We start from the raw sequence: 144,179 nt of genomic DNA, 5'->3' as shown, positions 1-144,179 counted from the left end.
AGACCACACAACAACAACTGTCATCAGTTTGTATGCAATTTTAACAGAACCAATTGTGTTCACAAATTACTTTCTATGCTTATAATATACAATATATTAAATGGGAGGTACAGTGGTGCAGTGGTTAGCACTCTCACTTCGCAGTAAGCAGGTTCTGAGTTTACATGTTCTCCTTGTGCTTGCATGGGTTTAATCTGGGTGCTCCGGTTTCCTCCCACAATTCAATTGATGATAGATTGGTGACCTGTCCAGGGTGTACCCCGTCTCTCACCCAGTGTCCAATGGGACTGGCTCCAGCTCACCGGCGACCAGCAATGGATAAGTGGCATAGAAAATGAATGAATGAATGAATGAATGAATGAAACAAAAATGCTCTTGAGACTTATAAAGAGATTTCTAAGGTGGAAAACAGACTTTGCTGATAGGGCGGGTGAGAGATCTGTTAGGATTTATGGAAAGTACAGCGCCTTTGCTTACCACACAAAGTGGCATCAGATAGGGTTTGGCATAATCAGCTGTTTCTGTTTATAACTACCATTTACAAGTGTCTTGACACAGGTGCATAACAGCATTGCTCATTACATATTAAGTCACATGTTAGACTTATCAGAGTCCATTAAAGATGACTATGCATCTAGATGGACTGAATATTGTAAGGATTGAAACTTGTAAGGTATAGATATGTGATCCTTGTGTCCTTTCAATACAACAACTTCCAAAAGATTATCAAGAAGGAAACGATAAGAGAAGCCCAAGCTCTACACGTTTACAACATGTAACAGGATAACAATCAAGCCTGGGATATCAACACTTTCAGGGTAAAAAGGCTGGGTCTATATCAAGTCATAAGTCCATCCATCCATCCATGATCTATAACCACTTATCCTGTACAGGGTCGCAACCAAGCTGGAGCCTATCCCAGCTGACTACGGGCGAAAGGCGGGGTACACCCTGGACAAGTCGCCAGGTCATCACAGGGCTGACACATATAGACAAACAACCATTCACACCTACGGTCAATTTAGAGTCACCAGTTAACCTAACCTGCATGTCTTTGGACTGTGGGGGAAACCGGAGGAAATCCACGCGGACACGGGAAGAACATGCAAACTCCACACAGAAAGGCCCTCGCCGGCCGCTGGGCTCGAACCCAGGACCTTTGTGCTGTGAGGCGACGGTGCTAACCACTACACCACCATAAGTTTAATAATAAAATAAATGCCATGCCTCCCCTCATAATACATCACACGCAACTTTGCACTCTGTATTAACTCACCTGTTGTCTCTCAACAGTGAGTCATGTCATATGGCAAGATCTATTGTGCAAGGTTACAGTAATCAGAGACGACTAATTAGTTTTATAATTCAGAAGCATGTGAAGGTCCCACTCAAGGTGGGCCAAAGAAAACACACAGCTTCTCTCTGGAGCAGTTAGGAGGCTATTCATCCAGCCCTCCTGCTTAGCAAGTGGCACTGTAGTGTAGCATTTACAACTCTGATTTATTTCCATCGTTCATCCTTATTGCACAATCTATAAAGAATAATTATTATTCTACAGTAAGTAGACTTGTTAATCATTTGCACTTTTTTTGTACTGGAGTGTAAGCACATCCTGCAGCCTATATCCTGTTATCATTTACCAAAGCTTAATTCATTCAGATTTCACACACAGACTGTGTGAATGGAAAAACATATGAAACCGTGTCATTTTACCCAGTCAACAGGTAGCAAAGATCATATTTAGATACAGATATTTCTCTCACACACACACACACAAACCCCTGGATAATGTAAAGTGTGGGTTAAGCAGGCCTGTTTTCCTCTAAAAGCCGAGCTTCCCCTTCTTTTTCACTCTCAAGTTGCAAGAAACCAGTGTAGCAATGTGCACGCGACAGCCGGGTGTGTGACGACGGACCAATCAGAGAACCGAGATCCGAAAGTTTACCTTTTATGGCTAGAGCCGGGCATGAGCACTGATATAAAAGCGAGCGCCCAGCACTCCCACTTCACTCTGAGCTCCTCCACCCACAGCTAGTGCGGAATATCATCTGCCCTACCAATTTCTTTTCTTAAGCCGACAAGCCCCAGACTTTAAGGTAAGGATTTTTTTTTTTTTATTGTTTTGCATTATCATAATAGTAATAAGCGCCTGATTATGTATACAAGTGTTTTTTTTTTTTTTGCATAGCTACAAGTTTAATATCGAAACCTCAAATCCAAAAGATTTTATTTTGTACCTAGTACAGCTATTAGAATAACTGTGTAATTAAAGTACCCTTTAATAATAATTTTACCTTTAAAGCTTGTATTTCTTGCTAACCTGAGGACATAATGAGCTGTTTAACGGCTGTGCACGCGCCATTAAACTAGTCCAGAAACGCTTGTACTTTATTATTAAATCGGTCTACATTGAGCTAGCTTTAAAACAATAGCTTGCTAGAACTATATAATGTATCATGCTTATTTTTATATTTCTTAAACCGGCTTCCTGGCTCGGTAATTTGTATGTCTTCGCTGCAGTAGGGTGTGACCTACTTGGTTAACGTTACTCCTTTAGCTGACTAGCATGCTAGCTTATAGGCTAATCACCTCAGGCGACACAGCCGGCCGTTCTTCACACGTTAAAGCCCGAGTGTCCCTGCAGTAACCTGAGGTGGCTGGTGTCTCAAAATGAATAATTAACCATCGAAAATTTCCCGTGTTTTAAATACGGTCGTGCTCGACCTCCTTTTAATGCATTAACCTTCTCGTCTGGCAGCTTTTTTTTTTTTCCAGTGAATCCGACAGTTGGTTAATTCAAGGTGTGGTCCATTCATTATCTAAACCTGCTAACGGATTAGTTTTGCATGAGTATGGTATTAATAGCCGTAGCTTCCTCTTGGAAATTCCCTAATCTTCTTTCTTACTTTAATAAGAAGACGGGTCGGGTTTGGGCTTTATCTAGTTTTATTGAGGTTAAGCGTCACGACTGGCTGCAGAGTGGTGACGCAGTGTCGTTACCGGGAGCCATACGAGCATCTGTTAAAGCGGCAGTGAGGCTTTATTCAGGGAGTGGACGTGAACTTTAAAATCCGTTCCTTTTTCTTTATTGAACCTTTCTTCCGCTGGCTAAACGCCATACCACCGGTAGTCGCAAAGAGGCTCGAATCATTGCCTTTTATGGTAATAGCGAGCAAGTGGCGGTACTTCCTTTGTCTGGCGCGCATTGTTCTGCTCTGACTCCCTCTAGTGGTCATAGAATGAAATGCAGAACTAACAGGAAGTGCAGTCCAGGGTAGTCACGTGTCTACTGGAAGTCCTGCTGCTCTGCTGTCGTCGTGGTTGACTTAACTTATTTATTTGCTTTCTCCTCTCCTGTGTAGTTCAGCCATGGATGATGAAATTGCCGCACTGGTTGTTGACAATGGATCTGGTATGTGCAAAGCTGGATTTGCTGGAGATGATGCTCCCCGTGCTGTCTTCCCATCCATCGTGGGCCGCCCAAGACACCAGGTATAACTTTTTTTTTCTTCCTCCCCCTAGCTTTTAAAACATTCCTTTGAATGTAATTCTGACTTGTTTTATTCTAAGTACATGGCTCTGTATTGCAGAAACTAATGGGGTTTTTTTTTGTCTCTTACAGGGTGTGATGGTTGGTATGGGACAGAAGGATAGTTATGTTGGAGATGAGGCTCAGAGCAAAAGGGGTATTCTGACCTTGAAGTACCCCATTGAGCACGGTATTGTCACCAACTGGGATGATATGGAGAAGATCTGGCATCATACCTTCTACAATGAGCTGCGTGTTGCCCCTGAGGAGCACCCTGTCCTGCTTACTGAGGCTCCCCTGAACCCCAAAGCCAACAGGGAAAAGATGACCCAGGTTAGTTTGGTAGTGGGTTTGAAGTGAATCTGTCTCTTGGCTGTCCTACTTAAACCTATTACTTTCTTATTCTCCTTAAGTTCATCCAGTTCCTTCATTCACTTTCTCCAGGCTTCATCTCCTCTGAACTCCTGAGTTTCTCATCTGTTGGAACCAGCAGGTTATTTCTTTCCCTGCCTGGTCTTTCTGCACTCTTTCCAATATTGGCTTACACTTGTGTTCTCCTTCCCTCCTCCCCCAATAATCCTGACTTTCCTTTACACTCTTAACTGCATGGTCTGTGGTGATGACCTAATGAAATGAACAGGGTTTAAACACTCATTGTCATTTCAGATTATGTTCGAGACCTTCAACACCCCAGCTATGTACGTTGCCATCCAGGCTGTGCTGTCCCTGTACGCCTCTGGTCGTACCACTGGTATTGTGATGGACTCTGGTGATGGTGTGACCCACACTGTGCCCATCTATGAAGGTTACGCTCTTCCCCATGCCATTCTCCGTCTGGACCTGGCTGGCCGTGACCTGACTGACTACCTCATGAAGATCCTGACCGAGAGAGGCTACAGCTTCACCACCACAGCTGAGAGAGAAATTGTCCGTGACATCAAGGAGAAGCTCTGCTATGTTGCCCTTGACTTTGAGCAGGAGATGGGCACTGCTGCCTCATCCTCCTCTCTGGAGAAGAGCTATGAGCTGCCTGACGGACAGGTCATCACCATTGGCAATGAGAGGTTCAGGTGTCCCGAGGCTCTCTTCCAGCCATCTTTCTTGGGTAAGAATCTTCTCTGTAGAAGTTGAATGGTCTAGTAGTGCATTTGCACCATTGTGTAGTGCAGCTGGAGACATTGTCTAATACTGTCTTGATCCTCAGGTATGGAGTCCTGTGGAATCCATGAGACCACCTTCAACTCCATCATGAAGTGTGATGTGGATATCCGTAAGGACCTGTATGCCAACACTGTACTGTCTGGTGGTACCACCATGTACCCTGGCATTGCAGACAGGATGCAGAAGGAAATCACAGCCCTGGCCCCTAGCACAATGAAAATTAAGGTGAGCTTGGTTTCTTTTAATCCATTGTGACTTGGTACAGGTTGCTGAATTAAAGGCAGGTGAAGGCTTGAGTGTGTGGCTAATCCTGATCTTGTCTTTGCAGATTATTGCCCCACCTGAGCGTAAATACTCTGTCTGGATCGGAGGCTCCATCCTGGCCTCCCTGTCCACCTTCCAGCAGATGTGGATCAGCAAGCAGGAGTACGATGAGTCTGGACCCTCCATTGTCCACCGCAAATGCTTCTAAACAGACTGTTACCACTTCACGTCGACTCAATCTGCGCAGAGAAATACCTGAAACGACAACATTGGCATGGCTTTTGTTATTTTTGGCGCTTGACTCAGGATCTAAAAACTGGAACGGTGAAGGTGACGGCAATGGTTTTTTGGCAAATAAGCATCCCCGAAGTTCTACAATGCATCTGAGGACTCAAAGTACTTTTGTTTTGGTTTTTTTTTTAGTTTCTTTAGTCATTCCACATGTTTGTTAAATGCGTTGTTCAGAAACTTATTTGCCTCTATGAAGGCTGCCCATTAATTGGGAGCATACTTTAACATTGTAGTATTGCTTGTATGTAAATTATGTAACAGAAAACAATGTCTGGGTTTTTGTACTTTTCGGCCTTAATCTTGGTCCTTTTGTTTTCTTTGTGTTACAAAATGAAAATACAAAGCTTTACCTTTTCAAAATGTAAAGGTCTCATTCCCCTTGGGCAAATGTAGAAGCTGTATGGAACATGGTGGGGCCAACCTGTACACTGACTTAATTCAATACCCAATAAAAGTGCACATGTGTAAGATGACACTTTTTTTTTTGTCTTGAGTCATTTGTAAGATTTAAAGGTGACTGAAGGTACTGAGGGAAGTGAGTGGTATGGAGTAAAATCCAGAGCTTATGTTCTAAATTGTACCCACATTAGAGTCTGTCCTGTATTTACAAGGCTCAGTTAAGTGACTGCAGTAAACCTATTCTAGGCTAAAGAAAGGGACTGCTCTTTAGTATGTTACTTGGAGTGGAGTCTCGGTTCCTGGTTGGTTTTTATGGACTATGCAGGTTTATCAATCACAGGGAGGGCCATGTAATAAGTCATATCCTAATACTTGCGGGTTGGTGTGGGTTTAAGTTAAGGCTTTAATCAAATCTTGACCAAGCTGCAGTTCAAGTATCTTACCTTTTTAAGAACACGTAGAATAATTGCCTCCTGTGAAATAAGCATTAAACAGTCGCGAATTAAGACTTAAAGGGGGAAAATGATTCATTGACTAATACATCAAACAACTTAAGATGAGTTTTCCTGATTAAAAGAACTGCTAGGAAGTACAAGATGTAACCACAAACCGCGTGAAACATTTCAGACCAAACAGCAGATGGCGCTGTGGTCATTTAGCAGATATCCCTACCTGCAGTATCCGCCTTCTGAGCCCTGCAGCTCTAACAGCCAGCGAGTAGCAGTGTCTCATTCTGGGAGAGAATGAATGATGATCCTCTGCAATGAAAGTGGCACTGAATAGGATAAAATGTGCTGCATATCATTTTTGGAGCTCTAAATACACAGGAGCTGTGTTTTTGGTGAGCTGACACTCTGCTTGCCAGTGAGGTGAAGATAGGTGCCCTAGTTGCATGTTATTTACCCCAAGCTGTGTTCTGACAGCATTTAAAATATGAAGAGACTGTTCCTGCTGTGTCTGTGTATAGGAAAAAGCAATTACAGTGTGTCATCAGTTATATGCTTTTAACTAAATGTGATGGATTATGGGTTTTTTGAAATGGTTTGTGCTGTATGGCATTTTAAAACTGAAGCCCAGTATAACACGTATTCCTTTATTTTCAATTACATGCACAGTGAAACAAGGTCACAATTTTTTTTTTTAAAATCTCTCAGGTATATCTTTTATAGCTTTAATATTTATCTTTTGCATGGTAATGTGAATGTAGTGCACCTTTAAAAATGAGGGACATAATTGGACCTTTAGGCTCTGTCCTTGACAATTAGCTGTAATTCTTTAAAGGTATACTATATGCACTTTACCAAGTAAAAGATACACACTAATGGTACCAAAGATGTACTCTTGAGGGTATGACCCCAGTGTCAAGGAATGGCAGAGTTTTAGTAGCCTTTGTTCATTCATTTTCAGTAACCATTTTAGCTGGAGGGGCGGCACGGTGGTGTAGTGGTTAGCGCTGTCGCCTCACAGCAAGAAGGTCCGGGTTCGAGCCCCGTGGCCGGCGAGGGCCTTTCTGTGCGGAGTTTGCATGTTCTCCCCGTGTCCGCGTGGGTTTCCTCCGGGTGCTCCGGTTTCCCCCACAGTCCAAAGACATGCAGGTTAGGTTAACTGGTGACTCTAAATTGACCGTAGGTGTGAATGTGAGTGTGAATGGTTGTCTGTGTCAGCCCTGTGATGACCTGGCGACTTGTCCAGGGTGTACCCCGCCTTTCGCCCGTAGTCAGCTGGGATAGGCTCCAGCTTGCCTGCGACCCTGTAGAACAGGATAAAGTGGCTAGAGATGAGATGAGATGAGATCTTATCTGGACACAAGACAGGACTACACTCTGGATTGAACACCAGTGAATCACTCATTCACAGCTAGAGACAATTTAGCCTCGCCAATTCAAATGCTGGCATGTTTTATGAAAGTGGGAGGAAACTGGAGAACCTGGAGGAAATCCACAAACACATGCTCCTATCTGAAACAAGAGCATGTTGTACCAGAATCCACACTGAATATAGTCTGAGATGAAAGACAATAGCGCCATCAAGTGTTGTCATAGTTTCGCTATGAAACTTTACACTGGGGAGTTTTGAGTGTAATTTTCAAACCCATTTTGGTCAGACGGCACATGAGAAAATGCATGAGAAAGTGAAATTTAGAGGCTACAGCACTATTAAATCCATTGTATTACAGGAGCCCATCTGGATTTCTGGCAAAATGAGGGCTGGTGGTCTCAGAGCAATTTTGCTGGGCTAGGTCATAGCTTAGAGTGTGTGTGAAAGCTCTGAGTGGGTCTGACAGTCTACCGACACCGCACTGACTCCGTGATGATTCCTGGCTCAGCCAGAGGCTCTCTGTGGACTGCACTGTGCTGCAGCACATGACCCTTAGTCAACAGAAAGGATCACATAGCCCTGTGGTTCTCTTCTTCTAATAACCACACTGGGTTAAGTTGTGTTACTTGGGAAAGATAATACAACTGAAAGATCTTCTGTAAAGTTAAATATTTGAGTTTTTTCTCATTCGCTGCCATCTTGTTTTAGTGCCTGAGGGACTGAAGTAATTGGATACGCTTCAGGATGACAAGCTAAGATAATATTGACATGCTTCTAAATTTTCATTAAGTACATCTTTAGTTTGGAGGCTAGTTGACAGATGAGAAACATTTGAAGAATTTATTGTCAAAAAAGAAAGCCGAAGTCATGTTTATTTTTACAAGAAGTCCTGTCATAATGCAGAAGTGCAGAATTTCACCAAAAGTAATTGAGTTACTGTAATTCTGTTTCCGGTTTCAGTATCAATCATTTGACTTTAAAGCACTGCTAGAGTGCAGCTGTGGAGAAAACTAATACTTTTTGCCTGGTGTTTATGGAAGGACCTTCCTGAGTTACAACGTGTTCACATTATGGCTTGAAATAGAAAAACACACTAAGTGAATGAACCTGGATACTGACTGTGCAGGAATTTGCAAATCTAAGAACTTTGAAACTATAAATCACTGGCTTTGAGAGTAAGAAATCATACAAAAAGATTTAAACTTGAGGAAATACTTTGTCAGTGGTTATATTCAGTCTATTCGGTATTCCTGTTCTTTTCTGGGCGGCACGGTGGTGTAGTGGTTAGCACGGTCGCCTCACAGCAAGAAAGTTCCGGGTTCGAACCCAGCGGCTGGTGAGGGCCTTTCTGTGTGGAGTTTGCATGTTCTCCCCGTGTCTGCGTGGGTTTCCCCCACAATCCAAAGACATGCAGTTAGGTTGACGTGAGGCGGCCTTGGGCTGAGGTGCCCTTGATCAAGGTACCGAACCCCTGACTGCTCCCCGGGCGCTCTGGTGTGGTTGCCCACTGCTCTGAGTGTGTGCGTGTGTTCACTGCTTCAGATGGGTTAAATGCAGAGGATGAATTTCACTGTGCTTGAAGTGTGCATGTGACGAATAATAAAGGTTTCTTCTTTCACATCACGCTCATTCCAGCAGTAATTACGGTTCTGCACTCTTTCGATCATGTTCACACTTTATACTCACGCACACAGAATTCAGCTTGCACATGAGTACTGTAGCCACTGCTGCTTTATTTTCTTGTTCATGTGGAAAATCAGACTAGAAGATTGCACAGTACACAGTTTATGGTATTGCACTGTTGGATTAGGGCGGCACAGTGGTGTAGTGGTTAGCGCTGTCGCCTCACAGCAAGAAGGTCCTGGGTTCGAGCCCCGGGGCCGGCGAGGGCCTTTCTGTGTGGATTTTGCATGTTCTCCCCGTGTCCGCGTGGGTTTCCTCCGGGTGCTCCGGTTTCCCCCACAGTCCAAAGACATGCAGGTTAGGTTAACTGGTGACTCTAAATTGACCGTAGGTGTGAATGTGAGTGTGAATGGTTGTCTGTGTCTGTGTCAGCCCTGTGATGACCTGGCGACTTGTCCAGGGTGTACCCCGCCTTTCGCCCGTAGTCAGCTGGGATAGGCTCCAGCTTGCCTGCAACCCTGTAGAAGGATAAAGCGGCTAGAGATAATGAGATGAGATGAGACTGTTGGATTATTTACCTGTTTTCTCTGAAACACATATTCTTGGAATGTAGCCAGAAAGGCAATCATTTCACATGTTCTGGTGATGATCACTGAGCACTTCTCATGGTTATCTGTCTCTCACTCATTGGCCAGCTGTGTTTAAACATAACACTCAAATAAATGTCTGATTATAGATAAAAAAATAATTGCACAACCAAGTCCAAGGAAGTTACAAAACTTTTACACAGCGAGTATATCATGATAATGACACTTATTATTGTTAGTTGCAGTTTAACATCATTCCACTACATTCTGTTCCTTCTCTGTGATTGATTGTACTACATACTTCATTTGTTAATCTGATTTGCATTAACATGCCTACAATGGTGGTGTAGTGGTTAGCACTGTCATCTCACAGCAAGAAGGTTCTGGGTTCGAGCCCAGTGGCCAACAGAGGCCTTTCTGTGTGGAATTTGCATGTTCTCCGTGTCTGCGTGGGTTTCCTCCGGGTGCTCCGGTTTCCCCCACAGTCCAAAGACATGCAGGTTAGGCTAATTGGTGGCTCTAAACTGACCGTGAGTCTGAATGGTTGTTTGTCTCTATGTGTCAGCCCTGCAATGACCTGGCGACTTGTCCAGGGTGTACCCCGCCTCTCACCCATAGTCAGCTGGGATAGGCTCCAGCTTGCCCACGACCCTGCACAGGATAAGTGGCTACAGATAATGAACGGATGGATTGCTGTCTGTCACTGCTGAAATGTTGTTTGTCGATTGTTTTGTTGCACTATTATACCTCTGAGTATAGATTCACTAATAACCTCTTTTGCCTTTATAACTTACACATCCAATCACCCATCCATCCATTATCTATGCCGCTTATCCGTTGTATAATCCCAGCTGACTTCCTGGGCAAGTTGCCAATCTATCACAGGGCTAACACTGAGACAACCAACCATTCACACTCATGAGCAATTTAGAGTAGAAGAGTTGACCCCACAAGTCTTTGGACTGTTGGAGGAAACCCTGCACAGGCACAGGGACAACATGCACACTCCACACAGAAAGGCCCCAGTTGGCTGCAAGGTTCGAACCCAGAACCTTCTTGCTGTGAGGTAACAGTGCTAACCACTACACCAACATGCCACCACATCTGATTCTGCCATTATGTGCAGTCCCTATTCATGTAACAGAGATTCAAACCTAATTCCATTGTACTTGTATGATGACAATAAAGGTATTCTATTCTATATTAGCATCTCGCATACTATACTATTGTGGCCCCTTTACATTCATAGAAGGGTTCCCCAAAAACCTCCCCAACCACCCTAACCTTCCAGACATGAAGCCATGGTGTAATGCGTGTGTGATGCTGGTGTGAATACACAACATGGCTGACAAATGTGCATAGCACCAGTCAGTAACCGCATACATTACAATGTACACATACTGTTATTGGTAGGTTTACCATTCATGTAAAAATCTGTGTAAACACTAATATAAGTAAAACAATGCTATAGAAATGGTGTACATAATAAAGCTTTCACTATTAGTGCAATAATTAAGATGATGACAATAAGTACTGATGCCCTGATGCACAATGAGTTCAGAAGACAGTGTCGTTGCTGTTTTCCCCAAGACTCTTTGACAGTTGGAACATTACAGATGTTGGTGGTGGCGGCACGGTGGTGTAGTGGTTAGCGCTGTCGCCTCACAGCAAGAAGGTCCGGGTTCGAGCCCCGTGGCCGGCGAGGGCCTTTCTGTGCGGAGTTTGCATGTTCTCCCCGTGTCCGCGTGGGTTTCCTCCGGGTGCTCCGGTTTCCCCCACAGTCCAAAGACATGCAGGTTAGGTTAACTGGTGACTCTAAATTGAGCGTAGGTGTGAATGTGAGTGTGAATGGTTGTCTGTGTCTATGTGTCAGCCCTGTGATGACCTGGCGACTTGTCCAGGGTGTATCCCGCCTTTTGCCCGTAGTCAGCTGGGATAGGCTCCAGCTTGCCTGCGACCCTGTAGAAGGATAAAGCGGCTAGAGATAATGAGATGAGATGTTGGTGGTATCTCAGGGCCATGAAGGCTTCAAAACACTCCTCCAAAGATGCTTCCTCCATGGCGTTTTTGTTTGCCAAACAACACCAGGGGTTTACAATATCATGCTCAGTGAAGCTAATAGAACAACACATCCTGTTTCGTTCTCTTCCACTGCAAACACCATCATGAAATCTATCTATCGCTGGGTTACCTGCCTGAACTGATAATTACATCACCAGTTTTTCTCTGGCTAATCAGGCGCAAGGTATGCCACCACACTTGTCAGAGCAGTTGGGGGTTAAGCACCTTGCTCAAGGGCACTTTAACTAGTCCAGGGAATTGAACCAGCAACCTTTTGGTCCCAAAGCTGTTTCTCTAACCATTAGGCCATGGCTTCCCCTTATCATGAAATGAATACAGCTGAATTCCTCTTCTGCAGCTGAATATGTCCTTCAGTGTGTCTACTGCAGACATGGTGATAGTGACACTTGACCTGGACTTAATGACACAGTGTAACGATGTACCGCTGGTGCAATTAATTAATGACAATATTACTAAACCCATTTGAGTTTTTGACACTTACAGTATGTGGGTTGTCTTATTCCACTGCAGTGCCATATTGTGCTCATCCATAGCAGGTGACATACACACAAGTAACTGATCTGTGTTTACACACACACGGTCAAGAAGGAGCTCTGTTTTATGCTCCAGCTCCTAAAAACAACACATAAATCATTGCTATTTTCATGCTTCCTGTCTCCCATAAGACATACAGAGTGTGTTGGTGGACAGGGTGCTGTGGAAAGATGAAATTTTGATGACCAGGATGACAAAACATCTCTGATATCTGTTACACTGCCAAGAGGGACTTTGCTTTTGTAGTCTCACTTGATTATCCCTTGGCCTAGAGGTAAGAGTCAGTATTGTACACAAATCACTGAGGTGAGATTACATAAAATGTGTCAAGCTCTGAACAAGTTATGTAAGGTATAAAACATGACCGGGCCTACCGTTATAGGAAAATAATCAGTGATGAATGGTGTGATATGGCCTGATGTGAAGCGATATTACTGTTATCAACCAGAAACTGATTATTTTCCAATAAAAGCACATCCTGAAGTGTTCATAGTTATGAACCCTGAGTTCTTGCTAACACTTTTAGGAGAGAGAAGCAGAACTGTTGAGCCCTGTCGCTAACGGGCAACTTTCACATTCAGGTCTCTGCACAGCAGTCAGCCTTTTTGTCACTCCCTCAACATTTGCAGAGGAAATGACAAGACAGGTGCTATCAGGCAGATAATAGGCTCTTTGCTGAGCCAGGAAACGTTGCAGCTAACTATTACATCACAGGTTAGGCTTGTGAGGAGATGGACTTAGCCAAGCGCAGTAAACCACACCAAACTATCAGTGTCACCTGTGGAATTGAACAGGCACTCTCCTGAGATAATGGCTAGAAGGCAAGGTAGATGAGAGAGCGACAGAGAGAGAGAGAGAGAGAGAGAGAGAGAGAGTGTGTGTGTATACGTATGCCTACAAATACATGCAGGCTCTATAAGTGATGAGAAATACAGGTATGTTTGTTCCTGGACTACAGTTTCAGTGGTAGATGGAGGCTTCTGAAACCGATCACTGCTCTATTTGACTTTCTAAGTCAAATTGTCAAAAACATCCTTAAAAGTGATCTGCATACCCCAGTGGCCTCTGAATATTGTCATCTCCAGCCCTGCAGATACAGAACAGTTGGGCGTCTACCTTAATGGGCGCTGCACTGCAGTGGTATTGTGGTTATCCTGCTGCTTTCCAGATGTGACACTCCACATTCTAAACTATGATCATCAATCACTTTTGATAGCGGCATAACGGTGCTGAAAGCAGGATTAAAAATAATAATAAAATCCAATGCCCTTTTGAGAGCCCAGTATCTTGCCAACTCTACTACATTCTGTTCGTTCGGTCGCCAGAATTGATCTGGACAAGCCTGAATCAGGGGCAGAATTACTGTGAAATTTCACACCATGCACTAACGGGCTTTGCTATTACCACAGTTGGTCGCATTATATTCTGTACAACACTGCAGAACAATTCAAAATCAATAGTTCCAATGATGGATTGGCCTTTTTTTGTGGAAAAGTGCACTTCTGTAAAAAGTGTTGATTGACCATCATAATGGTCATCTAGCAGTAGGGAACAGGGAGGTGGTTGCACCTCTACTTTCACAGATCTGCTTCAGCTTGGCAGAAGAAAGAAATGTAGTTTCATTTTTTCCCCCTCCATGTCATCAGTTCTTGTATATCAACTTACCCACCAAGTTACCTCATGCTGGAGAAAATAAAAGTAGTCATGTAGCTGTCCTTGTCTCTTTACATTGATGGTGCACCTTGATGGCAAGACCTAGAAGTCCTGCTGAGCTCAACAAGACCGCAAGCAAAGCTGTGTATGGGGCATCTGTTTAGACACTCTGAGGTACCTCACCAAAGCAGACCTTTAGGTCTTACCCGAATCTCTTCGAGTGCATGGAGGCATGATGTGATTGCTATCTTGCACAGGAGATTGTCAGAAAGCAGGTTTGTATGTGAGCCCTTGCTTTTGGTTGCATATTGATTCAATCGTTTAGTCAAGCCTTGCTGAAATATTCTCCCACTTCACAGCCCTCTCGTCAGGTTAGGGGAGTACTGCTCATTCAAATTCAAAATAATTTCCAAGAGCTTTCCTGGGTGTGGGCTTTCAGCATGCCTTTATATCTGCATATTAATCTATAGGAACAGTTAGGAATATGTGCTGCATCATTAGTTGCAGAGGAATTGTGTTTTGGTTGCACATTCATTCATTCTAATTTCATTTGATCTTTTTTCTTTCTTTCTTGGAGATACATTTATCCGATTAAATAATTAGAGAGGATGAGGCAAATGGTGCACACAAATGTATTTTTTTTTAGCCAGTTCTTTATTGTCAGTCATTAAAAACAAGCTTCTTTTTTGCAGTCTAAACATTTCAGGGGAGGAGTAATAAAAATGAAAGGGAACAAAAAGTGTGAGCAAAATATTCAAATGTGGAAAATGGAATCACAGCGTCCAACCCCCCCCCCCCCCCCCCCCCCCCCCCCATCCCTACCCCCCACTGTGCAAGTTGGCTAGTTATAATAAAGCCTTAGGATTTTCATTCTAAATGCATGTATGCGGCTTCTTTTTCGGTTGACAGATGGTTGTACAGTATCTCAAGCGTACTGTGCCACCATTCTCTGAAACAAGGCCAATTCTCAGTCAAGATGCAAATTAAAACTGACTGGAGATCATCCAAGCATGGAACACATGCAGTGTTCCTTCAGAAATTGAGCCCTTTAAATGGGTAGGTCTCAACATCAACATTTGTCTTTGTTTCCTTCAAAAGCCTCAATCTGATATGCAGGAGTACAGGTCAGCCGTTTATTTCCAGCAGTTTCTCTTCCTTAAGCTCCATTTAAGAAAACTGTGGAGCCTTCAGAACATCATCCCTGCTGGCATTGAACTTATTTTCAGCCCAGGAAAAAAAAAAAAAAAATTACACCTACATACCCTGGCATCATTGGTGTATATGGTGTGCTAGAAACCATACAGGTCCAGAATTAGTGCTGCCGGCATTGGTTGATTTCATGGCGTATCCATCTAGTACTCATTGTCTTTCTTCCCCAAAAGGCAGTGCGATGTATAAATAAAGAGGTTATATTAAAACTTCTCTCAGTCACCTCAATATGGCTGGCCCAGTTGATAATCCCATATACTAGATCAGCAGTAATTTGCTAAGAGCAGGCTAATGAGAATGCAGAGAGAAACAGCATCCTCCTCTCTGGTAGTCCTATTTTCTCCCCAGCCTGCCTCCTCTCACGCCCATGCACTCCTAGCAATCTCAGCGCAAAGTGCTCTACAGGATTTAAAGGTGGTCATTTTGGAGAGCATAATGGCTCTTGATCAGAAAACTGCAATCACATGCTGCCATTTCACCTGCTTTAGTACTGTGTTCAGCAGACGTATTCCTTTTTAAAGAAAATGGTGAGCGAGAGCTGAGCTTTTGGGTTTTGCGTGTTCACCTCCATAAGTCAACTATGACAAGCTGGCCTTGCTGTTTTAGTATTGTTGCTGATGGTGAAATAGGAGGGCGCATGAGGCAAGGCTACACGTTCAGCATTTCAGCAGACGCGCTGTGTTGGGCAGCACGCCACATTAAGCACTCAGTATGCAGCTATCGCCATACAGATGCGATGAAATGAAAGCTGACTGCACTCGTCACATAATGGGAAACCAAGGGGAACCCAGTGCCAATTCCCAAATCATTTTAGCGCGCAACATATTTCTCCTCAATTGCTGTCGGAACATATGCTGCTAATAGCCAATGCAAGTTCACATATATACATACATACATACTGTCATGGTCAACACATCTTTGCATGTATCTGGGTATAGCTGAATAAATGCCCTTCGACAAGGAAATGCTGAGGAATAAATTGGAAGCGCTTGACTGCAGATTTCATTATGAAGTCTGCTGATAAGGGCAATGCTTTGAGGGGTGAATAATGCACACATACCACGTCAGCCAAATCTGTTATGCTTTATTCCAATTGTGGTTTGTGATTCGACAGTGTGAACCATCTGCACTTCTATTTCATACCATTCCCGTAATCTCCGGGGAAGAGGAAGAGAAAAATATCATAACTGGTCGTTTTGGCTTTCTGAGCCATTCTAGTATTTTTCACACAGCTGCAACATTGCCGATGTTCTGTGCGTCTTTGTCTTTCCTGAATGGAAGCCCAGAGACTCAATGATGGCCAGAAGGAGGAGGTAGGGCACTAATGTATCTACATGGCAGGGTATTGGAACAACAATGTAAATGGCCCTCTGGAGAGAAGACAGCAAGCACTGCACACATTCTGTCTTCAGTTTTGTGCTCTGCCATCCACCCATCCACCAGCAAACTCCCACACATCATCTCATCTAGCTTCATTGCCCACAATGGCCTTAATGACAGACAGAAACTGCAATTCCCTCAAGTGAGGTTGCAACTTGAGCATAGCCTTCCCTGAGGCTTTTTGTCCTGTGGTGAGCACTGCAGTTGGAAGACGGTGGTCAGAGACATCCATCTGGTGGTGTCAACTTTTTGCATTGCCATAAATTTTGGCTCCTGTAGGAGACTGGTGGGTGGGCAGCCTGAGAGATATGAGCCCTGGGCCCCACAGAGGCCTCCTAGTCCTAAGAAGAGCTCGGCCGCTCGAACACTGTCAGCACTGTCGGTAATAAATAAGACGAAGAGGCCTTGAACTGAGAGAGAGAAAAAGAAAAAAAAAGGATAAGGAGGAAGACTAGGAAGATAAAGTGAGGGCAATTTATACCTCTAATCTCAAACACGGCAAAGTTCAACGGATCAGTAAAATTCAGCTGTATTTTCAACCCAGCAATCATTTCCGCTTTATACCATTTTTCTCATTTTTATCTAATGAGGCTTTCACACGGTTAATGGATTCCACATTCAAAAAGGGCCCACACCAGTTGAAATGTTTCGTGTCAAGGACTACAATGAATACAGCCAAGGCATCTCTCAGTCTAAATATGTGTTGTGATAGAAACTCCCCACTTCCACATGGAGGCCATTTCATGAATGGGTAGTCATGATGAAACACAAAAAGGTCTAAAATGTATGGAGGAGACATGCACAGAAGGAACTCATTCATTTGAGTGTAGAGAGTGAGTCATATGTTGTCCCTTTAGAGATCATGGTGTGACTCACACCGCAGGATGCTGTCTTCAAACCCCAGTTTCTACAGAGAGCACACTTTAATTGTCCTCTGCCTCAATTCACTAAATGAGCTTTCCAGCTAAACGACTCCTGAATTATTTAACGTCCCAGTGGACACATCAGTTGAAAAAACGCTGGCAAGATGCCTTTTTCTGACATTATTTGGCGGTCAAATAATTGGGTAGGGTTTTTTTTCCCCCCAGATGTCTTTCCCATGATATGTAGTTTAGCAAGGTTATTTTACCTTCATGTTTCATCAAATGATCTTTACTAGTAGGCATTGGATAATGTGGAAGTATTTTTATATGCACTAATGTATGTGTGTGTATATATATATATTAGTGCCCTCCACAATTATTGGCACCCCTTGTAAAGATTACCAAAAAGAGTTAGGAAAAAAAATCCACCTTTTGGTGAAGTCACTTCATCTCACAGTGGAAAAAAAAAAAAAAAGAGAGAAAAATCCGACCTTTAATTAAAATAAATTTATTCAGAGAAAAACAAATCCCTCATCAAGAAATGGCTATTTTCAACAAAAACACATGTACCACTATTATTGGCACCCCTGCATTTAATACTTTGTACACCCTCCCTTTGCCAGTAAAACAGCACAGAGTTTCTCCTATAACGTTTTATAAGGTTGGAGATACAGATCAGGGCATCTGAAACCATTCCTCTTTAAGTCAAGTTTATTTGTATAACGCTTTTAACAATAAACATTGCCGCAAGCTGCTTTACAGAATTTGAACGACTTAAAACATGAGCCAATTTTATCCCTAATCCATCCCCAATGAGCGAGCCTGTGGTGATGGTGGCAAGGAAAAACTCCCTCAGACGACATGAGGAAGAAACCTCGAGAGGAACCAGGCTCAAAAGGGAACCCATCCTCATTTGGGCAACAACAGACAACGTGACTATAACATTAACAGTTTTAACATGAAGTAAGTTTCTTTACACAGTCTCCACAGATCATCCAGGGTCCTCAGCTCTCTCCTGTGCTCTCTCCTCTTCAGCTCACCCCACAGGTTTTCAATGGGGTTCAGGTCAGGGGACTGAGATGGCCAGGGCAGAAGCTTGATTCTGTGATCAGTGAACCATTTTTGTGTTGATGTGAACATATGCTTCAGATCATTGTCCTGCTGGAAGACCCAGTGACGACCCAGTTTTAGTTTCCTGGCAGAGGCAGCCAGATTTTGAACATCCGGGTATTTCATGGAGTCTATGATGCCATGCACCCCAACAAGGTTTCCAGGGCCTTTGGAGGAAAAACAGACCCACATCATCACAGAGCTTCCACCATATTTTTTACAGTTGGGATCGGGTTCTTTTCATTACAGCCATCCTTCTTTTTACACCAAGCCCACCTTGAGTGTTTATTGCCAAAAAGATCTATTTTTGTTTCATCAGACCAGAGAACACAGTTCCAGTCAAAGTTAGCGTAGCATTTCCCAAACTTCAGGCGCTTACATTTGTGGTTAACTGACAGAAAAGGATTTTTTCTAGCAAACCTTCCAAATACTCTGTTGGTATGGAGGTGGAGTCTGATGGTGTTTTTGGAGATTTGGAAACCCCAAGATTTTACTTTTTCTTGTAATTCACCAACAGTGATCCTTGGGGATTTTTTTTTTGCCTCTTTTACCCTCCTCCTCACTCTACATGGGAGCAAAATAAACCAAGTCCTCTTTCAGGCAAGTTTGTAACAGTTCCAGTTGGCGTCCACTTTTTTTTTAAAATTATTGCCCTAACAGTAGAAATAGACATTTTCGGGCAAGTAGCTATTTTTTATCACCATTCCCTGACTTACGAAGGTCAACACACTTCTCCCTCATTTGGTTTGTGTGTTCGCTTATCTTTCCCATGTTGATGGATGACTAAGGGAATTTGGCCTCTGTGTCACTTCATATTTGTCCCCCAGGTAATCAGGAAGTCATGGATTACAACTTGAAAGTTCCTACACACGCCAATCAACTCAAACATACTGTACAATTTAAATAGGAAACGTGCTTCAGTTACAGTGTTCAGTATAATGTCCGGGGTACCAGTAATAGTGGCACTTGTGTTTGTGTTAAAAATTTATATTTATTTTGGAGATTTATTTTTATCTGAATAAATTTATTTCAATTAAAAGGTTGGATTTTTCTCAGTTCTTCAATGTATAGTATATAAAATGCTTCACTCACCAGAAACAGCTACACAAAAATGATGTACCGAGTTTGTCTCTGATAAGATTAGAAGTCGGCTCATCACATCTAAACTGATACCTAAAGATTCGTCTGACTAGTTCCGCATTTTAAAATTACAGTAGAAAAGGCAAAGACGAAAGTACAAAGACAAAAATGGTATTTTAACATTTACTTAATACATGTGCTCTATTACTGCTGTTTAAAACATACTGAATTTCAATGATTGCAAAATAACACAATATAAACAACATACTCAACTGATACGAGTTACATAATAAATGTTCTAAATTATTGTGGTGGTATAACCAGAAAACAGAGATTTTAAAAAAAGAAAAAAAATGTAACAAATTAAAGGAAAGTCTAACATGTCTTAGAAGGATGTTGGGCTAAAAGAGCTTCAGTGTGCCTTTGCATAGCTTCTACAAGTTTCTGGAAATGTGCTGGAGGAATGAATATCATTTTTCATAAGATATTCTGTTAGTTGGTGTTTTGACGATAAGGAGCCTTAAAAATCCAAAGAGGTGATTGAGTTGGGATTTGGTGAATGTTAAGGCCACGGTATGTGATTTACATCATTTTTATTCTCATTAAACCGTTCAGTGAGCCCTTGTGCACTGTGCAGGTGGGCGGAGTTATGCTGGAAGAGACCACTCCCATCAGAATATAACTATTTCATGTATTTCTTTTTCTATACCATGTATCCATTGCGGGTTATTGGAGAGCTGAAGCCAATCCCATCTGAAATTGGTGAGAGACACAACTATTCACACTCTCATTCACACCTACAGACAATTTGGGTAACCAGTTGACCAAATCCTTGTGTTTGGACTGTAGGAGGAAAATGGAGCACCCAGAAGAAACCCACACAGGCATGAAGAGAACATGCAAACTCCACAGAGAAAGGCTCCAGTCGAGCAGCAGATTCAAACCTACTATTTCCATCCATCCATCCATCATCTGTAGCCGCTTATCCTGTTCTACAGGGTCGCGGGCAAGCTGGAGCCTATCCCAGCTGACTATGGGTGAGAGGCGGGGTACACCCTGGACAAGTCACCAGATCATTCCAGGGCTGACACACAGAGACAAACAAAAATTCACACTCACATTCACACCTACGGTCAATTTAGAGCCACCAATTAGCCTAACTGCATGTCTTTGGACTGTGGGAGAAACCGGAGCACCCGGAAGAAACCCACGTGGACACGGGGAGAACATGCAAACTCCGCACAGAAAGGCCCTCGCCGGCCCCGGGGCTCGAACCCAGGACCTTCTTGCTGTGAGGCGACAGTGCTAACCACTACACCACCGTGCCGCCCCCCTACTATTTCATCATAGGATAAAAATGATCATTCAGAATAACTATGTAGTGATTTTCTGTTTGAGGGGACAAGCCCTGCACGGTCATCTGAAAAAAAAGCTTGACATGTTTTTCTTTACATGTGGCATTATACTCACTGGATATACACTTTCAACCAGAATTTCCAAGCGAATTTATTCACGTCCTTGTGTACAGATGTCAGTTTCTTACTGAAACAAATCCAGGCAAGTAATCCTTGTGACCGAAGTCCCTGCCATTCACGGTCAATATAAAACCTTTTTTCAAAGTTATTTAGATCAGTTTCTCTTGCCACGTTGATCCAAATTCAAAGTTAGCTAGCTGTGCTTTCTCAGCATTTTCATTACATGCTCCAAGGCCAGATGGAGTTCCAAGCTCAGCCATTTTTTATTCAAAAAATGCTGAAATGCTGGTTGGTGTGGCCAAAGTCACATTTCAGCACTTCTATCTGCATTGTATTCTTAACTAAAATAAGTCATATGTATTTGCATAAAGATGGCACCTGAGCCAGAGTAAAGTATGTTTCGCAAATGAGCTACCTTTAGTCCAGTCCATATAAAAGTATGGCATATTGTCCAGGAACATGTCATCAGTTTTACCTTCTGGTGAGAGTCACTGGAAAACAGTGAACATCTTCACGTTTAGATTTTAGCTTGAAAAACTCAAAGCTCCTCCTTACACATCTTGCTGTTTTACTTTAATATATGTAGCATGAAAGTAGAAATATGTACAGTACTTCCCCCCGAGCAAACTTATCTTTTTGGTTGCTGTCATTTCCACGCTCTGTGGGCACATTACTGAACCAGAGCTGCATTTTGCCCTCTAGCTTCTCTGTTCTTACAGTTTTTTTGGTGATAATTTAGAGCTGAAACACACACACAAATTTTCCTATCACCTGCAAGTGTAATATGGGATTTTGTTCTTTGTGCTTCAGTATGGAAAGAGAAAACAAAAAGAAAAGCGGAAGAGGATTAGGATTCCTCTCAGGGCAATAGGTTCACATTAGAGCAAGTGGTGTTTCGGAATAATTTCAGTGTTTGTTGGATCAAACACCGTTTTCAACCAGTCATTAGGATTTCAAAGCTTTTCATAGGAACGTTGGCCATCCTTTACTCAAACATCTGGGTTAATTATTTACCCAGAATTCTCAGAAATATGACTGAGCTTGAAGGACATTTTTTTTTAAAGCAGGAGTTGAGCATTGCCAAATGTTCAGCTTTGTACATTTTTAAAATATTCAAAAGATTTTTTTAAAGAAATTAGAAATATGACAAAACACCAAACTGTACTGAAGAGAAAGAACATTTTTAAGAAGTAATTTAGTTGGTAGTGTGATAGTTGGTGTTCTAGGTGTAAAAGAATAATCTCACCATTTTTCTTTTCAGGAAGACGACAAACGAGTAGTAATTTAATCGTTTTTCGTAATCAGACTGGGGAGGGGGGGGAAAACGTGCAAGACAAATGTTACACCAAATGTGAAACCGCAAAATGTTATTTGCTTTTTCCCCATTTATCAGGTTGTACAGTAAGATGTTGGCACAAACAGCAGAACACTGCTGCATTAGTTGTTTGTCTTCCAAATTCTCTGTAAAAGCTTTTTGCAAGTCATTTTTACACCATATTGAACTTTGGGAGTTTTCTCATGTACCCTTCATTGGATGATACCACTGAAGCCCAGAGCAACTTTTTGTCCACGTGCTAAGTACACAGACACCTGAGCTTTATGTACTCGTTGAAGATCCCATTCCAGATTTACTCCTCCTTTCCATTTATAATCAACTCCACTCTTCTGGGAAGGCTTTCCACTAGACTTTGGAGCATGGCTCATTCAGCTACAAGAGATCAGACACCAGGGAAGGCTGGGGTGCAATTGGTGTTCCAGTTCACCCTAAAGGTATTCAGTAGGGTTGAGGTGCAGGACACTCGAATTATTCTACTCTAAACTTCTCAGACTACATCTTCATGGAATGCTTTGTGCACAGGAGCATTGTCATGATGGAACAGATTTGGGCCTCTTAGTTCCAGTGAAGGGAAAATGTAACACTACAGCAAACAGACATTCTAGACAATAACATGCTTCTAAATTTGGGGCAACAATTTCAGAAAGAAGCACAAGTGTGATGGTCAGGTGTCCACATATTTTTGGCCATATAGTGTACCTGGCATGCTAGATCAAATTAAACAGCAGTAATAGCTGAATAGTTATTTAGAACTCTAGTTGATGGAAGTGAATTTATTAAAAAAATAATTTTACTTGTACGATATACTGTATCTCTTAGATGTCAGCACTGTACAGGGAGGAACCTCACCCATGTGTATTCGATTTTAAAACACTGCATCTGTACAAAGTGAAACAGGTAATAGCTTTTCATGTAGTGTTTATCTCAAGTAATTATGAAAAATTGATGAGGTGGAGCCAATGCTTGATGCATTTTCCTGTTCATAAAAACATTCAATGCACTTCCTTTAGATTACATTATACTAATTTTGTCATTGCATCAGAAATGAAAGGGATAATAAAAAAAAAAAAAAAATCACATCTATGTTATTATTGAAAATCTTGTTGTTTCCTACTTGAAGGTAAATAACAGGATTTTGACTGTTCACTGTGACAGGGCTGGCCATGAGAACATTCAGGGACATTGTAAGATCTGGATTGCAGCTACGCATCACATCACATCACATCAGCGACTGGGCTCGCCTAGGAAGGTGGAGATTAATTCACCACTATCAGCAGGGAGCTGAACAGCATTATGGGTAATATGTGAAATCAGTAAGCAATATGAAAATTGACCAACATGTCAATGAAAGATGTTTAAACAGAATAAATCAAGATTTCAAATAAACTTGATTAATAACACCAGGGACCAATAAATCAAAATAAAAATGGAGTTCTTATGTTGTCCTTGGTTGGTTCGGCAACATGCTCCGCCTTTTTGTTTTTCTCCTCTCACGGTACGGTAAATAGCCTAGTAGTAGAGTAGCCAATCAGAGCATGCAATTGCTCATATCCAGCGAGTGTGGACAGAATAATGATCAATATGCATGACGTTCAGGGCATAATTTCCTTCAGTGTTTCTGTAGAGAAATGAACAGAAGGGTTACGCAACAAAAATGAAGCAACTGAAGACCAGAGTAATTTTCATGATGTTTATTGATGGACTACAAAATTCTTAATTCTAAAAGAACTGGAAAGAACACTGATTAAGCTTTTTTTTTTTCGGTTAAAAAAAAAAAATCTGTGAAGTTTACACACAAGTCAACAATAATCTTTAGTGACTGGATCTTTCAAAAGTGTATACTTTTATATTTATTTTTACAGGATTAAATGTGTGTACAAATATGTCCCCCTCTCATAAGGATGATTTACAAAATTTGATGCTTTCATATTTAAAAAAAAAAAAAAACTATAGCTTTTTTTAATCTCGTGTGTAACAGGACTTTACCAACGCTGACGGACCAGCAGACCAAGACCAGTGAAGGACCAGCCTCCAGTCCACACACGGACTCTCTCTAACAATCTTTATCCCTCTCTAGCAGCTACCTCAGAGAAACCACATTCAGCAGTATTGCACATTAAGCATGGAGGACGATTGTTCTGAGAGGGGGAAATGTGAATAGCAAAAAAACCCTGACAAGATTAGAGACAAAATGCAAAAAGGCCAACAGAATCATGCAAACAGCAAGACCTGTAAAGATCTGTCTCTGCTATACAAGAGCGTTTTCTAATGCGCCAGTTACTCCGTTATAAAGAGACGGCCAGACATGACCCTGAACACAGAGCAGAAGACACTTAGCAACTAGCTCACCCTACATAACTTCTACCAGCAGAGGCCACTGTCTCTTTTAATGACCCGAGAGCAGGGGCCAAAGGGAAGGACATCTCACACTGGGTCACGCTCACAGCAAGCAAAATAAGAGTCGATTGCTCTGCTCTAATATTATTCCTAAATGCATAAACTCTCTACAACATGCAGACAAAAATAGTTCTAAAAAGTGCTTTACAGCTTGACTCAAGCTCCAAGTAAACGTTTGTTTTGAGGGGCACTTAAATTGTACAACTTCCTAAAGACAAGTATCTTACACACACAAAAATAAAATGTATATTTGACTGAGTTTTGGACCATGATTGCGTGCTCAGTGTTTCAGATTTCAGGTGACTTCAAGATTATTTGGCACCATTTTAGTCGGCTTTGGGTCTGTTACAAATCCTCAAACCAAAATAATCAGAAAACTCTTAAAAAGTCAGAACCTGATACAAAGACAGAATATACAACGATTTTACCTCAAGACCACATGTGATGATTAACATGTTAAGAAATAACCTATTGAATATCAACAAGATATCATCTCTTTAAGAGAGATTGGCCAATGTTATATATGAAACATGGAGAAAAAAAAAAAAAAGAATATTTCAGACAATTTACCAATATAGTCTCTCTCTACTTTACATTTGCAATAGTGTCAACATATTTCTACAACAGAAAGAAGTTCGGAAATACTGAGTAGGCCTAAATTGTGCTGGGTTACAGAAATCCCAGACGTTTATAGTGTCCATTCCCTTCTTAAGCTCTCTCTCTCTCAAAACAAAAATGGAAGAAATTCTGAATTGGATTTTGCTCTAAATTTTTATGGTCAGAAGTGGCAATAAAACAACTGGCCATAAGACAAGCTGGCCTGAATCCTCTCCTGCTATTGATTCAGAGCAAGGATAGTCACGTGTACAGAAGTGGGAGGTTATCACCATCCTCAAAGCGCATGCATTCAGCTGCCCTATGACACCGAGTAGGAGGCAACTGGAAAAGATGTGGCAACTGACCGCACCCTCTCAACATAGTGGTGACGCACCAAAACGGCAACGATTACCAGTAGGCATTTAAGGGGGGGGGGGGGGGGGGGGGGGGGGGGGGCAGCTTAATTTCTACACTGAAAAATGTGAGAAAAAAATAGTAAAAGATCATGATCTGTTGGGTGGGGAACAGAAGAAATATGGTGATGAAGAGATCTGAAACGGGAAGTTTGGAAGCAAACAAAATTCTCAAAGAATCCACTTTAGCTTGTGTACACACACACACACTGGATTTAACCCAAAATGACAACTTCTGATGATTCACCTACACGCTGGAGGTGTACACAACCTTCAGCCGCTGGTATCGGCAACTAATCAACTACAGTCGAGGCTGTAAGTGAAAGGCCGGACAGTCTCACAAGGAACACTTTCCAAAATACATGCATCACTGTAGACATAAAATCATGTCCAATATTCAGACATTAGACTACATTCAATCTTCAGACCACGACAGAAGGCACAAAAACACCTTTTTTTTTTTTGTAAAATGAGTGTTTGCTCAAAAGAAATGCCATGAATCAAATATTTGATTGGTCTTGATTAGAGGAGCAGAGAATAAAACTGCCTGGTCCTGTATTGGCATACACGAGAGCTTCTGGTGATGTCTGGCTCTTTCTTTGGAACACAAGATCGGCAAGACCTATTTACAAAGAGCAACATTCAATCCCTGTAATTGGGCCAACAATTACTCAGCCTCTGAGGGACTGGGCTTAAAGGGGAACTCTGATTTTTCAAAAAATTTTGTACAATTCACTTGATGAGATGTAAACAGTCATGCAGCGTGCTTAGATAAGAAATGGTTCAGTCAACGTTTTGTTTTTTGTTAAAGAAACCAGGAGTCCATTGTGTTCAGAACGCCATTACGTTGGATTTTTATATGCAAATATGTTATACCCAATCTATAACTAACACACACAAAAAAAGGGTGATCAATTTACAGAAATGTTTTAGTACCAATTTCCCTTAAAGCATTCCAAATATTGCGTCCATCAGACGTGCGTATGGTCTGGCAGTTGCGCTTGCATGCATGACTAACAGTGGGGATGAAAATAAGAGAGGTACCATAGGGTGCGAGAGCGACAGAGCTATAAAACCAGCTGCCTGCAATGAATTTCTAACTATTTTATATAATTACCAAGATATTTCTTGAGAAGCTTTGGACCCCTGGTTTCCATCACTGCCATCATAAACACCTCTGACTCAGAAAGCTTCTTCAGAAACATGCGCTTTTCATCAAAGCAAACAATCAGAACGACTGTTTACAACAACGAGCTGCAATGGTGACATTTTGGGAAAATCCAAACTTGTTGGACTTTCCCTTAAAGTATTTTAATTACTGACAAACAAAACAGCAGCCATGTACAGGAATAAGAGAGCGAGAGAGGGAAGATACAGCAAAGCAGACATACAGCTAGCTTTCAGCAGAAGGACTTCCAATCTCACAATCTCTCGGACGACTCTCTCGAACGTCACTTTGCTGTGCTGCTCTGCTATTAGTACATTCGAACAAAGTGCTTTTATGCATGAGCTGTAATTGCTTCTGGAAAGAGTAGATCGGGTAAGGGATAAGAGGAATGCTTTAAAAAGAAAGCAAAAAACAAACCAAAAAAACCCCCGACATAAAAACACACAAGTTTGCGGAGGGCCTGAAGTAGCGACAGGCTGACCAGATGTTGACCCCTAAGCCATGAAAAATGTGAGATATTCTCTTTGTGGATGCATCAAATTCACCTGCACTGGCGATTGTCCAAGAAAATTCAGCTTACAAGAGATGGGAAGGGTAGAATTAAGTGCTTTTTGTTTAAAAATGCAAACTTGGACAACTGATCTGAGAACCATGATGTCCTGCAATAGTATCCTTGATATTACATTTAAGTTACACTGCACTGTCAATGTAGTGGGTATCTGAGATTCAGAGCTCCAGTAACAATTTCTGAGACCCTCATCATCGAGTTCCTGATTTTCACTTAATTTTGATCTTTGATTCACAGTATAATAAAGCTCTTTTTCTTTTACCACTTTTAAAAAAGTTACTTTCACATAAATCTATTGTACATGAAAATAAAAATGTGGGTATATCATGTATATATAGTGTATGTACAATTGTAGTTTATATGTACAACGGTTTAGATCACGACAGCACGCGACTCGTACAGAGAGCCCTTTCTGCCTTGCTGGCTAGAAAACAGGCCTGCGTAAATATCCCGACAGATCTTTTTGGGCTAGAAAGGTGACTCATTTTCCTGCGAATAAACACTCTGTAGTGCAGGAAGTGCGCCAGTGTCAGTACGGCTGTAGCTTTAAGAGTCCAGGGTTGGATCAGCTGTCCAAGTTCATTAAGCGGCTGTCGCCGTGTTAAGTTCCAGCACGGTTTTACCAGGAGGTCGCCGGACAGCAGAGTGCTGGTACGGATAGCTTCTCTAGGTGGATTGGAGTAGTAAGTGTGACATGTCCTGTCAGTTTAAATCACGTCCACCACAAGCTAGGCCCACGAAGTTGGTTCATAGCGTAGCAGCCCTCTCTGCAGCAGATTCAGTTCCACCAAGTTGTGTTGCATCAGTTCTCATTCTGATGCTGACAGCTAGAGACAGAAGAGCTCAGCTGTGCAGACATGTTTGGCCTTAAAGACGATTTTGCGGTGTGCACTCTTTTTTTTTTTTTTTCCCCTCAAAACGGTGCTTGATTTGTTCACCATGCTTATATCGTTATATCAGCGCTGGAACGGTCTGCCGTCTGTTAACAACTTAGGCACACGTTCCACATTTGCCTTCTCCATACATACTTGAACAATACTGACAGACTGTATACTGCTGTCATCTGGAATACATTCCACATCCATGTTCATGCTTACTATCAATTTCAGTCCTCATTCAGTGATCGCAGTGGTCTCATTCGGGAACTTTACCATGATTTCAGTCGATCGGGAAAGGCTCCAACGTTGATCTAGCTCTCTGTCATCTTCTACAAAGACTTGAGCTCATTCCTGCGGTGTAGCTGGGTGACAAGAGCACTCATCAGCAGATGACAGGAACACCGTCAGTGTTGAAAATCATACCAGTAGTGGGTTCATAAGTGCCAGCCAGGTAGTAGAGGTCCTCACTGTCCTGGTACTTCTTAGTTTTAATCATCTGTTCGTACTGCTCCAGGCTCACCACCAAGCACTTGTGAGAGATGGTCTGAACATCGTTCTCGTCAACGTGAGAGGACTGGTACAGAGCCCGCTGCGCAGACGAACATATTTCACAATCGGTCTTTTTACTCTTTACAAAAAGAGTGCCTTATTTTCTACATTATTTTGGGGGGGGAATATGGGCTCATGTTACTGAATAAATATACTCACCTCCATGAAATCCTTCCTCTGGTTGGATGCCTGCAGAACAGCAGCAAGATTCCTTCCAGACATCTGATCCCAGTTCTGTCAAGACAAGTTAGAAAAAGCAGAAAGATATATGTCTGTGCTTTCAGTCCTTCAGGTCATTTAAATGTTAAATACATCAACTATAATGTAGAATAAACACAAAATATCCTGACTGCTGACTGGAATTTTTGGAATCTGCAACGTAGGAAATGTAACCTTTTTGTCATGAAGTTTCTTGCCAGGGTTGGTTTCCTCAGGATGGTAAAACCATTTGACACGAACCACCATATTATTTCCCCAAGACTCCCACATACTCTGGATGTGACCAATAAATGGAAGATTAGGCCGTCCAGCCGACAAGAAAACAGCACAATCTCCAATACGTATCATTTCTTTTCCTCGCATAATGGCCTTATAGAAGAGTTTCTTTGCTTTGCCCTTCATTCCCCGTCTCTGCAATTTAAAATAAATAAAAATGATTTATAATAATAATTCCGAGTTTATTAAGGAGCAAATACCAAAGCAGTGGGTAGACAAGGAAGAGTAAGTTTTTCTTAAATAAAAGAACAATCAGAACATTCATTGTATTGAATATACGTTTAGAAAGCTCATGACCAACCTGAGTAGGTTTCCCAAACCACTTCCACAGCTGTCTGGCAGGGAGGAAGGCAGAAATCTTGGGTCGGTTCTCCACAGAGGGAAGTCTCTGTCTCTTAGCCAGCTCCTTTGTAGTGGGCAGGTGGATGCCCTCTCTCCTCTTAGGTCGGCCAACGCTCTTCTTCACCTTCTGCTGCTTTTGTTGCTTTGCCTGCTGTTTAGGAGGAGCTTGCGGTTTCTGGACCTTAGGCGCTGTGGGCAGGGACTCTGTCTTCACCTCGGCTTTCTCTTCAACATCCTCTTCATCGTTCTCCGTTGGAAGCTGCTCTTGAGGAGACAGGGACTGGGGAGCCGGAGGAGCCTCTTCATCCGAGCTGCATGAAGACTCCTCATCACTGGTGGTTGAGGATGAGGACGACGATGAAGATGACGAATTAAATCCAGCAGTAGAAGAGGAGCTACTGCTGGAGGAGCTGGAAGAGGTGGGGCTAGAGGCACGGGAGCTGGTGGAGCTGCTGTCCTGTTTGGTCTTTGTTTCCAGCGAAGTCCTCCTTTCCTCCTCTCCATCAGACTCCGAGCTGCTGCTACTGCTGCTGCTACAGTTTCCTGATTGAGCCTCCTTCTCTCCCGAGCTCTTCACACTTACACGGCTGTCTGTGCTGCTTCCCAGCTTACGGATACTGTAGGTCGCCATGCTGTCCGTATTAATCGTCTCAGGCTCGGTCTTGGGCTTCAGTGTTTTGTCTGTAGTAGTGGAGGTGACAGTAGTGTAGTTAACACCCATCACGGCTTTATTGTCTCTCTTCGTGCAGTTCTGACCCTCCATCATCATCAGGGCTTTGGTCTTCTTGGTCTTGGGGGACATCACACCCTCGTGGTCCAACTTGATCAGGATCTCTGTCTGAGGCTGCTTGCGTTGGGTTTTTACCCCAAACGATGCGCCGTCGTCTTCACTTTTCCGGACTCTTTTGACAGCCTTTGCCTTTCCGCTCTCATTGTTGGACATAAAAGAAGCTAACGAAGCAGATGGGTCATTATAGAGATCCACAGAGAGAACTTTTCCATAAAGCGCAGACGAGTAGACAGACTTAGGCTGCGAGTGTACTTTGGCTGGGGGTTTGGCTACAGCAGTTTTCTTCTGGCCTTCAGCAGGTATGGGGATGGAGGGATTGGTTATATTGGCAGGCTGACTCTTCCTGCCTAGCAGTGGGCCACTTTTCTGGGCGGTAAGGGGTCTCTCTTGCACAGGTCCAGGGGCTGACTGGTCAGTTTTTTCATGGTCCTTTTGCACTAGTTCAGGCTCTGGAAAGTAGAACAGAGAGGAGGAGTTTAATATTCCCCAACACATGACCTACATGGAATGCAGCGAAGCTAAAACTGTCCCTATTCTGCCAGGAAGCCTTTCTCTTCCCAACCACAAGCAAATTACTTAATATCCATGAAACCATACAAAATATCCTCCCTTAAGCCACATACATTTATTTCATTAATTCCAGCACTGCTGGCTCTTTTAACTGGAAACAAGTCAGTTATCAGAAACTTCAGGGATTTCATGATGTCTAAAGTAAGGGAGATAAATTACCAGGTTTGGGTTTCGGTTTTCTTCCTCTCCCCTTATTCTTTGGAGCAGAATCATCTGTGGTTTTGGGGCTTGCGTCTTTGCTCTCAGGAACATCCTTACTACCCTTCCGTACTCGCTTTTTAGTGCTAGACACCAAGAGAGCAGGGGATGGCTCCGCACCTGCAAAGAAAAACACAGCAAACACATTTTTTCCCCCACCCACAGAACACAATCTTAATATTTATTTAATGCAATCTCTTAAATACTTTACACAAACACATCTACTAACAAACAAGTCACAACCTGGGGGGGAAAAAAACCCCAGCTCTTCACACCTCAAGAGCAAAAGCAAACAAAGTCAGTGGCTGCAGAGGCTCCAAACCAAACAGCGTTTTCATATGGGCAGTTAGCATAAATCAAGGTTTGTCCCACTTTCTGAGAGGACCACTCACACTGGATCTTGTAGTCAGGAGGGAGCAGTCTAATGTGAGACAGCGGAATGCGGCCGGTGTCTCCGTCATCAAACTCTACAGTTATCAAGTCGTCCATCTCGTCCATGTCAGGGCTCCCTGCAGACATGGAAAAATGAGAAAGATTGATATGCAGTAGCATATATCTGCATATATTTCTTAGGCGCTTCTTGAGGGCCCTTTTTATTCTCATCTGCTGACAGAAGCAGTAGTTACAACTTCCATTTAAGTTTTTTTGGACAAGCCTCCAGTTTTCTCTTGACTTAGTGGGAGGGAAAATAAATAATAATTGAAGCAAAAGGGCTGCATGAAGCTAACCACATCATCATTCATTCCTGGCTTCTGTACTCTCCCACCTCCTCTGGCAGGCCTGCTAGCCTTGGCTAAAAGCTTCAGATTAAAGGAAATTAAACAAGCCTCTGCCCTGAAAGGTTACGTGTACATAGGACAGAAAATGCTTGTGCTTTTTTGCAGCTTAGAAAGGTTGGAGACGTTAGACAGCATGTCTTTATAAAACACAGTGGTCAATGTGCCATTTTAGTTAATGTAAAGCACTTTATTGATCTTACCTCTGACCACAGTGCCAGGGTAGAGGCAGCGGTACTGTTGGCTCCAGTAGGCTGCGATTCTTGTCCCTTGAGGCAGGTATCTCACAGAAGGGGGCTTAACATCGATAATCTGTACAATTTGGGCAGCAGGAGAAAAAGAAAAAAGTAAAAAATTTAAAAAATCAGTCCATTTTTGCATTCTACAAGCGATTTTAACCTGTATGCAATGCACAGGGGCCGCTGTAGATGCTAGCACATGCAGAATGATTCGTGCGCCATTTTCTCACAACGGCTCATTTCTCATATCTGAAAGTGCTTTAGGCCTGGAGTCGCTTTTGCTTACTACGGCCAATTAAAAGGGAAAGGTGGTAGCCGAGAGATTCACTGCCTGAACCAATACCCGGTATTAGTGAAGCAAAATGTGTGTAGCAGGACATGAAGTTTCTAAGGAGGTCCTATGTCCTGAGAGTGTTTGAGCGCGTGTGAGCATGTGTGTGTGCCGCTGGCCATACTGTGTACTAGGACACGAGTGAGGCTTATTAGTGACTGGTGAGGACAGTGCTGAGTACTGACCGCCTCCTGCAGCAGCTGCTCCAGGCAGTAGATATGAGGCCTGTTACCCCGTTCACCCTCAACCACCACGCTGTATCTGCAAGACACAAGGCACAGTCATTAACACACAACCTGTCTGCCTCTGCTTGACAGCTGAGACACTACTGGGTGACCTGCTCCCAAAAAAAAACCCCAAACCAAAACAAAAAAACCCCACCACATATAGACACAAGACAAAGACCCACGCAGGGTCTACTCAAACTTCTCACAGACGTAGAAGCATACCGAGTAAGCACCAAACACACATACAGGCACAACAAAAATTTAAAACAGCCCAAATGAGAACAGACACATTTCCCACAAGTCTGCAAAATATTAACAGCAGAACAAAAATAAACCTGTTGACAGACACTAGATGTGTTTTGGTGCATAAAAAACCCCAGGTGGGTTGTGATGGAAAGACAGACATGACCCAACCACAAGCGGATGAAAAAAGCCAGAGCTGAGACAGTCTCACAATGAAGGCAGGGCTCCCTGGAGGGCTAGACAGATATGTTGCAGACCTTTGTTGCCAATAATCAATGGATCCTGGTTTTCTACACTTCTTTCCCTCAAACAGCTAGTTCATGCACTACATTTGCAGAAGGCCTGCTTTTTACAACGTGCTGGCTGAAAGTCATGAGCAGGATGAACTCATTTAATCTCTTTTTGCTGCTAAGAAGTCAGAGCGGTTGGAACAGAGCAGTCAAAGAATTTTCTTTTCTTATCATCTGATGGAAACAAAATGGGAGCTTTACAAAGGGGGGGGGGGGGAGAAGACCCTTTATTTTGCCTGTTCAAGAAAAGCAGAAAGCTGTGCCAGGCTGAGTCACTGTGTGGGAAGCGATGGATCTAAAGTCAGAGGACTGCGTGGAGACTTCTGGGATATTATTACTGCAGCCAAACAAACGCCTTTAACCCTTGGAAAAAACGTTTTGGTTTTAAAACAAGACGACTTCCCAAAAATAGAGCTCATTTCGCAACCCTTATTGTTCCATAACAATTCTGCAGATATTATTATTCTGCTTTCTGACAAAAACATACAAGCTCTTGGGATACGGGACTTGTTAACAGGCACTAATAACTGATCTGTACTGTACACGGTCCTCTGATTACATCACTGCAGTGTACAGAACCTGCATGTGATTTTCATTTTCGTGTATCTTTAGTGACTACAGTTAATGAACCTTTAAGGTGTATACGAGTATCAACTATGGAAGATGCAGCCTCCATAAATCAAATGTCCACTTGGTGTACGCATCTCCGTTTGGAGGACGGGTTGGGGGAGAAGATTAGATTAGAAGCAGCCTGTGCTGTTTAAAAAATCCTGACCGTCAAATCAAGACCTGCTCTCATCTGGATGCATAAAGGTACTCGCAGTTCCAGCATGACCCAGAGTCAGCTGTCAGACCTGCCTGTCAGTGAGTGGCAGTCCTATTACTGAGACATGGGCCTGTGTGGATATGTAGCCCCTCCTTCCTCCCCACACACACTCCCCAGAGCCAGCTTCAGGGGGTAGGCGTACTGCAAGGAACAACTGATTGCTCATGTCTGGAGGCTTGGGGTAAATTCACACCAGCTGCTGCCTGACGGGAGAAGGTGCATGATTGGGCTCAGGCCCCTACAAGCAAAGTTAAATACAGACTCCTGCATGCTTTAGAGTTGAGTGGGTTACAGAAAGACTGTCTACAGAATTTTATAATATATATATATATAAAAAAATGACCAGGCTAATGATGTCAAATGAAAAAATAAATCCGAAAACCAACTCAACTCAAGTTTCAACCAGAATGAAAAGCTTCAGTGGTTTCGAGGATTTCTATTCGTTCATACGTTCACATCTTCTCCCGCCCCTTTTTGCTGAATAAGGTGGGGTTTACATTAGACCGTATCAGCGGATCATCAGATTAGCGTTTTTAAAAACGATTAGCGTGCACACAGCAACGCCAATACACGGATACGCTAATCACATGACTAATTCGGCACGCAAGTTGAAATGTGTCAGTGCGGCTCATCGCTTCCTCCTCAGCGGCTGCGCTCCAAATCACTCCGCCCTGAACAGCGAGTGCCCTCTGGAGGGTCCGCACTCCGGCCCTGCGCAGCTCACAGAGCGCGCGAGTATAGCGCACGAGCAGTGATTCGGGACTGAGCCGCTGTGCGCAAGTCACTTACCACTTGCAAGTGGAAGGATGGCAAGCCTAAAGACAATCATAACTACACAATGGGCAGTATTTGCATCAGTATTTGCAGTATTTTCATACTTTTATACTTTTTAATGAAAGGTGATACAAGGCGGAAGTCCGCGCCGTTTTTCAGCAGTCGCGTCACATGACCAACGCCAGCGAATCAGGAAGGTGGATGTCACAGTGACGTTGTCCAATGACGACGCCAGCTAGAGCTCAGCACAGCGTATCCTCAATGTTTACACAGCACCGGATCAGACACGATCTGGATTGAATACGTGGACCCTGGCGGATTCCCGTTTCCCGGCGTTTTAATGTAAACGGACAGTGCATCCGCGAAGAAAACGAGACAGATACGGTCTAATGTAAACTTGGCCTAAGATACTGCCATGACAACACTACAAACCATAATGATAATATATTAAAATGTTCATCTGAATATGAACGAAGAGAGAGAAAATGACAGATACGCACTGGTAATTTGCACAAACTCATGAGTCTCTGATTATAACCAGGAGCCCATTTTCTTTAAGATAATACTTATTTTCAGCTTGAAGACTGAGCACACAAATAAAATTAAAAAAAAGAAAAGAAATGGGAAGTTACTGAAGGATGGAATGAAAAATGTCAAATTAGTTTCCTATTACCCATAAATAATGGGCTGCAGCCATTAGCATGGCCAGCACATCACATGCATGACAATGGACCCGTCAGCAGTCTTTTCTGTGCTTAACACGCAGGAGAGACATGGCTACTTTTCTTCCTTCCCCCTGGATTCCAGTCCTAATTCAACACTGCCCACATTTAATTACTGACTCGGCAATTTAACAGCATGTGGTTATGGATATAGCGGTGTCTACACACATTGCCTCGATACTGAGAGAGAGAGAGAGAGAGAGAGAGAGAGAGAGAGAGAGAGGGAGGGTCAGATTATTCGCACCTTGACATTGAATAGAGTTAACGAATACTGGTGCAGGAATATAAATAGCAGCTGTACACACACCTCCAGGGCCTGCATGGAGTGACAATTCTGGATGCATTTATGTTGTGCTGTAGCACATAGCACAGCACAGATGACAAGCCATCTCTTAGTAGCACCTTGTTCTCTCTCTCTCTCTCTCTCTCAATATTAAATCTTCCACAACCAGTTCTCACAGTAGCACAGACCATTCTCCTTGAAGAGTGCAACTAAAAGCCTGAGAGAGAAAAAAAAAAAAGCCTTGTACAAAAGCTCTTTTCCCTCCAACACAGAGGAGCCTCATTTTAGCATCACACAAAGAGAGAGAGAGAGAGAGAGAGAGAGAGAGAGAGAGAGAGAGAGAGAGAGAAGTGCACACACACCCCAACAGAGATGAATAATCCATTCCTAAACATATGTTCATAAACTGGCTTCTCCGACACACATGACTGGAAAACCAACATCCCATTCCTCCCTCATTCCCATCACTCCACATCTTTAAGAGCTGCTTTGCTGCATGGTGGTGAAGACTCCAACAATTACTTCACATTAGCCCCTTTTCCACAGCCTGTTCAAGTTGGAAGCCTTACGCCTTTATTCCGCCTCGCGCTCTTTATAAAATGTCCAAATGCAGAACAGGGGGACTGTGTTGTTCCACCTCGGAGCCGGAACGATTGGTAGTAACAAAGCTAGAGTCAACGTCTGTGTAAAAGGGACAGCCGGCATGGCGGGACAGGGGTGTGACGTTTTAAACCTTGACATTCTTCTTTCTGAGACCAGCATGAATTCAAACGTCTCCATCTATGGTGTCCATGCGCCTTTCTGACTCAAATCGTTTTCTACTCTCTTCACTTTTTCCTCAATATATTTCCGATCATATCAAAATGCTCACACGAGTCTCTCCACTGCTCTCCTCCTCATTACCTCTCTCTCGGATTCGCGTTCGTTTTCGAGAGCACTTTTCTAGGACACTCCCCCCCCCCAAAATAGCCAATTCGGTTCATGCTCTAAAGGACAAACATGTTATATTGAGGCTGTTACTTCTCTTAAACATGAATTATTTAATGGAAGGTGATTCCATATTGCACATAATGCTCAGTATACTTTGCTTGGTGTTTGAAGAGTGGTATAAATATGCACGGCTAACACAAGCACCTAAACACACTGTTCGCATTATTATCTGTGACGAATCTCAGTCATCCAGGTACATAGTAATCTGTGGTTGGTTGAAGAGAGCAACTGGACTTGCTTGAAGATTCTTGAAAACGTTTCGCCTCTCATCCTAAAGGCATCCTCAGTTCTGTCTGACTCTGTTCAATGATGGTCATTCCAGGTTGACAAAAATGAACGATCCTCTCTGGCTAAGATGTCTGCCAGTTTTCTGGAAGTCCTCTCATAGGGATTTCATCCCAAAGTGCGTAGAAACAGTTGCTCTCTTCAACCAACCACAGATTACTATGTACCTGGATGACTGAGATTCGTCACAGATATGTTTCTACGCACTTTGGGATGAAATCCCTATGACAGGACTTCCAGAAAACTGGCAGACATCTTAGCCAGAGAGGATCATTCATTTTTGTCAACCTGGAACAACCATCATTGAATAGAGTCAGACAGAACTGAGGATGCCTTTAGGATGAGAGGCGAAACGTTTTCAAGAATCTTCAAGCAAGTCCAGTTGCTCTCTTCAACCAACCACAGATTGTTCGCATTATTCTAATGCGAATATCAAATGCAAAAAACCTGCTCCAGCATGACAATGCCCCTGTGCACAAAGCAAACCAAGGTTGGACTATAAGAGTACTTGGTATCTTCTTTGTATTTAGTAACATAAGATTATTATCTACTACTTTAATATAAAAATATTAGAATAAAACAGTTTTAAAATCAGTGGACTGAATTAGTATTAAACATGTAGAACTTCCATAGGTTATCAACACAAGAAATACATTACTTGAGTAGTGCTCAGCACTAGCATTAATTTAAAAATATATATATATAAAAAAAAAAAAGAATAAAACTTTGAGACATGCTGTTATAAGGCAAATAAATCATCAGTTCAGGTGGTATGATGCCATTACTACATCAACATTTATTATTTTCCAATAACAGCACCTTCCAAAGCGTTTCATTCCACTTACAAAACACAACAAATTGCCAATGACGATGTGTTACACTTTTTAAATTAATTAAAAAGGACATCATGCTTCTTATATTGTGGAACATCTGCAAGACAAGCTAGTTCTTGTAAACACTTACAAGATCTATAACTGATGAAGAAAAAAACAAAAACAGCCTGCCATATTAAAAGTGCAAACGTCTCTGAAGCCTCTAAAGACTTTTCCTTGGCTATTACATGGAAACAGACCATCACACCGACTATTACAGACTGCTGACTCCTTCCATAAACGTTAAATAAAAATGACTCCCTACAGACAACTAAGACAGTGTTTTTATGTGCACTTTTTAAAGTTTAGTTTCATGTGCAGTATCCACCATGCAAGTAACTGTGAATTAGTGATAAGATCAGAATGAGATTCGAGAAAACTGACCTGTGCCTGCCTACCATTGAGTATCAGAAATATAGCTAAATATAGTATAACCAACACATTCACTAGGGTTGCCACCATTCAGAAATGAAAATAAGGGACGCCCACCACAGCTGCTTGGGGCCATGACCACCACGGGCACAACTCCCATGGGGTGGGGTGCCCGCAGCAGTGGGATGTTTTATTTTGTAGGTGTTTTTAGTAAAGGGGTGATCAAGAAAGCAATTACTCATACTTAAAGCTTGAAATGCTTTATTGCCAATGCTGTAAAAATGTATAATGTACAAGTGGGCAACAATGAACTTTTTAAAATATAATCTAAATATATTGAGAACTTAATATCACTGTAAATGTAAGTGCATAACTGTTCTTGGTGTAGGGACTCTCTTTGTGAACCTTGGGGACATTTTTACTTAGAGAGGAAAAAAGAGAACAAAAAAACAACAAACATGCATGTCTGGTTATTCAAGAATGCAGAAAACAAAAAGTGCAAAACATTACTCCTTCCCTCAACAGTCCTCAGTTCATCCAGCCAAGGATGTGCCTCTTCCCACTCACGTCTGTATTTCTGTAAGCGTTTGCGCTTTTGAGGACGTGGTGGAGTTCCGGGTGCAGCAGACATTTTTAAAAGGCCCGGGTTTTTTGAGCAGCGCCGGTGTGTGTTGTCTGTCTCTAGGCAACTGTGACAGCGCCACACGCAGTGACGCAGGCAGCCAGGCACAGAGCGTGACACAGAGTGGAGGGGTTTGTGTCCTGGGTAGATCCCGCAACGTAGTATTTCCTGTTTTATTTTGTTCATTATTGTTAGATTTAGTGTTGTGTGAGACAGACATGTGTATTGGACATTTATGAAAACACGGAACAAATCGCGTCCCGTATCGGTTCAATACGGGACACAAGATTTAATTGCCAAATAAAGGACGATTCCGTATTTTACGGGACGGGTGGCAACCCTAACGTTAACTAAAACGATATAAATCAAAACTGAAAATTTCTATGAGGTGCTTTTAGCTTATTGATCAGTAGAATCATTTATCATCAATTAAATGAGACATAAGATGAGACTTTAGGCTGAAGTAATTGTCTGCCACATTATGACAGCATCTGCTCTAATGAAATTCAAATAAGTGAAAGACTGACAGAAGGAACATCTCATTAAAGCTGCTTCTACTAGACGTTTTGATTATATGAATGTTTGTCTCTATAGATGATTGGCTCAAAACCGAGGATTTGGAAAGGAAGTCTTACTCCTCAAAAGGCTGCATCTTATTTACCGATATGCACAAAAGGCTGAGAAAGTCTTTAAAAATGCCACTACAAGCAAAAGCCATTGCCCTTGGAGGAAAAGTTTTAATACTACTCTATGCTACTTAAATTGTGTATACTCAGCCTTATTTCTCCTGGCAAAAACTGGTTCAGTAAGCAGTTTATATTAAAGCTAATTCATCAATGACCCAACACTTGTAGGGCAAAACCACAGTAAAGAGGGTAAACAGGACAAGTCTGAGAAAGAAGAGATGAAAATGAACAAAAACTGGAAAAGGTGAGGTGAGGTGAGGTGAGGTCTTACATGTCAGGTGAGTGGACGGTGTTGACGTGGCCGGCGTACAGCAGCTTGTCATCCATAGGGATAAGGACACGCAATCCGTCCTGAAGCTCATCCTTATTAAGCACACAGTTACGTGGGGCTGCGCACACACACACACACACACACACAGTAAGCGAAGCTGTGTCTCTGTACAAAGCATTAATCACTCAACCATACCAAATGTTCTCATCCCACTGAGTGCTGTCCGTGAGGTAAAGTCCAGGTGCAATAACATTCTCTGATGCACGTTACCATGAACGATATATGCCACAAATGTAATCGAGTCGAGTCAATTGTCGCAATTTTAATGCTGGATTAAAACAAGTGAGGGCATGAAATGACTCCTGCTACCAGTCACTCAAAGCCATCTGCTTTTTAACAGCGTGTGCGATCAAGGAGCAGGGATTTACTCGTGAAAGGCAATTAAACAGAGGAGCATGTTGATGAAAAGAGCTCCGCGGCCTAGCTTGCAAGGAGGGCGTGTGAAGCAAAGAGCTCTGCACAGATTTTGTATTAACATCCGTCTCGGATGACCCGATCACAAGTGGACAGCAGAGACCGGGAGCAGTTCGCACTTGATATTTTCACATCTTGAATGTGACGACTTGTGATCACATTTCTTTAGTAGCTGCCAAAAGCAAAACACACCACCACACAATCCCAAACAAACTGTTAAAAACATTAAGCCGGAGATAATTTCTTAATGAAATAATTGCGGGCGCCGAGTGGTTGCTAAAAATGTACTTGTATTAACTTGCTGTGTGGCATTTTGTACAGTTTTGCTCATCTAATGAGAGGAGATTTCACCCACTTTAACCAAAGCACACAAATGAAAAGACAGGGGTGGAAAAAACTAAATAAAAAGGAGGTGCATACAAGTTTACACCCTGCACAGCCAGGGTGCACACTATCAGATCACAGATGCAACTCCAATATTCTAAACTTTGTGCATCATCACCACAGTACAAATATATTAGGAAATATCAAAAATATAGAATACATGTACTGTCAAATATATAAACAACGTCCCTGTATGGGAGCTAGACATTGCGTTTCTAGACCATGTCCAAATGACAGGCTCGTTCTTGGAGATTTGCACACTTTTCAACCTTGCTGCTTTTGAATATAAACAATTAATAATAATTATTGCATGAAATCGAGTTGTACATGAGCTGACAGCTGACGAGGTACATAGCATTGAGTTGGCTATACGACATGTACAACGAGGTTGAGTGGAATAACTTTTATTATATCCATATTCACTGGATTTTGAGAACCCGAGCATTTTTATTTTTTTATAAACAAAACGTCCGACAAAATCATTTCCGCTGAGGCGGACTTCTTAACATATCCATGGCTGCACAAATTAACTTTAGTGTTGTTTTTTTGTAGAAAGTGCAGTCTTGCTATCATGCTGAGGTATAGAACAGCTTTATACATTTCTTTAATTGTTCCTTGGACATTTCAGTGATGTAATTTTCAAACGTCTTCGAGCTTTTGAACCAGTCTAAAAAAATGAACAAATTTTAATGCTTAAAAGATGAAGAACGTAAACAAACCAACGAAATGACAGTCGCAATTTGTGAAAAATGCTAATAATAATAATAATAATAATAATAATAATAAAAAATGTGCTCTTACCATCAAATACTTTCATTCCATATTTTGTTGTGTTTTTGTATTTTTTGGGATTTTGTTTTCAAGTCTTTAATTTCGTTCTCACTTGGTTCAGCAACACGCTCCGCCATTTTGTTTTTCCTCTACTCACGGTATAGGAGCTGACAGCCTTGTAGTAGAGTAGCCAATCAGAACACGCGATTGCTCATATCCAGTCAATGTGGATAGAATAATAATGATTCTAAACCATTCAATGACTGATTCGATGTCTGCTGCCCAATTCAATCTACCCCTTTCAAACCCTATACGTTATCTTAAAACCAAACATAAAAGCTATTATTGCAAAATCAGGAGAAGTATGATCTTAAAATGCCTTCTTGGTATTATTAATACATACATATTGCCATTACAAAGAATACCTAGGAGAATGAGTAGCTCAATTTAGTGACACAGAATACATTTATCTAGTAATGAGCAGCACTTATGTGGAGAATGTTCAGAAGCAGCACAAATATAAAAGGAGATTTCTAATGGCTGGTAGTGCACATTAAAAATACAGGTTTAATGAATTTTATAGATGCAAAAGCACCCAAAGAACAATGAACCCAATACATCCACAATTCAAGAGTAGCACGATTCTGCATGAAAACCATGAATAGGGCCACACTGATGACTAGGTGGTCTTTTAATGAATGTCAGGGACGCACTGCTATTCACACTACAAATGTAACAAGGCCACATGCGTCGCAGATGCTCTCCAAATGGAGTTCGAGTAATAATTTTACTTCTTACAGACCAGTATTTAGCATAGCCTTCTGGTGATCCAGTGACCCAGGACAGATGTTAATCTTTTAAGTGTGAACAGGGCATGCGTGTAATATGCACGGTGGTGTAGTGGTTAGCGCTGTCGCCTCACAGCAAGAAGGTTCCGGGTTCGAACCCAGCGGATGGTGCGGAGTTTGCATGTTCTCCCCGTGTCTGCGTGGGTTTCCCCCACAGTCCAAAGACATGCAGTTAGGTTAACGTGGGGCGGCCTTGGGCTGAAGTGCCCTTGAGCGAGGTACCTAACCCCTGACTGCTCTCCAGGTGCTCACTGCACTGCGTGTGTTCACTGCTTCAGATGGGTTAAAAATGCAGAGGATGAATTTCACTGTGCTTGAAGATTATATATGTGTGTGTACAAGCTCACCAGGGGTACAGGGTCTTTCAGTGCTCAGACGGGGGTTCTCATCCTCTGAGAAGCTGCTATCCTGGTTAGGTTCGAAGTCCTCGTCAGCAGCCATGCTCTCCATCAACTTGCTGACAGCACCGCCTTTTCCTCGGGCCTGCAGAATCGCATACACATGCACGCACACACGTCCATTAAAAAAAAAAAAACGGGGGGGGGGAAAAAAAAAAAAAAACTCCCAGCCATTATTAGTTTAATTTCGGCAATGAAACTCATGCGCTTGTGAGGTGAGGACTGATTCAAAGAAACCCATTTAGATGAAGGCTTGATACCGGATTCTCAATTTTAAAAATGACAGAACACTCAGGAGAGCACCGGCATCTCTGTGCACGCTGCATTACAGCTCGATTTATACATGAAACAAACAAAAACAAAATCTTGACCCGTCAAACAGAAACAGAGCTTGCATTTGTCTCTTACAGAAAACAGAAAAATAAGCACAGAAATAAATAGATGAATGAGACATTGGAAAAGCAAAATGGATGGAGGAGGACATCCTTTAGTTCATTCTGCTCGTGAGTGAGCAGTCTAATTAGGCTTGTTGTTCTCTCTGTCATTTTCCAGTGGATATTCAGAGCAGGTCACGCCTGGCCAGGCTCATTCAAATACAAGCCATTTCCCAGCAGGCCACAGGAGGAGCCTGCTGTCTGCCAGGTATGAGTGTTCAAATCCCTCTCTCCCAGATCCAACCCTTCTCTTGCTCTCGAAACCCACCCCATCAACAAGCGCATCGTAAAATGGCCGTTCCTTTCAAATATTTATCATCTGGCTTCTTGTCTTTGCACTGTTCAAAAATAAAATAAAATAAACCCCATACAACGCTGCCTAATACTGCATGAGTCATATACTTTGAGCTAATGCATCAAGGCCAGTAGCATTAACAATTTCTGAATTTAATGTTGGTGGTGCAAGACAATTGGGAAGGCAAAGGGTGGTGCGTTCATCATCATTACCATCGTATTACAAATGCAGTCAGGTGCTGCTTACCTCTCTGGCTTTGGGTTTAAGCTTGCTCTTGCGTCCAGAGCTGACTGAGAGCGATGCGCTGCTCTCTGAGGGAGTGCTTGAGAGTGGCGGCAGACGCAGAGGGAGCTCCTTCAACCTCTTCTTCTGCAACACACAAACACCAGAAGCCTTCGGTTTAAAAAAAAAATGCAGAGCGAGAACAAGCACAGACAAACACATGACAGGACAGAGCATCGCATCCTACTGCAGAGCATCAGCTAAGGAATCGGTGTTAATGGGCTATTCTGCTCAGAGCACTATTAAAAGGGCAAGGGAGGATATAAAGGGAGGAACAGTGATGGCTGGTAATTGTAGCCTGGCAAGTTTCAGTCGTCCTTTTGTGTCCAATAACAAGGCATTCACAGCAGGAGGTTTTCCTGTCCTACAAATGGAGCAGGCCTCCTGCTGTTGTGCAGTACTCTGGGTTAACATGCAGAGCTCAGCACACATCAATAAACCAGCACCCACCTTTCCCAGTGCCTTCACTTCCTTGGTTTTAGGCATGTCCTTTGAGCCATGCAGAGGTGCTTTGGGGCCACGAGCCGGTTTGGGTACTGTAGGTTTGGAGGGAGAGATGGGTTTAGCCTGGGCGGCATCATGGAGGAAAATACGCTCGCTCCTGCGGCGGATCCAGCGCTCTTCATCGCTGCCTTCGGCTGAGAAGCTCGAGCTGAGCTCAACTGGGGCTTTGGGCTTACGGCCACGTTTGCCAGGGCTGGAGTCCTCATGCAGCACACTGGCCGGGGGTAGTAGAGGGAGCTCGGGTGCCGATCTCTTACCATGCAGCAGAGATGGAAACTTCCGGATCTTGATGTCACTCTCAGAGTCGGTGAACTCAAACTCCATACCTGTATGAGAAAACGTGAATTACCATCACACTCTAAAATGACCTTGATTAAACCATTGCACTTGAATGGCCAAGGTGACATGCAACAATTTCTGACAATCTGAAATTCATTGCAGTTGTGTAGTGTTTACGTCCACCATGTTGAAAAATGCTTACATGCAAGCTGAACCAAATTTTTGTATCTATAAGATGCAGCACTGGTTGTCATAGGAATATCGACAAGTATGTGAATCTTTCAGTTTAACATGTAGCCAAAATGTAAAAATCTGAGCAAAACATATTTGAAATGTTCTCCTTAAACCGAAGGCAAAAACACGCTTTTGTGTTCTGCATCATTTTGGTTTGAAATATTAGCTATAATTCCACTTCTAAGGCTTATAAACCTGCCTAACAAATCACGATTTATTTAAAAACTGCATCAGAATTTTTCACAAATGTATTATATTATACGAGTGCTGGAAGAATGGACTTGGCCATTAATGTTTTTGGTCTCAAGAGACTTCTATGCCTTCAGTTTCACTCTAATAGAAAGGCTCTCTGAGATTCTACTAGATATGAACGGCTGGCCATTGCAGGCTTGTCATTTAGCCACTGACAGGATGCCAAGCCATAAAGGATCTTCTACGGTTACACCATTTGAAGGTTTTAGCGTAGCCGAATAGCATTCCCGGTCTTTTAGTGCTAATTCGTGACAAATGGAGAACATTTGAGCCATGTATAAAATGCAATAGGGTGACATATGCTCACCTAGCAAACTCTGCCTCTCCTCCTTTTTCTTGGCTTTCTGCTTGGCCTCCAGCTGAACGAGGGACATGGGGCCAGAGATAACAGGGCTAGGGATGGCGCTAGCAGCAAAACGAGCAAGCAGACCCAATCCACTTTCCTCTAGCGAGGAAGAACACAGGCCATTAATCTCATCCAGTTCACGGTCATAGCCATCTTCATCATCCTCATCCTCGTAATCATCCCTTTCAGTAAAGTATTCTGTTTGCAATGAAAAGAGGATTGTTAAATACATTGGTCATTTTTAGCAAATTACATCATTTTGACAAACTAGAAAGCTTACAATCCATCAACATGGATCAAGTAACTTTGTTTAATCTAAAATTCAAAAGAATGATTTTCAAAACATTTTTTCTTTTTTTGCAGCAATCTCTGTTTGTCTATAAAACCATTAGAAAGATGTGCATTCTGGTCAATACCAAACCATTCGTTTACAATTCTAATCGGTCACAGAGAACATCTTGTGATGTCACTACGGATACCGCATTTCCCATCAGCCACATTAACCAACACAAATTATCTTCCTTTAATATATTTTGCTTGAAAACAAAATGCCCACCCACTACTACACAAGATTGCTGGTGAAGGACAAAGCGTGGCTTTATGAAGTAGTGATCTACCAATATAGGTGAGCAGCATCATGCAAACAACTTCCAGACTGCGCAAGCTGGCTGCAAGACAGGATTAACTTCAGCATAGGCACTAGCCTTCTCCACACTAACAGAAATGTGGAAATTATAGGAAAAACTCTCAGCTGCTCACAAAACAAACAAACAAACAAACAGTCTTGGCTATTCTGCTGAATGGACTCTGCTGCTGGAAAGTGGAAACAGGAGCAGCCTAAAAGCACTGTAAAAAGCTAGATGTGGGTTACAGACAGAAAGGCTAAAGAAAGTCATCAATTATTCATGACCCTTTCAGCGGAGCTTGTCTAAACTGTTAAAGGGAGAGAAACTTCTCTTTAAAGGACTAACTGCAAGACAGTAGGTACCCACATTAGCTGACCCCGCCTCCACGTGGGAGGGAAATGGACAGATTCGAAGACGGATATGGACACAAGACGTACATAATGCTTCAGAGTGGTTAGGCTCGCTGACAACAGGCGTGAGCTTGTTAACATATGAGGGATAGTGCATGAGTTTTAGAACAGACAAACAAGGATCTTTAGCTTGTTACAGAGTGGACAGGAAAAAAAAAACAGGGTTAGAAAGAAAGCACATGCCTGAGGACAGCGGTTAAGGGCTGAAACATGGAACACAGCAAAGGCAAGCAGAGGATGTGCATGGGCAGAAGCAGGCTGGGCATGTCAAGCAGGCTCTGTGAGGACAGACCTCCATGGCTCCTGGGGCTCTGTGGTTGCTCTGAGCCTCACTTGTTTGGGAACAGAGAGGAGTCTGGGCTGTCAGTCGCCTAAGCCATGGTTATATCCCCCTTCTCTCCCTCCCTCTCTCACTCTTCTAACCCTGAGAGCTACACTATACGACAGATAAAGACAGCGCATAAAAATAAATAAATAATAATTAAAAAAAAAAAAAAAACCACTGGGCTTATAAAAAAAACCCGTCATCTCGAGCCCATTACCGTCAAGTGTTCTTGTGCTCCAATATTCCAATTGTATAGCAGGTGTGGTGCGTTAACCCACTTTTTAAGTACTCAATCGTAGACTTCAGTAGTAAAACCATTGACTAAAAAGAAAAATTATATTATACTATATATATATATATATATATATATATATATATATATATATATATATATATATAAATAAATAAATAAAGAGCACTAAACTAACACACAGCTAAGCAACCAGATTTTGTCTAAACGTTCCATAGGCATAACCATGGCTTCGGGGCACACAATCGAAGGTAAACGTGTGAGAATGTGTTAAAAGTTGATTTATTTTATTTATTATTATTTTTTTTAAACCTGACCTCATTTAAAGGAAAAAATAATAATTGTTTGATAATGCAACATAAGCAAGCACAAATTAGTAGAAACTATTAATCGAGAAGTCACAGCAAAAAGAGGGTGGTGTCCTACTTACAGAACATTGCCCATGGCTCAGGTGACATGGATAGTGACCTCACGTTGCACAGCTGGCTGCCCTACTCCAAGCCAAGTGCTTGGCTTCGCTTTTATTTTTGTTGCAGCAGGACAAGCAAACGCACAGACCGAAAGACATTCAAAAGCATCATGGGGAGGAGAAGGGGGTCAGAGGTGGAGGGGTGGCCAAGCAGCTGCAGGGAGAGAGCCAGCAGTCTACAGAGGCTAGGTTATTCATTTTTTAGTAAAAAACAGAGAGCACCCCGTTTTCCAAATATCCCCATTATAAGCATGCAGACACAGGGGACAACAAATGAGTGTCTATAAATGGATATACCTTGCAATGAGCAAAGAAAAATATAGAAACAAACAAACAAAAATAAATAAATAAATAACAAGGCAGACAGGTATATAGAACTGTCCACAAGGATTTGGCCAGGTGTGTCCAAAATACAAGTAAATTTCACTCAGCAAAGATCTCTTGAGCAATAATTTGAGGGGATTTTTCATGAAGCAGAAATATTTGGCCCCTGCACACCTCAAGATTTAATCTGCTTTTCTTTTTTTTTTTTTAAAAAAAAAAAGACTTTTCAAATCCCCCCGGTTTGAGCAATGATTGTGAAAAGGGATATTTGCAGAACAGGAAACTAGGAATGAATAGCATATTGCAATCTAATATACTAGATGTAGCGAGAGACAGACATTCAGTAAAAATTAAAAACCAATGTGTTTAATAAAACTTGGGTACCAAACTGCAATACAATGATGAGACATTTTCCACACAGCGACACACGATTTAATGCACAATGCTATAGACGCCTTAAATGGCAAGACAGTCATAAAAGGCAACCATTTTGTTTAAAAAAAAAAAAAAAGACTCCAAAAAGAGTCGACAATATTATATACAAGAATACAAGTAAGAGATGAGGTAGTAAACTATCATAACTATTGTATGTATGGCTTCTTAGAAAATTTTACACTGATAGCCATGGCATGAACAGAAAGTTCACAAGGCATGAAGGCAATTGTGTGCATAGCAAAGGCTTTTTTTTTTGCTTTTTTTTTTTTTTTAGTAACCTTGGTCAAATGAGTCCTCAGAGGAGTTGACTCCTGCCTCTTGCAGCAACAAAGCAAAGTGCTTCTGTTTTCTTTCCTTCACCCCCTGTTTGGACTTGAGACAGGAGGAAAAGGAGGATGCAGAGGTTCTCTTGGATGACGGGCGCTTCTTCTGAGATGGAGTGGTGTATTGGCCTGGAATCTGTGCACAGGATCCTGATCTACCCAACATGGCATGAGGTCGCCAGCCATCCTTCATGGAGTCCTCTTCTGAATCCGTGTCTGTGTTACAAGCATACCATAGAGCTTAAGACTTGTGTGGTTGTTAAATTCAGTACAAAAATTACAACACCCCAATAAAGAAAACAAAAACACACAGGAATTACTGAAGAATTCCATAAATAGGTTTTCATACCAGAAATTATACACCACTTCATATTAATCAATATAATTTCTCACAAATTAAAAAAAAAAAAAATCCCCAAACACACACATGCAGGGATGTCACTCACTGTTGGAGTAGCTGCTGATCTCTGACCTCACTGGAGAGTTGGAAGCTTTCCTTGGACTTTTTCCCTTAAGACACGAGTCTGAAGGCTTTAATTTGTTGGACATTTTGCTTTTACCTCCTTTGGAGGATTTGGGAAAGAAACCAAGCTCTTTGGACAGCTTGGATTTTGCCATCTTGTTTCTCACACTTATGTCCGGGAGCATAGACAGCCTGCTCCCAGAGGGAGGTCTGGACTTTCCTGAAGAACCGTCCACAAACTTACACGAGGACTTGTTCGGTTTACCAAGCTTAGTTAGAGACAAGGCCTTGTCAAGCTTTGAAGCCAACTGCTCTTGCTCACTTACTGGGTTCTTTTTATTGCCTGTTTTAGATACCTGTTAGAAAGCACAATTCGTAATTAGACGTGTACACCTAAAAATAGCTCCATATATAAATGTATTAAGATGCTAAGCCTTGGCAATGCCACTGTGTAGGCACAAACCTCGTGAGAGTAACTGGAGGATGCTTCTTGCTCATTCCAGCTCTTGCTTCTCTTCTTTGCCTTTAAAATACCAACTTCCATGTCCTCCTCATCATCTTCCTCCCGTGTGGAGCTGCAGAAACGCTTCCTCAGCACTTCCCCACTCTCTGAGTCTTCTGAATACTGTGAGCTCTGGGCCAGCCTGTAAAACATCACAGCGCTCAACTCCCGGCACACTGGCTCAGTGGTGCATCCTGACTCTGTCTGTGCTCAAACCCATGGACACTTACTTTCCACACTTGGCATCCAGTTTGCCTGAAGGCGGAGACAGAGCACACAAGCCATGCTTGCGCTTCCGGGGCCGACCGGGGCCTCTCCTGGCCAGGTTCCTGCTCCTTTCCTCTTGCTGCTGCTGGAGCTGTTGTTGCTGCAGCTGTTGCTTCTCTCTGAAATTACAACAAAGTCAACATGGCCATATGATCACGCTTTTCCCTTCATATCCTGAGACTAATAAGCAATGAATGATTACTTCTGGAGTAGCAACAGAGCTAAAACAATATAACCAAGGTTAATATATGCTGTGTTATGCTAACCATGGGGTTTAGCTGAGGCACTTACACTTTGTCTCTCCGTCTCTGTAGCCTGATCAGCTCCCTCTGCTTGTCTTTATAGCACCGCTGCAGCTCAGCCAGTCTCACACGGTAGTCCACCTCCATTGCATCCATACCCTCCAGAGAGGATTTGGAGAACATCTAAAACAACAACAAACAAAAAAACCCTAATATAAAGACTCTAACCAGAGCTTAAAGTGCCATTCCACCATTGGATGTCTTCTTTGGCATAAAATACAATATATTTTGACAACATATATAAATGGTATCACTAGATAGAGAAATCTTTTAGCTTCAAAATGATAATACAAACATAATTTTTTGACAACGACAAGTATATTAATTTTGCGACCAAAGTCACCTACCCTTTTAATTTCTGCCCGTGATGTCATTGGCAGGTTCCCTTTCTTGTGTACCACGTGACGTGGCACATATTATCAGCAATGGCGGATAGAACGCGATAAAAATAATACCAATAAATCTAGCTAATACCAATAAATCTAGCTAACTGAAAGATTAACTCAATTTTTCACAATTTTTTTGGCCCCCATATACGAGGAGAAATGACTCTCTCACTTTGGGGGGTTCCTGGTCTAAAAATAGCAGGGATGTGATTTGGGGCTGGTGAAATTATCTGAAAATTTTAGGCGGGGGTCTGGGGGCCGCAGGCCCCCAGCTGGTCCAGGGCAGCGCCCTGGTGGGGGGATAAGGGGGGAAGCCCCCCGAAGCTCCTGGGTTTTGGGGTTTTCTGACTTAAAAATTGTACTAAAATGGCAAGCAAAACACACAAGAAAAAAACTTGTCATGATTAACAAATTCAAGCCAATTTAATGGTCAACATGCAACTCTGACACACACGCTCACTCTCTCTCTCACACACACTCTCACTCACCCCCCCCCAAAGAACCAGCGCGAGCAGGGCCCGCTAGCCCCACGCCTTGGGACGTAATTCGCCCCGAGGCGAGCCGCGGCGCTCCGCTTAGGTTTCGTTTCTATCCCGGGCTCCAGCCCGACTTTGGACGCTCGTAGCTCGGGCAGGGGAGGTCCCAGTATCCCCAAACTTGACAGCCAGAGACCTCTGCCCTCTCCCCAAAGAACGAAATCGCTGAACAAATGTCTCACCGTCTTATGTCCAACGTCTGTAGCAACCTCTTTCTCCAACCATTCCCGGCGGAACTTGTTTTTCACTATTCTGTCGATTTCTTTAACTCGATTTGCATCTTTACGCTCGATCACGGAGGCTGCCATCTTTCAACTCTTTGTTTGAAGCGAGCTTACGTACAGCTAACAAGCGCGTTCATTGGTTGTTACAGAGCGATGGGCCAATCACGTACCTCGTTTCATCTCAATGACGTAATTGCGTAAATGACGCAATTACGTCAATGAGATGAAACGAGGTACGTGATTGGCCCATCGCTCTGTAACAACCAATGAACGCGCTCGCTTCAAACAAAGAGTTGAAAGATGGCAGTCTCCGTGATCGAAGCATAAAGATGCAAATCCGAGGCTGCCACCTTTCAAACAAAGTCGGAACGAATAGGATACGAATGTGGATTTGAGGGAAAAATCGGAAACATTTTTTTTCCAAGTTTTGAGGTGAAAAAAAGCGGAATTCCGCGAATTCGCGGAAAAATCACATCCCTGAAATAGACCGACACGTGGTACACAAGAAGGGGAACCTGCCGATGACATCACGTTTCACTACCGCGCGGAAATTAAAAGGGTAGGTGACTTTGGTCGCAAAATTAATATACTTGTCGTTGTCAAAAAATTATGTTTGATATATCATTTTGAAGCTAAAAGATTTCTCTGTCTAGTCATGTTGTCATAAAATATATTGTATTTTATGCCAAAAAAATACATCCAATGGTGGAATGCCACTTTAACTCAACTGAAAATCTCTTGAATGAGATCAGCAATACACCATTAGCATTATTTTAACAAATATCGATAGTATCACTGTACAAGTCGCTCAGCTAAAATAGCTCCATGTCAAATCAGTCAAATGATTTTAAGCAAAAATCATGTCTTTTACAGTCAACGCACATTAAAATACACACGCACTAAAAACCATGCAGGATATTTGTATGAAATCCCACTCTCTGAGGATGTCTTTGAGACAACAGTGAAGGCAAGTCCCTAAACATGAATAAAGAAAGCCTGATGAGCCCGAAGGAAGAATCAGGAGAAAGGAATGCATACAGGTTCATCTTTCTTCTGTCTCCAGCTGTATTTCTTGTTGGGGTTGAGCTCTCTGGGGAGGCGGATGCTGACTTGAGGCTGACACTCGATGGCCTCCAGGAGGACTTGCCTCCCAGCCTCGAGGAGACTCTCTAATCCACAGTGCATTATGCCTGCACATACAAAAACAAATCAATACAATACATTCATTCCTTCAAGTCTAAATAGAGAAGATACTCTTCAGGTCCTGAATGTGGGCGTCATGTGTGAAGACGCCTAAATAAATCTGGAGTGTTATGGAGGGACATGACTAACTTGCAGTTATGATACAAGATGCAGTCAGAGAGACCGACACAAATTAAGAGGGTGAGTTCCTGTTCTGAAGAAACTGCGTGAAGCTGACACTTTTCTTGAATCAATACAAATGATTATTTAAAATTTCAAATAATCGCTATTGCAATCGTCTAATCACTGATAAATCTTTGTAAATAATAATTCCCCAGTTAAGTCTACTAGCTGTGTTTATTACTGAACAATACTGACACAAATATACTAGTCAAATGCAAGATCTATTTGGAGTAGAGGTCTTTCCCTAATCAACGTGACTTCTTTGTAAAGGTACAACGGCAGACATGGTTATGTAACCCTATCTTCACTGATTACCAACGTCTATATTGTGCTACAATAGATGGAGTTTTAAGTTTCAGGCCATTTCTGACCTGTTGTGGGTTGCAAGGCCTTTTGTGGTTGGTTGTGTGGGCTGCAAATTGTGAAAGGTTACAAACCTCTGCTCTAGTAAGTGCTTTGCTCATTCACTGGAGCTGAAAGCCTTCCTGCTGTGCTCCACACACTGCACTTTCCAACTTCAAGGTGAACAAATCTGTGATTCTCCCCCCCCACTACTTCCATTCTAACCGATCAGTGTTTCCAGACTGAGCTAAATTACAGACCATTACTTTGTTCTTTGGCTGTTTTGAGCCTTACCCTGCATGGAGTCTCTCTGGTGCCTCTGCATTTCTAGTTCAGCCATTTGGCTAAGCAAGGCCATGCCCTCAGCAGCAGTGGACTCCAAAAGACTGATTCGTAGGTGCTGCACCATCCCAGCAGGGGGCATCTCAGCCATGGTGGTAAGGGCTCCAGACTGGGGCAGCTCACTGGCTGTTAGTAAGGCCAACATGCCTGCCATGGGGTCCTCAGACTGAATGGCTACTGGCACAGGGGCAGGTAGGAGCACAGGAGGAGTGGAGCATTGACGTGGTATGTCACTGTTTGTCAATTCCAGGTCTGGAGTGTCGAGGGTTGGTTCTTTGGGCTTGGGTGCAGGTATGAGCCTCTCTACGTGAGCTGAAGGTGAGCCTGAGGGACGAATTCTGCAGTCTATGGGTTGCATGTCAGTGTAATTTGAGGAGGATGAGTAGGCTGACTCTGGCAAGATGAGAGAGCTCTTTGAAACCTCTGCTGTAGGGCTCCTGTCCAAGTCTGATCCTGATCTTTGGTACAACTCATGTTGAGTAGAAGAGAACAGATCTGCCTTATCATCTTGTTCTTCTTTGTTCTCCTCAGGCAGTGGTGAGGCTGTAGCTCTGGAGCAGGCCGCTGCTTCAACAGGAGTACATGAGTTCTGGCTGGAAATTGGAGCAGCAGACTGGATAGGCTGTGCTATACCATCCTGAGCCAAAACTTCCTTGCTGTTTTCCAGGTCTGGCTCCTCTTTGAAGGGCACAACGCTATCCTCTACTCGCTTGGGGTCTCTGGATGCCTGAAGCACTTCTGCCACCACTGGGGAACACATGTGGCTAGGTTTTACACTGGCAGGGCTGGATAAACGCTTTGAGCCCTCTGCCTGCAGTGGCACAGCTGGAGCCAGGCCTTCTGCATCAGCAGCTGTGGCTGGCTGAAGAAGGTAGGGGTAGTGGCTGCCGAATGATGCAGTTATTGATTGGTAGGGGTAGCCTGGAGGAATTTCTGCCAAAAACAGAACCAAAAAAAAAAAAAAAAAAGCAGTTTGAGAGACTTAAAGTGCTTATGCAAGGAGCAGAGGGCCCTGGTTCTCCATGACAGAGTGACAAAATGATTAATCATCCCACACACTCTTCCAGCTTTATGAAACTTTCATAAGCCAAATGGTCCCAGTACAAGCATTCCAAAAGCCCTTATGTATACGCCTCCACCCCCAAGGTCTAATACATGCATGCGTGCATGCTCATACGTTCACACTGCAGAGATTGCATAAATATATTCATTCCATGCACAAAGCATTTTAAAGAGGAAACACCAGGGGAAATAGACACAAAAGTGCTGCTCTCGCAAGAAATCTCCATCTGAGTGGAGTGGCAGCTGGTAATCCCATATGTAGGGATAGCTGCAGCCTACTCATTAAGACCCCTCTAGGCTGCACATACTGACATGAAGAATGGCACTCTGCCTTTCACTGCCATCCAGCGTGGATTCCCAATCCCCGCCCAAAAAAACAAACATAAAATATATGAGAGATAAAGAGCAAAGCTCAACTGCCGACAGCTCATCTTTCATTTTAAAGGCTTTTTTTTTTATCAACAGGGTATATGCTAGCAAAAATAATCCCATTAAACCACCAAGGGGAAACTGCAAAACTGACAAAGGTGATTTATTATGTACTTTAGCAAGACACTGCATTAGGGCGTGTTAAACGTACAGCGTACGTACCAGGATATATAGATGGGAAAGATGATGATACTTGTTTATGCAGGTCAAGCTCCTCTTTGTCGGGCACCTCCACAGACTCCTGTTTAGGGTGGATGGGGGAAGGGGGAGGTGACAAGGCTGAGGCAGGGCTGAGAGGCTGTGGGGCTGGGGTAGATGGGTGCGAGTAAGACTGCTGAGGAAGTGTGCTCTCTACTTTGGGCCTATCTTCAGACTTCAGGGAAGTGACGGGAGACGGCAGCGGTGTGACTGCAAGAGGGGTCACGGTCTTCTTGTGCGAGGTGGAGGGGGTTGGGGAAGGTGGAGGGGGCTTGCGTGGGTGCAGGACAGACGCAGGTACGCTTGAGAGGCTGGCTTTGGTGCCCTCTCCACCTCTCTTCTCTGCTTTGTCCTCCAGGTCAGCCCGCTGTTCTTTTAGTCTCTCCTATACAAGCAGAATGTTGTCAGAATACTCGCCAAATCACTTAAACAACAAACAAAGGCCAAATAAGGATAAGCATCTCTCTGGCACTGTATGTCCCACCCTAGTCAGATGGTTGGGAGGTTCAGCAAGAGATTTATTTCCTACCACAAACTGTGCGTTCCTCTGTAACTCCATGACCTGGGCAGCCTGCTGCTGAATCATGTAGAGTTCCTGTTGGCGTACGAGCTGCTGGTGCGAGAGGAGCTGCAGCTGGTGGGCGTGTTGCAGAGAGCTGCCTGCTGGCGGGTACACGGCTGGCCACAGCGGGGGGCCACGCTCCAACATCTCTGCCGCTGCAGGAAAAAAAAGAAGACATTAGCACTGCACACACTAGACTGTGCTTCCAGTGAAAGAATATGCTACTGACAAGTATATACATCTACACACAGTTTATCCTGATTCTGCTCTTGCTTTTCTGTAGAGTTATTGCACAACCATCAATTCTGTTCTGTACGTTTATTGTGCTGCACTTAACTTTGGCCTTCATATACACTACAAAAAGCAAAAAGCATGAGGACACCTGACTATCATATCCATTATGTCAGCCTTCCTTAAACTGTTGCCACAAAGCTGGAAGCACAACTGTATAGGATGTCTTTGTATGCTGTAGAATTACGATTTCCCTTCAATGCAACTGAGAGGTCCAAACCCATTCCAGTAGGACAATGTTACTGTGCACCAAGTGAGCTCCATGAAGACATGGTTTGCCAAGGTTGGAGTGGAAGAACTTGGGTATCTTGCACAGATCTCCAACCTCAATCCCACTGAATACCTTTGGGATGAACTGGAACACCAACTGCACCTCCTTACTAATGCTCTTGTGGCTGAATGAACACAAATCCCCAAAGCCAGGCAGGGGTGTCCACAAACTTTTGGCCATGTAGTGCATCACATTTCCACTGACTCCACTATATCGGACAGTCTTGTGTCTATGTAATGCCTTGTACTTTTTACAACAGTCCAGAAAGCATGATATTTCACCAAACTGTGTGTGTGTATATGAATAAGATGACCATTTAACCAAAATCAGACAGGAGGATGGAAAACCTACTGTAGTGTGGAAGGTGTTCGGTGGGAATGACGACCAGTTGTCCAGTCTGTGGGTCTCGGGCAAACTGGTAGGCTTGAGGGATGGACCCGGGTAAGGTTGGGGGGTAACCTGGAGGCAGGGGCTGGTGAAGAGAGGGTGCCCCGAGTCCTGCACAAAGCACACAAGAGATAGGATGTTGGATTATGGAGGTGCACTACATGGAAGATGGGCTTGATGGTTTATTTGATCTGGCCCACTGGAGGGATCCTTGAATGCTCTTAGAGAGCCATCTGAGAGTCACCATTCCTACAATAACATCACCTCCTCACTGTTTTCAGCACAGACTGCCATCCAACTGCTGCCACTTGCTTAAAGAACACTGGCACGGTTCTTGTAAAGTCTAGACAAAAATTGTGACTTGCACCAAGCTTCAGTGAGGCTGTGGTGTTTGCTGTTATTTTTGGGGAAAAAAGTGCTGGTAGAATTGGCCATGTTTCTGAGAATGTTTTCTCTTGGCCCAGACACAAAGGCTTGAGCTGCCTGGCAGGCCAACAGAGACCAAGAGATCAACCAAATCAACATGAGGAAAAATGCCAACATCACAGTCTTACACAGTGTTCACAACATATTCAATACAATCTAAGTAAATAAATTTATATTTTTATATATATATATATATATATATATATATATATATATATATATAGTTCTCAACCTTAATGCCACAACCCGTGTGCACTCTGGCATCTGACACATCACCAAATTAACAAACTTTATCATGTTCATATTCAGTGGTTCCATATATCTAAGATTTACAGATTTTTTTTTTATTAAGATGTACAGTACTGTGCAAAAGTCTTAGACACCCTATTTTTTTCATACAAACTTTGTTATATATTTCTACTTTATAACTTCTACATTATCAAGTCAGTACAAAAACATTAGAGTTCTAAACGTTCATTTTCCAGCACAAAATTAAACGTTACAGAAAAAAAAAATGCTTGTATCTGAGCAGCATAAGAGACCATTTTTCAGATTAAAAAATGAAAACCATGAAGGCTACTGGGTTTTGCTGCAAAATTAAGAAGCAAGTGTGACAAAGTGTCCATCATGCAGAACCAGCTAGTTCTTCTGCTCAGTAAAACTTAAAGCTCATTTCCTTATAAAACTGCACTCGTTGTACCAGAAACTACCATTTTCTTCTGAAAGCAAAGGGTCGTCTCACACCAAAATATTGACTTTGTTTCATTTATTATGGCTTACTGCTGTTTATAGTGTTGTTTTAAATGTTGAAACATTTCATTTCATTATTTTTACGCCATTTTTGGTCTACAGCATTTCTTTATGCGTGCCTAAGACTACTGCATTTCCTAAACCAGTACAAGAAATTACACATCTTGTAAGAATTTAGAGCCCTTAAAATGGGGTCACTGGAAAAAGGAAAGGAGAAAAAAAAAAAAAGGGGTTGAGAACTTGTACCAATAATCGCTACATGTTCTCTTACATCTTATGTAGTCTATAAGTTACATGAGCTGAACAAGTACCATATGGAGAACCAGGCAGCCACACAGAGGAGGGTCCGGGGCGAGGCAGCCAGGGGTGGGAAGTCAGATGGGACGTGGGGTCAGCAGGCCAGCGGCCTGCCCCCGCAAGAGCAGAACCTCCGGTCACCATCAGGTTTGGATTCAGGCTACTCACAGACACCAAGGGAGGATGCAGCTGAGGGTATTCTGTCAAGTCCTTACCCTCTCTGGAAATTAAACAACATTAGAAGTCAACTGTAAAGACATATAGTAAGCTGGAACAGCACTACAAATGTTTATGGTCCATTTCTCATCATCAGGGCAGCCAGTGCTGACTCAGTGCTATGCTTCTTGCTATGACTAAGACACCACCACAGTGTTGTGTCTGTTCCTATATTAAATGCTGAGAGCTGAATCATGTTGAGAAACCGATGATTATTTCTTTAACCTAAGCACCACATTTTTACAGTGGGGGAGGCTGGCATTTTCGGCCACTCTAACCCTGTGTCCAAAATCTCTCACTCATTCACTACTCCCTACTCACTGTAGAGGGAATTACTATATGGAGGACTATATAGCGAGTTCACTGGTAAAATGAAAAAAAAAAAAAACACTTTCAGACATTACTGTCACACGGCACGTAGACACGGAACATGTGTGCTTCAGTGCTCCGAGGCTAAGTGACTATATGTAATTAATTTCGGCAGAATATTCCATTTTATAGTTATTTTATTGCATCAGTAACAGTTTATTGAATGCTCGGTCGAGAAACGGCTTCAGGACGGAATAAAACGGACTTGGGGAAAGGCAAAAAACAACTTTCATCTGCCGGAGATGCTAATGCTATGGATGCTAGCTCGCTACAGGAGATGATTAACTCTCTCAGGGATGGCATATGCGGTAAAATTGACTCGCTCTCCACTGAATTGAGGTCTGAAATTGCAACAGTTCAAGCTGAGCTGAAAAGTGCTATAGCACTATTGCAACAGAAAGTCGAAAACCATGATGGCACCATCAGATATTTGGAGCATGCTGCATCCAACCAGAGTGACCACTTGAGTGAGTTGGAAAACATCGTACAGACTCTGAGAACTCAAGTGGATCAGCTGGATGCTAAGTGCGAGGATCTAGAGGGGCATTTAAGAAGAAACAATATTCATCTGATTGGGATACTGGGAGATGTGGAGGGCTCTAACCCGACAGAATTTGTCTCTGGGTTTTTGCAGGACATTCTTAGTCTTGACCAAAAACCTATCCTGGATAGAGCCCACCGTAGTCTGCGCGAGAAGCCCAGCAAAGACAAACCACCCAGACCGTTCATTATTCGCCTACACTACTACCAGGATCGAGACTGGATTCTACACAGGGCTGAAGAGGCTTTCCCCCTAAGCTACCAAGAGAAAAAGAGTCTTGATCTTCCCTGACTACACAACTGCTGTGGCCAAGAAACGCGCACAGTTCGGGGATGCAAAGCGTCTCCTTCGTCCTATCAAAGGAGTGAAGTTCAGGTTGTTGTTCCCTGCCCTGCTGAAAATTACACTGCCTGATGGAACACTACACAAATTTGAAGACCCCTCTGCAGCAGTGGATTTCATCAAGAACATAACACCTGCGAGTAGTACACCAGCCTAACTCCAGGATACAGATGACGGTGAGCTAACGGTGGTCAAGTAAATAGACTGTCTATTTGGAATTGCCTACTGACTGCTAAGCTTGAACGTCCTTGCTATTTTCCCTTCTCTTTCCATCTCCAAATAGCGCAGGCTAATTTGCTTCATTTTCTGGTCATTATTAGACTGTCTACTCTGGGTTCTGAAATAACCTAGTCAACATTTTGAGCTGATGTTATGTCATTTGTATTTGCCACTTTTATATTCATTTAAGTCACTAGTCTCTGGTAGCACGTCGGCGGCTCTCTTGAATGAGCAACGGTGCTATTTCAGATTGTTCGTCAAATGTTAAAAGCATCCTGTTCAGCGGACGCTTTAGCAAAGGATAAATGCGTTTTGTCTTGTTTATTTTTTCTATTTTTATTTTGTATGTATTTGTCGATCATTATGCCTGCCCAAATAGTTTCTCATCCGTGGTTGCGATTCACAGTACTTGATGTGACTCAATTTTTCAAATCCTGTAATCAAACAGTGACTCGTGCCGCAGTCTCATAGGAATGACTTGAATTTTGTCAGCTGGAATTGCACGGGACTAAATGCACCAGTTAAACGTAACAAGGTCTTGAGTCATCTTCGTAAATCAGGAGCACACAATTTTCTTTGCAAGAGACACATCTAAAAGTGGTGGATCACGCTAGGTTGAGAAAGAACTGGGTAGTTAAAATACATCACTCAACATTTCAGGCCAAGGCCAGGGGTACAGCTATCCTCATACATAAATCAGTCCCCTTCATTTGCTCCAATGTCCTAGCAGATCCAAATAGGAGATATACTGTTGTTACTGGGAAAATTCATAGTATTCCCCTCATTCTCGCAAATATTCATGCACCTAACTGGGACGACTATCATTTTTTTTTAGAACTTTTTTCTCCAAGCTTGCAGATATTGCAACGCATTCTCTCATACTTGGAGGAGACTTTAATTGCTGGATTAACCCAACCCTTGATCGATCATCAACCAAAGCACACATCCACATCTGCAAACACAATTCAATCCTTCATGGAGGAATTTAACTTGTCTGATCCATGGCGTTTTCTATATCCGAACAGTAAACAATACTCTTTTTTTTCTCTAATGCCCATCAAACATTCACACGTATTGATTATTTTTTTAATAAGTAACAATTTATTACCTTCTGTTCAGTCTGTAACATATAATCCCATAGTAATAGCCGACCATGCGCCTATCTGTTTGACAATAGGTTTTGATGGACTCAATTCAACGCGCCCACCTTGGCGCTTCAACACTCACCTGCTATCTAGTGATGATTTTGTCCAAGCCATCTCCAATCAGATCAACACCTTTAGAGAGATTAATAAAACTCCTGATATATCTGCATCAACTCTATGGGAGGCACTGAAAACGTATCTCAGAGGGAGCATGATCTCATACACTGCATTTGAAAGGAAGACAAGGGAGGCAGAATTGTCTAGGCTGATGCAGAAAATTGGTCAACTTGACATAACATATGCAGCCAACCCCTCCCCTGATCTACATGAAGAACGCCTTGCCCTTCAAGCAAACTTTAATATTTGTTCTACACAGAAAGAGGAAGAACCGTTACTTACAACCCCGATTCCAAAAAAGTTGGGGCAAAGTACAAATTGTAAATAAAAACGGAATGCAATGATGTGGAAGTTTCAAAATTCCATATTTTATTCAGAATAGAACATAGATGACATATCAAATGTTTAAACTGAGAAAATGTATCATTTAAAGAGAAAAATTAGGTGATTTTAAATTTCATGACAACAACACATCTCAAAAAAGTTGGGACAAGGCCATGTTTACCACTGTGAGACATCCCCTTTTCTCTTTACAACAGTCTGTAAACGTCTGGGGACTGAGGAGACAAGTTGCTCAAGTTTAGGGATAGGAATGTTAACCCATTCTTGTCTAATGTAGGATTCTAGTTGCTCAACTGTCTTAGGTCTTTTTTGTCGTATCTTCCGTTTTATGATGCGCCAAATGTTTTCTATGGGTGAAAGATCTGGACTGCAGGCTGGCCAGTTCAGTACCCGGACCCTTCTTCTACGCAGCCATGATGCTGTAATTGATGCAGTATGTGGTTTGGCATTGTCATGTTGGAAAATGCAAGGTCTTTCTTGAAAGAGACGTCATCTAGATGGAAGCATATGTTGCTCTAGAACCTGGATATACCTTTCAGCATTGATGGTGTCTTTCCAGATGTGTAAGCTGCCCATGACACACACACTAATGCAACCCCATACCATCAGAGATGCAGGCTTCTGAACTGAGCGCTGATGACAACTTGGGTCGTCCTTCTTCTCTTTAGTCTGAATGACACGGCGTCCCTGATTTCCATAAAGAATTTCAAATTTTGATTCGTCTGACCACAGAACAGTTTTCCACTTTGCCACAGTCCATTTTAAATGAGCCTTGGCCCAGAGAAGACGTCTGCGCTTCTGGATCATGTTTAGATACAGTTTCTTCTTTGAACTATAGAGTTTTAGCTGGCAACGGCAGATGGCACGGTGAATTGTGTTCACAGATAATGTTCTCTGGAAATATTCCTGAGCCCATTTTGTGATTTCCAATACAGAAGCATGCCTGTATATGATACAGTGCCGTCTAAGGGCCCGAAGATCACGGGCACCCAGTATGGTTTTCCAGCCTTGGCCCTTACGCACAGAGATTCTTCCAGATTCTCTGAAACTTTTGATATTATGCACTGTAGATGATGATATGTTCAAACTCTTCAATTTTACACTGTCAAGCTCCTTTCTGATATTGCTCCACTATTTGTCGGCGCAGAATTAGGGGGATTGGTGATCCTCTTCCCATCTTTACTTCTGAGAGCCGCTGCCACTCCAAGATGCTCTTTTTATACCCAGTCATGTTAATGACCTATTGCCAATTGACCTAATGAGTTGCAATTTGGTCCTCCAGCTGTTCCTTTTTTGTACCTTTAACTTTTCCAGCCTCTTATTGCCCCTGTCCCAACTTTTTTGAGATGTGTTGCTGTCATGAAATTTCAAATGAGCCAATATTGGGCATGAAATTTCAAAATGTCTCACTTTCGACATTTGATATGTTGTCTATGTTCTATTGTGAATACAATATCAGTTTTTGAGATTTGTAAATTACTGCATTCCATTTTTATTTAAAATTTGTACTTTGTCCCAACTTTTTTGGAATCGGGGTTGTAGATCTAGATACAATTATTATGAACATGGGGATAAGGCAGACCACCTGCTTGCACACCAATTTAAACAGGAATCCTCTTCTCACCAGATTCTTCAAATTAGGACCCCTCTAGGCATGACAACAGATCCAAAACAAGTTAATGATCACTTTAAGGACTACTACAGCTCGTTATATGCGTCTGAACACCCTCCTGATTCTACCGCCTTCGATCTTTTTTTTTTTTTTTATTCATTGGACATCCCAAAAGGTGGATGAGGAGGCTGCTAACAGATTGGATCAGCCTCTGTCTGTAGAAGAACTTGGGGCTGCTCTGGCCTCAATGCAGTGTGGAAAGTGTCCAGGCCTAATGGCTACCCCATAGAGTTTTACAGAACATTTTTTCCACTATTGGCCCCCCTACTGGTCGATATGTATAATGAGTCATATACAAAGCATACCCTTCCATTAACTCTCACTCAAGCCACCATATCTTTGATTCTGAAAAAGAACAAAAGACCCTTTGGACTGTACTTCTTATCAGCCTATTAGTTTGTTGAATGTGGATTTAAACTTACTTTCTAAATTATTAGCGCTTCGCTTACACCCTATACTGCCAACCATCCTATCTCCAGATCAGACAGGATTTATTAGAAATAGGTATTCATTCTACAATCTAAGACGTCTTTATAATATAATCTATAACCAACCCTCATCTAATACCCCTGAAGCCTTGATCTCCCTTCATGCGGAGAAAGCATTTGATCGGGTGGAATGGGCATACCTCTTTTACACAATGCAGAAATTTGGCCTTGGACATAAATTTATCACATGGGCTCAACTATTATACTCTGCCCCAAAGGCCTCAGTCAGGACTAATAACTTTTCTGAATATTTCTGCTTACACCGCTCCACCAGACAAGGATGCCCACTGAGCCCTCTTCTATTTGCTATAGCAATTGAACCACTGGCTGTTCTCCTTAGATCCAATCAAGAAATTACAGGCGTATTTGGATCAGGTATAGAACATAAGGTGTCGCTTTATGTGGACGATCTTTTGCTCTATTGAGGTTTTTCACCCACGTGACCAAATCATGTGAGGCTGCCATTTTGGACGTCACGGCTTGAATCAGTTTGAATGCGAGGAAGGCAACAAACGAAAAACATAAAAGAAAAATGAGCGAGATGCAGAAAACAACTTCACTATCCAGCGACGTAGGGCATTTACAGGGCGAGCAGAGGGAGAGGTATTTGCAAAAATTGAGGTTAGCAGGCTTAGAGAACGACGTTTACCTGCTTCCACCAGGATTGTTCACTGACGTACTGAAGTACACGAAGCCCTCGTCTTTACCTGACTTCGGCCCACATGATCTGTATACCTATGTCGTTAAAAACCCATCGCCATACACAGGTATTGATCTGAAAGCGCATAAGAGTTTGGATGCCTACAAATATTTTGTGTCAGACTGGGTAGCATGCCTACATCAGCAGGTCGTCCCTGGAGCCGGTGGTCGCCATCTGATTACAGCTAAGGTTTGTTCACATTTTCATTTACTTTCGGTCCTCAGGATAAACAAAATGTTATTAAATGTCATTGAAATAACTTCTTAGTCTGTTGAGACATGGCCCGTTATAAATTTGCTGTTACCAGGCAATGACCAAGAACTGTATTATTAGGGTCGGTGTCTGTGTTGTAGCAGTGTACTAGCAGCTAGCTGTTAGCACTAGCTAATGTCAACAACATAGTAGCTAGTATGTTACTGTAGCAATGTTTACGTTCAGTCATTTGGATGACTGTTAAAACCTTTCAGTCTCAAGTTTTTCCTTTACTGTATTTACTAGTTTACTGTAATTATGATCCGGCAGCTATTTACACCGGATCCAGTGTAAATAGCTGCCGGAGCGCGCTCCGGAACCTCGGCCAGAGCACTCCGGGAGCAAGCTGGAGCGTGCTGCTTAATTTGAGGGGGAGCAAGCCGGAGCGCGCTCCGGAACCTCGGCCGGAGCACTCCGGGAGCAAGCCGGAGCGCGCTGCTTAATTTGAGGGGGAGCAAGCCGGAGCGCGCTGCTTAATTTGAGGGGGAGCAAGCCGGGGCGCGCTCCTTAATTTGAGGGGGAGCAAGCCAGAGCGCGCTCCGGCAGCTATTTACACTGGATCCGGTGTCTGTAAGACGTTTTTTTTTCAAGCTGGTTCTCCCTCTCTGTTTGCAGCGTTAGTATGTAGCTTGACCTTCAAAATGGCGGACACCGGGGCGTCACGTGACCCTGTGACGTCAGGTGAAAAACCTCAATATATCAAACCTGTCCACATCTATACCTGCAGCACTGCAATTTCTTACATTTGGCTCTATATCAGGCTACAAATTAAACTTGAGCAAAAGGGAGTTGTTCCCACTAAATGCTGCAGCTAGAGCATACCCTACCCATTCTTTCCCATTTAAGATAGCAAACCACAGATTTACCTACCTAGGAGTACAGATCACAGACAAGTTCCATGATTTATACAAATTTAAATTTTGCCAGCCTGCTGTCCCGCGTACAGAAAGACTTTGAACGGTGGTCTTTACTGCCCCCATCACTGCCAGCAAGAATTAATTCTGTCAAAATGAACACCTTTCCTAAATTCTCCTACCTTTTACAGAGTATCCCCATTTTCCTTCCACAAACATTTTTTCGCAAGATTGAGAGTCTGGTCACAGAGTTCATCTGGAATAGGAAGACACCTAGAATTCGCAAATCATTTCTCCAAAGGCCCAAAAAGCTTGGGGGCATGGCATCACCAAATTTTCAATATTATTATTGGGCGGCCAATATCAGAGCCTTACATTACTGGCTGCATTCAGACACACTCAGTCCACCCCCTACATGGTTGCACATGGAAGCCTTGTCCTGTAAACCCACATCTTTGAAGGCCTTAAATGTACTCCCCCCTTGGATTCCCTCTGTCCCCATATACCAAAAATGTATGTGTTAAAACATCATTGAGAATATGGAACCAGTTTAGAAAATATTTCAACCGAAAAACTCTTTCCACCCTTTCTCCTCTTACGACAAACCGTTTTTCCACCCTCCCTGATTGACGTAGCATGGTTGGTATGGTCCAAGTTGGGTATCAGGACAATTAATGACATATATAGATGGCTTATTTGCATCATTCCAACAAGTGTCTGAGAAATATTCTTTGACCAAACCGCAGTTCTTTAGATACCTACAGATACGTAGCCTTGTTAGATCCTTATATCCCCATTTTCCTAACGCACCACCTGCCAGCCCTACTGACTCCCTCTTTATGCCCCTCCCAAATATTAGAGGAATTATATCTTATATTTTATAATAGTATGTATACCTTATGACCAGCAAGTCTCAATTCAATTAAAACTCAATGGGAGGAGGACCTAGGGGATGAGATCTCAAACTATGGGACTCAATCTTACACCGCGTACATTCCTCATCAATATGCGCTAAACATGGTTTGATTCAGTGCAAGATTGTCCACCGTATTCATTGGACTAAGGCCAAATTAAGCCAGTTTTTCCCAGATGTTGACCCCACATGTGAGCGGTGTCACTCATCACCTGCATCCTTGGCACATACACTCTGGTTTTGTCCAAATCTATATGAATACTGGTCCAAGGTCTTTGATATCCTATCAGATGTTTTGGAACTGACAATTTCTTCCTCTCCTTTTACTGCTTTGTTTGGTGTTCTCCCTCCTACAGTACCCCTCTCTTCATATAGGGCTGACTTTGTTGCATTTATCGCACTTGTGGCAAGACGTTTAATTTTGCTGAGGTGGAAGTCTTCAAATGCCCCCTCATTCAGTTCCCTGATTAAAGATATCCTTTCTTTTATGAAGATCGAAAAAATAAGACACACCATCAAGGGCTCTACCCGCAGGTTCTATAAAACATGGGGATGTCTTTCTAATTACATAGACAATTCGAACCTTCCCTCTGGGACAGTCTAGAGTTGGGTACACACTGTTTAATTAAATAGACAACAGACAAACCACTGTAGTTACATTTCTCTGTAGAATGCAGGGTTTGTGTGTTTTTTATTATTATTATTATTATTTTAATTGTGTTTTTTCCCCCTTTCACTTTTTTTTTCCTTTTCTTTTATATGGTAAATGTCCGCAGACATAGCATGTGTCATGCACACTATATGTATGGGTGGGTGGGTAGGGGTTCTGTGTGTCGTTGTTTTCATAGAACAATGTGTGGTATAATTTTCCTGAGGTATTTCAACTTTTTGAATTATTTTTTCCTGTTGTGCCTTAGACAAATACCACATATCAGTACCCTGTGTGTTTGTATTTGTACTTGGAAAACCAATAAACAAACTAAAGGGGAAGAAAAAAAAAACCCAACATTACTGTCACACAATTAAATTGTGCCAGATCAGTCAGCTGGTGAATTTTCAAAATAATAAATATATGCTTGTATTTTTATGATAAACACATTATACTGAGCGCATTTCCCACATTAATAAATACAAAGTACTTTGTATCTGCTGCATCTTTCAGTTCTTTTAAATCAAGGCTGAATACTTTCTTCTTTGCTGCTGCCTTTTATTAAAATCTAATTTGCAGTTTTTGATTAATTCCTCGTTCTGCACTGTAACTTTTATTCTTGTATTTTTTCTGTCTTAGCTTATTTTCTATTCTCTTACTATTTTTAATTGTACTTGAATGTCCATTTATAATGAGTTTCTTCCTCCATCCATTCACCCCAACACAATTTCAGTGTGATCGCAATGCATGATGGTATATATTGCTTGGTTAGTGACCATCAGTGTTACACTACTTTTCATGATGTATTGTGGGACACTGAGTGCACTATATAGGGTGTAATAATTCTCACTATACATTTGGACAGCACTACAAAATGACACTCACTATATAGTCCATTATATAGTGAGTGATTTCAGACACAGGGTATATATATATATATATATATATATATATTTTCCTCCCAAGATGATAAATATACCCATAAATCCATGTCCACGTTAAAGACCATTATCCTGAATGGAAAACCAATAATGATTTTAAAAAGCCATAAGTGCAGGTCCGAGCAGACGTGTTCACAGACCTGTGCAATAAAAATCATGCATTTCAGTCACGAAACTGTTTTAATTAACTAACTCCAGTCCAATCTTTCAGCATTCAATAAAGACTGCCAGTCCTTTTGAGAAAGAAAATATATTTGTTGGCAATTCCATCTCGACTATTAGCAAAGCCTGCAAAATGTAGAACCTAATGACCCCAATCTGGATCCATCCATCTAATCTACAAATTCAACTTTATGCTTGCTTTTATAGCTGCTATTTATATGCATGTATGAACTGTGACCGTATCTTGTTTTGTCCATGCTGCATTTTGGGGAATCAGTTTTGTAGGATGTCTTTAGGCCACACCAATTCGATTAGTTGGTTCTCGGAATCGCCGCTTGAAGAAAATGCAAAATGAAGAAAAAAAAAAAAGAAATCAAACTCCCGCCAACAGAAAAGGTCACGTGACGTGAGATCACGTGACGTCGAAAACCAGTCAAATCGCCCCTTTCACTTTCGTTAAAGACTTGTGAAGTAGCCTACTCCTGGTCAAATCTTTTTTTCTGTGCATTGTAGATGTTCAATTGACTGTAATTCAATCGTTTATTTAGCCTATCTGTTTACTGGTTTGCCTGTATTGTTTGGTCTATTTCCACCGCTAATTTTACCATCAGAGCATTTTTTTTTATTTCGCCCGCTCGCTTCATATTTTTCCTGAAAAAATCCGAGAACCAACTAATTAAATTGCCTTATAGTACAATACAAGTTACTACACATTATTTTTAATTAGTAATACGAGCATCATGTGAACAACCACCTAGATTGTGTTTACATCAAATCCGTGAACCTGGAGAGTCGATCTGCCCGATCCGTTACATTTAGACCGTTATGTTTTATATATGGTTTATAAATGTGGCTAAATTTCAGCATCAGACCGCTAAAAAACGCACGACAACACAGTGTGTAAAAGGGACCAAGAGCATATTTGCCCATCAGTCGTTTGACTTGAATGAGTTCTCTTCTAAAAATAGCAAAATACCATTTGATCAGTAAATCACATCCACATCGCCATTAACAAAACTGTATTATATTTATGTACAGACTTCTGCTCTCAAGTTCCCCCTCTCTTCTTGACAGGAAAACATAAACCATGCCCTTCAATGCATTGCTCACTCAGTGACAAAAAGCCCAGATGGAAATGTTTGGGTCACAAATTCAAAAGGGCAAAACCAGACAGTGTAAACAGAAGGGGGAAAAAAAATGCAAATAACAAAAATGCCACAGAAGACCACTGCTTTGCACTCAAAAGCAGAACATCTGAAGGAAAAAATAAATAAATAAAAAGCTGTTGGTTTTAAACATCAACCTAATCCCTTTACTACTATATTCACCTCTGCTCTGCACATTTCCTTCAACAAAAACAAATGAAAGCCAATGTGATCATCAATTTTTCATATCTTGGCGCAATACCATAAATGTCATCAAATTATTATATTTATTGTCTGTAAACCATGAAACAAAGTGTTTGAAGAAGCTCCTTTAAGGATTAGATTCAAAATCCATAGATGAGGTTACACCCCCTCTTCTTCTACAGTCGAACAAACCACGCTAAATTCCAAGTACACCTTCCCTCATATTAAAACAAATGTTCACAGAGCTTTAAGATTTCATACGTTACCTCAACGCCTTCTCTTGCTCGTGTTCCAAGCGTCCAGGCAGGAGCCGGCCATTGTGATGTGTTCGCTCTTGTCCTTGTTCCTCTTCCTCTTGGCCTGGGCCTGTGAAGCAGAGCCAACAAGTGAGCACAGAGCGAGCAAATGCTGAACCAGCAGCACTAATGAGCTCATTCTGGCTTTTAACAGAGACATATCTGAGCATCGCTTCACCCATCTAGGCACCTTAAAAATAAATTACAAAATTACCTTATTTGCTACATTTCCTGAGTCTTGGAATAAGGGGTGTGCCGAGAAACTGCCTTGAGGTACGATGTCTCCTACAGATCATTCGTTCATTCATACAGTACATACATACAAGATCCCTGTTCTTGGCTGGCAGAAGTGGAACCCAGTGTGGTTTTCTGCTGTTGCATGCTGAGATGCTTTTCTGCTGACCACGGTTCTAAAGAGTTGCTATATCCTTCCTGGCAACTTCAACCAATCTGGCCATTTTCCTCTGACCGCTCTAATCAACAAGGCGTTGGTTTCCACCCACAGAACTGTCGCTCACTCAGTGTTTTTTGTTTTCTGCACCATTCTGTGAAAACTCTAGAGACTGTTGTGTGTGAAAGCCCCAGGAGATCTGCAGTTTCTGAAATACTCAAACCAGTGCATCTGACACCAACACCCACGCCACAGTGAAAGTCACACTTTGAGATCACAATTTTTCCCGTTCTGATGTTTGAACATTAACTGAAGCTCTTGATCTGTATCTGCATGATTGTGCTGCATAAAACAGCAGGTGGATGGGTGTTCCTAATAAAAGTGGCTGGTGAGCGTACGTACATCGTATTTTAACTTCCTTAAACCTGCAATGCTGCATACAACTCCTGGTCAAAGGACTGATCCAGATTCCTTAAAATCAGTGATCTCTGTGAAACAACTATTCCACCTCACTGCATTGTTAAAAAGGATTCTTAATCTGCAAAAATCACATATCAGTCTCCATCCCTGATATAGTGCAGGTCTCATCTCATCTCATTATCTCTAGCCGCTTTATCCTGTTCTACAGGGTCGCAGGCAAGCTGGAGCCTATCCCAGCTGACTACGGGCGAAAGGCGGGGTACACCCTGGACAAGTCGCCAGGTCATCACAGGGCTGACACATAGACACAGACAACCATTCACACTCACATTCACACCTACGGTCAATTTAGAGTCACCAGTTAACCTAACCTGCATGTCTTTGGACTGTGGGGGAAACCGGAGCACCCGGAGGAAACCCACACGGACAACATGCAAACTCCGCACAGAAAGGCCCTCGCCGGCCACGGGGCTCGAACCCGGACCTTCTTGCTGTGAGGCGACAGCGCTAACCACTACACCACTGTGCCGCCCTTATAGTGCAGGTGAGAGTCTAAATATACCCAGATCACTGAATGAAATCATGGAAGAGTAAAACACACTGATGGAGGCAAAGCTAACTTTTGATCATGTTTTAAGCTCCCAACAGAGGAGGTACTTGAGATTCTCTCAAGCTTCTTGAGCACAAGGCTCGATTATACACGGACCAACGAAGCCAAAGAGAGAGTTCAGTGTGTGCCCACGTCACCGATAGAAACATGCAGTGGTTTGAATTATTGGTTGCATTCTGCGGTCACTACATTTGAGTGATTTATTACAAGTATAAATGGTGAACAAGATGTGTTATGTGCCAAGTAGTGCAAACTAGCAGAGGGAAATGGCTGGAAACTCAGTAGGTCAAACCATGTTACTGTCTTATAATTAACCATACTATATTCAGCCAGCTTTACTTTTTTGTTGGTAATGGATGATCATGGTCATGTGTAAAAAATGTGTGTGAATATTAGTGCCTCCTCTAACATTAATTTACACAAGATTACTTCCAATGTCAACTTGCTTCTTTACAACTGGATGTTACTGGCTCGCGAAGGAAGGAATAATTAAATAAATCAAGTATTAACCGGAATGGAGAATGGTTTACCAGCTCAATCCAGTTCTTTCCTCTCATTAGTTTATGTTCCCGACCCTCTGCCTCTCCCCTCTCTGCTTTTTCTGCCTCATCTCTGACAGACCTAAGCAGTGTTCAGTTCACTGGCAAATTAGAAACAAGATGTGCTGATTTCTCGGAAGGAATTAATAAATAAAATGCGGAGTTTCTTTAATGAGAAGAACTCTACTTGGGCTCTGGTCAATATACCTGGGCACAGAGCCAAAGTATCGCCTATGTGTGGGAAACACTGAGGTTGCACTTGATGTATTCAGAGGGATGACTGGGCATTCCATGCCAAATTCAAATTACGTTTCATTATTAGCAGTTGTCATGGACAAGACGTACAACACTTTCCTGTCTATACTAAACCACAAGAGGCTTTTTTTTTTTTTTTAAACGTTAGCAGATTGACATGGAGATCCTTGTTTACTTGAGCATGAATGCATCCATGACGTCCCTGAAAATGATTCAGTGTGAGTGTATGGGATCTCTGTGATGACTGACACTCGCTGGAAGGCGACTACATTCCTCAGCCTAAGATGCAAGAGGTTTCAGCCTGTTTCCAAGGCTACTGAAAGCCTGTCGGACATACTATCTGTTTGCATCGAATTCACTGCAAATTAATCGAGTAATGCTCTTTTACCCCTTGTGTAAATTCAAACATCTCCTCCGCGAAAGATGGCTAATGTTATTACTACACTCCCTTTGCACACACAAGACATAAATTAATGCGTCTCCCCCCCCCCCATGTCATACTCTCTCAGTCACACTGGCTGCCTCACTCGCTCTCTCTTTAGGCCGATTCTATTGCTTAGCAACAAACCTTAGTCTTATTAGAATTCAGTGCCTGTTTACAGCTTTTAGTTCAGCCCTGTAAATGACATTTCTGATACAAGCAGGCAGGTGGTGTCTTAGTGAAAGGTTTAACACACTCCATGTGTTAGCAGGAAGCACTCTGTGCCAAAGCGATAGCGCAGCTCGTGGCCAGTGTCTGCGCAATATCTTTGGCATGGACGCTCTGCTGAGTGGCTTGAGGAATGAAAGCCCATCAGCTCCACCCCTCGTACATGTTTTGCTTCCATGCGGAGAGCAAAATGACCTTGCAGGCATGGCCAAACAAACAGGACATTGCATGAAAACAGACATCACCAAATGCTGCTCTTAATTTTTTGCAAGTCAATTTCAGATGTGCATTTTGCAGTAGTACAACACTATTAATAATAAATTCAAGGTAGTGGTTTACCTTTGATGCCTCCTGCCAGAATTGGTCTGTCTCGGTCTGGCACAGAGCTGAGCTTGCTACTGTTATCCCTCTGTCGAGCCACTGCTACTGCAATGCCCACTGGGGGGTGCCGAACCTCAGCCTCCCCCTGAGAGGAGCTTCCATCCCGGTTGAACGATTTGGCGCTTTCGGGTCTCTCTGGCTCCCTCTTCAGCTGTTTTCCAGACAGGTGCTGAGCTTTAGCGCTCGCATGCTGAGGAGCCTCCAGCTTCAGGTTGCCCAGTCCTCCGAATGGGGTGCGGCTATCCGTGCCATGCTTAGACATGACCTCGCCAGAGAAATTCCCACTGTACTTGATAAGGCTCTGCATAGCAGATACCTCGCTGCGCTCCTCACCCTGGAGGCTCCCCGGGCTGCCTCTGCGGTCCAGGTACATGCGCTTGCCCTCCTCTTCTCCTCTGGGACCATGAGCATGTTGAGCTGCCAAAGCAGCCATGTGGCTAGCGGCATAATTGCCCATCTCGAAAGGTTTCCATTTGGTCTCAGCAGAGTGAAGCGTGGTGGGTTCCAGACCAGAAAACGTGGGTCCAGACCTTTGAATGATTTCACGCTCTTGGATACGACTTTCTGTCTCCAGCCCCATTTTGATTGTGTGCTTGGTGCTCGGTAAGTCCTTGGTATTTGGGCTGTGACTGGATTTGATTGTGCCCAAATCGAAAACAGGTGGCCTTTTTACAGCCAAATTGTTGGCCCTGATCACAGATCCCTCTTCCCGTACAATGTCTCTCTTGAGCTCAGTGGGACAAGGAGACTCGCTCCTAACAGAGGGTGCAGGTGTCCTCTCATTCCCCACCTGCAGGGATGCTCTGTTCATGTCCCTGTCCCTGCCCTTATCCGTTTTATTGTCTCGCGCTTGTGAAGCGATCTGTATGGGCCCTTTCCGCTCATCATAGACCTCAACAGAAGGCACATAAGTAGGAGCGGTCACTCGGTGTTCCTTGGCTGGCTCTTTGGTGGCAGAGCAGAGTGGGTACAAGCTTGGGGGCATGTGGTGAGGGGGAGGGTACGCACCAGAAGACACCAGCCTGGATGGGAGGGGTGCTGGACTGCTCTGGTGGGAGGAAGGGCTGGCATAAGTAATGTGCAAAGTGCCTAGAGATGTAGCCACGGAGTCAAGTCGTTTTGGCTTGTCAGCAGAGGAGGGGACTGTGGCTTGGTAATTTTCATCGACTCGCTCCCTTCTTTCTGGTTCCGAACCTGGGTACCTGGATGGTGGGCCACTGCTGGTCCTGCAGTTGCTGAGTGGGGGCTGGAGCGGGTATTTGGGTTTAACGTCAGCAGCAGGTGAATGCTGCTGAAAGACTCGCCGCTCATCCTCAACCTTAGCATCCTGGGTGAGGTCAACCACACTGTGGGGCCGTGGCTCCTCCCGAGACCGCTCCCTGCGCTGGACTGAGTGGCCTGGCTCGCTCTTGCAGGGCTTGTCTTTTCCCAGTTCCCGGCCTGAGTCTTTGGAGCTCTTGTGGAGCTCTTGTGCCTTCTCTCTGGAGAGGGGGTTGGGCAAATGGGCCACAAGGCTCCGGGCCATGGCAGACTGGGAGTGTATTGAGCCTGGAAGGTAAAATCCCTCTGGATAAAAATGGAGAAAAAAAAAAAAAGTCAGTCATCGAGATGGTCCATGAACTCAGACAGCAAAAGGTTAAAACTGCCAGTGGTTTTAAAATGACTAAGAACATGAAAATATGAGCTACAACATAGCATTTCATGAAGGATATGGGTATAATTACATTCCTAAAATGATTGCAGAAATCATGTTTCATATAACTATTGGTTTTAGCCATGCGTCATTGGAAAATTGACTACAGTGGTGGAATTAAATCTGAACATGAACAAAATTAAGAAATATGTTATGGTGATATTTATTTCAGATTACTTTAAAATGTTATTTTGCAAATAAGAATCACTGCTGATTCATAACAAACTGCTCCTTCTTACTCTGCAATTTGTTCTATTTAAATTTCACTACGAACTAAAACACTTACTCTGAGAGCATTACCAAGGCACAGTAGTCATTTCAGCTCCGATTAAATAGGTTAGACAGACCGATTTCCACTTCTGAGTTAGACAAACCTTTTTGTGAGTCAAAAAGCGAATGCTGGCCTAGTTGAGGATGCTCAAGATGACCCAGGGGAAGGTACGGGCCAGGGTACAGACCACTAGTAAGGTGGGGGAAACCTACAAGGAAAGAGTAAGAGTGAAAGAGACATTATCCAGAGATACATTTATAGCTACTTTGTAAAGAGGGCCGAGGAATCACTTTTCAGTTTCCTGTGACATTTCACGAACACCATTAGTTTTTTCATAACTCATTTAGATAGAGAGATAGATAGATTGGATAGACGGATAAAATACTGCCAGGCTAATTTACTATTCCCACAGTGTTTTCTTTCCCTTTTATAAAAACAGACAACTGACTGAAGATTTAATCTCTTATCATGAAGCACCTTCAAATTCAGGACGGCAACTCGCCTTGGCTTAATAATCATGAAACTGAATTACGGACAACAAAACCAGGAGGAAAATATTTCTCATTTCTGACAGCTGATACCCAGGAAGGACACATTTTGACTGGTACATCTGCACAGGCATGCAAATATACAGAATGTCAGGATTAAACAAAGACTCAGGACTATTTCACACAAGTGATTATTTAAAAAAAAACAAAAAAACAAAACCCAGCCCTCCTACAAGGAGGCTTAGTAAAACAACTAGAGGGAGACAGCGTTCTCCTCCTCAATAGAACCTGAGATGAGACAACAATGCTACTGACACCAAGGACCAAAAAAGCCATCTAAAAAGATTTTTAAAAACCATGTATATATTGACATTCCTTAGATGGAGAAGCATCATGCTCAACTCAATCCTGTGTCGAATGTGGTATAACCAAGACGATGTTGGATTCTTTCTTGGCTGTAACAGCTGAAGTCTAAATGGATGGCAGGTTGAAGGATCTGGGCTCTGAAACGCAAGGCCACAGTCTGAATGGAGTTGCAGCACGGGTGACGTGGGTGTACACTGATGGGAAGAATGGCTTGAGGCAGAGGAAGAGGAGAACCACCCTGACCTGCTGCACTGTTTATAAAGAAACTTGGCAACGCAGAGGAGGTTTTAAACACCCTGGCCTTGGGCGCACACCAAACCCATGATGACTGCCTTTGGAGTCATGCACTCACTCACAAATGAAATATTCCTGTACCTCTGAACAAACGCTTTCAAAGGTGTAGAATCATTCTGAGCCATGTCGTGGGGTGAAACGCACACGCATGCACATACGCTGAAGTCTATAATAAGGGTGTGCAAAAATATAGTCCTTTTTCAATTAACCATTGTTTTTTTAAAAAATTTGTTTTTAACATTTGTCTGATTCGATACCAATCTAAGATTTATGGATCAATCTTTTAGGCCAATATGCATTTTGTAGGTGAACAGTTTTCTAGGTTCGTTTCCACTATGATTAAACATAGCCAGAAAATTAAACAGACAAGCTCGGACTAGTAAAGGCTAGTCCCGCCCCTTTAGAGGTCGCACTCCGTTAACTTCTACTATATAGTATTTCCTCTCTCATTTGTATTAAACTGATATCGAATCAAATTGTTAGCTTTTGAATTGGAATCGAATCGGGACATCCGTGCAGATACCCAGCCCTGCCCTATAGACCCCGTCGCAGTAAATGTCATGCATACGTAAGCGGAAATTGCGCGCGCAGCCTGGACCCAAAAAAGACTCAGAAATGCCTAGTTGTTGTGTTGTCGGGTGTCAGAATCGTAGCAGTGATGGGGTTAAAATGTTCAGAATTCCAGCAGGATCTCACCCATTCCAAAAAAAAAATAAATAAAAAAAAATAAAAATCGCCGACGTCTATGACTACAAGCCATCAAACGCGTAGACTGGGATGAAAGCACCATCAAAAATGCGCGGGTTTGCAGCGCCCACTTCATCACAGGTAAGATCAGGCTATTTATTAAATCTTTCTTTTTTATTCTTTCTAGTCTTCGTTTATTGATGTAGCAAAATACTTTGGTAACGTTTGTCTGATTAGCTGGGTCATAGTTACACAATGTAATGAATATTGTTAGCATGTTAACTTAGCTTTGCATGCAGTTGTGTTTGTAGGAGAGGTCTCGCTTGACTCAAGCAGCCCAGATTTTGTGCCGTCATTATTTGTGCATGCCGAAAATCACAATTTTAAAGCAAGGATGGGAAGGTAAAATTGTGTGCCCTCACTCTAAATGCCAACTTACGTTGACTGCTCTAACCTACAGTAGCTCCCGCCCCGTTCAGTTTCATTTCTGCTCTCTGCCTCTCGCTTTTTACGCAGCTCTGATTTCTCTTAGCTGCACTCTTTACACTATCATTCCTTTCATGCCATTCCCTCCTGCAAATTGCTGTTTAGTGTTGGTATTTGCTGTTGTAGCTAAAGCCACATTGCCATCACATCACTGGCATAATTTGATTAAAACAAAATGAATATGAATGTCCCATTGTTAATCGAGTTGTACATGCCCGCACATAACAATCACATGCGTCTAAAGACTTGTAGGCACGAAGTTTTTCGTGGGTGTACACTGAAGTCTGGTCAATAAGGTACGAGTATATATCTGGCCATTGTATACCAGGGAACTTACTAACATCGTCCGTCCACTCTTTAATTAGATACGGATCCGGTAGGCGATGTCCACTTGTTAGAGTTAACTTATTTATGTAGCATTCTCGATCTTGTAACGACAATTGTTTGGCATAATCTGACAGCTCATAATGCCGGTCTATGGGCAGCGCCATTGTTTCTGAGTCCAGGCTGCGCGCGCATCCTGGCAACGGTCGGTTTGTTTACAAACATGCGAAGGGGTCTATAAATGTCTTAATTAAAAGAAAAATCCTTTTTGGAGTCACCGTAGTGACAACTCCATGGAGTTCTGTTAAATGCACTGGATTAGTTTTGGCGTCTAGATATTAAAATCTAAAATCGAGTGCCATCATGGGATAGGGGTCCTGTATAGAAAGACAGGACATACGAGACACTCAATAGAAGGTTTTCTCTGGGCAAGGTCAAAGGTCAACCAATGCTGAGGAGTGTTTCCAGAAGGCTGAAAGAGAATTTATTAGGTGGCAAATAGCAGAAGGAAGGAAGGAAGCTTAAGGCTGTTCTGTAGGAGACGTTTTTCATGGAGCAAAGGCTTCAGGCGGCCTCACACCATTAACTAATAAAAGCATCCGCACAGCTCTAACTGAGTATCGAGCCAGGTCAATGCTGAAATGCTGTTATATTCATCAGTGACTCCCCAAATTCACTGAGAGCTGCTCGTTTCACACCTTTTGGAAGTCTACATTTAGTCTATTGAATGGAATGCCAGGAAAGTCCTTATGTTTACACTTACAGGAAAGTGGATGCAGTGTTCTGGGTAGATGTGCAGCGTTTTGGGCATGAGAAATAAGAAGGCGGCCAAACCATTCTGAGCAACTATGAGAGGACGGAATAAAGCGCAGCAGTAACAGCGTGGTCAGGAGTCGGGCTTTGATTTCATGGCTACATCATTAATGCTAGAAGAACAGGACATGTCACTTGTAGCTTGTGTAACGAACATACTGTGGAAGAAGAAATAAAACCGAAATAGTCATCAAATAAGTCCGCTGAGGATTCATGTGATTTGGTGAATACCCTGAGGTAAACACATTCCTATTTCTAACTATGCCCTGACAAATCAGAGGCTTTTAGGCAGCCTGATAAATAACAGTTGGTTCCAGGAAGAGCACTGTGACCGTTCCAACATCATTACTGCATTTCATACAAAAGATAAACAGAATGACCAGAGATAAAGGACTGAAGTTACTCCTGAAAGGTTTTATTTCAGACAATATATTAACCCAGGAGCTGATTAAGATACACCGAGGCATGGCTATTTTAAAAAAAAGGACACCCTAGCTGTAACCTTCGACTCGGAGGTTCAAAGGCTCTCTCTCTTTTTATAGCCCGTTTCAGGTGACATGATGGTGTTATGCTGTTGATGGTATTCCGACACCATTCCAAGGGAAGATTAAAGATAGCCTTAGCAACAGGGCCAGAGTCTAAAGCATCCTGTTTATTTCCGTGTTCCTCTTTATACCCGCCTAAGGGAGGGAGAAGAGCGAGCAAGCAAGCAAGCAAGCAAGCAAGGCTCTTCCAATTTAGGGCACATCTAAGCTCCAGTTCTCTCGTGTGAGAGTAAGCAAATCTCAGTCCTGACAATATCTGCAGGATAATTAGTTTTGGCTGCCGTAGTCCTTTCCTGAGGTTCAGTCTGCCTGCACCATAACGCAGGCCTTATAGCCTTGATGCAGGGGAATGTGTTCCGAGTGGCCAGTTATCCCACTTCTCAACACTAAAACGTGAGGAGAATGAGGAAAATCTAGAGGAGGAATAATCTAGACAACAGATCACAATATTAGTCTGGTATGATCTTGAAACGAAGCCCAGTTCCCGAGATGTTTTTCTAAAGACCGACAGTTAAGTAGGACATCTAGCACAAAAAAAAAAACACAAAAGTGGTCAGTCTGGTGCAACAAATGTTTTCGCCCAAACGTCGGGATATTGCAAGTTCAGGTCCTGAACTCTCTGGATGTTCAGGATTTCCTCTCTAGGTGAGATGTATGCCTATGTAGAAGACGACTGACGGCACTTTCCTCAGTGCATCACATGGCATTAAAACGTTTCACAGGAAGCGTGTATTTGCCCCACCCTCCCAGCTGGTAGCTCTCATGTAATCAGGAGTGGGTAGAAATTAGCAAGACCAAAAAAAAAAAAAGGCATCAGTGACATTCAAAAGGATGGATTTTAAATTCTTTCCTTTTGAAAAAGGTTTTTAAAACCCTTGCCTGAATAAATACGATTTCGGCAACAGCTTGCTCAGAAACTAAAAAGGTCATCGCAGAGAGCTGCGGCTCCCACACCACACCACACACAGTCCAAAGGTGAGGATCACTATCTGCACGTCCGAATAGTAACCCATTCTCCAAAACACACAGCACAGATAAAATCAGTCAGCAAACAATTGCTTTAATATCATCACCTTTAACTGTTTGACGAGTCCAAAATAGAAGGTTCCACCCTTTGGAATCACAAGCAGAGGGAGCAAATTCCAGAGGAGCGCTTGCACACCGCCGTCATCAAAAGCTGCATGGGTATGACGACGAGCCACAAGCTTCCGGCTGCCGTGGGTGAGGCTTTGCTATTATGAAACGCTCATAATAAAGTCTCGCCTCTTAAAATTGAGCACTGTGCACTTTATTTACACAAAAAGGCGCTGTTATGAACTCCAATATTTCAAGTTTACTTCGAGTGAGCTTCAGAGATCAATCTGAACGTGTCATCTGCGCTATAGTGTGCTGAGGCAGAGGTACATAAGGGGGGCACGATCATTTCACATGTTCTATGTAAAAATAGCAGAATTCCGCAGCTGCCACTTCCCTCCATTAATAAGAGCCAGGTGCGCCCTTCAGAATAAACATGCGTGTTCAAATATTTTCACAGGCCGCCGAGACCGAGTACACATCAATGTCAGCTATTCATCATATTTCTGTGCAGGCAAAGCAGAACAGGCATAATATGATCAGTGCCAAAGCTTGAAAAACAATCGACACTTTTTCTTTGCCGAGACTTGAAACAAAAGGCCTACGGCTGCACTGTCGTTAATAATCCACCCACATCTCAGGCTCACATGGCATCTCTTACATAGGTTTGGTGTTCAGAGGAGCCACCACTTGAACCAAAGCTGGACTTGCACTCTACTTAAAAGTAGCAGGGTTTGGGGGGGAAAGAGAGAAGGGGAAAAAAAACCCCAAACATACACAAAAAAAAACCCCCACCTTTTTATTCCTTACATTTTCATGATTTCAAATGACTCCGTTTTCCTGACTACCAGTTCATCATACTCCTCATGTTCTAAAATTCATTTATTAACTATATTTAACATACCCCCCCCACACACAGACTTTTTTCACCAATTTATATGGAACACCACAACTAATTATCTTTGTACAAGAAGATCCCATTAATCTTAGTCACTCTCCATTAGAGGGGCGGTATGACGGCTGATCCACTATACCGGCTGCAATTCTCCTTAGATACGGATCTTGTCCTTCCCCTTATGAAACAGTTTCGTTTGCAAAAACACAGAATACAATCCACGTACAACGTTATTCAACAGAGCGAAAGAAAGGGGAAGGAAAAAAAAAATTTCCGCTGCAGTATCCACACTGCTTATACGTGGCAATGAACACAGCTTGATGTTACGGAAGGCCTGAAAGTCACTCATGCTGTCTCCATTTCAGCAGCTTTTCACTCGTGTACTCTTGCCAAGTTCTGTCATTGGCTGGTCAGGAATCAAATTAACGTGATTGAGTGTTAGAGACGAAAACATGGTCACATTGTTTATATGCTGACTTTTTTTTTTGGGGGGGGGGGGGGGGGGAGCGGAGAATATGGCTGCACTGAACTGCTAGGAAGATCATTAGGTTAAATCATTTTTTAATGATGTCGCAGGGTTTTTATTGCATAGTGATTGTTATATACATTTTTTTTTTAAAAAGTCCTATATTGGTATTTTTATGAATATTTTCTGTAAACAAACCAAGTGGTTAGCAAAAATGCTGACTGTCATTTGAAACAGGAAACATGAGCAGTAATGTAGCTGTAAGCTATGGCCTGATCTCATCTCATCATCTCTAGCCGCTTTATCCTGTTCTACAGGGTCGCAGGCAAGCTGGAGCCTATCCCAGCTGACTACGGGCGAAAGGCGGGGTACACCCTGGACAAGTCGCCAGGTCATCACAGGGCTGACACACAGACAACCATTCACACTCACATTCACACCTACGGTCAATTTAGAGTCACCAGTTAACCTAACCTGCATGTCTTTGGACTGTGGGGGAAACCGGAGCACCCGGAGGAAACCCACGCGGACACGGGGAGAACATGCAAACTCCACACAGAAAGGCCCTCGCCGGCCACGGGGCTCGAACCCGGACCTTCTTGCCGTGAGGCGACAGCGCTAACCACTACACCACCGTGCCGCCCCCTGGCCTGATCTATGTCTCATCTCATCTCATCTCATTATCTCTAGCCGCTTTATCCTTCTACAGGGTCGCAGGCAAGCTGGAGCCTATCCCAGCTGACTACGGGCGAAAGGCGGGGTACACCCTGGACAAGTCGCCAGGTCATCACAGGGCTGACACATAGACACAGACAACCATTCACACTCACATTCACACCTACGGTCAATTTAGAGTCACCAGTTAACCTAACCTGCATGTCTTTGGACTGTGGGGGAAACCGGAGCACCCGGAGGAAACCCACGCGGACACGGGGAGAACATGCAAACTCCACACAGAAAGGCCCTCGCCGGCCCCGGGGCTCGAAGCCAGGACCTTCTTGCTGTGAGGCGACAGCGCTAACCACTACACCACCGTGCCGCCATCTATGTCTCAATTAAAAAAATAATAATAATAATTAAAACAAATTTTTAAAAAGGGACCGATTTCACTTGCTTGAAGGAGGAGACTGCGAGTGGAGTACTGTCCATTTGTAGTGTCCATCGCAAGCATATTTGTTTATTTTATAATCACTATTGCTCAGTCAGAGTTGGAGTAATTTGCTGAATTTCATTATCTTCATCTGCTTATCCTGTTCCACTCTATTCTACATGAAACTGGAGTTAAAACTCTACACTCATGTCAATGTTTAGTTCATTTATTTGTGCAACAGGGAACCAAAGAATATCAAAAATATCAGCTAATAAATAATGGTGCTTGTAAAACCGAAAGGTCATCATGTTATGTTGTGATCTATATCTGTACTATGATCATTATATATATATATATATATATATACACACACACACACACACACACATATACATACACACACACACACTGGGTGCGATTTGCTGGGGGGGATGGTGGGGATCATCCCCCCCTCTGGTTTTTATCTCTGCTGAAAAAAAAATCCTCGGGGACAACCCCGTCAATAAAACAAACAAACCAAAAAAAAAGTTGACATGACAGGCATGTTGTGACACAGTTTTCTATGGTCTACATTGCACTCGCTTTCAAAATGACCCGAAGTGGCAGCTTTGATGTTCACGAACGTCCCCAGCAAATAGATACATTGTAGATAATAACAATATCCAGAGTGTGAACGTGGATTTAGCGCCATGAATCACATCCTTACTGATGAGCGCAACAGAATGAATGTATCCACACTGACAGCCTTCTTTTCCTCGCTGTCAGTGGGCCAGACGTGCGTTCCTTCCCTGCTGAGAAATTCGCAGAAATGTGGATTAAAGAAGGGCGAAACGCGGCGGATAACGCACCGACGGGAAAGCAGAAAAGGCCACATGAACTGCGCCATCAGAGCAAACTGTTCATTTAGTATTCATGTATTTTAGTGATTTTCGAGTCACTGTCCATTTAATCCGGAGGGAGAGAAACATCACAGCAACGCGACAAGCAATGCGAACTTTGTTGTGTTAGTGTTCGTGTATTTAGTCAGAGAGATAGTAAATTCATCTTCCCATCTCTGGTTTAGTGTTCGTTTTCATTTAGTGTTATTCATTTGATATCATCGGATGTTATTGAGCTGTTAGCCTATTGTTACCTTAATTTTGTGACCTTTCATGATTTAAAAAAAAAAAAAAAAACATCCCCCCCCTTCTGTTTTTTGACAAATCGCGCCCTGTATATATATATATATATATATATATATATATATATATATATATATATATATATATATATATATATATACACACATACACACACACACACACACACACACAATGTACGGTGTGTGTGTGTGTGTGTGTGTGTGTGTGTGTGTGTATATATGTGTACACACATATACATACACAATCACATTTCACTTTTTGACTCGAGTCTTACACTTCTGAGCACGATTTTCAGACGATAACATTTTCCACTTAAGTAGAATTTTTCTGAACATTTGTGTGACATTTGCAGTGTGCGCTCCTGAACAATACAAGCACCACAACCTTAATCTCTCGCTCCTAATCTCTCCTTCCTTCACTCACAGCCTTACACCAGGTACTTTAAAAGAGGAACCGTCCTGAATGACATTTGTCCGTTCTATATTTAGGACTGTTGTGATATAATGGTCTGTTTTTATTGCTACAGCTCTAGCAATCGAAAACCACTCACACAAATTCGAGTCCATTAGCTCTAAAATGGTGAAACAGCCTGGACCCTTCGTGTGAGAAGACATTTTACACTGCTCCAGCTTTTAATAACACCACTAGGCCTTATCAGATATGTTTATCAGTTCAGGTGGGTCCATGCAACCATACTCTGAACTTTCCATTATTAAGCTTCCATTTCTCCTCACCTCACAACAAAAAGGAGATGTTGAGAAGAACAACAACTCTGTCATACCTCAGTCCCTGTCAGTCAACTAGCGCCGACTCTGGTCTTTGTCTTGGCCCACTGATCTTCCAATGCACTTCACTCAACTCGATATGCTCAGGCTTTGTTTACAATAGTAACATTGGCAGCTGTTTTTCCTCAAGGCTAAGATGTGGTTGCATGGGGGGAGGAAAAAAAAAAAAAAAGGTTGACTCATACCTTCATGAGAGTGTGAAGCCCAGAGCTGAGCCATCTGCAGGCTGGGTGGGTTGGGGGCTCTGAAGGCAGGGTCAGAGGGAAGAGAGCTCGGCCCTGCGTGTGGGTTGGATGAGCTCACGTAGCCACTGAGGAAGCTAGAGGCACCTGGGAAGGCATCACCTGCAGGGGAGGGGAGCGAAACACAGCGTTTCAAATCGTCTCACAGGACAACGAGCTTTTGGTTTTGTTTGCAGCACGCCAATCGCATTCCTACAAGGACAAAACCAGCACGATTACTCAGAGGAGCGTTAGGTTAGAGGGCTGTGGTTTCTTTTGTATCTCGGCATGGCCTCAACCTCAAACCCGGTCCTGCCGCAAACATCAGCCGCTTTATTTTCCTTCAAAAACGACGGCTTACTGAGAAGCACGGAGACCACAAGCAGAAATTGGCTTTTGCTTGTAAACAAGTGTCATGAATAATAATAAGTCATCCTACATGTTATGTTAACAGTCATTCCAACAGATTCCAGATGTTCAGGAGTGGTAATGTCTCAAGAAAAGTGGGCTGCTGTGCTTGCGTCCCAGCTCAGAAACAAAGCAGAACATACACTTGGAGGACATGTAGTTCATCCGTGTTGCACCTAGAACTTTCGTGGCTGGGATAAAAATGGCAGCCATGACATTTGCATGGCTACATACAGGGAAGCATTTCAAAGTAGTGAAGCAGCATATATATCACACACAGGGAACAAGAAGACTACCTTTAAAGAAAATGCTTTCTCCTCTTGCCAAACAAGAAAATAAACACAAATACTTCAGATCTGGGCAAAACAATATTCCATGCATAGAGATCAGGGAATTAAACCCAAGGTCCATACATGGCTATACTTTCTGGACCATGATGGTTGACATGGAAGCGCAGTCTAAATTAATGACACCGTCTGCGGTCATGTAGGCTCTCTGCTTCTGCACACAGTGCCTTGAGCATGGGCGGCACCTTCACACACACACACACACTTGTATTTTTCCTCCTGCACATGTAAACAGTCCATTAGCATGTGAAGACAAGAAGGGACAACAAAGCATCAAGAGTAACATGAAGCCTTTGTAGCAGGGGTTAGCATGTGATTAACCTGCCTGAGGAGAGGTCCTGCTCCACCGAGGAGCCACTGGGCTGCGCACGCAGAAGCTTTTGGCGCGAGCAGTTTTTGGGTTGCATCTAAATATTAACCGCAGGGTAGATCAGGCCCATGGTAAGGAAAAGAAAGAAAAGACACTCTGTGGAAATCCACTCTTGGCAGCTTGGTTTGCAGTGAACTGTGCCCAAATCTGTCTCTCTCACACAAATATAAGCACTACTCATCAAACCCAAAGAGAAGAGAAAATACAGGGCTGGCTTTCATCATGATTAGGTAGCACATATATGCAAGAGTAGTCAACACAGGGCAGGAGAGGGAGGGTGACTGAACCGGCCAGGTGATTTGACAAAAGGCAGCAGCGCATTGCTAAGCCTTTTTTTCTATTAGCAATCCGCTCTCTCAAAGCTGCAAATCTGGACAGCATTTCCACGCCAGAGTGGGGGTCGCATCCCTAGACGGCCATGTGCTTCAACTCGGCCTGTTCCCTCGCCGCAAACCAGTAAACGAAAGGAGACACCTTGGATTTCTAAAGCAGAGGACGTACGGACACCACCTCCATCCTGCAGCTCGCTCAGGATCCATTCTAATGCGCCGACGGTGCTTTTTCTTCCTCGGTCCAATTTAAAGCGGCTTTAAGAACCCGTCCTGAAGTGCTTCGAAGCGAACGTCCCGCCCAAGGCAATGCCCGTTCCACCGCCTGGACCTTAAGTGGGAGCAGCTGTTAAATACATAAAGCAAAACCTCAAAGGAGGTCGATGTGCCTGAAAACAACTTTTTCAGCAAGATGTGCTCAAATTGGCTCAACTTAAAGCCGCCTGCGCTGCTCACCTTCGTGTACATCCAACCCGGCTTTGAAGGAACGTCCAAAGCCATTCGGTTCGGATTATTTCAGAAATGTAAACATAACCCATTTGCAAAGGAATGTTTGCCTCTGTAACAGTGCACTTTTCTTCTGTCTACTTCACATCCAGCCTGCTTTATACCAGACACGGTCGTTGTTTCGGACGCATGAGAAAGAGTGAGGAGTTCAGCAGGTCATGAGCAGTTCAGCTTTCTTAATACGAAGGAAAGGGGGGGTGCGTTTTCCCTCCTCCAGCTACAAGAACGCCGTCAGAGACATGCTGAACAGGGCCCTGGAATGTCCTAATTGCTAAGGTTGCTCAACTCGACTGCAACCCACAGGACTTGTGGTAAGCTTTCGCAATCACCCCCCTGCCTTGGGGGAGGAAAAAAAAAAAAAACCACCCCACCCCCCAAGCACCCCCTGTAATTAAAGCCAGACCCTTAAAGACAATTCCAAAAGAACTGTTATAAATTAGACAAAGGAGAGACACTAATTAGAATTCAAGACCTTAAACCAAAGTACAGGAGGGAAAAGGGAGGAAGAAAAAAAAAATTACAATTCTCAAGCCCAGACTTAGCTGCTCTAAAAACAGTGCTGCATTAAGAAAGGCCAGCATTCCAGACATTATATACACAGCCAGAGGAATTGCGTGTAGCGTTACACTTCTTGTTTCATGCTTCACGAGTATCAGAAGTCTACATAGATGAAGAATCTCCACGTGAAAAAGAGAGTAAAGCGTAATGCTGCATTTGCAGCAAGTTTAACTCCGATCTCTGGAACTACTTGCTTCAGGAATCGGCCTGAGATTTAACAACCCTAAACCTAGCAATGCTGATGTTAGTGCTCACTAAAAGGCACAATCTCCCTCTCTCTGCCTGTCTCTCTGCCGAGTTACATGTCGATCCTGAGGCACCAGTGATGCTGACGACTTCTGCTCCTCGAACCTGTCTGATCCATCCCGACACCCTACGTCTGGTTGGAGTCTCATCACATCGCTCCTGTAGAGGACAGCCCTATATGGACAGCTGAAAGTCGCACTTAGAAGACGGCTCTGGACACTTACAGTTTTGCTGTGATGGCTGAGGACTACAATCTTCATGAGAACTTCAGGACTGCAGTTGTCATGAACAGTTTTGCACTCAAGTTTCCATCAATGAACAGCTGATAACGTCAATAAAATAAGCCTCATGCTAAAACTATAATGAATTTCCTGGTTTCACAGTTTTTGACTATATAGGACACTGTTATGGAAGCAAATTATTGTTATGGAAGCAAATTATTACAAATCACGCTGTCTGTTAATCACCCAAATGAGAACGAGTTCCCTTTTGATTCTGGTTCCTCTCAAGGTTTCTTCTCAGGATGGTCTCGGGGAGTTTTTCCTTGCCACCGTGGCCAAAGGCTTGCTCCTCAGGAACAAATTTATTAGAGATAACATTAGCTCATATGTTTGAAGTCTTTATTTTTCTGTAAAGCTGCTTTGCAACAAGGTCCATTGTTAAAAGCGCTATATAAATAAACTGACTTGACGACTGGTCATGCACCAACCACCTTATTCATCTCCTCTCATCTCATTATCTCTAGCCGCTTTATCCTGTTCTACAGGGTCGCAGGCAAGCTGGAGCCTATCCCAGCTGACTACGGGCGAAAGGCGGGGTACACCCTGGACATGTCGCCAGCTCATCACAGGGCTGACACACAGACAACCATTCACACTCACATTCACACCTACGGTCAATTTAGAGTCACCAGTTAACCTAACCTGCATATCTTTGGACTGTGGGGGAAACCGGAGCACCCGGAGGAAACTTACGCGGACACGGGGAGAACATGCAAACTCCGCACAGAAAGGCCCTCGCCGGCCACGGGGCTCAAACCCGGACCCTCTTGCTGTGAAGGCCTCTGCATGCTCTTGCGACAAGGCTTTCGCAGACAGCTTTTCGCAGACAGTTGTAATTTATCGTTGAGCGGGGAGTAATAGGCGTGCGCGATGTTATTCACCGCCACAACGCAAGGGGGCGCGAAGTCGCGAAATCGCTAGGAGTAGTTGGTGGGTGTGGTTAGTGGAGTGTTTATCTTCCGGTTACTGAGCAACAGGTCATTCAACACCGCTGTCCTTATAATGACTTGAACTGGAGTCGTATAGATGTACGTACTTCCTCACTTCCTCGATCAACCGCTCTTCGTGCTGCTCCATCTTCGCTTGTGTTTTTAAAAATGGCGGTCATGAAAACAAAACAAACCCGGAAAGTAGGGAAGCGGAAGTGCGTGTACAGCGGATGTAGAGTGGACCAATCAGAGCCCTCTTGTCTGCGAGGCTGTCTGCGGTGGTCACAAATTTTGGGAGGTGCGCGCAGAGCGTCTGTGAAGGGGGGGGGCTTCGCAGACGCCATCTGTGAGGACTGGGTTGTCAGCATAAATTGGCCCTGAGGCGACAGCGCTAACCACTACACCACCGTGCCGCCCAGCACCTCATTCATTAAAAAAAAAATAAATAAATCAAATTTAAAAAGAACACTTATACATGTTTAGCCTGGTGTAAGACCATGGAAGGGTTACGTTTATTTTTTAGGATACAATCTAGATACAAGAAACAGTCAGGTGTAAATGGGCCGGACCTCTAGCTACAGAGTCTGATATAGGTTTCATCAATAATCACAGTCAAGGACTACCTACTTTCACAGAAGCAGAGTTCAACTGACATGAGCGAAACGCAAAAATGAAATGCAAAAACGAAAACCAAGAGCAAAATTTAAATGCCAACACACAGGAAGTATAAAGTACACCTATAAACCATTCTTGTGACTTCTCTGAAGAGACAAAAGTGCTACAATTCAGCATGTAAATACCAAAAACATGCTTACAAACCAATGAACCATGGATGCCATTATGCAGAATTATATAATACACTACGTTTGCATGCACAAAATATCCCGGTTTTCTGGCTTATCCTGATAAAAAGACAAGATTCCTACCAAGCTGTTTACATGGCTCATGGAAAGAACACTCCACTAATATTCCTGTTTCCATGCATTACCATAAAACATCCTCATGACGTACCCTACATCTACACCCTTTAACTTTATCCTATGAAGGAATTTCCTTTCGTTTCTCACGTCAAAATACGTAAAAGTGGAATGGCTGGTGCTGCTTGTGCCATTTTGTTTCAGTTTTCCGCAAACAAAGCACCTCTCTTTCATTCCTTCAACCACCTTACTGACAAGGACAGTGTTGCAATATTTGTGCATCCAAAAAACCTACTGATATCAAAAGTCTTTCATAATGTACAAATAAAAAAAAAAAAAAAGTTTCCCCTCATGTCCAGAAATGTGGACTTTTCTAACAGACCTGCATCTCTACCCCAGTGCTTGCAAACTGTCACCTAGATCAGGGTTTCTCAACCACTGGGCTGAAATTTTTTTCTGAGTTGAAGCTAATTTTTACTTGTAGTAGGGTACCGTAGCTGGGTTGCAGCGGACATCACATCCGCCTCATTAAGCTACGATCACACTAAAGCTCGCGATGCTTTACAATGGGTTATCGATGAAAATGAGGCATTTTGGTGGCGATATACACATGAGCTAAAAGTTGTGGTCACACAGCAGGAGAAATCTTGACTGTCACGCCTTTGCGCGCTTGAGTTTGGCGCTGCTCGAGCGGCTGTGCTCGCTCACGAAGCACGTTGTGCGCACTCACAGGACCCAGTCATTATGGGAAACACCTGACGCTGATTTGAGTGCAACCAGCATGCGCAGATACGGATGCTGTTTGTTTACACACAGGCTTTGTGAAGCATCATCACCATCACATTTGTTTCTAGCCATGTTTATAACACTTTAAATATTCTGCTTTGCAAATATCACGCCTGCTAATAAACACTCTACTTGCACTTAAGGCCAATTTATGCTGACAACGCAGTCCTCGCAGATGGCGTATGCATAGCCCCCCCCCCCCCCGCAGACGCTCTGCGTGCACCTCCCAAAAATTGTGACCACCGCAGAAGCCTCACAGACAAGAGGGCTCTGATTGGTCCACTCTACATCCGCTGTACACACACTTCCGCTTCCCTACTTTCCCGGTTTGGCTTGTTTTCACGACCGCCATTTTTAAAAACACGAGCTAAGATGGAGCAGCACGAAGATCAAGGAAGTGAGGAAGTACGTACATCTATACGACTCCAGTTCTAGTCATTATAAGTAACCGGAGGATAAACACTCCACTAACCACACCCACCAACTACTCCTAGCGATTTCGCGACTTCGCGCCCCCTTGCGTTGTGGCGGTGAATAACATCGCGCACGCCTATTACTCCCCGCTCAACGATAAATTACAACTGTCTGCGAAAAGCTATGCCTTGTCGCAAGAGCATGCAGAGGCCCTTAGATCCGTCTACCGCCATCCATCTTGTGTCCTGATCACCAGATCTTTAGCCCAGCCACATATAAAAAGTTGTACTCCTCCATGCTCTTCCAGACTTTCATCTGCGTGTCCGTGTAGAACGATATCTGCAGCACCAGGTAGTTTGAGATGTCGGGGAAGTCAACGGATGGATAATTTTCCTATTCGTAGGAAAAATCCTTTTTTGTTAGCGTGTAAGGCTCCATCCCATTGAGTGGTTTCTATATCCACTTCTTTTGAGTGGACTTCTTGGTTTTAATAACTGGCTTGCTTGTTGAACACAAACACAGCAATAAGTTTGTGTGTGAATGGACCAGACTCCACTTTTGGATCATTAATCCCTTTTGACAGAGAATGCCCTGCATGCATGGTTTGGCTTCTGGCACAGTCATACAGTTTTAAAATACAGTACTTAGAATTAAAGAGTTTATTTTTGCATTTATTTAATTCCTGGGCTCCCATCTGTAATGGAGTGATGTTGCATCCCATTAATACACTTTACAATAGATTATTAGATTCTAATAGAATAGAGGAGCCAAAATAATTGGGGATCTTTTTTTAATGGGCCCCTGGATTCATTATAAGTATGAATAGGTGGGCCTCAAAGCAGAAAAGGTTGAGAACCCCTGGTCGAGATGACCATAAACAGGCAGCATGCTGTGAGATGCATAATCCAAATACGCACTGTGTACACATCCAAAGAATGCTCCTAAAACCCAGAGAACAACATTAGCATATCCAACGTCTTAATCGGAAAATGCACAAGTCTGAATAAGGCCAAAGAAAGAAAAAGAAAAAGCGCAACTTCATTCATCACACACTTGTGAAATTCCTCTCTATATTTAACCCATCTGAAGCAGTGAACACACACATGCATACACGTGAGCAATGAGCACACATACATACCCAGAGCAGTGGGCAGCCATGCTAACAGCACCCAGGGAGCAGTTGGGAGTTATGTGCCTCGCTCAAGGGCACCTCAGCCCAAGGACGTCCCATATTAACCTAACCGGACGTCTTTGAACTGTGGGGGAAACCGGAGCACCCAGAGGAAACCCACGCAGACACGGGGAGAACATGCAAACTCCAAATAGAAAGGCCCCCGCCGGCCGCTGGGCTCGAACCAAGAACCTTCTTGCTGTGAAGCGACCGTGCTAACCACTACACCACTGTGCCGCCAATAACATTCCATTCACCCATATAAAATTCCAAATAGTCATCTCATCTCATTATCTCTAGCCGCTTTATCCTGTTCTACAGGGTCGCAGGCAAGCTGGAGCCTATCCTAGCTGACTACGGGTGAAAGGCGGGGTACACCCTGGACAAGTCGCCAGGTCATCACAGGGCTGACACACAGACACAGACAACCATTCACACTCACATTCACACCTACGGTCAATTTATGGCCCTTTTCCACTACCCTTTTTCAGCTCACTTCAGCTCGCTTCAGCCCGACACGGCTCGCGTTTCGACTACCAAAAAACAGCACGACTCCGCTCGCTTCAGCCCTGCTTAGCCCCTAAAACTCGCAAGGTTTTGGAGTGGGGCTGAAGCGAGCCAAACCAAGCTGAGTGAGGCTGGGGGCATGAGCAGACACTCCCCTGTGCACTGATTGGTGAGGAGGAGTGTCCTCACATGCCCACACACGCCCCGCGAGCACGCTGGGATCTGTAAACACCGCAAACCCGGAAGGAGAAGAATTACGAATTACGAGAATTATGAAGCCTTATGCGCCTCGCCTCATCTATACGCTCTTGCCAGTATCTGTTGGTGTTGTCGGTGACAACAAGCCACAGCACCAAGACCAGCAACACTAATGACTCCATGTCCTCCATGTTTATTGTTTACTATCCGGGTTGTGAGACTACCGCTTAAAAGCTCACTGATGTCACGGTCTGCGCTGCTTAACGACATCACGTGACGTCCACCCACTTTCGCTAACTCCACCCAATGTGTCCACCCACTTCCAGCCAGCACGGTTCAGCGCGGTTGTAGTCGAAATGCAACTCCAACAGCCCCACTCAGCTCGACTCAGCACGGCACGGCTCAGCCGCGTTTGTAGTGGAAAAGCGGCATTAGAGTCACCAGTTAACCTAACCGGCATGTCTTTGGACTGTGGGGGAAACCGGAGCACCCGGAGGAAACCCACGCGGACACGGGGAGAACATGCAAACTCCACACAGAAAGGCCCTCGCTGGCCACGGGGCTCGAACCCGGACCTTCTTGCTGTGTGGCGACAGCGCTAACCACTACACCACCGTGCCGCCCCCAAATAGGCATAATCAGAATAATAGTGGAATGTTATGTATTAGTGTGTAAACTTAGGCTATGGTCACACTACAGCTCACGATGCTTCGTGATGGGTTATCAATAAAAAGGAGGCATTTGGTGGTGATGCTTCCCCAAGCTTCGGGAAATAATCCCAAACGTAACTGCAGGTATTCACCACTCGGTTTGCTGTCAAAAATATTGCCGCCACAATTTCAATGCATGTACTGAAATTTTTCATGATTATGGGCACTCACGAGGCAGAGACACCAACCCCCCAAACTCACGAAGCTGGGAGAACACTCGCCGTCCACCACATGATTTGTGGCGATGCTACCAATTTTTCAACGTCAAGTACTCGCAAACCGATCACGACCTATAGTGTGACCGTAGCCTCACCAAATTTCTATGGGGACCTCTTCCAATAGCCACAATAAAGACAAGAATTAATATCATTTTACATTATGAAGTTCTCATAAAACACAGTTCTCTCAATTTAACAGCACTGTTTATTATTTACCCCCCCCACACACACACACACACAAAAAAAAAAAAACAATTATGCTCCCAAGTGTAGTATTATGGCTAACTGCAATTAGTAGAATATTACAAATTTAAATAAAAGGAAAAAAAAAGGCTCTCTGTACAATTGCTGTACAGCTGTAATCTTTCCTGAGTTCGCTTTAGTGTTCATTTTCATTTCAAAACCTAGCGTGAAGGCCAGCTATTTTTGAAACTGCAAAAACTCCAGGGAACAGATCTCCCCATCTTTGCTTTTGCTAGTGTTGCCACCTAAAAAAAACCCAAAAACAAGCTGCTGGTACTTCTTTCTTTATCAGTGCAGCACCTGTGAGAGGAGATAAAAACATACCAAAATGTACCCGTTCCAACACGTCGACCTGGACCTCATACGGTTAGTCAAATTCCTCCACTTCAAGGCCTCGAGCAGAAACTTTTGTTCCACTTCACTGGTAAACAGAAGGGAGTGACAAAAATAATTGCAGCATATACTGTAGCAGTCCATCCTGTATACCAAAGTAACTGAAGTCGCACAATACATCCGAAATTCGATAGTCAATACCACAACGCCAAACATTTCAGTATGTTCAGGTGCATGCTTAAACATATCAACGTTAATGTAATTAAATCCAGAACCCTAAAGACAATTCCAAAACGATGGCTGGAATTTAGCTCAAGGAAATGATGATTACAATTCGCACCCACTCTTGATAAAACCAATAGTACACAAGAAAGACCAGCTTTATAGATATTTACACAGAAAAGCTGCATTTACAGTTACTGTGAAGCCCGAAGCAGTTTTCACATCTTGCTCATGTTTCATGAATATCACAGTGATGACTAAATGAAGATCCTCTACATGAAAAAAGTATAAGCGCACTCAAGACGCATTTCAATCTGATCTCTTGGACCACTTCAGGAGGTGGACTAGGATGCATTTTTTGGTAAAACTTTGAAGGGATTTGTCCCTCCAAGCTACAGTCGACATCACTAAACCCTCCCATCAGGTGGTACACGTGCCAGAAGAAGAGCTCACTAAAAATGGGAGCAAGATTACAAAAGAAAAGATTTCTGATCCACTACTGGTTGAGACACACACCCACACCCTCAAGATCATGCAAGAGGTGCAGGGATTCATATGCAAAGCGCACACACACACACACACACACACACACACACACACACACATATATATACATATATATTTGTGATTTTATATAATATATATAATTTTCAGATTTCTGTAACCCAATTTTTATGTACAGTGGTGCTTGAAAATTTGTGAACCCTTTAGAATTTTCTATATTTCTGCATAATTATGACCTAAAATATCATCAGATTTTCACACAAGTAGATAAAGAGAACTCAGTTAAACAAATGAGACAAAAATATTATACTTGGTCATTTATTTATTGAGGAAAATGATCCAATATTACATATCTGTGAGTGGCAAAAGTATGTGAACCTTTGCTTTCAGTATCTGGTGTGACCCCCTTGTGCAGCAATAACTGCAACTAAACGTTTCCAGTAACTGTTGATCAGTCCTGCACACCGGCTTGGAGGGATTTTAGCCCGTTCCTTTGTACAGAACAGCTTCAACTCTAGGATGTTAGTGGGTTTCCTCACATGAACTGCTCGCTTTAGGTCCTTCCACAACATTTCGATTGGATTAAGGTCAGGACTTTGACTTGGACATTCCAAAACATTAACTTTATTCTTCTTTAGCCATTCTTTGGTAGAACGACTTGTGCGCTTAGGGTCGTTGTCTTGCTGCACGACCCACCTTCTCGAGATTCAGTTCATGGACAGATGTCCTGACATTTTCCTTTAGAATTCGCTGGTATAATTCAGAATTCATTGTTCCATCAATGATGGCAAGCCGTCCTGGCCCAGATGCAGCAAAACAGGCCCAAACCATGATGCTACCACCACCATGTTTCACAGATGGGATAAGGTTCTTATGCTGGAATGCAGTGTTTTCCTTTCTCCAAACATAACGCTTCTCATTTAAACCAATGAGAAGCAAAAGATTTTTCCAATAGCCTTCTTGCTTGTCCACGTGATCTTTAGCAAACTGCAGACAAGCAGCAAGGTTCTTTTTGGAGAGCAGTAGCTTTCTCCTTGCAACCCTGCCATGCACACCATTGTTGTTCAGTGTTCTCCTGATGGTGGACTCATGGACATTAGCCAATGTGAGAGAGGCCTTCAGTTGCTTAGAAGTTACCCTGGAGTCCTTTGTGACCTCGCTGACTATTACATGCCTTGCTCTTGGAGTGATCTTCTCCTGGGGAGGGTAACAATGGTCTTGAATTTCCTCCATTTGTACACAATCTGTCTGACTGTGGACTGGTGAAGTCCAAACTCTTTAGAGATGGTTTTGTAACCTTTTCCAGCCTGATGAGCATCAACAACGCTTTTTCTGAGGTCCTCAGAAATCTCCTTTATTTGTGCCATGATACACTTCCACAAACATGTGTTGTGAAGATCAGACTTTGATAGATCCCTGTTCTTTAAATAAAACAGGGTGCCCACTCACACCTGATTGTCATCCTATTGATTGAAAAAACCTGAATAATTTCATCTTCAAATTAACTGCTAATCTTAGAGGTTTACATACTTTTGCCACTCACAGATATGTAATACTGGATCATTTTCCTCAATAAATAAATGACCAAGTATAATATTTTTGTCTCATTTGTTTAACTGGGTTCTCTTTATCTACTTTTAGAACCTGTGTGAAAATCTGATGTTTTAGGTCATATTTATGCAGAAATATCGAAAATTCTAAAGGGTTCACAAACTTTCAAGCACCACTGTAGCCTACTTTTAACCAAACACTGACAAAACATTGAACCACAAAGCAGAAAAATGTTAAAAACAAACTAATTTCTTCTGCAAGAGTCTATGTGCCAAGTCTGAATCAGAGTAAAAGATTTTGCTGTCTTGTTTAATCTGGTTTTACTTTCCACTAGTCAAATAAAAAGATTCCTCCAATTCATGATTCGAGTCGCAATTTGATTTTTCACAGGATTAAAAAAAAAAAAAAATACTACCTAAGAAGCAGGACATTTATTTTCCCATTTTTTATCAACTTAAATATTCATTTTGTTAAATTAAAAAAAAATCCCTTGTGTTTCATTCTCTTAATAACCATAATTATTTACCCACATTTGTAAAGGCTGGAGTGAAATAAAATAGCCTATTAACTAAAATATTCCTTTTCTTAAAAATGAAAAACAAACAAACAAAAAAACAACAACAAATAGGCCATTTCTGAATAAACTTCTGAAAATTTGTATTACTTTCATTTGCTTCTCTTTTCTTTACTTTTCAGCAGTTTGTTAAAAAAAAACCCCTCCGATTTCTTGTTAAATCTATTTGTACAGTAAAATCACACAACAGCTCCTTCCCATTTTGGATCTGGTTTTCGCAGCGTTAGAGCTGTGTTACTTCTGCCTCGGGTGAAGTCACATGTATTCCTGCTATTGTACATTACACCCTCTGCTGTCTGAGCAACACAATTACAGTTCAGAAAATATTAGATTATGCAGCCTGATAATTGCCATTCCTTTTTTTTTTATTTCATCAATTCAAAGTCATAAATTTGTAAGGCAATTTATCGTCACACGATACATCACTACATGCCAAGTTTCCACATCATGAAAAAAACAAAAATCAAAAAAAACAGTGGCTTTTTGGGGACTCAAACCCTTAACAAGTGTGCAACATTGCACAACTAATGCTAATGAGAGTAAATAATTACATTAGTGGCCAGTTTGAAACAGCAGCAATTTCTTCCCGCCCCCACAGCTTCAGAAACCTGTAGATGAAGGAGCCTCTAAGCTGCAGACCAAAAGCAGCATTTCTGCACCAAGCCTACAATTGTATCCAACAATACACCATTTGAATTCTGCCTCAAAACTGGGTGGTGTAACACATGTTCAGTGTACAGTGAGGGTTCATTTTCAAAAGAAGCAACTCAGGATGAGGGGAAAAAAAAAAGTAGAAATATTGTACATGGCGGTTCTTTATTACAATAGATTATTCATGCAACATAAGAAAACACACACATGCTCTGAAGTTTCTCTCCCGTGAAGCTCCACCCAAGGCCAAAACATGAGCTAAAACATGAGCTCGCACCAGACAGATCAGGTGCACGTGTGTGTGATCATCTGTCCGCAGCGTGAACGCTGCTGCACGCTGGAACTGCTCGAAAGTAGCATTTGTCAGCAGGATCTGTCTCCTCAAGGCCCTGCTGCTGCTGTATTTACCACGACCCTGTACTTTATGGGATGCTAGGACACGCTTAAATAATGCCTGTGACCCACAAGCTGCTGTGGGGGCGGCCCTGAAATTTTCTGCCCTGGATTGCAATTATGTGACTGAGCTTAATGGTGTGCGCCATGGATTTATATTGTGCCTCGGTTTGCACTACAAATCCATTTCATCCAGCAGCTGCACACTACACAGTGCTTTTTTTTTTTAAAGAATACTGTTGAAAACACTTCTCACCACCTCTTCATTTGCTGTTCAACAACGCTTGCGGAGAAATTTTGCAAAATAAAGTTCTGTGCTCAAACAAGCCTCAGCATTCATGACAGGCAGGCAGTTGTGCGCACACCTGATCCGCCCCATCTGCAGAAAAAAATTATCATATGATGACAGATGTACAATGAGCTAGCAAATAGGCCCAACTATAACGAATCACACCACTCCTCTTTTAACAAACCTCACAAGCAGTTCACTAGTCACGGATACTGCCACAAACGAGATATTCAAGTATACACAGGGAAAAAAAAAAAAAAGGCACAACATAACTCAATAAAAGCAACTAAAGTGAAAAGGCTTGTCCCATAAATCAGAAGAATGTGTTTAACTGTTACTTGACTGCAGAAAACTCAATTACAGGTAGTCCCTTTTTTTTGTACAAGTCAGCTATTCAGACACCTACAGTACATCAAACCAACCCAAGCTGCATTTTAAAAATATGCTTGTGTACGATATGAGAGTAACAGAACTCAAAGACTGCTAAGAAATAGCGTTATACAAGGCTTTCTGTTAAAGGAGACATATTATGAAGCACTTTCAGTGCTTATGCACATATGGTTGGGTATCTGGAGCCTATAAACTCTTAAATAAAGACACTTGGTTTCTTTTGTTCTGCCCATTTCAGAAAACATGAACTTCAACAAGCCATTCGGATGTTGCTCCACTTTCTATGTCACAAGTGGAGCTCATTAGAATAACCCCACCCCTTCATCTCCACTCATGGCTTGAGAACCGCCTTTGTGAATTAAAAATATTCATGAGGAAAGTGCTACCTGATTAGCCATCAAAAGAGGGGATGAGGGTGAGGTGAGCAGGGGCTCATTATCATTTAAAGGTACAGTCACTCAAATCGGTCGTTTTGAACAGGGCTGTTTAGACAGACAGTACGTTTACATGCACATCCAAATCGAGCTGCTGTCGGTAATCGAGCTAAGGGTCCCAGCAGGGGTGCCAGAGAAATCCAATCCTACATGCACACAAGGAAATCGAGCTATTGTGTGAGGTACAGTGTGCACCCGAGCCACAGGTGGCGCTACACGCCCCATCGTGTTGGTACACTTCCGGTTGTCGTCATGAAGAAGAGCTATTCAAGAGTATAAACAAAGTTATCAGTTCCGTGTTCACAAGAAATTTTACTGGTCTAAATCACTACAAATTGCTCTAATGACAGATTTGATGACATTTCCTGTACATTTTATTTATCTTTTTATTACATCCACCTGCCAAGGGACTACAGGCGGAAATTAGCATGTACTGCTATAACCTGGTACAGACATCTGTCCTTACCACAAGGATAATTAATTTGTACACTGTCCCTTTTAAAAATAAAATAAACTCTAAACTCTAAGAAGAGTGTTTGTAGTTTGTATGTACGAACAGAAGTGTTCCTAATAAAGTGGGCGGCTAAGGTGAAGGGTCATGCCGACCGAGGCTGTTTTTGTTTTTTTTTTTCGACCGAGGCTGTTGTGTTTCCCGCTTGTGGTCTCGTCACTCGTCACTTCCGGAAGGGGCAGTGCTGAAGTAAGCAGCTCGACTACGTAGCTCGATAGGGTATACATGCACTAAGTAGCTCGGCAGAAATCGCATAATCTAGGTCGTGTAGCTCGATTCCGAGAAATCAAGTTCGGTTCAATTTCAGCCGAATTAAAGTGTATACATGGCATTTTGAACTTCGATTTCAGTCAAGCAACAGCAGAAATTCGATTCTCTCTATGTGCATGTAAACGCACTGAGTGAGAAGGGAGCGGTGGCGTTTTATCCTTGTGGTATTTTGACCAAAGCATGTCACAGACATTTCATTAAGATCTCAGGGAACTGTGTCTACTTGTGGAAAAGGGGTAGAGTATGTCACCTTTAAAAGGTCATAGGCAAGGGTCAGAGGTGAAATGTAGAACATCAACTTTATTGTCTAGAAGAATGACCCAAAAAACGAATTAAACCTTCCTAGTGTCTAATTTGCACCCTAAAATTGAATAAAACGGTTAAAATATACTGTTTTGCCCAACTTCCGAAGGTTTGTTTACATCTCACTTACGTGCACTTTTACCGCCAGGGGACCGTCATCGTGACGTCATTTAAGGCAAACAGACTGGGAGCAGTTCTGTTTACACTTGCGAACCGAGCATACGTGTACGGACTTTGGTCGTGAGAGGTTGTGTAAAATGTCTGAAAGCGATAGCGATTTTGAAGTAGGAACTCTCCAAATTGAATATCGAGAGGTGAAACCATATATGTATGAACCTATGGCCGTTGCAAAGCAATCGGTGAATGTGGCTCACTGGTTTGACCGTGCGGCCTCGGAATCGGACAGCGACTCGGCCGACTCTGATCGCGGTGACCCCGGACCTCAACAAGACTCGCGCCCAAACGATTTATCCTGGTAGTTATGATAAATTCCTACTTTCGTTGTAATACTAAATAAGAGCCCTTTTGAAGAATAATTAAACCGCCCTCCCTAGTGGATATAGGGAACGATTACTGGACAGTGCGCCGGTAGGCCACATTAGCCTGACATCCGCGGCATTATACTATTTATAGCCTACTCTAAGCGAGGAATTATCCCTTTTGTCTCATTTCCACAATGATTGTACAGGATCCCTCAGGATTCTTGACTTGTCAATTGCAAGCAACAGTAAAAATGTTTACCTCCAATCTTCTCCTTTTTGCTTGAGCATTGCTGCTCTGTTTCTTCCTCGACTACTTGATTTTGTTTCACATGCACAATCCACTCTCTCCGCCTCGTCTCCTCTTTCAGAAAAACCAACCCTCTGGCTTCACGCGCACAATCCACTCTCTCCACCTCGTCTCCTCTTCCGGAAAAAGCCAATCCACCCTCTCCGCCTCATCTCCTCTCTTGGTAAAAGGTATAAACTTCTTCCTGAACCGGTCCCGTTGTTATAGTTCACTGCACAACAATAAGGCATGGGGTTTTTCTTTGGAAATTCCTGAACGCACGTCTGCACTCAAGCCGAATGGCAACGCAAGTAAACGGAAGTGGACTCAACTCAAGCAGTTTGTTTGTCTTAAATGACGTCACACGCCGAGTGGTCACGAAAACAGCCGAACAGAAATGTGCCGCGATCTGCGCCAACTTATTTTAATTATTACTTATTAACAATACTTCTTGGGACCAGAAGAAAATTACAGAGGGTTTAACATACAAAGTTTCAAACGTGCATAAAATTAAATCCGTTGCCTATAACCTTTAAACTTCAGTGTACAGCTAAACCCTTGACAAATACAGTTTCCAGAACTGACCAGTCAGAAGACGTGGTTCTGGTCAGAGCAGGGAACCTGCCGTAACTGGACTGTAACCTAAGATGAATTTGCTATTCATTCGGTCATGAAGAAGTGAATATACAACATAAATCATGGTATCATGCAGACACTGTTCTCTTACTTCTCTTCTCGTATGTCACCTTCAAGTAATCTGTGCATCACTTGTGAGCTCAGTTTGATTCCATCACACCACGAGTCAACTACAAACTCGGTACAGAATTTACCTCTCCAATCCTCGACAGGGGTGTCTTCCATCAAGATACCAAATTTCCCTCAGGTTTCCTTCAATGAGTTTTATAGTAGAAACAGTACAAGAGAGCAACCAGGAAGGGGAACGCACCCCCCCTCAACGATCTGGTTCTTGTTTTTTTGTAATTACAAAAATGGCAGGGCAGTGAAACCTCAGGGGCTTGATTACAGCATACTACTCATAAAGAACAACGCTAAACAGTGAAGTAAATAATGACAGGCAGAGACAGGCTTGTCATTTAGATGTTGCTTCAAGTGGAAGAGTGAAGAACAGTCGGAGACTCTTCAGCACTTTGGTGCACTGTAACAGGATACGAGTGCAGAGTTCGTTACACAGCCTTTTAATATATTTTCAGAGGCTCAGTCGAACCCCTGTCAGTCTGACCAGGTCACTGCTCCGCTGTGTGGCACCCCCCCCCCGCATGCACACACACAATCATGGTCTGTGGCCTTTGTTCCAGCTTTCAGACCCAGACCCATGTTGGTGTTTTTGTACACACATGCTCATTGACACTGCTCTGAAAAAAAAAAAAAAAGGAGAGGGGAAGAAGAAAAAAAAAAAAACACCCATGACCAATTCACACCAACAGGAATGTCATGACATCATTAGTTTATATATATATATATATATATATATATATATACATACACACACACACACACACACACACTGCACCTCCTGGCTATAACGTAACAAATACACTTAAGTACTTCTACTCGTTACCTCCGCCAAGGAGGTTATGTTTTCGGTAGCGTTGGTTTGTTTGTTGGTTTGTCTGTTAGCAACATTACGGAAAAAGTTACGAACAGATTGCTCTGAAATTTTTTTCCAGAGGTGTGACTGGGCACAAGTAACAATCCATTAAATTTTGGCAGTGATCCGGATCACCGTCTGGATCCCGGAATTTTTTAAAGGATTCTTGGCAGAGGTCTGCGCTCTCCGAGTGCTTTTCTAGTTCTATTATTGCAATTAAGTGTGACAATTTAGGGAACTAATTCCTTATATATTTAAGATAAACTAATGGCAAAGAGATCATGTTGTACATTGTTGGAGTTATCTTCCCAGAAATAAACAAAAATCAAGTGCTGTGGTAATATTTTGACACTTTTCCTGGTGACTCGACCACCTTGTGATCTAATATGCTATATAACCAAAATACTCCAATATGATACAGTGCTGTGCAAAAGTCTTAGGCACATGTAAAGAAATGCTGTAGACCAAAAATGGCTTTTAAAAAAAAAAAAATTTAAATATACGTTTTAACACTTAAAAAAAACCCACCTATTAAGAGCAGTAAGCCATAATAAATGAAACAGTCAATATTTGGTGTGAGATGACCCTTTGCTTTAAAATATCTCATTCTCATTCATTATCTCTAGCCGCTTTATCCTGTTCTACGGGGTTGCAGGCAAGCTGGAGCCTATCCCAGCTGACTACGGGAGAAAGGCGGGGTACACCCTGGACAAGTCGCCAGGTCATCACAGGGCTGACACATAGACACAGACAACCATTCACACTCACATTCACACCTACGGTCAATTTAGAGTCACCAGTTAACCTAACCTGCATGTCTTTGGACTGTGGGAGAAACCGGAGCACCCGGAGGAAACCCACGCGGACACGGGGAGAGCATGCAAACTCCGCACAGAAAGGCCCTCGCCGGCCACGGGGCTCAAACCCGGACCTTCTTGCTGTGAGGCAACAGCGCTAACCACTACACCACTGTGCCACCCTGCTTTAAAATAAATAAAAATAGTAGTCTCAGGTCCAGTGAGTGCAGTTTGATAAGGAAATGAGCTGTAGGTTTTACTGAGCATCTTACAGAACCAGCCACAGTTCTTCTGGACACTTTGACTGTCACACTCGCTTCTTCATTTTGCACCAAAACCCAGCAGCCTTCATTATGTTTTCTTTTTTAATCTGAAAAGCGCTCTCTTATGGAATATGCTGCTCAGATACAAACTTTTTTTTCCTGTAGCATTTAATTTTGTGCTGGAAACCAAATGTTTGGACTCTAAAATATATGTTTTTGTACCGACTCGATAATGTAGAAGTCATAAAATAGAAATCTATAACAAAGCTTGTATTGGGAAAAAAAAAAAAAGGTGTTTAAGACTTTTGCACAGTACTGTAGAATCTTTCACACGATTCCCCCCCCCCCTTCATTTTGAGTGCGATTTCATTAAATAAAAGCACAGTTTTTGTACAGGTTTCTTTTTTAAATGCAACCCTGATGTTTTGCTGGACGTGAACCTCTCTGACGATGCTTACTGTGCATCAGAGAGAAACCGTGAGACGATATCTTCATCGTAATCCCCACCCCTCCGAGTGCCATTACTACGAAAAAGAACCGTCAATAAAACAAGGAGGAAACAAGAGCTCTTTCTGTACGTTCCTTCACAACAGGGATGTAAATTAAAGAGCACTAACTAACTTGATGTAGCTTTTCTAGGCCACGGGGCTGTGTAACACAGAAACCTGATCTCATCAGCCTTCCAATCACTTACCGTCAAATTACATTTTAATAAGCCTTCTTCTGCAGCCATTTGGCAGATGTTAAATCAACCCATGGTGTTCAGTTCCTTCATTTTCTCTATGCACGAGATCTTTTCCTGGAGAATTCTGTAACATTTCTAGTATATTTTTGCTCTTTGGGTGAGTTCAAGGAGCCTTAAAAGAGAGGAGAATAAAATCATTGGTATGCAGGGACTCACAAATAATTGGAAAAAAAAAAAAAAAAAAAGGAGAAATACTGTATGAGGAAAAAGTTTGCTTCATTCCTTTCTTGGCAAAGAATAATAATAAAAAATAGTAGTGAATGCCTTCCAGAAAGACATTCACATGAACATGCTAAACAGCCCGAGTGTTTTATTTCAATCGTACAGAGTACATAACGCATGAAGGATGACCGAACAAGGCATGAGCACTGGGACACTAAACACTTTATGTTTAATTCAGAAGAAAGGCTCGGCTGCAGGAGGTGCACCAGTACCACTTATCCTCCCCCCTCCGCTATCTCTCTCGCTCGTCTATGCCACACGGGACAGAGGGGGATGGAGGAGACACACAAGAGCCCCAGCCTTTCACTCCTCTCCTCTCCGGTCACAATGAGGAACTTCTCATACTAGCTACAATAGCACACTTCTCACCCATGCTGGAGGCAGAACGCAGTGAAAATCTGTCTCGAAGGGTTAAAAAAAAAAAGCAGACAGGTCTGCGAATGGTTGCGTATTATTTTAGCTTCCTTCGTGACATGCTGCTAAATAAAGAGCAATAAATCACAAGTTTAGCACCTTCACCCTGCGCATAACAGCAATGCAGGTTTACCCTTGAGACGAGTGTGAAGAGAACACTGGACGGGTATAGATACGGGTACCGCTTCGGAGTGAGCCTTTTCTTCAAACCTAATCATTCCAGAATACAATAGCAAACTGAAAGAGAAAAGGTGGACAGAATTGTAGGGTTACCGTGTGGGCGTGTTGCAAGCAAAGCTCTACTCTAAGCACTTGTGTGTGCTTTCAATACAACAACAGGCCAAGGGGGGGGGAAGAAAGAAAAAAAAAAAGAAAAAAAAAAAAAAGGTGTAGCACGAGATCGGTGCTACTAGATTCACGAGGAGTTGAGCCTTGATCTTGGCAGCTTGCTCGTCTGCCAATATGCACCGTGCCCTTGGGCAAGCTTGTCTCCAGCGTCGGTGAAGGTTACACAACAAATCATAGACATGTCATAACCGTGGCCCCCGTGTATAAAAAGAATAAATAGATACAGTAGGAGTCTACTTCTGCAAACGGAGAACCTAGCCGTGGATATTCTGGGGCAGGGAGGGGAAAGGCAAAGATAAACAGAGATTTGGGAGACGAGCGCAAGGATCAATAAGAGAACAGACGCAGCAGACAGAGCTGACGGCGAACACCTCGGCTATCTGCAAGCCAAACACCACGAGCCTTAAATAGAAAACTGGCCTTAAAACACCAGCAAAGCTGGAGCGAGGGATGGATCTGAACTAATCAAACAGTAGCCATTAGGAAGAGCTTTCTCAAGCGGTGAACAGTATTCTCATTACTTTTAACAGTAATATTATGCTTTAGGATATCATGCACAAAATAGTACATGTGAAAGGGGCTGCTGTTACAGGAAAACGCCACCACAGAGTGACTTATTTAACGGCATGTCCCAGAGTGATTTAGGCCAAGTTTACATTAGACCATATCTGTCTCGTTTTCTTCGCGGATGCACTGTCCGTTTACATTAAAACGCCTGGAAACGCCGGGAAACGGGAATCCGCCAGGGTCCACGTATTCAATCCAGATCGTGTCAGCTCCGGTGCTGTGTAAACAGTCGGTGCGTTTACATGCACATAGAGAAAATCGAATTTCTGCCGTTGCTCGACTGAAATCGAAGTTCAAAATGCCATGTATACACCTTAATTCGGCTGAAATTGAACCAAACTTGATTTCTCGGAATCAAGCTACACAACCTAGATTATGCGATTTCTGCCGAGCTACTTAGTGCATGTATACCCTATCGAGCTAGTAGTCAAGCTACTTACTGCCCCTTCCGGAAGTGACGAGTGACGAGACCACAAGCGGGAAACACAACAGCCTCGGTCGGCATGACAACAGTAGTAGCGAGCAGCAGAAGAGGTCAGGAGGAACAAACGAAGAAGAGAAAATGGCGAGCAGAAACGTGCACTTCTGGAGCAATGAGGAGACAGAGTTCATGCTCATTCAGCTTAAGGAGTTGAATATATTAAAATTCATGGGCGGGAGAAAAACGCGTAATGGAGAACACGGAACTGATAACTTTGTTTACACTCTTGAATAGCTCTTCTTCATGACGACAACCGGAAGTGTACCAACACGATGGGGCGTGTAGCGCCACCTGTGGCTCGGGTGCACAATGCACCTCACACAATAGCCCGATTTCATTGTGTGCATGTACGATTGGATTTCTCTGGCACCCTGCTGGGACCTTCAGCTCGATTACCGACAGCAGCTCGATTTGGATGTGCATGTAAACGTAGTCATTGAGAATACGTGGATACGCTGTGCTGAGCTCTAGCTGGCGTCGTCATTGGACAACGTCACTGTGACATCCACCTTCCTGATTCGCTGGCGTTGGTCATGTGACGCGACTACTGAAAAACGGTGCGGACTTCCCCCTTGTATCACCTTTCATTAAAGAGTATAAAAGTATGAAAATACTGCAAATACTGATGCAAATACTGCCCATTGTGTAGTTATGATTGTCTTTAGGCTTGCCATCCTTCCACTTGCAAGTGGTAAGTGATATGCGCTGGGATCACACACACAGCGGCTCAGTCCCGAATCACTGCTCGTGCGCTTCACTCGCGCGCTGTGTGAGCTGCGCAGGGCCGGAGTGCGCACCCTCCAGAGGGCACTCGCTGTTCAGGGCGGAGCGATTTGGAGCGCAGGATGCCTGCGGAGCCGAGCGTATCCGTGTATTGGTGTTGCTGTGTGCACGCGAATCGTGTATTGGCGTTGCTGTGTGCACGCTAATCGTTTTAAAAACGTTAATCTGATGATCCGCTGATATGGTCTAATGTAAACCCCATCTTATTCCTCTCATACCACAGCGATTTGCCAAACACTGGCATTTTAAATTCATTAGCAAGCAACACGTCATGATTTTTTTAACCATTTCTAGCTGCTACTATTATAAGCGTTCATGATAACAGGAACTTGCTCATCTCATGGACATTCCATAACAGTAAATAGATGTGATGGCGATGACATACAAAATCCAGATGTGAGGACAGGAAGTGAAAAGCAGAATGGACGAGACGGAGGAAAGCCCATACTGTACTAGTTTAGACTATATTACAAGAGAGAAAGATATGACAGAAAATCATGACATAAGCTCCTCATGGTTTCTCGGTTTGATCGAGTTGAACGACCGTAAACCACACTCAAAAAAAAAACCATTGGATTTACTTAACCGAGTTATGGCAACCGGTCCCACAAAACTGTGTTAATTTAGATGTATTGAATACAGTTATGTTGAGTTTTTCAACACATAACTGTATTCAATACATCTAAATTAACACAGTTTCGTTGGACCGGTTGCCATAACTCGGTTAAGTAAATCCAATGTTTTATTTTTTTGAGTGCATGCACACGTTCGGCGTTTTGAGAGAATGCGATAGGAAGCAGCACTGTGCAGAAAATCACTTCCTGACCCATATCTGCAGCTTGTGCCACAGCAACACAGCAGCGTGGCATCATATGCCAGCAAGATGCACAACTATAAAACAACTGTTCCCCTCACCGGCCTGTGTTTTTAAATTCTCTTGAAGTGGAAAAAAATAAAAACCCACATTCTGGCAGAAATGACACTCCCAAAAATGTTAACTCTCCTAATTACAACCTTCACCATATCAACACTCATCTATTTTACTTTAAACAATTTTTTTTTTTTAATCTGGCCATCAGCAAGTCAGTTGTTACTCCAGAAACAACAACATATAACCGGAGCATTAAGGCTATGGCCACGTTTGATTTTTAAAGCAACAATTTAAAATGAAAATGATCTCCATCCAGACGAATGTTTTAACTCCATATCAGAAATGATCTCGTTGAAGGTTGGTTCAGTACCAAAATTTGGGGCTTGATAGGGTACTCGACATGGTAGAACAGTAATGGTACTAGTTCGGTACCAAAGCAAGCAAGCCAGCAATAAATATAATAAAATCATACAAAATAATGAAATGAATAAATATCAAAAGTTGTATTGTAACATAATGTTAAGGTAGTGAAAACTTTGACTTCCTGGTTGTGTGTCCATGGGGGATAAATATAGAAAGAAGGATTTATTAAGAGCCAAACATCTGACTAAGGTTATTTCCATAGCCGCATTAATCTTTCATTCATGAAGTCATTAAGGAGTAGACTGCTCCGCAGGCGAAGGCTACATCCATATTAATACATTTTAGTTTTAATACTAAAATAATCTCCATCCAGACGAGCATTTTAGCTCCATAATCAGAAATGATCTCAGTCCATATTAACACGCTTCAGAATGCATATCACACGTAGACTGGGCATGCGCATGTCAATATAAACAGCTGATGCCATTAGTTTTCTTCTGGGAAAAGGTCACATGATTGGATTGTGACAAATCAGGGAAGGATATGTCGTGACCAGTGAGACCCAATCAGGAATGGAATGTGGGTTTCTGCGTCATTGTTTCCAAACGTCCCCATTTTCACCCGTCTACACTAAAACGCTACCCTGGAGTTTTCAAGCTAAAATGAGGAAAGCAGCATTTCCAAAAGTCTCCATTTTAAGGGCTTGAAAACCCTGGAGCAGTGTGGACGCCAGGTGTAAACATAGCAAGAGTGAGGGGTTTTAAAACTAAAATGTATTAATGTGGACGTAGCCTAAGAAGACAACCGGTAACCTTGGTGCCATCATCAGTGTCTGGGTGCCGGTTAGCCCCACGTAATGGAAGTTTAGTCAACCTGACATTACAAGCAGGCTCATCTGTTAGTTAGATTCAGGATGGGAAATATTGTGAATAAGTTAACCATGGATAAAAGTTTGGTATCCATCATTTAGACAATTATTTATGTGATCGTGTACACCTTCCATTCCTGGATGACCTGAGGCACCGTTTGCACAAAGGTGGAGAAGGGGACTCCACCATCACATGCCCCAAAAGCTAAATATTATCAGATCTCACTCAGAGAGCCTTGTTTCTCAACAAGTTTAATAAATTTAATGTCACTAGTTGGTTTAGCAGTTGCTGAATCCAGAGTGTCTTCCCAAACTTGGCTAGACAACTGGAAGTGGTGTGACAGGTCACTTGGTTAGAGGGAGAAATCTTCACTGTTAATGCTAGACCTGTGTCACGCCCACAAGCCACCGGCTTATGCCCCTTTTCCACCAAAGCAGTTCCAGGGCTGGTTCGGGGCCAGTGCTTAGTTTGGAACCGGGTTTTCTGTTTCCACTGACAAAGAACTGGCTCTAGGGCCAGAAAAAACGGTTCCAGGCTAGCACCAACTCTCTGCTGGGCCAGAGGAAAGAACCACTTACGTCGGGGGGGGGGTGTTAAGACCAACAACAATAACAAGACCGTGAAAGATCGCCATTTTTAAGTGACGAGAATCAGCAGCTGTACAAACGCGAAATCATCCATTATTATTATTGTTGTTGTTGCTGCTGCTGCTTCTTCCATGTTGTTTTTTCTTCGATATTCGCGCCAAGGTTTATGCAAACGTAGCGACGTAACTGACGTATACAGCGACGTAACTGACGTAAGCAGCGACGTAACTGACGTGGCTTCCCTTAGCACCGCGACCTATGGAAAAGCAAACTGATTCTCAGCTGGCTCGCAAGTTGAACGAGTTGTGAACCAGCACCGGCCCCGAACCAGCCCTGGAACTGATTTGGTGGAAAAGGGGCATTAGTGGCTTTCGGTGGGCGAAAGAGCAAAGTCTTAAAGCTGCATTTCAAAGTACAGTGAAAAAAAAAAAAAGCAGTGAAATGCAGCAGCATTAACTACCAAAATTCATGAAATGATACCACATTAGTGGTATAAACAGCTGGTGTCATTTGTTTTCTTCTGGAAAGAGTCATGAGACAGCAGGAATGACAAATCAGGGAAGTCTAGGTCATGACTGATTACATCCAATCAGGAAGTGAATGCGAGTATCGAGACTAAGGGCCTCTGCATGCTCTTGCGACAAGGCTTTCGCAGATAGCTTTTCGCAGACAGTTGTAATTTATCGTTGAGCGGGGAGTAATAGGCTCAATAATAGGATAATAGGATGTTATTCACCGCCACAACGCAAGGGGGCGCGAAGTCGCGAAATCGCTAGGAGTAGTTGGTGGGTGTGGTTAGTGGAGTGTTTATCCTCCGGTTACTTATAATGACTAGAACTGGAGTCGTATAGATGTACGTACTTCCTCGATCAACCGCTCTTCGTGCTGCACCATCTTCGCTCGTGTTTTTAAAAATAGCGGTCGTGAAAACAAAACAAACCGGGAAAGTAGGGAAGCGGAAGTGCGTGTACAGCGGATGTAGAGTGGACCAATCAGAGCCCTCGTCTGCGACGCTGTCTGCGAGGCTTCTGCAGTGGTCACAATTTTTGGGAGGTGCGCGCAGAGCGTCTGCGAAGGGGGGGGCTACGCAGACGCCATCTGCGAGGACTGCGTTGTCAGCATAAATTGGCCTTAAGAACACAACCCTGGAGTTTTCCAACTGCAACGAAGCCAGCAGCGTTTCCAAACGTCGCCGTTTTAGGGGCTCGAAAACTCTGCAGTAGTGTGGACACCAGATGTAAACACAGTAAAAGTGATGCGTTTTAAAATGAAAGTGTATTAATATGAACACAGACTAATATACCATAACCTGAATTACAGCTGAAGCTACATGAACAAATCAGACTGGAGAATTCAACAGCACTGTGCTAGAAATCGTTTTGTTTATAATGAAATTCAGATTTTGACCTTGCTACATATTGTAATCCTAGGCTTGTCCAACAGCAAAGTCAAGTTTTCTTCAACAAACGAAAGGTGAATTTTAACAAAGGCAAAAGCAAAATGACCTTGTAGAATGAAACACTCAAACTCTTCCAATGGCACATCCCAGTTTAACAATGACGACGCATAACAAAAGGAATCCATCAGTTTCAACGACTCCAGACCGAGCCAAGTGGGGACTGTAATCGTCTTAAAAGCAGCCAGGCAACACAACCTGCAGTGGGAGGATCTGTGTGTCGCTTACAAACAAAATCACAAAAAAAAAAAAAAGGCATGAACCCCCCCCATGGTGGTGGTGGTGGTGGCTGTATCTGTTTGCTTTTGTATGTCGCCTGGAAAAAAATAAATAAAATCAATGAAAAAGTGCCTTTTTTTAAAAACAGATACAACTTGTTCTACATTCAAAATCCACAGACTGGTACTTTACCATCCAAATAGTTAACAAATTATTAATTAACAGCTAATTAATTGTTAGCGTGGTTATATTTAACAATTATTTAATTTAAGTTAATATTGGTGAATAATAATCGAGATGAATTCAAGGTTTTTAATTCACTGATATTCACTGAGCCTGAAGTGGATAATGGTTTTAGTATAAATACACAGGTGATTATTTTTAAAAAATAAATAAATTTACTTCAAATCTTCAAAATCAGCATGCAAACGTAATAAAGGTGCAGCGCAGACTTGCGTCACTTATCGACGCCAAGTCGCATAAAATACTTTGTTTTGAAATAGATAAATCACAATTCCACCTTACCTTTGAACAGTTTTAGACCAAACTTCGTAGCATCTTTAGTGATTTTAGAAACAGCAGTTTTTTTCATAAATTGTAATTCTTCCTCACTTACAGTGACGAAGCAATTGGCTGCCATTTTGCAGAGTCGCTTGAGGTGATTATCAAGAAATAGTCTGAAACTCTCGACCAATCACCTCTGTATTTACACTAAATGACAAATATTCATGATATTTAAAGCACTGCCCCTTTAACCCTCTGGGGTCGAGAGCTTCGCCGGTGAAGCTTAGCAGGTTTAGAATGAGTAGGTCACGTATTTAGATAAATATCTTCATGAGTTTATCATCATACAAGAATGATAAACAAAGAAACTTTAGACTTTACACTTTATGTGCCCACTGCCAAATAATATAACATAATTACCTAAATTAGATGAAACATAAAACTTGCCACCTTACTCAGTCACACCGGAGTCGGAGCGCTGAGCGCCCACTTACACATTCATAAAAGACTATTCACATGGTAATCACTTTCACTCTTTGGATTTTGATTGGTTTCTCTTTCGTGGTGGGAACACCCATCATAAACAGGATAAAATCTGTCAGACAGTTTCGGTTATTTGGAGGTAAAACTTGTTGGAAGACGGCATGTGGATTTTATGTGCTTCGGATGATTCAGGACAGTGATTCAATTCACGATTCAGCATAGCAATTCAATTTAATCTTGAGAACTGCGACACTGATGAGTGGTGCCTTTTAGCGTTGGGCGGTATTACGGTAAGAAGGTATCCCGAGGTATCCAAAAGTACCAACGGTATCGGTCTCATTACAGTCATTTTAAAAAAATATATATCATCTAAATAAATATGGAGTACATGAGGTCATAATATAAAATAATAAATTGAAGATCATCCCGAATAACTGTGTGATCGTATTTTCACTAATTCTATCAATTTCCTAAAGAAGTTCTCATCGCGTGCAGGGTTGTTTATGTCGTTACCATGGCAACCCTGCGTGACATTTGGAGTCTGACAGAAAGCTTCGCAAGAGACTGAGACCGCGGTTGAAAGATGGCAAGTCAAGATAACGAGTTAGTGGCAAAAAAAAAAAGAACAACATCGGCAGTGTGGCAGTATTTTGGTTTCAAACCAAATGAAAAGGAAGAGCCAGCAATAATGTAAATGACCGCGCAAAATCGAAAAAAATCTAATATGTCCCCTAAGGCACACCATAGCCTGGGGTACTCCACTTCCACGAGATCTCTCCAATGAGTTGTGTTTTGAGTAGGTTACATGAGTAACAACAAGGTAAAATAATATAACGTATGACATTTGGGATGTGGGTAATAAACGTTTGAAATGTCATCTACTGAAGAAACGGAAGAAAACATCGTAGCGTAAACTGTTAGGTTTCTGGTGGGAATTAGCAATGCGCTTGCTATCTTTGTTGGGTGTGTTAAACCGTATGGATTTAAGTGGAATAATTGTAAGGAGTTATGTGATCAAGACAACGTTTTAAGCAAGGTAAGGCCATTTGATTATTAATTTCCCCGCCATGGCATGACGTGGGCCCATATGATTTTGCCTTGTGCAGTTATCACGCATTTGAATTAGATTCGCCTCATTTGCGCTGAAGAATATGGTTTATCGCGCAGTCTAAACGGACTTGGGTGTTGGTTGATTCTTTTTCTTTTTTTTATTTCCCATGCTTGAAAGGGTATGATCCTGCTCATCGTGTACTTTTTTTGATGGAGTAGGTGAAATAGTGCTGCAAATGGCGTTTCAACGCAGACATGTGTAAACGACAGTTGAATGCTATTTTCAAGATGAAGGAAGAGTTGTGTGATGCTTTGAAATATCTCTTAATCCATTCATCAATGCACAAAATTCACTTTGCTGCTTAATCCATACCACAATGCACATAATTCGCTATGCTGCTTTTAAATAGTACATTTGAGGCATAGGCGCAGGTCTGGACAAGGTCCGCCGGTATAGGCGCACGTTACACAGTAGGCCGAAACAAAATATTATTTTTTTCTCGGTAATACCGTATACCCCGGGAAAACACAGAGACAGTTTAAAGGTATCAAAATTTGGATACCGCCCAACCCTACTGCCTTTTATTTAATTTATTAATTTTTACTTCAACTCGATCCAGCCAAAGATGAACTCGAGTACGTGGAAATATTTCTTCTATCTCTGATGAGCGGATCGGTTGATGTGTGCGCTGTAGTGCATACACAGGAAAAATGACTGAGCAATTTTCCAGAGTTAAAAGTATTTTCCCAAAAAATAGTTAATTGTCCTCTATCTTGGGTTTAGAGACTAAAATTTGGAGTTGGAGTAAAATTACAGAGTAATTGTGTAACAGAGTTGGTTGTGGCTCTGAACAGAGTAAAATAGTACAAGAGTAAATTTCAAGACACACTGAATAAAGTCAAATACCAGATAAATGAAGATGTTGTAAAAAGCAGTTTTAGAACTGTGTTGGAATGTGTGAAAAAACAAACAAACATTACCTTACCCACTGTGACTTGACCTGATGGGATTAAGAGATGGCAGTGGGAGGGGGTTTCACTCTTCTCATTGAATGGAATTTTTACTCTTCGCATTGAATACCCCTCCCACTGCCAACTCTTTACCGCAAAACAATAGGACATACATTTTTGATGGCCAGTTAATTGTCCAGATCAATGGAGCAGATTTAAGTTTTTGTGCTGATATATTCCGAAGACTAAACAGAATCATCTCAAGTGATCAAAACGGTTCGACTCAATGGGTAAGGTCATGTTTTTCCCCCCCACACATATTCCAAAACAGTTCTAAAACTGCTTTTTACATCTTCATTTATCTGTTTTTTTAAGTACAATCATGACATACATACTACATGGATATTACTGTAGCTGAATTTGTATTGAACACAAATTTTAAAAAAAAAGTCATATGACTGAAAATTCTACTTAGATTTGTTGAAATTGACAACAAAATCAGAGCATACCAAAATCATTAGAGTGCCAGAAAATACCCCCAAAGGGTTAACTTGTCAAGGCAAGTCCCATAGGACTTAATAGGCCATGCGCACCACTGCAGTTATTGTGCATAATCCATCATGGTGTCTGTTGTTGTGATGCTTTGAGTGCACTAAAGGTTAGAGTTATTTATTTAATTAATGAACCGGTCAGTCTGTGTTCGTTATTGCATCCAGGCAATCCTAAACAACACATCAGGCTGATGTTAGGTGGACATGAGCCTGAGCCAGGCTAATTATACAGGGCTTTCTTTTGCCTAATTTATAGACCAATTATTCAGGGGGGAGGAACAAAAAAAAAAAAAAAACCACACCCCACTGCATTTTGAAAATATGCAATTTTGCCCTCTATCTGGCACCTCAGGAATGTCAGAGGCACCATACGGAAACTGATCAATTTCAAATTCCCAAAGGCAAGCCCACGTCAAATGTGTATCTTGCTAAGATTTATATTCCCCACACCCCCAATCCTTTACATACACAAGCTTGCAGGGATCTCCTATTGAATGAATGTGGCATAGTGCAGGAATATGTACTTTTTCATGTGGTGCACTATAAAAACGCATTTAAAAATTATTTTCAGGACGTCTATAATTTACTCGCCAATCATTATCAAAGCCAGCCAGGGATCCTGAAAAATTGTTCAGCCTTAACAGTCAAAGGCAATCATTATCTAGAAACAGGGGAAAAAACATGACCAAGCAAACGCGGATGAAATGATTCTGGCAAATCATTCGACAAGTAAATTAAGATGGTCTGGCAGAACTTCAGCTTGTAAGCCATTACAAAAGCTGCAACCGAGAGCCAGTTTACTCATCACTAAAACACCACTTTGTGAAAAATATTCAGCAGTTTTATAAATAAATACCTCAACCAAGTACTATACTGGCCTGAATATTGGCTCCAACACCGTTCGCACAGTGGGAACGAGTTCATCTTTGTTGGGGAGGGGAAAAAAAAAAAAAAAGTTATGTTCCATAATTTTTACTGAGCATTTTTTCAGTAATATAAAATGAAATCACACTTTCATCCAAAAAGGTACAAATAAATAATTAAAAAAAAGCCACTGCAAAGTGTAGCCAAGCGGAATATTTGTGCCACAATAACTCGGCAGTACACTGTATTAGCCGGATGAATATCATTTATGGCTGAGCTCATGAAAGCCTGCCCCTGATGCCTGATAAAAGCCTGTAGTTCCTGTCATACCAGAACACCACCACCACGAAACTCATTTTCAACCCTCCAGTCTTTCAGGCTGTTCAAAGTGAAATCAAGGTCCTACCTTCCTCTATCCTTATCTTCACATTAATCAGGTCAAATATTCCCGGAGATCTGTACTGTTTTAGAAACACAACTAAAAAGCGTGCAACTGTTGTGTTTTTTTTTTTTTTTGCATTCAAAAAAAAAAAAAACATGAACCTCCATAGAGCATGAACCGTCTTAACAAAACAAACTGGCTGTATAGCAACCGGCTTTGTAAAGCAAAAAAAGTAAGGACAAGTGTGTAAGTTTCATAAGAGGCTGAAATAAATATACAGTTAAACAAAGAAGGCTAAGAGGAGATTTAAATGAACATATCTGCCAAAGCAACTCATGATTCTGAGCAGTTGACGGTTGAGGGTTAAAGACATTGCACAAGGACCCAGTAGTGGTAGCTTTGTGGTGATTTGAACTCAAAACCTTCCACTAGCCCAAAGCCTAACTAACCCACCTAGCCACCACTTCCATCTTAAAAAAAAGAAAAGCAGACGCAGATAGCATCACAGAAGCACATGCAGTGCAGATGGAGCAGCTCAGTTGTGCTGAGGACACTAGGTTGGTTGGTAAAGCCTGCCCATCTTTTCCTTATCACATTCCTGAACTACATTTTAATACAATTAAAAGCATTCATTTGCTTGGTGAGCTGACTTCCTGTCTGAACATTTCTGAAAAAAGTCTCTCATATCTCGTTTGCAGCTGTGGTTCAAGTTTACAAAAAGTGCAGCTCCTTTTCACCTTTGAAACGGTAAGAAGTCTTTGAAAAAGATAACATTTGCCTGAGCTAGTTCAGCATCTGAAAAACAGAAGAAGAAGGGGGAAAAAAACATCTCTGTGCATGAGCATGCACAAGCAATCAGTAACACTAATGCAAATTCAAGAACGTTTGACTTCATATAAAAGCTGATCTGGAGGGTTTTGCCCATCTGTCTCTCAAGGATAAATTACTAATTATTTCACTGCAGATTGCTTTCCCAACATTTCACATAAACGCAAGTCAAAACTGTTCTGTTATGTCTGTGCTCTCCCTTAAACTTACCCAATAATCTCCGATTAACCTATATGTTTATTAAACAGCTACAAAAATGCATGGGATCCATCAAGTCAGTGCTTGCCAAGATGACAGTGAAATGACAAATTTAATATAATCAAGGGGTTGGTCCTGAGAATGGATTAACAGAATGACATAACAAATCTGTTTTCCCTTTTGATGAGAGAAATTTGGCAGCTGAACAGATGAAATATTCATGCAGTTCTCAGAAAAATGAGTCATTGTACAAATATACGATGCATTTTCAGCTTGCTGGCTCTGTGCAAGGAGGCCATTTTATTAAGTTCACTCGTGGCAAAAAAAAAAAAAAAAGAGGCATGAAGGACAAACAGGCCTTCAATTAGAGGGACGCGTTACGCCCGGTACAAATGACTCCTTCCTTACATTAGCAGTTCTCTCTTAGTAGCATGACGGTTGGGGGGGGGGGTTTGTTTCAAAATAAAGGAACTCACTCTTTTCCCTAGAGATGGTTTAGGGGAAATTGCAACTAAAAATGAACTGTTCAAACAACTAAACAGAAAGTAGGCATACGCTACTGGAATAGCATGTCAGAGCACATACACAGAGCAACATTTTTAACAGTACACACCCACTGAGTCAATTCATAGTAGCTACATGACTGCACATAAATCACCACCATACAAACACCACACTATCCACTACCTTAAAAAAAAAACGCAAAAATCCCAAAGCCATTTATAAGTCCAACATAAACAACCAAAAAAATTCCACGCTAAAACTCACTAAGCTGGTAGTTTCTTATCAGGACCTTATCACTTATAGCGTAATCAATAGTATTGAACACATACATTGAGGCAGTCGCAGATAATGCAGTGCCAAGCGCAATTTTAGTTAATTTATGACCAAGACCTATAAAATGTAAGCTGGGTTTAAGCAGAGTCACCTTTAGATCAAGTTATGAAAGGGCACTTGGTACAAAGCTCTTCTCACTGAGGAATTATAGTACATACAAATATTCAACCGATAATGAATTAGCTTAGGATTCCCCCCTTCCTAGTTTGTGCAGAAAATTACATATAGCGCTTGCATTCATGTACTATTTAGACATTTTAAATATACGATTTTAGTAAATATTTATCTATCCATCAATACCACGAAAGGCTTAAACCTTGCATGACTAACAGGAATGATCATATCAATATGATTTAAGAGTAGACCTATCAAACTACCTACTGTAGCAAAGCAAAACTACTCAAGTACAATCGAGGTAAAAGAACAGACATTTTCAGATGGCATTCCCAGTAAAGTATGCCACTAAAAATCCCATAACGACTGTTCGAACCTAGCCCCTATAACTTTTCCTCTGTCTTCTTTTCCAGTCATTTTAAATTTTCTGTACAAGGAGAGACACATTACATGGACAAATTATAAAAAAAAAAAAAAAAAAAACCATTCATCCTGTTTTAAATGAATACAACAATACACTGTGATACTAAATACCGGCTTCTTCATGAATAAACAAAGCAGCACTGGTGGCATAATCAAACTATTCTACTACACCAGGCACTTTATTACTAAACAAACAAAAGTTGTGAAAATAACACTCGGAATCAACAGACACTGTGTTCTCAGCGATTCCACTGAAGGGAACTGAAGACCAGAAGAACTTTCCCTGCAGCTCTTGGCAAACCTACAGATGAAGGTTACCCTATTTTTACACCAGCAGTCCAGATGCACATGACGGAGTTTTTTTTTTTTTATCCTGACCCACTTCACATACAATCCACAGGAACTTAGGGCACACACTCAAACACTAGTCTAACTGCTATGCTTGTATACTGTTTGGAGATTCTTCTTCCAGGAGATCATCTTCTGTACTGTACATACAATCTGAATGCATGGTTATAATCTCATGGCATTCATAATGTCACAGTGAATAATGGAGTGAAGGAAGGGGCGTGAAAATTAACCTTGCATCAAAATACAGTATGATGGGTCATGAATGCGACAAGTCTGTGGATCAGATTAGATGAGAGGTTAACAAAAGTTTTTATAGTCAAGGGACATTAACTGCAAAATAAATCCTTCTTGGCGTAGATTTATTTCATGAAAATTCTTACTAGTTTTTAAATGCAGTTTTTTGGACGTAGAGACATTTCTATTCCACGGACATTAGGTCCGAGTTGACTTTGGTACTTGGACCCCTAAATACAGATTAAGAACTTTAGCATGAGATTGTGATTTCCAATCTCTCTCTCACACACACACAAAAAAAAAATAATAATAATCATTCATGCTTCATTCCCCTCTGGAGGTCCTGAGATTCCACTTTAAGAAGCAGTGCATTAGACAAACAGTACAAACAGTATCCAGGATGACCTAGACCACAGATAACCTTTACAGAGAGAAATTTCTCTGGAGTATTAAAAGGAGCGATATCGTGCTGTAACTATGCTAACATTGGTTTTCCTCAAATACTGAGCACTGGCAAGAGAAGCATCAATATCCCCTGGGGGAAAAAAAAAAGGGGGGGGGGTACAATAACAGGCTTCAATTCAGCAAGCAATAAAGAATAAAGTAGCCGATTGAACAGGGAGAGGAAAAGCAGAGCTGTTTCTAACCTACTGATCAGGAGGAGAGACAGACACACACACACAAATGGGGCAATTTCACTTCCAGCCCAATTTGAACAAGACTCATTTTCTGGACAAGTTTAAAGGAAATAGTAGGACTTTCTATAGCCTTCTCCTTATCACAAGGACCGAAATGTAGTGGTGTTTTGGCTGACAGTAAGCTATTCAGTGATCCAGAGTCCATGAGGCCACATTTCCCTGCTCTGCCTGTTCACCTCCATCACACAGGACAACTCTACTATCAACGCCACGGTTACACTATTCCTTTACTACTTTATTTATTGGCAGAAATTGATTATTTAAGTGATCGCTCATATTGCAATCCAAAGCTATCAGTCTAATGCATTTTACAATACATACACATACATATTACAGGATCATTTCTGGACGCACTTTCTCCACTTTATTAACACACACACGTCCCAGGATTATTCTGCATGGCTGCTGACTCAAACCAGCAGCATGTTTTCTTTCTCATGACTTCCTCAAGAAGAAGAAGAAGAAGAGAAGTTTCATCCACAAATCACCAACAACAAGAGCAGCTCTATTTGTAGCATTCAGCCATACTTTTTTTTTTTTTAGGTGACATTTTCAAAGCGCTACTTACTGTGGTGGGATTGTATATTAATAGTCGGAGAGAGGAATTTTCCCGAGTGTAGAGCAGCAGCCGCCGGGTGGCCCGAGCCCAGGTGGCCGGGAGACGGTGGGATCCTCCCGGACGCGGCGGAAGCTCCGAGTCGGTGCGACTCCATGGCGAGTCCTGAAAGCAGCGGCGGGGGGACGTGGACAGATCTGGGGGCCCCGCCGAAATCTCGGCCATCCATCATCCACTCGATTAAAAACAACAAGAATAAAAACTGCTTCCGAATGAGCCTTATAATAAAAATAAAAACAACATCGGCGTCTGTAGATTTCCAGGCAAATCCGTGTCCTTATCCGGCATTGTGCCGACCTACAAAAAAAAAAAACAAAAAAAAAACAAAAACAAAAAAACGACTTGGATAAATACAGACTAGTAATTTAAAAAAATAAAAGATTTATATATTAGGTTGAAATGCGTAAAGAGGAAAATATTGAACAAGGGCGTGATGACGCAGTTTGAATCAAAAGTACAGGAGGATAAAAAGTCGCTCCTGACTCGGTGCAAGAAATTCCAGCTGTGAGGAGAAGACTGGAGCATTTACACTGTACTTTATCACCAGGCTGGATGGAGAGGTCCCTTCACCATCATGCTCGCATCGCTTATGATGATTTGCTTGTGTGTGTGTGCGAGAAAGAAGGAGCGCGAGTGCAAGCGCGCTTGTGTGTGTGGTTTTTTCCGGCTGCAGTAAATACGCTACGCTACAGTACGCAGGGAAAATCCAGCGTTTACACTCCGGCTTTCAGGCAACTGAGCCGAGCTCACACCAATGCAAAGCGAGGACTGAAAACCCAGCATGGAGAATAATAGACTAACCGTTTCATATTTAAATCGTGAGCAAAATAAATCATCAAATAGCCATCCACCAGGCGAGGAACAAAACAGCAAAACAGACTTGGGTCGTAACCCATCCTATAGTACAGTAAACTATGGGCTGTAACCCTTACTGCTCATTTCATATAGGTTGATGCTCGAACCCTCTAACACACGACATGTAGGACAAAGCAAAGTTTAAAAAGGTTTATTTTCTCCACTCTTGTTTATAAATCATAAGGAGTCTCTGGTCAGAGTGTTAAATCAGCAGCCCACTTTTGGTAAATGGTGCTAAACCACTCGTGAACAACTGTGGTACATTATTTCTCATGCGCAAAAGGAACTCGATCTAGGCTATATCCAGATTAACAGTTTATTCCCAGGAGCTTAGTGAAGCCCTGAATGGTGTAAGAGCTCACTTGATGTCCATGGCCGTGCTGGAGATTTATTTCTCACTCGTTCTTGTCCACCGACACCGCAGTGTGTGTTCAGTTTACTGAAACGTTTCATCGAGCTTGTGCTTGTTACTGTGTAAACAGTTCACAGGTAAACAGTGGCGGCAGCTATTTTAAAACTCGTTTGAAGTTTATACAACACGAAGAACTGAAAACACGCGGATGATCGGCTACACAGCCTCATAAAACGCATTAAAGACCACTGGGAGGATTTTAACACGCATGGCGGTGTTTCTTCACACCGCAGGCAGCTCGTTTCGGATATTTGACGGCCACGTTTCAAAGTTTTTACCCTACGCGCTTCTATTTTCAAGCGACAAAAACTTTTCTTGGCGGAAACATTAAAGAAGTAAAGTGGCTTTTATGAAGCGTTCCGGCGGAAGGATTTAAGCTGCACTCACAACACACTTAAAACCGAACTAACCTGTTTTTTTTTTTTTTTTTAAGATTTGGGCTGTTTTTAGTTTTACCCGCCTGGTCACTAAGGATAAATACAACGACTGGAGAAAATCTGTAGATAATACTAAGCTACGTAAACACAGATGGATTTTCTGTGGGCTTTCTATCAATTTGGACAGCTTACTTGCAATGGCGACTCAGTTTAAAGAATCCTTTTTCTTCGCAAAATCCCGACGCGTGGTGAAATAGTTCCTACACTCCATTTACAGACCATCCGGAGTTACACAGACAGAGGGTCGCTTATACAGAGGGAAGGCCTCTCTCTCTCTCTCTTTCGTTCACACACACACACACACACACACACACACAGAGCCAGCCAGCCCCTCCCTCTCTCTCTCTTTCTTTCGCTCACTCACTCACTCACACACACAGAGAGAGACAGCCCCTCCCTCTCTCTCTCTTTCGCTTACTCACTCACACCCCACCCCGTGTGTGTGTGTCTCTCTCTCTCTCGCTCGCTCACTCACTCACACACACACCCCTGTGCGTGCGTGTCTCTCCCTCTCACATACATAACCCTAGATACACACCATTTTATCTCTCTCTCACATACATAACCCTAAATACACACCATTATAGCTCTCTCTCTCAACTATCTTGCAAATGAAACAAGCCTTGTTTATCACGCCCCGCCCCATGATCCCAACCTGACACACTCTACAGCTAGCCATGTGATTGGACGCTGCCTCTGTCAATCATCGCCATGTAAACACTTGGGCTCTTCGCCAGCTCTATAAAACCAATTATAGAGCAGGGAGGTTGAACTGTTTCAAGCCCCCTCTCTTCTTCTTTTCTTGAATGATCAAAACAGGCAGAGAATTTGTGCAGGGCAGTTTCAAGGCCGCTCCTGAGTCCTGATTCACACAGACGGATACACACCTGATTATTGCTCTATCGGCTCAGAGACTGCAGGCCGAACTTCTTTTAATCGCCGCAGATGAGAGACACGGCTTACCGGTGTTCGTTTGTTTTGTTTGTTTGTTTAATTAAATTATTTTTGCCTGTGTGCTGAACTGGGCTACGTGATTGAGTTTTGTGTATTTAAACAACATGCAATTCAGGAACTAGAATTAAAAACTTATTTTTTAAAAGAATTTTCCAGCAGTGCGGTGGGTGAGTGAATCTCTCCCAGGACCCTGTCCTGTTTTAATTAGCTTTTTATTTATTCTACACAGGCACTTAAGCTATTAATTGCTCAATTATAGCTTTATAACAGCTTTTTTTTTTTTTTTTTTTTGCAGAGTTTGTTTAGTTTGACGCCGAGTTTTACGCTCTTGTAAGATCTTCAGACTCGCTACATGATAGCTATAATGCTAAATTAGCAAGTTTTGAAAACAAAACAATAAAAAAACAAAACAAAAACATGGCGCCTGGCTCTGTGTGTGTGTGTGTGTGTGTCTTTCCAGTGTAATAAGGTAAGCGATGTTTGTGATCTGTTTGAGGATACATTTGTACAGAATTGACACTTTAAAAAAAAAAAGTAGAGGGAAGAGATGCGTGTCGATAATTGGATTGGTATATATTAGATTATTAAATTGTTGATTTTATTTATTTATTTTTTTCAAGAAAGTGGTGCGGTTTCAAACTGCCCTCTGTCGCGCGCCCAGTTGACTGTGAGGCGGTTTCAAGTCTTCCTTCTTTCTGTGGGTAGGTAGGGGTGTGTGTGTGTGTGTGTGTGTGTGTGTGTGTGTAAAGTGAAGGGAAAGAAAGCACCATGCAACATGTTGACGGTGGGGTGGGGGGGTTCTTTTCTGCTTTTTTCTCCTTCTCCCTGAGTTCGGGCGAATATAATGTCTTTCATGCAAAGATCTGCGCTTTGGATTGTCTGTATTTTTTTTTCTGTTTTGTCTGTCTGTGTGTCTCCCCCTCGGAGGCGGAATGTGAGCTCCTCACCGTGGGAATGTAGCCGGTTATTCCTGAAGGTTCCCGGCTGCCTGCCCTGGATAAGTTATTAATGACCGACGAAACAGCAGTAAATATCCGAGCTACTGCGCGCTTTAATCCAAGAAGGCGTCCGGCTCCATGTCTGTCTGTCTGTCTCTAATTTTTCTATTCTGTTTTCTGCAGTGACTGAGAGACGCCTTTGTTCTGGGTGCTGAGGCGCTCGAGGGTTGTTGTTTTTTTGTTCTTGTTTTGGACGCGTTTTTTTTTTTTTTTTTTTTTATTCGCTCCTGACAATCCCTGACTGCTCTTGTTAAGGTGGGTGATGAAATGCATTTCATGCAAATAAACAAACATTTAACACCATATTCCTGTTTTTTGTTGTCTTTCTATTCTGCACTGCATCACAGCATGCTCGGGAATGGGCTCGCGCTTGGCTTTTAGCGTCCCTGAAGCAGCACGCGCAACAAAACACCACCACAACACTGACTCCAGGCTATTATTATTATTATTATTATTATTATTTCTTTAACAGAAATTAATTCATCACGAATTACTGTCTAGCGGTTTAGTTTGGCACCCATTCATTTTCTCACATTTTAAATATTTCCAAGGTGTGGTTTGATGGATTTTTTTTTTTTTTAAATACTTAATGGTGAGCATAAATAAACGTTTGTGTTGCTTTGTATCTAAGCACTAGCGTTGGACTAAAAGCATGATTAGGAAAGGGCTAAATAAAATTTCTATTCCCACCAGTATTTCTAAATCAGTCTACACATGCTTTCATTTTAATAAATAACACACTGCCATATTTATCTTGCAGCTATAGCCAATAATTGTGATGTAGGCTACATCTGCTTAAATACTCATGTCATTGCACTAATAGCCTAATCAATGCATAGTCCTGCTACCACAGTGTACATTATTTTTATGTATTTTAGTTTTATAAAGATTTTATTTTGACTTGCCTTCTGTGTCTCATGTTTCTTTGTGTTGTTGCACAGTTATTGGAGTCAAGTGACTAAGTATTTCATGACACATTGTACCATGTAGGCTATAATTTTGAATATAACAAGATTTGATTTAGAGCCTAAAAAATATTTTTAGTAAAAAAAAAAATCCCACAATGATCACTAAATCACTGCACTGCACGTGAAGCGAGGTGATGTTTCATGAGGTTTCTTTTGCCAGTCACATGAGCTTTCCTCTCACACAGGCGCGCACACACACCTCAATTACTCTTACTTTCTTCTAACATACACAGTTCAAATCATCTTTATGCATGATTGTATAAAGAATTGATATAACAGGAATCTTAATGTTGGCAATTTTTAAAATTTGGTGTGTTTTAAAACATGGCTACATCTGTATGAATTAGTGTACCAAATCATATGCCACTGAGAAGAGCTAGTAAGTAGTGTGCGCTATAAAACATTTCTTCTGTGAAATATTAAACCTTGCCTTACAAGTAAAGACAATAAGGTATTTAGTTGTATGGTATTAATAGGAGGTGTGTGGTTATCTTTGTAAAACATAGCTCTATCAATGAATGACCTAGTGAATGTACAGAGTGTTAATGTTACAATCACAGCACGGTCGAAGTCAGCTCAAAATAAGTTATTTAAATATGTGCTATATTAAGGTTCTGAGAAAGTATGGGTTAATGAAGTGATCTGGAGACTTTGGGAGTTTTGATTTATACTGGAAAATATTCTGGGAGAAAGCACATATGTTTGAAATGGTGCAAAAGGTTATGAATGTTCTTAAAATATCTATAGGAAGTGATGTGAGGAAAACGATGTGTGTCAGGTTGGGAAACAAGAAGAGGAAGTGTGACTGATCTTAGTGTTTAAGAAAAACTCAATCTGTATTATTTCAGAAACGTACTGCTTTTAGGATTATTTAGTGAATGCTTTCCTCAGCTATTAAGCCAGCATGACCTTGCTTTTAAAAGTCGTGCTTTTTTTAAATGCCAAATGCTTTAACATTTATCAAACGGCTCATAATAGAAAGCACGCCAACATTAATCATTCAGATATGAAAAACAGTCCACAACATACTTTATAAGAAGTTCTGTATTCTCAGTCCCTTTATAACCATTAACTATGTAAAGAACAAACACACACACTATATATATATAAAATCAGTCTGCCTGCTGTATAGACATTTTTAGAGCATTCATAATTGTGTATTATCAACTCTGAAACCATCTGGATAGTCTCAGGAGGGGTCATGGTTTGTCTCACTGACTTTTTGCTCGGATTGAATAGTTTAATTTATAATGTAGGTCGGGTAAAAGAAATAGTTGTAAGCTCAGTGATTTACTGTTTCAGTGGGTCACTTTAAATGGAGCATTTCTTTAGGAAAAAGATGACTTTTATTATTCAGTGATCTGGATATGGTTGTGCCTTCAGTTTTCAACGTCAGAAGTGTCACATTCAACCTCCCTATATGGCTTCAGTGGCACATTACTTAGTAGGCAGGTTTTTTTTAAAAGATCCATGACACACAGGATTGTCAGCATTATATAATACACTATTGAAAAACTGCAGGCCTGTAACTTTGCATGGCTCCTGGGTCTGTAACTGTAGCTGGCCTGAAATGTAGTCTATAAAATGCATTGCTTTTAGTTCCTCCAAAGTAGCCTGAAAAAGGGGTGGGGGTGTTACTGGAGAATGATATATATGCATTTATTATATGGACACGAGTGTTTTACTGGGAAATACGCCAGTCGTAAGAGTTATGAACTATGAACTGCATCTGGGACATTAAGTAACACATTTTCCAAATACTAGTAACAATAGTAACATATTTATAACTGTTTTGATAAATTTGTTTACTTTTTGTTTGTGAATGTGTCTATATAATAAAAAGAAAATCACATGTTGGCTTGAAGATATGAAGTTTACCTTCTTGTGTTGAAAAACTCGCATTTTTCATACAAAATACATAGTGGATCTGAGTGACACATTTAAATAATATTAGCTGGCGTTGAGTGGTATATCAGATATATCCCATTCAGCTAGCATGATACTGAACGAGTCGAAGACGAGTAGCTGAATGGAATATATCTGATATACCACAAAAAAACCCAGACAATATTATTATTATAATACTCATTCCTTTCAGGTGTTCAGCGCGTCTTTCTCTTTCAAAAGTCTCTCAAAATCTTCCGTATTTAACGAAGCAAACCTGGCAGCCATGTTTACAAATTGTCACAGTCTCTCACTAGCGTGGAAGTTTTATGTCTCCAACATGTGACGTCACGTTGTCTTGACAACCATGCAATATCATAAATCATATTCAACGCTCATTCTCCATTGGGTAGAGTGATGTAATACATGTAGGATAAGTGATATGCTAACAATTTTGCATGCCGTCAAACCAAATGAATGAAACCCACTAGAAGGGAATAGATTACATGTTTTTATTCCATCGGAAAAGTGTCCTGTGTGCATAATAATTCCCGATATTTCACTCCGATGACATGACGCAGATTGTCAAAATGGCGAACCGGTTCAAAATTAAAATTCTTTCAATTAACTTGCTTTTTTTTTGTGAATGTGTCCATATAATATAAAGAATATTACACTGTGGTGCAAAAATATGAAGTTTATCTTCTTGTGTTGAAAAATATGTTCACCGCTTGAAGATAAACTTCATATCTTCGCTCCACCGTGTAATATCCTGTATATAAAACGATTATTCAAGGTGTAGCTATACAGAGAAGAATTTTTTTTCCCACCAAGAAGATTTATTTATTTATTTTTAATTAATAAAGCTATAATCTTGACTGTCAGTGATGGTGACGGAAGTGATGGAAATTTATTTTGTGCACATTTAGTGCATTATGTCAGCATGAAAACAAATACCCATAAATATCCTTTAAATCACATTTTCAACAGCTGTGAAATACGACCTGTTTTAACCTTTCTGAATAGTTCCTTTTGGCAAGATTGCCTAATTTGAATGTGAGGGGGTAGATGGCTTGAAAAATGCAGGGTGGAGAGTTGTTTGTGCAGGCTTAAACAAGCTTTACAAATGTCTGGTAGAGAAAATATCCCATAATCATGGAGGGGAAATGAGTTACTGCATGACATTTGGGTTTCCTGCAACAGTGCACAGTCTGTCACTGCTTAGTTTGTTGAAAGCCATGAACTCTTGTCACGAATGCACCACAGAAAGTTAACAGCTGCAAACACCAAAAGCTGAGCGTTCACTTTTTCAAGCCACATAAAAAAAAGAAAGAAAACGAAGAAAACACTTCCATCCTCCCAGATACCAGTGTGAACAAACAGAGCAATCAGGCTTATGAATGTGAATAGAAAAGAGCTTTCATGTCCTCATAACAAATACGTTTATTGTTAAAAGAGACGTATTAAGCAATAATGTTTTTCTCAGCAGTACCAGCTACGCCTGCTTCGTCACTGTGCCTACCAGCCAGGAAAACATTAAATATAAGGTCTACATTGTTATTCTTGTGCTATATTTTCCTTTTTTACAGAAACTATCATCCTGCATGCTATTTGAGCCCCTCGTCTATAAGCGCCATATTTTTATTCTCTTCAGCGCATGAAAAAAATATTCAATATGAATTGTTGGTGACCAAATTCCATAACCATCCTCATATCATTATTATTAGCATGTTCAACATTTCAGACCTGACTAAATGAACCTTACCCAATTCCTTTCTGTATCCCATAAAATACAGTAAGCTAGTCTGGGTTCTCTCTCAGTATGGATTTTTTCTGGAATGCAGTATTATTTATTATGTACTGTACACTCACCAGCCACTTTATTAGGAACACCCATCCACCTGCTGTTTTCTGCAGTTGTCTAATCAGCCGATCCCTTGACAGCAGCACAATGCATCAAATCATGCAGATACTAGGTGAGATGTCAAGGAGATTCGAACCAGAACACCTGCATCTTCTCAGCAATGTCACAACCCTCTGGATCACCACAAGCTTTTGTTATCAATCAGCAATAGTGTGATAGTCACATGTGGTGTATGTTCAGCTGTCTATCAACAAGGTAACTTGCTTGCCATGGACTGGCAGGAAGAGCCATCTTTTAATCATCACATCTCGAGAACAATGTTTTCTCTTCTTGAAGGCTTACATCAGCGACACTATAAAACCAACACACATTTGAATATGCAAGTATGCACAGGGTAGCTATTCGTTTTTATGCCTTTGTCAAGCGTTCTTATTTGAAACTTTATATTCGAATGAAATAAAAGGAAGATAAGCATGTCAGTGCAAATATACAAGGAAATCGAACAGGAACATGTTGTATTGTCAGTGAAATACAGCAATAGTATGAGGTTATGTAATGAGCTGTATAGTGGCTGCAGTTGGTTGGGTCTTTTCCCAATTTAATGTGAGACGTTACTGTATTAATTCATTCACCTTTTTTTTTGGTGTGTGTGTGTATATATATATATATATATATATATATATATATATATATATAAATAAAATAGAGGGCGGCACGGTGGTATAGTGGTTAGCGCTGTCGCCTCACAGCAAGAAGGTCCAGGTTCGCGGCCCATGGCCGGCGAGGGCCTTTCTGTGTGGAGTTTGCATGTTCTCCCCGTGTCCGCGTGGGTTTCCTCCGGGTGCTCCGGTTTCCCCCACAGTCCAAAGACATGCAGGTTAGGTTAACTGGTGACTCTAAATTGACCGTAGGTGTGAATGTGAGTGTGAATGGTTGTCTGTGTCTATGTGTCAGCCCTGTGATGACCTGGTGACTTGTCCAGGGTGTACCCCGCCTTTTGCCCGTAGTCAGCTGGGATAGGCTCCAGCTTGCCTGCGACCCTGTAGAACAGGATAAAGTGGCTACAGATAATGAGATGAGATATATAATAGAAACTTGTTCTTGATTCTAAGATTCCTGTTCTTGGCTGTAGGAGTGGAACCCAATGTGGTCTTCTGCTGTTGCATGCTGAGATGCTTTTCTGCTCACCATGGTTGTAAAAAGTGATTATATGAGTTACTATATCCTTCCTGACAGCTTGAATCAATCTGGCCAGTTTCCTCTGAGCTCTCTTATCAACAAGGTGTTTTCATCCACAGAACATTCTGTGTAAACTCTAGAGACTGTTGTGTGTGAAAACCCCAGGAGATCAGCAGTTTCTGAAATACTCAGACCAGTCCATCTGGCTCAAACCAACACCCATGCCACAGTGAAAGTCCCACTTTGAGACCACAATTTTTCCCGTTCTGATGTTTGAAGTAAACATTAACTGAAGCTCTTGATTTGTATCTGCATGATTTGATGCATTGTGCTGCTGTCAAGGGATCGGCTGATTATAGAACTGCATCAAACAGCAGGTGGATGGGTGTTCCTAATAAAGTGGCCAGTGAGTGTATATTGGATGGCATGCCAGTACACCACACCACACAGCCTTTGTAAATTAGTCTTGCAAAATCTATAATCAACAACTTTTAAGAGAATATCACCTATTGTCAAGGTATTTTGTAATGAATCGATTTTTATTTAAAGCCTTTCTACATACTAATGTCATCTCATCTCATCTCATCTCATCTCATCTCATCTCATCTCATCTCATTATCTCTAGCCGCTTTATCCTGTTCTACAGGGTCGCAGGCAAGCTGGAGCCTATCCCAGCTGACTACGGGCGAAAGGCAGGGTACACCCTGGACAAGTCGCCAGGTCATCACAGGGCTGACACATAGACACAGACAACCATTCACACTCACATTCACACCTACGGTCAATTTAGAGCCACCAGTTAACCTAACCTGCATGTCTTTGGACTGTGGGGGAAACCGGAGCACCCGGAGGAAACCCACGCGGACACATACTAATGTTCATACAAAATTCCTTTTCACAAATCCCTTGAGCCAGATGCAAAAAAAAAAAAAATCCAACAAAAAAGTTCCCAGCACACTGGAAGTGAAAATGCATGTTGAGACCTCTTTTGAAACCAAGGCCAATCCTCCCGTTTACTTCTCTAAGCAGGGGACAAATCATCTTGTCTCTTGAATGGTGTCCACTTTTTACGTGCAACACTTAAGTGAAGTAGCAGCTGCAGGATACAGAATTTATTGAACTTTTCACTCCCCCTCCTGTCTCCGAGGGAAACTTCGTGGAGATCCTGGGGGACACTGACTAGCCATCCTCGGCGATTTGAGTCTTACGGCTGCTGACAGCTCCACACTTGACAGGCAGCCCAGACGAGCTGCCACTGCACACGGAGCCCCTCCCAAGAAGACGGGTCCTGCTGAGGTTTAATCTCAGCGTGGCGGCCCATTCTCCTGACAGGCTTTAATTCTCTCTGGGCCCCATTCATCATGCACTGTCTGTCATAGGCCTTTAATCAAATGTACTGTGGGATACTCACATCTCGGCCAAACCGCCCAGGCCCACTTTACACCATCACATATATTCATGGTTCTTTTATTCATGAGTTTGTTTGCCTTTCATGTTATGTTGTTCTAGCCTGTGCCCTGTATGTCTATGATTGACAGAAACGTGGCATCCAGACTACATCATGCAGTGCAGTTTTTATGCGAGAAGGACATTATGGATTGAGATTATGATAAAATTATGCAGACGGTATCATAAGAAGCATTTCTTCACTTTAAAGTACCTTACAAGGCAGAATTATCATGTAATTTTAAAAGAAATCAATAAAAGACAGTGGGAAAACTGTAATAAAAAAAGAATAGTGAATATAAACGTGAAACGTGGGGATTTGGCTCGCTGTTTTTAACACCTGGAAACAAATGGCTATATCAAGTTATCATGGTTGACTCAATTAGTTTGCACGTTTATACATAACACAAACATTTTTATTCCAAAAAGCTGTAGCCTTGTGCAAATTCATTTGTATAACGTTTGATCTCTCTCCACTTTGCAAAATTAAGTGAACGTAATTTTGTTATGGCTTGAATTTTCATCGGAAGTCTATAAGCAACTTGTACGTACAGTCCTGTGCAATAGTCTTAGGCACCCTATTTTTCTTTTTCATACAAACTTTGTTATATATTTCTATTTTATGACTTCTACATTATCAAGTCGGTACAAAAACATTTTAGAGTCCAAACGTTCATTTACCAGCACAAAATTAAATGTTACAGAAAAAAACAAGTTTCTATCTGAGCAGCATATTCCATAAGAGAGCACTTTTCAGATTAAAAAAAGAAAACATAATGAAGGCTGCTGGGTTTTGGTGCAAAATTGAAAAGCGAGTGTGACAGTCAAAGTGTCCAGAAGAACTGTGGCTGGTTCTGTAAGATGCTCAGTAAAACCTACAGCTCATTTCATTATAAAACTGCACTCACTGCACCTGAGACTACTATATATATATATATATATATATATATATATATATATATATATATATATATATATATATATATATATACACACACTAGTGCATCTCAGAAAATTAGAATATTGTGAAAAAGTTCAATATTTTCCATCAGTTATTTAAGAAAGTGAAATTGTTATATATTACAGACTCATTACACATAAACTAAAATGTTTCAAGCATTTTTCTATTTTAATTTTAATCAGTATGGCATACAGTACAAAAACATAAACATCTCAAAATATTAGAATATTTCATTTCGAGTTTGAGTAAAACAGTATGAACACAGTGTATCTCTCGTTCTAGTTCAGTACACACAACCACAATCATGGGGAAGACTGCTGACTTGGCTGTTGTCCAGAAGATGATCAGTGATGCCCTCCACAAGGAGGGTAAGCCACAAAAGGTCATTGCTGAAAAGGCTGGCTGGAAAAGGTGCACAAGGAACAGGGATGGATGCTTATGAGGATTGTCAAGAAAAGTTGATTCAAGAATTTGGGAGAGCTTCACAAGGAGTGGACTGAGGCTGGTGTCAGTGTATCAAGACCCATCACGAACAGACGTCTTCAAGAAAGGGGATACAACTTTCGCATTCCTAATATCAAGCTACTCCTGAGCCAGAGACAATGTCAGAAGTGTCTTATCTGGGCTAAGGAGAGAAAGAAATGGACTGTTGCTCAGTGGTCCAAAGTCCTCTTTTCAGATGAAAGTACATTTTGCATTTAATCTGGAAATCACGGTTCTAGAATCTGGAGGAAGAGTGGAGAGGCACAGAATCCAAGGTGTTTGAAGCTCAGTGTGAAGTTTCTACAGTCTGTGATGATTTGGGTTGCCATGTCATCTGCTGGTGTTGGTCCACTGTATTTTATCAAGTCCAAAGTCAACACAGCCATCTACCAGGAGATTTTAGAGCACTTCATGCTTCCATCTGCTGACGAGCTTTTTGGAGATGCTGATTTCCTTTTCCAGCAGGACTTAGCACCTACCCACAGTGCCAAAACTACTACCAAATGGTTTGCTGACCATGATATTACTGTGTTTGATTGGCCAGCCAACTTGCCTGACCTGAACCCCATAGAGAATCTATAGGGTATTGTCAAGAGGAAGATGAGAAACACCCAACCCAAAAATACAGATATGCTGAAGGCCACTATCAAAACAACCTGGGCTTCAATAACACCTCAGCAGTGCCACAGACTGATCACCTCCATGCCACATTGCATTGATACAGTAATTCATGGTAAAGGAGCCCCAACCAAGTATTGAGTGTATAAATGAATATACTTTTCAGAAGTTGGACATTTCTGTATTGTAAATCCTTTTTTTGATTGATCTTAGGGAATATTCTAATAATTTGAGATACTGGATTTCTGATTTTCATGAACTATAAGCCATAATCATCAAAATAAAAAAAAAAGTCTTTAAATATTTCACTTTACATGTAATGAATATAGAATATATGAAAGTTTACCTTTTTGAATTAAATTATGAAAAAAAGGAAAAGGAACTTTTTCGTGGTATTCTAATTTTTTGAGATGCATATATATATATATATATATATATATATATATATATATATATATATATATATATATATATATTTAAAGCAAAGGGTCGTCTCACACCAAATATTGCCTTAGTTTCATTTATTATGGCTTGCTGCTGTTTATAGTATTTTTTAATGTTAAAACATTTCATTTCATTATTTTTTTAAACAATTTTTGGTGTACAGCATTTCTTTACATGAGCCTAAGACTTTTGCACAGCTATCTATTTATTTATTTATTTATTTACAGGATCCTTCTTCACCAAAGTGATTTTAATGAAGGTCCCGTAAAACCTAATTACATGTTACAAGATTGAGAAAGTTTAAAAACAAAACATTTAGATTAATTGAAACAAATTGATAAAAAAAACATTATAATAATGTAAGAATGTAAAAAAATGTAATCATATGCATTGAAAAACTTTTGATTTGAACTGGGAAATCTATATTTCATGAAGAGAACTTTTAGCAAACTTATTTCAATGAAAAATGAAAGTCAGTGAAATTCAGAGGTCCAGTGAAAGAGCTGCTTGTGGGGGAGGTGTGTGTGTTTCACATTTTTAATTATCTCTGGCTGTATGAATAACCCGGGGCCCATTTCAGTCCTGGAGTGCCTTTCAATGCTCCTGATGGTTAAAATAGCTTTGCTGCAGTGAATTCTTATGGGATGCTTTCTTGCTGAATCAAACAGCAGTCTGCTTTTATTTTCCTCTCTATTTCACTACACTGCTGATGTGTAACGTCACTTTTAGTGGAATGTTAACCATCAGATGCAGTAGAAACCCGAAGTGCTTGATGTTCTGTATAAATGAAAAAGTATCTCACCTGTTTTGGCTGTACAGAAAATCTTGCTCTGTTTCCATCAGCAGATTTTTTTTTTCTTTTGAAAAAGCCCTGCTCAGACGCAGGTCACAGCCATATGAGCAGGCCTGCACTGTCGCACTGCCTGGCTGACCTCCAGAGACATTCTCTCATTCTGCTGTCCTCCACTGACTCCTGCTCATCAAGTGTCATCCTACAGAGCGTTCTGTGACCACAGCAGAATTCAAATCCTTCTCGTCCCCAAGAGCATCCGCTCTGTGTTCCATATGCTCTCTTGCTCACACACATTTTCTCTCTCTCTCTCTCTCTCTCTCTCTCTCTCTCTCTGTGATGGGTGTGAAGTAGCCACATCCTTCATCACGTCCTCACTAGGTGGGAAAAACAGCCTCCTTGACTGCACACTTGCCTGGACATGCTCCTCACACCTCCTGCCATTTTAATCGTCTGTGACTTTTGACAAGCACCACTTCCTGACAACATAATGCTACACGTTTTGGGTGAATCCTGCAAAACACAACAACACGCTTTCATTTGATCTCTTAATTACAAACGCCTGATTCTTCATTCCGTCATTTTCCAGTGCATGGATTTTAGTAGTTGGATATTTTTTTTTCTCCTGAGGTCTGATTAATTCTGTAGAACCTATGAAAGCCTTTATCCCTTTTATTTATGTCTGCATTATAATCCAAATCATATGCTGATCTAATTTTAAAGTCCTTCAGCACTGCATATATATCTTTGGGGTCAGGGGAGAAAATTCTGTAGCGAGTTAAAAATGAGGACAATTTATGCAGCCCAAAAAATGGACTAATTAGACGTCTAATATGGGTTATTAGAGATGAGACTCAAGGAAGTAACCAAAGGACATTATATGGTGCACTGTTTTAAATCTTCTTTCTAAAAAGTCATTCAGTAATTTGTTAAACTCTTAAAAAAGGAGGGCGTAGGTAGGGGATGGTCAAGATGACCGACGTGACTAAGTTTATGAAACGAGTTACTGATCCGAGAAGTTGTTCTTCATGTGTCGTATGCAGTGAGCAAAGAATCTGTTAGAATTGTGAAATGCCACATGGGTTCCCAAGAAAGCAATCCATCCCCTAGAAAAGATAATTATCCACTCAATTTGACCCAGACGATCCACTTCAACAAATGCATCCTATTCCCCTTTAGCACTGAAAGAAGACATGTCTATGTACTGTAGCAGTGTCTGATTTACCAGAAATATCAAAGCATTCTGTCCATTTTAAATACATAATTTAATTACATGCAAACATTTATGCCAGTAATTTAGTGCTTGTAAGTAAAGACACATTCAAATGCTTTCCGTTGATGCTTGTGGTATGAGGAGTGAGTTTAGGAGCTGGGCTTTGGGTGGTTTCTGCTTTGCCTGGATCTCGCTACAGAAGAATTGTGAGAATAATGGACGTCAAGAAGAGCCTAGGATGAGAGAGATGGTGGAAGGAAATGGAAAGAAAAGACCGAACAATATGATTGTGTCTCTTATAAAACTGCCACTACTTGTTTCATGCTGTGCATGGACGAGGAAACCTCATTAACAGTGTATAATTAGGTGTCTGAGTTGACCATCAAGGCAGAGAGCCCAGAATGAGGAAGAAATAAGATACGTTCCACATACACCAAATTGTACCAACTTGTATGCATTTGTAATTCATCCAGACATCTAGAGAATCGAGGAGTGAAACAAAACTATTCGATTTTCAAAAATTATTTTATGCCTATTGATCCGTAGGGAAAGGGATAAATAGCAGTCATTTGGGGCTTTGTTGTTGCACTCCATCAGTCTTGCTGATTTGTACTGATTGTGCTTGTGTCATCAGTTGCACACAGCAGGGATGATTTAGTGTGACTTTTAGTCAGAAAAAAAACCCAGAAGCCACTTCTGAGAAGCTTTAAACAGCTCTGGTAATAGCATACAGCTATCACAATCAGCTGCAGAGGCTTATGAAAATGGTTAGTTTTTTTATACATCTATGTACAGCGCTGTGCAAAAGTCTTAGGCGCATGTAAAGAAATGCTGGAGACCAAAAATGGCTTAAAAAATAATGAAATGAAATGTTTCAACATTAAAATATACTATAAACAGTAATCAGTAAGCCATAATAAATGAAACAAAGTCAATATTTGGTCTGAGACGACCCTTTGCTTTAAAAAAAACCCAAAAAAACAGTAGTCTGAGGTACAATAAGTGCAGTTTTATAAGGAAATGAGCTGTAGGTTTTACTGAGCATCTTACAGAACCAGCCACAGTCACACTCGCTTCTTAATTTTGCACCGAAACCCAGCAGCCTTCATTATGTTTTCTTTTTTTAATCGGAAAAGCGCTCTCTTGTGTAATATGCTGCTCAGATACAAACATGTTTTTCTGTAACATTTAATTTTGTGCTGGAAACCAAATGTCTGGACTCTAAAATATGTTTTTGTACCGACTCGATAATGTAGAAGTCATAAAATAGAAATCTATAACAAAGTTTGTATGAAAAAAAATAGGGGCCTAAGACTTGCACAGTACTGTAGACACACATAGAGTCTAATATACAGTCTACTGGATCCAGCTTGTGAGTCACACGTGTTTTGGCTTGTAAGTACCTTCAAAAACATTTAACTTTTGCGTGCATCTTTGTTAAAAGGGAAGAAATTGCTCAGCAGGATGTAATGTATGTGTGTCTTTGCACATGCAAACTGCATGCATGAAGTAAAAGGCTAAAACATACCCTGTGCAAATGAAGTCTCGATTCTGCTGCTGTTACAGTACAACTACTGTTTGTGTGAAATGTTCACATGGTTAAATTATCACCATGATAAAAGTCTTCATGTTGAGCCAATATTCAGCCCAGACCTACTTCAGCTTTATTGTCGAGACAGATTAAAAAAACAACTCTGTAGCAACTCATTTGCATAAATGACATTGGGTGTCCTGATTTACATATGCTTTAAGTAAGATACAGTATTGTGCACATTTAATCCCATTAATCTAAAGATCACTTCCCTGCTTAGGAAATTAACATTTCAGAAAAAGTTGTGGGTGGTGTAGTGGTTAGCGCTGTCGCCTCACAGCAAGAAGGTCCGGGTTCGAGCCCCGTGGCCAGCGAGGGCCTTTCTTTGTGGAGTTTGTATGTTCTCCCCGTGTCCGTGTGGGTTTTCTCCAGGTGCTCCGGTTTCCCCCACAGTCCAAAGACATGCAGGTTAGGTTAACTGGTGACTCTAAATTGACCGTAGGTGTGAATTGCCTCTTTTCCACCAAATCAGTTCCAGGGCTGGTTCGGGGCCAGTGCTGGTGCTGGTTCACAACTCGTTCAACTTGCGAGCCAGCTGAGAACCAGTTTGCTTTTCCATCGCTCGCGGTGCTAAGGGAAGCCACTTCATTACGTCGCTGTATACGTCAGTTACGTCGTTGTATACGTCATTACGTCACTACGTTTGCATAAACCTTGGCGCGAATATCGAAGCAAAAACAACACGGAAGAAGCAGCAGCAACAACAATAATAATAATGGTTGACTTCGCATTTGTACAGCTGCGGCTTCTCGTCGCTTAAAAATGTCGATCTTTCGCGGTCTTGTTATTGTTGTTGGTCTTAACAACTCCCCCCCCCCCCCCCCCCGCTGACATAAGCAGTTCTTTCCTCTGGCCCAGCAGAGACTTGGTGCTAGCCTGGAACCGGTTTTTCTGGCCCCAGAGCCAGTTCTTTGTCAGTGGAAACAGAAAACCCAGTTCCAAACTAAGCACTGGCCCCGAACCAGCCCTGGAACTGCTTTGGTGGAAAAGGGGCAAATGTGAGTGTGAATGGTTGTCTGTGTCTATGTGTCAGCCCTGTGATGACCTGGCGACTTGTCCAGGGTGTACCCCGCCTTTCGCCCGTAGTCAGCTGGGATAGGCTCCAGCTTGCCTGCGACCCTGTAGAACAGGATAAAGCGGCTAGAGATAATGAGATGAGATGAGAAAAAGTTGTTTCGTGATTGTATTATTTTAACATTGGTGTCCTCTATGTGGTCAAAAAAAAATGCAAGTGAGATTGGAATGGTGGCCTACTAAAATTACTAAAATGGAGATCTAAAGGTAGATATAGGGAGCACCAGTTCAGGAAAAAAAAAACAGAGGCATTGAAATGAAATACAACAAAGGTACATATGCTAATATAGAGTGTCATCATCAGTTGCTAGCAGACTTCTATTTCAGTCACCTAATAAATTAGGGACGTGAACACATTTAAATATGTTATGACTGTACACCAATCACCCATAACATTATGACCACTGACTGGTGAAGTGAATAACATTGATTATCTCATTACACTGGTACCTGTCAAGGGGTGGGATGTATGAGTATTAGGCAGCAAGAGAGCAATCAGTTCTTGAAGTTGATGTGTTGGAAGCAGGAAAAATGGGCAAGTGTAAGGATCTGAGTGACTTTGACAAGCGCCAAATTGTGATGGCTAGATGACTGGGTCTGAGCATCTCCAAAATGGCACATCTTGTGGGGTGTTCCCGGTATGCAGTGGTTAGTACCTACCAAAAGTGGTCCAAAAGAGTCAACTGGTGAACCGGCGACAGGGTGATGGGCATCAAAGCCTCACTGATTTGCATGGGGCACGAAGGTCCAATCCCACAGAAGAGCTACTGTAGCACAAACTTGTAAAAAAGTTCATGTTGACACCTTTCTGTTTCAGCCAGCTACTAACTACTGCATACCAGGAACACCCCACAAGATGTGCCATTTTGGAGATGCTCAGACCCAGTCATTTCGCCATCACAATTTGGCCCTTGTCAAAGACAGTCAGATCCTTACACTTACCCATTTTTCCTGCTTCCAACACATCAACTTCAAGAACTGACTGTTCTCTTGCTTCCTAATACTCATATATATACCCCCCCCCCGACAGGTGCCATTGTAATGAGATAATCAATGTTAGTTACGTCACCTGTCAGCGGTCATAATGTTATAGCTGATCGGTGTGTGGTAGGAATGAACAGATGTTCTAAACACACACATATGAACAGAAGGCACACTACTGGGTTTTTGTCGAAAGTTTGCCGGAAAGTTTCACAGGGAGTCTGGTTGAGACTGGAGGTAAACCTCCAGTCTGGGATCCTGTGGGTCGCCAACAAAAAAGTCACGCAAACAGGACAATTTTAACTTTTATGCAGGTGAGCAATCAGTGAAAGATGAAGCTCGCAGGACAAAGAAAGACCACATGCATTCATTAACATGAACAATGCGGTGCTCGTTCATTCTTCATTTGTCCATTCGTTCATAGGTAACTGTGATGGTTTAAATTCGGGTGCTGTTTTTTAGGCCTATATCTTGGGAAATGTGTCAGAAAATGTCTCAGACGAGTAAAAGCAAAAATAACTGCATGAGCAGGATTAAAATAAATCTCTATTTTTAAAAAGGGTTTAAGCCATGCCCACTTCTGGTTTAAATCCGGACACAGATACAAGTATATCTGGAGTACTAATCAGACACATGTACAGATAGTGGTATTGTGTTACACCTCTGAATCAAGTATAGTAGTTTTATTTTTGTGCTACGGAAGCTTTGGAATTAATGAGCTTTTGTTCGGGAAGTTTCCATCCATCCATCTCTCTCATTAAATCTTTCCCATTCCATATGTTAGCTCCAAGCCTGAAAGAGCCAGACTATGAAAGCAGTTTAGTTTTTCTTCCAATGAACCCTAAATTGATGCCACTGGTTTAAACTGATCCAAACATTGTGTGATGTGAATTTCCTCTGCACCACACTGTGGAATCTCTTTAAAATGGACATTGATGAAAGAAACACGATACTCCTTTTGAATCGTGAACATAAAAGCCAGTAGTAACATGGAGCTGACTTTTATGTGTAACGGGGTGACTCAGAGCTGGATAGTAAGAAGGGCTGGCTATGAATTCTGGGAAATGTGATGTGATGTGTTAATGCTCTTCAACTGTTTGCCATTAACTTAGTGACACCTACCTCTTTAAGGTCACCTCTCCACTTCCATGTTAAATGATAGACTGGCGCTCTGAATAAATTGGTCAGATGAACAGCTGAATTGCTTTTGCACAGCCCGAGTGTACAGCACTGTGCTACAGTGCCCCACAATGCTAACGGTTTATAATCCAGGGTTTTATTTGGTGATAAAAGTGCCTGTGATGGAAGGTGACAGCTTGTACCAAAACAATAAATCACAGAAAATACAAAGCTTCAGCTTTGGCTCTGAATATAGAAAGTGTCATTTTGCATTATTGATCTCATGAAAGCTTTGACCAAGAAGACAGCTAGGAGTCTCTGTTAAACCTGGATGAAAACCTGGATAGAACTCTCACAAATTGGCTACATGAAGACTTGATATCTGAAAGAGGCTTCGTATTACATTGCTTTTGATGGAGTGTAGTTTTTCTACCATGAACATGGCAGCTTTAATAAATATAACAGCAAGAGCTAAGCTTTCTGTACAAATCCAATAGAAAATGAAACGTCTTACTTTTTAATATAAGCAGTAATAAAATACGAGGAGCACATCATCCAGGCCTACCATAAAAATGGATGTGTTACAGAAGATACTTTCAAGATCAAGTTATTTCACATAACCTAATATTAGCAAAATTATTAGCACATGGCTAAAGAGAGTACTCTAGCATGCCTCGTTGCACAATTTCCCAAACTTGGTTCTGGAGTACCCCAGCACTTTTTTCCACCCCTCCTCGAACACACCCAGTTCAACTCAGGAAGGGCTGTTGATTAGTCAGTTGGTTGAATCAGGAGTGTTAGAGTAGGGAAAACTCTACAATGTTCAGGACAGGCAATACTCCAGGGCCAGGGCTGGGAACCTGTGGCTTATTTGCATTACTGACAATTCGAAAAATAATTCATTCATTCATTCATTCATTCATGGATGCAAGTCCATCAGAAAGCACCATGCACACACTCTTTCACACAATCATTCACACTTGTGGCCCTTTTCCACTACCCTTTTTCAGCTCACTTCAGCTCGCTTCAGCTCACTTCAGCCCGACACGGCTCGCGTTTCGACTACCAAAAAACAGCACGACTCAGCTCGCTTCAGCCCTGCTTAGCCCCTAAAACTCGCACCGTTTTGGAGTGGGGCTGAAGCGAGCCAAACCGTGCCGAGTGGGGCTGGGGGCGTGAGCAGACACTCCCCTGTGCACTGATTGGTGAGGAGGAGTGTCCTCACATGCCCACACACGCCCCGCGAGCACGCTGGGATCTGTAAACACCGTAAACCCGGAAGAAGGAGAATTACGAGAATTATGAAGCCTTATGCGCCTCGCCTCATCTATACGCTCTTGCCAGTATCTGTTGGCGTTGTCGGTGACAACAAGCCACAGAACCAAGACCAGCAACACTAACGACTCCATGTCCTCCATGTTTATTGTTTACTATTCGGGTCATGAGACTACCGCTTAAAAGCTCACTGATGTCACTGTTTGCGCTGCTTAACGACATCACGTGACGTCCACCCACTTTCGCTAACTCCACCCAATGTGTCTACCCACTTCCAGCCAGCACGGTTCAGCGCGGTTGTAGTCGAAATGCAACTCCAACAGCCCCGCTCAGCTCGACTCAGCACGGCATGGCTCAGCCCGACTCAGCCGCGTTTGTAGTGGAAAAGCGGCATTAGAGACAATTTAAAGTAGTCAACCAGCTACTGGCATGTTATTTGGAGTTGCAAGAAAACCAGAGAACCTGGAGGAAACCCAGATATACATGGGGAGAACACACAAAAACTCCACACATACCCCTTTTCCACCAAATCAGTTCCAGGGCTGGTTCGGGGACAGTGCTGGTGCTGGTTCACAACTCGTTCAACTTGCGAGCCAGCTGAGAACCAGTTTGCTTTTCCATAGCTCGCGGTGCTAAGGGAAGCCACGTCATTATGTCGCTGTATACATCAGTTACGTCGCTACGTTTGCATAAATCTTGGCGCGAATATCGAAGCAAAAACAACGCGGAAGAAGCAGCAGCAGCAACAACAACAACAACAACAATAATAATAATAATGGATGACTTCGCGTTTGTACAGCTGCTGCCTCTCGTCGCTTAAAAATGGTGATCTTTCGCGGTCTTGTTTTTGTTGTTGGTCTTAACAACTCCGCCCCCCCCCACTGACGTAAGCGGTTCTTTCCTCTGGCCCAGCAGAGAGTTGGTGCTAGCCTGGAACCGGTTTTTCTGGCCCCAGAGCCAGTTCTTTGTCAGTGGAAACAGAAAACCCAGTTCCAAACTAAGCACTGACCCCGAACCAGCCCTGGAACTGCTTTGGTGGAAAAGGGGCAACAGACAGCAATCTGAGCTCAAGATCAAACTAGGGACCCCAGAGCTGTGACACAACAACATTACACCCTGCACTATCATGCCCTAGAAAAGTTCAATGAAATTTGAACGAAAGTAATGGCTCTTCTGTTGTTACTTCACAAAGGAGCGAAGCGCGGCGCACTGGATGACATTTGTAGCTTTATTGACATAAGATAAATGGGTTTTTATCCTGCGCTTATTTTTAATTTGCTTTTTAAAAGAATAATGTGGGATTATTTGCTAAAACATTTTGCACTCATTGGGAGTTCTGCTTTTAGGCAGTGCCTAAATATATATATTATATGGATATAAGTGTTTTACTGGGAAATACACCACTTGTATTTTTTATACGAGCTCCATCCGGGACATGGAGAACCAAAACCATGACATAAATCTCTATATGTCACTCGTGAGGAAGTCAATGAATTGTTTTGATAAATTTGGGCACTTTTTGTTTGTGAATGTGTCGATATAATTTTAAAAAAAATCACACATTGGCTTGAAGATATGAAATTTACCTTCTTGTGTTGAAAAATTCGCATTTTTCATACAAAATACATTGCGGGTCTGAGTGACGTATTTAAATAATATTGGCTGGCATTGTGTGGAATATCACATGCTAGCTGAATCAAATATATCTGATAGACCACGAAAAAAAGCCAGCCAATATTATTATTATTATTATTATTATTATTATTATTATTATTATTATACACTCTTCATATCAGGATTCTCGAAGGCCAACACAAGCTTACCCGCAACTCAGTGCTGTTAGCGCAGCAGTCCAGTTACCTTCTAGTTGGTGTAGCATTCAGCAATCGCGTTAGTGAATTGGTGCTGCTTTTAACAAAGCAAACCTCGCTGCCATGT

At 42.1% G+C, this 144,179-nt stretch overlaps 2 protein-coding genes and 1 long non-coding RNA gene across 5 annotated transcripts; 2 read left to right on the top strand and 1 right to left on the bottom strand.

Annotated features, from left to right (window-relative positions):
* Positions 1-1,989: 1,989 nt before the first annotated feature.
* Positions 1,990-5,718, top strand: actb2 (actin, beta 2). The gene is made up of 6 exons (XM_060943040.1): positions 1,990-2,096; positions 3,363-3,492; positions 3,623-3,862; positions 4,196-4,634; positions 4,734-4,915; positions 5,019-5,718. The coding sequence occupies exons 2-6, from the start codon at positions 3,370-3,372 to the stop codon at positions 5,160-5,162; spliced, it is 1,128 nt and encodes a 375-aa protein (XP_060799023.1). The 5' UTR covers positions 1,990-2,096; positions 3,363-3,369; the 3' UTR covers positions 5,163-5,718.
* Positions 5,719-25,832: 20,114 nt separating this feature from the next.
* Positions 25,833-129,115, bottom strand: tnrc18 (trinucleotide repeat containing 18). 3 transcript variants are annotated; one of them, XM_060943037.1, is made up of 30 exons: positions 122,532-122,757; positions 120,648-120,992; positions 84,650-84,808; positions 75,113-75,217; positions 73,004-74,611; positions 69,771-69,870; positions 58,248-58,453; positions 56,725-56,871; positions 55,779-55,966; positions 55,214-55,634; positions 53,513-54,493; positions 52,550-52,701; positions 50,355-50,488; positions 50,027-50,182; positions 49,758-49,938; positions 49,278-49,650; positions 48,787-49,047; positions 45,631-45,867; positions 44,505-44,884; positions 44,019-44,141; positions 42,993-43,128; positions 40,169-40,286; positions 32,891-32,966; positions 32,339-32,447; positions 31,752-31,868; positions 31,321-31,479; positions 29,761-31,040; positions 29,358-29,594; positions 29,124-29,198; positions 25,833-29,004 (listed from the first exon to the last, which is right to left on the bottom strand). In XM_060943037.1, the coding sequence occupies exons 2-30, from the start codon at positions 120,865-120,867 to the stop codon at positions 28,798-28,800; spliced, it is 8,646 nt and encodes a 2,881-aa protein (XP_060799020.1). In that variant the 5' UTR covers positions 120,868-120,992; positions 122,532-122,757; the 3' UTR covers positions 25,833-28,797. The 3 variants fall into 3 exon arrangements, with proteins under 3 accessions (XP_060799020.1, XP_060799022.1, XP_060799021.1); XM_060943039.1 differs by lacking the exons at positions 120,648-120,992; positions 122,532-122,757 and adding an exon at positions 129,076-129,115; XM_060943038.1 differs by lacking the exon at positions 84,650-84,808.
* On the top strand, positions 122,966-125,256 carry LOC132900762 (uncharacterized). Its single transcript, XR_009656803.1, has 2 exons — positions 122,966-124,379; positions 124,475-125,256. It is a non-coding gene; the product is annotated as an uncharacterized LOC132900762 (long non-coding RNA).
* Positions 129,116-144,179: the final 15,064 nt, after the last annotated feature.

The sequence above is a fragment of the Neoarius graeffei genome, chromosome 16, assembly GCF_027579695.1.
Source record: "Neoarius graeffei isolate fNeoGra1 chromosome 16, fNeoGra1.pri, whole genome shotgun sequence".
Lineage (NCBI taxonomy): Eukaryota > Metazoa > Chordata > Actinopteri > Siluriformes > Ariidae > Neoarius > Neoarius graeffei.
This window is presented reverse-complemented; position numbering and strand designations above follow the sequence as displayed.

Bases quoted from the DNA above. Each gene is read 5' to 3' on its own strand.
- actb2 (XM_060943040.1), top strand. From the start codon at position 3,370: ATGGATGATGAAATTGCCGCACTGGTTGTTGACAATGGATCTGGTATG. The intron at 3,493-3,622 runs GTATAACTTTTT...TGTCTCTTACAG, and splicing joins TGGGCCGCCCAAGACACCAG to GGTGTGATGGTTGGTATGGG. The intron at 4,916-5,018 runs GTGAGCTTGGTT...TTGTCTTTGCAG, and splicing joins CTAGCACAATGAAAATTAAG to ATTATTGCCCCACCTGAGCG.
- tnrc18 (XM_060943037.1), bottom strand. From the start codon at position 120,867: ATGATGGATGGCCGAGATTTCGGCGGGGCCCCCAGATCTGTCCACGTC. The intron at 50,489-52,549 runs GTATGCATTCCT...TTGTTGTTTTAG, and splicing joins GACAGAAGAAAGATGAACCT to ATGTTCTCCAAATCCTCTCT. The intron at 29,199-29,357 runs GTTACATTTCCT...TTGTCTTGACAG, and splicing joins AGAAACTTCATGACAAAAAG to AACTGGGATCAGATGTCTGG.